At 33.3% G+C, this 144179-nt stretch overlaps 1 protein-coding gene across 1 annotated transcript; it reads right to left on the bottom strand.

Moving 5' to 3' along the window:
- Positions 1-34300: 34300 nt before the first annotated feature.
- LOC149528510 (xanthotoxin 5-hydroxylase CYP82C4-like) lies at positions 34301-37765 on the bottom strand. Its single transcript, XM_089808886.1, has 2 exons — positions 36752-37765; positions 34301-35077 (listed from the first exon to the last, which is right to left on the bottom strand). The coding sequence occupies exons 1-2, from the start codon at positions 37676-37678 to the stop codon at positions 34442-34444; spliced, it is 1563 nt and encodes a 520-aa protein (XP_089665012.1). The 5' UTR covers positions 37679-37765; the 3' UTR covers positions 34301-34441.
- Between the last annotated feature and the right edge of the window lie 106414 nt (positions 37766-144179).

The raw sequence follows: 144179 nt of genomic DNA, 5'->3' as shown, positions 1-144179 counted from the left end.
ATTTTATTTTGGTTTGAACATGATTAAAAAAAAAGCTTGATGAAGCATGAGAAGACCACCAAGAACCTCAAGAAAGGCTAGAGAGCATATTGTGGCCAGTTGTAATACCCCAAAATTGGCTCATTGCCATTTCAACCAATTCTGGTCTATTTTTCATCAATCCTAAGACCTATTCTAATAGGCAATCCTTATCTGGCTACTCGCTACTTGACTTAATTGTCAGATGCAGAAAACCCAAATCTGCATTCATCATACTCTTTATTTAATTCCTATAGTATTGACTCATATTAGTCACATTAAACCAATTGATTAATATTTAACTTAATTACTGAGTATTTATACTTTAATTAAATTAAATCATATCCTAAGGCTAATGTACTATGGAATTAAATTTATTTAATTTAATAAATGTGCCTATTTTAATTAATTAAACAAAATTATTTAATTAAATAGAGAAAGCTATTTCTAATTAATTAAATAAAGTTATTTAATTATATGGGAAATCATTCCTAATTAATTAAATGAAGTTATTTAATTAAATGAGAAAAGCATCTTTTATTAATTAAATAAAATTATTTAATTAAATGAAAAAGGTAATTACGAGAACATATCTCATTTTATTAAATTAAATTTGGAAGAGAATCTATGATGAGTAAGTCAAACAGAGACATGCATAAGAGGTAATAATGACCTCAATCCTCATCGTTGATTGAAATCAATCTAAACCGTTGATGGATTCCAGGAAAGTCTATTTAAGAGACCCTCCTCCCTTCATTTCAAGGAGGATGAATTGATTTGCTATCGGATTGTTGTTGAAATTCATGCTCACTTACATTTCTTGCATGCATTCTCATTCTTAGTTTGATCTCATTTTAGTTTAATCATCCATATGCTTAATCTAGTTTACTTTATTTGTTCTTAGATTACATTGCATCTTTCATTCTAGATTAATCTACATTCTCATATAGATTAGTCGTACTTTCTTACAAATCCTTCATTCTTAGAGGGCCTGGTTGCTTAAACACCTCGAATCTGAGCATATCTGATAAGCAATTCCCTTTAGATAGAAGGCAACAGATCGCTTTGCAGGGCTGATTTTCAGATGAACAATCCAATGTTCATTCTGGGATGAATCCACATACGATGACCGTGTTGAAGTGTCTGTGAGGTTCAGAGGCCCACATTTCATAGGTACATTTTTGGTGCCCACCATGGGGCAACCCACCTTTGCTTGCTGGTTTTTGTGCAAATCTGTTTGCAAACTCAAAGAAACCCTAGATTTGAAAGATTTGCTCATATCTTTTAAACTGATATTTGTTTTGATCTAAACTTTTTTGTGCAGGGCAGAGATATACCCAAGACGCTTTGGTCCAATTTTCAGACTTTTCCAAAATGTTTTTGAGCTTTTATGATATTTTCTTCATTTTTCATAAAAAATCATTTTCAGGCATAAATCAGCACATTTTACGGAAAAATTTATAGTGTCAGAAAGCTCTTGGAATTTTAAATAGAGTTGGTTCTTTTTGTTTCAATTTTAGAGGTCATATTATGGGTCAATAATTCAATTTACAAAAACTAGTCTATTTTGACAAAACAACTCCCTAGGGCACAAATTAAAAGATCTTTTCAAAAATTTTGCATTTTTGGAAAGCTCTCTAATTTTTGATAGGGGTTACTTTTTTGTATTTTGAGTTTTGGATCCGAATTCATATCATGTAGATCTTATCTTTATGACCAAGTCAAAAATCAATTGAAAAAAAAAAAAAGGCATTGAATGAATAGTTTGCATTTCATTTTTACAATGAATCAATGCATAATGTGGGCTTTCATTTGGGTTACTTGCTGATTATCATCACTCTTAAAAATTAGTTTTTCAGATCTAACCTTGATTTTGCATGAGTTGACATATATTGCATTCATGAGTTTGTTGCTTTGTTCATTGCGAGCAAGCGATCAAGTGTAAACAAAAGGTACAACAAAGAAAAGATGCGTTGCGAGGATTACCAGGTAATTTTTTTTTGACTAATAACACTTCATTTGGAGCTAAAATTAACATATCTTGTGTCAAGCTTGTGTGTGTATTTCCTTTCATGTTCTCATTTTACAACACATGCATAATTTGATACTAGGTTGTGATCTCTATTAGTTTCCATTTAGCAGGCTTAGTTACTTGTGATAGATCTAATTAGCTATCTTGGGTTATTGGACTTGCTAATCCATCGGCCCCTCGTTCCACCCTTTGGTTTCAAGCTTAGCACCACATTAAATAGGGGAGGGGTCTATAGGACAGAAGCATTAAATGTTCCACTAAGCAACCCTTTTGTGCTTTTTAGAACTCACTAGTTTCTGAGTTGTGGACTTGTTTTGGCTTGTGTGAGGGGTTAAATGTTCCACATCTTTGGACTCACCTCACATTAGTTAAAGCATTAAGTGCACCACCTTGTGTTCTTTGGTTACTTTTGGATAGATTTTCTTTCTGGAATTAACATCTGTACACACATAGTAATTAGGCCTCATGAAAACTATTTGTGGATCTTGAGAGAGTGGGTTCCTAGTGAAACTCCACTCTATGATGAATTCCTTGTAGGTGGGGAGGATACTTTGAGCATCTCGCAGATAGATGAATCTTCAACTTGTTGATTGAGGCATCCTTTCTTCGGAGAGGTTGATAGATCACTGGGAGTTGATATCATAGATCTTTAAGAGATACTCTTAGTTTAGTGTGTCGGATTAATCTGTCTGCTTTGATTGGGCTAAAAGTGAAAAGGTTTCAAAACCTTGGTTTTGGAAGCTAAGTCCCCTTGTGGTACACTATTGTGAGTCGGTCACCTAGAGAGGGTTAATCGTAGCAAACAATCCCTCTACAGGGAAAATTGCTTTGACAGAACCTCAAGCGGTAATAGCCATTTTCGCCATGGTAGTGACAACTGCTATATAAATGTCCTTGTGGAAGAAATCTCCACGAGTGTGGTTTATTGTGGGTTGTCAGATCTCCCTAGCAGCTCTTAAAGATTAAGTTCTCAAACTGTGTCAAAACCTCGGTGCGTCGGGATTGGAGGTCACCCCTATGAGTCATAAAAGTTGCAAAGTCAAACCATTACTAAAAACCTTAGAGAGGCCAAAAATTTTCATTTTCTAGGAATGTGTGCAATGATTGCAAAACTCTTTGAAAACATATACAATTAGCTCTCTTAGGGATTAGCACAAACTAAGTCACTTGATTGTTCATGCGCAAGGTTTCTTTTGCCCTTGCTCATTGTTTTCAGACGTGCTTGATATCACCTGCTTGCTATTCTACGTGACTGTTTATCTGCCTGGTTACTAAAATGAATCAACAATCTATCCAAAACTGACTAAAATCTTCAAATTCTTTTCAAAATCTAGTTCAGTTGTCAGTCTAGTTTCCATTTTTGCACACAGTTTGCAAACTTTTGCGCGAATACTTGTTGTCCTACTACTTCTTCACGCAACTTTGTCCAAGTTCTCATGCAAACAGTTGCACATCTCCATGTGAGATCTTTATGCTATCCAAGTTAACCTTGCACTACTTTGCGTGGCTTACATCACATCCTCATGTGAAATCTTTATGCTATCTAGAGTCTTTGCATGGCCCTGTGTACTTTGTCATGTGCCTTTCAGAGGATCTTCATGTGAGATCTTGAGTCTGAACTGTCAAGTTAGTCTATTAGAGCTATTTGTGCTCTGTACCAAGTTTGTTTCTTGCATCAGTTTACTACTTCTCTATCTGAAAATAGTCTGAAATAGTGGCATCCTTCTTAGCTAATGACTTGTGATCCATACTTTAACTAGTCTTGTCTCTCAGTTATCTTGCTCTTGTCCTTTAGTGCTTGTTGTACTCTGTGTTATGATAGTCATAATCTTTGGCTATTCTAGCCTTCAAATCAGACTATTCATGCCTTAGTATACAACACTCTTATCTTGTCCCATTTAGACTAAGTTCTAGTGTGGTCCTTGTCTAAGATTCTGCTTTTTGTCATTGTCTATGACTGTGGCAACTTGACTTATGTTCTAAAACATGGCTGCCACTACTTGAAACATAGTACATCAAAATGGCTAACAACAAATGTGCTAAATCCAATATTCCTAGTGAGCAAGAAGGGATTCTAATTACAAACATGAAGAGACAAATTGAAACAATAAGTGCTCAACTTCAAATACTAAAAGAAGAGAAAAACATATCATCGAACAAATTCTCTTTGAGAGAAATTTTCCCTTTCTCCTATGACAACCAAAAATCACATTCTTGTAATCTTGAATCCAAGATATCTGAGAACGCCTCACATACACCTAAGAAATCTAGGAATATCTTTGAAAACAAACCTTGGGAACCTAAACCAAAGCATGATTTCACACCTTTGAGAAAATCTTATGAATTAATCTTGGAAGAACTTCTTGAAGAAAAACTCATTACTTTACCTAAGCTCACTTTGGCGGGACTTTCCTTTATGAGTAACTATTGTGTCTATCATAGACATAATTTACATAAAACTTCCCATTGTAAGGAGCTGAAAAATAAGATCCAAGATCTCTTTGACAATGGTATAATTCAAAAGTCTAAGCTCTCAAATACTAAAGATTATACTCTCAAGAAGGATCAACCTCATGAAACCATGTCTAATAATGGTTCAAACACAACTTCTACTTCCTCCAACATACATCCACTTTCTCAATTGTCCAATCTTTCCAACACATATTCACCAAAAGAACTCACTACTCCCCCAATTGACTATGTGTACCCTCAAGGACTACCTTTAAAGGAAACTCAAGCTAATCTTAACTTAGCTGCAAACCTCTCCCATACTACACAAAGAAAAGATCCAAAACCTCCATGTGTTGCTCCTCCTATTATCCCCAATCCAACTATTCCTTCATTGTCTCTTCAAGAGCCTGTTATGGAGACTCTAGAAATATATTCGAATACAGATTCAGATACTCCCTCATCCTTGGATTTGGTTTCATGTCAAGAGGACCACTTAAATGATGAAGAAACAAATGTTGATCAAGACCAAGATTCCTTCATCCCCTTTCAAGTCTTCCAAGATCTTGTGCCTCCATCTCAAGAGCCACATAGTCCTCCATCTCCCATGTCATGCACCTCTACTAAGCAAGACCAAGATGTTCCTTCCATCATCCTTAAGGAGATTACAAAAGACCAAGAGAAGGATACTTTTCCTATGTTACCTAAAATTCCTTTTGAAGAGAAAAGTGTTCCCTCGCTCTCCTATTCTACCTCGCTACATTCACTTCCAAACTATGCTCAAGCTTTAAATACTCCTGTCAAAGATATTACTCCTATAATAGTTATTCATAAATCTATTGATGACTTTGGTCATATTTCTCACTCTAAAGATGCTGATATCCCTACTCATGGTCCATTCACATCTTCTAAATCTATCCTTGGTCCCTACCCATCTAAGCTAAAACATTCAAGTCCTCCATCCATATTGGGACCTTATGTTCCTCTATCTCATATTGCCACTACTAGCTCATTACACATTCTTCCTACCCTACCCCAAGATCAACAAAGATACACATACTTGAACTCTTCACATTCACCTTTCCATCCAAACCAGTCATATTGGCCTCATTCATCCACAAGTCCCAAGTCCTTTGGAAGCAATCTGGATGATCAACTCAAACACAAGTGCATGAATCCATCCTCAAAAGTTCACTATGTCTCCTCTAATCGACATGTGAATGTCAAGAAGGAAAAAAGAAAAAAGAGACCACAAAGGTCCACTATTCAAAGAGCTCAACCAAAAACAATGTGGGTTCTTAAATCTGTTCTTGAAGAAATGCATTCTAGAGCATCTAATGAAAAATCAAAAGCTATATGGATTCCCAAGTCTCTTTTGAAGGACTTGAATATTGAAAACAAATCAAAGTTGACATTCAAGTTTCCAAAGGCTTCCACTCCATCTTCTTCCCAACATCTTCCTAAAAAGGTGTCAAAACCTTCCACTCCACCTTCCTCCAAAATGGCTTTGCTACCTCATATATCTAAGCCTCAATCTATTCCATCCATATTTCCTCCATCATTCCACTACCCTTCAAGGTGTGTGTCAATGTTGATCTTGCCCACTTTTTCTTCTCCCCTTGCACATCCCTTTCAATACCCTATCCACTCCACCTTCTATACTCCTTTTATCCTTCCATCCCATTTATCTCATCCATGGCCTAAACCTTGTCCTCCATATACCTTTTCTACTATCTCCCTCCATTACCTTATCAGCATCTTTGAGTGTACCTTGCTATGGCCTTGGCTTATCATAACGTATCTCTCTTATAGGAGTGCTATCTCACTTGAGAAAGGCTTGAATTCTATCCAAAAACTCTAAAAATCCAAAAAGAAAAAAAATTCAAAAAAGAAAAAAGAAAAAGAAAAAGTGCCTTGGTGAAAACCTAGAAATAGGCACCTTGGTAGCAAAAGTAAAGAAAAATAAATCTATCCTATGGTGAAAACCACTTCTTGTGGCACCTTGGATAAGTACCATGGTGAAAACCTGGCAAACAGGCATCATGCGTAATTCTTCCATCCATGACATCCTATCATGATCTTGCTTATCCTTCAGATGACCTCTTTTCCAAAGTCATTCACTCATAACCTCCATAAAAAACTTTGTTATCCTATTCAGTTAACCCTTTGGTCTTGATCAATGAAAGAAAGAAGAAAACTCAGTTCTTAGCAATCCCTTGACATGGTCATTTTCTTTGGTTACTTACACGATACCCTTCATTACACCATGAGCTTATATCCTTTTCCCTAGCTTGGGTAATCTTGTGAAGGCTTTCCTTGAGGGTAACATTCACCGCTTCATATTCCTTGCCTATCCATCTCTGCTTATCCACTCGTTTGCTACTACATCTTGTCCTACACCTTGCTAGACACTAAAAAAAAATCAAGGTGGTCCTTCTTGAGAGCTAGTAATCTTTAAAAAATCCTAAAAATGAGAAAAAGTCCTGAAAAAATTGTTACCCTGGTGAAAACCTAGCAAATAGGCACCTTGGTAGCATCAAAAAAATCAAAAAAAGAGAAAAAAGAGAAAAATACAAAAAAAAGAGAAAAAAGAGAAAAATACAAAAAAATTGAAAAATAAAAAAGTGCCATTGGTGAAAACCTGGAAATAGGCATCATGGTAGCAAAATAAAAAATAAAATCTTGCCAAGAAGGTGAAAACCTGGTAAACAGGCACCTCTTGTTCCCAATGCTCCATCTTGCAGCGCATCTTCTGGCTATTCTGTACAGTCGCTTTCACACTTTTTCTTTCCTACTTTTCCTACTCAAGTATCCATGGATTGAGTCTTGTTACAGTTTGGGGCATCCCCCCTTTGTGTCACTCTTTTCGAGGTTCTCCTCGTAGAATCTCTTTCGCGATAGTCACCAGTTGTTTCAACTACGTCTACCTACTGTCGCTAGTGTCACTCTTTTTGAGGTTCTCCTCATAGAATCTCTTTCACGATAGTCACTAGTTGTTTCAAACTGTGTCTACCTACTGTCGCCAGTGTCATGCTTTTCAAGATTCTCCTCATAGAATCTTTTTCACAATAGTCACTAGTTGTTCTAGCTGTGTCTGCCTACTGTTGCTTAGGTCACATCTCCAACTTCATTTATGGAAGATCTCTATTGCGTCAGTCACCGGTGATTCTGGCTGTATCTGTCTACTATCGCCCAGTCCTCTTTAGGTTCTTCGTCATGAAGATTCCTCTTTGACATCAGTCACCAGTTGTTCTAATTGTGTCTGCCTACTATTGTCACCCTACTAAAGAGATTTCTTTCGAATGTATTTTGGACATTAGCACTTGACATCAATCCCAAAACATTGAACTCAAAACTGATGTACTTGTTTGGATATGTTGAGCATTTTCTTTGTTTTCTTTGTTTTGCTTTATCATATCTCCTTGAGAAACTCGATGATGTCATCTTCAACTAGAGAAGTAATGATTGGGGGCATGATCTTTTTCTTTGCTTGTTGTTTGTGGTTTAGTTCCAATAAGTTGATCTACTCCTATAAAAGGGGTGTCCACTATAAGAGCCTCCATCTCATATTGGATGGCTATGTGTACCTCGACTCCTTTTATAAGAATATGTCAATAACGTTGGTGCTTCTCCTTGTTTTTTGGAGTGAACTCTTCATGCTACAGTAAATACTAATACTCGTCCTGCTAAGTGAATGTATGGGTCACTGCGAGTATATCTAGCACACTTCTATCTCAGGTCATGAACGCAAGGGTCGTTGCGGACAGAATGAATACTAAATACTTAGCATAAGAAAGATCTCCCGTGTGTTTGGTGTGCTTGTTATGCAAGCAACATTCAGGTCATCCTAGTGTTTATGCTTTGATGCTTATGTTAACTTGCTACATTAAAAGGGACAAATGTTCTGGTCATTCTGGCTTCTTGTGCCTCGAATGCTTACATTTAATCCTGACATCCCAATAACGTATGTTATATTCATATTCTTATGATTGCAATGTCAGTGGGAGTTGTATAACATATAAGCTTTATTTTATATCCAATGATGATAAATCGTCGAGGCTTGGTAACCAGACCTAGGGTTGCATTTAACATAGTCTTGCATTACATACTTCACTTGCATAAGCATGTGATTCAATTGCAAATCTACTTTCACCTTCTCTAATGAGGGATTGCTGATCTCTTCAAAGTATCATGTTCTTTCACGAACTGCACAATGATTGATTAATCACCCTCTTGGCTACTTTGATTGCTCTTAACCCATTTTTCGGGATCAAATTTGAAATCTGACACACCTAAGTGCCTCAAAAATGTGTTTTAAAATTTTGGCAACCAATATGATCGAACGCTTGTGCAGCTCAAATCTGTCTGATACTTTATGATTCTTGGAATCCTTTCAATGTTACATTCTCAATATTTTCAAAATTCATTCTGAAAATAGTCAACTTAAGTCAACTATGGCTGAATCTAGTCAACTTTTGGTCAAACTTGGTCTTTTGGATCTCAAAATCACTTTGGATCAATCTCCAAATTTCTTCAGATCTTTCTGATCTCTTCATATTTCTTCAGATCATTCTGATCTCTGCAAATTTCTTCAGATCGTTCTAATCTCTTTATATTTCTTCAGATCGTTCTAATCTCTTTATATTTCTTCTGATTGTTCTAATCTCTTCTTTATTCATTTTGATCTCTTCTACATTCTATTAAATCTCAGATCTCTTCTACTACTTTACATCATATTTTTGGTGTGTCATCTTTCGATTTTGCTCCCGAGGGGGTAGGATGATTACATCATTGAACTTGAATTTCAAATCAATCTGAATCTTCATCACTTGGGGCATCTTGTTCCTATCTTATGTCCTTATCACTTCAGGCATCTCATCACTTGGGGCATCTTGTTCCCTTCGATTTGGCATCTTTGCTATCTTTCTTATCTTTTCATCAATTGATCAACCTTATAACAACTCTTCTTAGAGTTCGATGGATAGGTATTGGGACGGTCTAAACCCAAACTCCTGAGGATCAAGCCTTGTTCTAGGGATGATTCTATAACTCATGATTGGACCTTTTTATCTTTTATCAATCTCAAGTATCTAGGTGTTCTATCTGGATTCTTCAAGGTTAAGCTCCGTTCTGGAGATAATCTTCTAAATGCTTTCAATCTCAAGTATCTAGGTGTTCTATCTGGATCCTTGAAGGTTAAGCTCTATTCTGGAGATAATCTTCTAAATGCTTTCAATCTCAGGTATCTAGGTGTTCTATCTGGATCCTTGAAGGTTAAGCTCCATTCTGGAGATAATCTTCTAAATGCTTTCAATCTTGGGTATCTAGGTACTCTGCCTGGATTCCTTGGGATTAAGCTCTATTCTAGAGATGGTCCTTAAAAGCTTATCAATTGGTCTCTATGTCATCAATTACAGAACCAATCTTGTCCTCTTGATCCTCGCATCATGCTTTTCTGATTTTCTTTGAATTGAACGTGTTGCTTGCACATTCATTCAAAGAGGGGCAAAATGTAATACCCCAAAATTGGCTCATTGCCATTTCAACCAATTCTGGTCTATTTTTGATCAATCCTAAGACCTATTCTAATAGGCAATCCTTATCTGGCTACTCGCTACTTGACTTAATTGTCAGATGCAAAAAACCCAAATCTGCATTCATCATACTCTTTATTTAATTCCTATAGTATTGACTCATATTAGTCACATTAAACCTATTGATTAATATTCAATTTAATTACTGAGTATTTATACTTTAATTAAATTAAATCATATCCTAAGGCTAATGTACTATGGAATTAAATTTATTTAATTTAATAAATGTGCCTATTTTAATTAATTAAACAAAATTATTTAATTAAATAGAGAAAGCTATTTCTAATTAATTAAATAAAGTTATTTAATTAAATAGGAAATCATTCCTAATTAATTAAATGAAGTTATTTAATTAAATGAGAAAAGCATCTTTTATTAATTAAATAAAATTATTTAATTAAATGAAAAAGGTAATTATGAGAGCATATCTCATTTTATTAAATTAAATTTGGAAGAGAATCTATGACGCGTCATAAGATTCCTCAACCCACTTAGAGCCAAGAATCTATGATGAGTAAGTCAAACAGGGACATGCGTAAGAGGTAAGAATGACCTCAATCCTCATCATTGATTGAAATCAATCTCAACCATTGATGGATTCCAGCAAGTCTATTTAAGAGACCCTCCTCCCTTCATTTCAAGGAGGATGAATTGATTTGCTATTGGATTGTTGTTGAAATTCATGCTCACTTACATTTCTTGCATGCATTCTCATTCTTAGTTTGATCTCATTTTAGTTTAATCATGCATAGGCTTAATCTAGTTTACTTTATTTGTTCTTAGATTACATTGCATCTTTCATTCTAGATTAATCTACATTCTCATATAGATTAGTCTTACTTTCTTACAAATCCTTCATTCTTAGAGGGTCTGGTTGCTTAAACACCTCGAATCTGAGGATATCTGATAAGCAATTCCCTTTAGATAGAAGGCAATAGGTCGCTTTGCAGGGCTGATTTTCAGATGAACAATCCAATGTTCATTCCAGGATGAATCCACATACAATGACCATGTTGAAGTGTCTGTGAGGTTCAGAGGCCCACATTTCACAGGTACACCAGTTACCTAGGAAGCACTTGGCAAGCCATGTGGTGAATGAAAATTTCAGTCACCTATGAAGTTGTACTTTGTTTCAATTGGTGTCACAAGGTGAATGGAGTGGATCTTGGATTGATCCAAGGTTGGTGAGTGGGTAATCACCATCAAGGTCAAAGGAATGACCTATAAGCCCTAGGAAAGGACTAGGTAGCAAGAGAAAACCTTATGGTTACATCAGAGTGGTATGACTAGGTAGCAAGAGCAAACCTTGTGGTTACATCAACATCACACATTTATTAACCATAAATGTGGCTTTTTAGACCATAAAATTTTGTATATAAATTTAAGTAAAGATTTGACAAGTACATTAAACTTTTATTTCATTTCAAAATTAACTTAATTAATATCATTCCATTTAATTAACATGCTTTTTTCACTCATAAGAACATCATAAATTTTTTCCATGAAGAATCTTTTCTAAAATGTAGTTTTAACAAGAGAGAGAGAGAAGAGCTGGAACATTAATTTTCATAAAAAAATACATATACCTTTTCCATTGAATCCCTTTCCCTAATCTACCCCCCTTTTACATATTTTTCTTTTTTAGTACAACAACATAACCCATTTAGGGTTTACAAACTTTTTCTCTATAATAATGATAATACATCAATTATGAATCTCTTTTAGAAATTTAGTAATACAACAATAAGAATATTCATCTTTATCCATGCCATACTTGATCCACAAATAAATAGCTCAAAATATTTTACCACCCTACCATCTAGAGCCATAAATGGTCCACTCCCTCAAGATAGGACATAATACAATAATCAACATAGGTTCTAAGATAAAATAAGGCTTGGGTTAAGTTTTTTTTTTTTTCAAAAAGATAGAGAAAAGATGAAAATATAAAACTAAATTAACAAGAAAATATAAAGAAAGAGTGAGGGATTAGACCACATCTAGGTGAGTGTTATCACACATTCGTATATTATTGGGATCAAACTCCAAAGCTAAGGACTATCCTATCATACTCAAGCCTTCTACAAGATTTTCATGCCCCTAGTACCCCAACAGGTCCTGTGTGACCATAATACTTAATTATTTTGATTAATGTGAGAACCCAAACCCTCATAACACATTCATTTATAGTGCTACCACTAGATTAATTAACTCACATGTAGAGACAACCTACACAAGGCTCTAGTCTCTAATACATAGGGTCCTCCAGCAACCACTTTTGGGTCCTTGCACCTATGGAAAGTCACTCACGTTGTTAGAAATAGGAATTACTGAAGAGGGGGGGATTGCATTAGTTATTTATAAACTTTAGTCACCAACTAGATATTATTTGTTACTTTAAACGATACATAACAAAGTAATAAAATAATGTTGAACAGTAACAATAACTATACACAAAGATAACTCATAACACCATATTTTGTTAACTAGGGAAACCCTAGCCAAGGGAAAACCCCAGTAGGGATGACACCCACTAGATAATATACTGATATATAAGTTTCTTGTTAGAGGATGGACCTTGTTAGGAGTAAATGGGAAAATTCAATATAGAGAGTCCCTATTAGAAGAATTTGAATCCCTGTTCAGAGATTCCAACCCTATTAGGAGTTGTGCCAACCTTGTTAGGATTTGTAGTACAATAGATGCAAGATGAGACCACTACACAAACATGCACTTCCAATTATAAGAAAAGCTCACTTCCCAAACAACTAATCAAATTTCTAGAATATATATTCTTTCTCAATTCAATCTTAGATCACAAAATAGCTTCACAAACTTTGCATATACCACTTTCAAAAAAGTTTGCATACAATTGCTCAACATAATTTCTTCAAGATAGAACACCTGAATTTGTAAGATGTCCTTTGCATAAATACCATGCCTTTACATATGTTTTATACTAGGCTAGCTAATACCACAATACACTTTTCCAACTTAGAGTAAACATCTAGGATTTCAACCCTAATTGGACAAGTAATTATTTTGTAAACAAAATAATTTCTTTCCTTTAATTCTATTGTCCTATCACATTGCTAAAACATGAATATCTCTTTTTTGTATAATTCGTATTGACTTCCAAGGTTACACATGTCATCATAAACATGTATACTATCTCCATCTAATTTTTCTACTCATAATATGACATCAGCAACAAGTTACAAACAAAACAATATAATGTTGTATACCAAATTCATACTTAGACAATTTCTAAGTACCAGATGTTAGAATTCTTTAGAATAGCTAAGAGGGGGGTGAATCAGTTATCCAAGGTCCAATAATGTCCAATAAAATTTTTTCTTTCAAGCCTTTTTACTTTCTTGTAAAATTCTTAATGGCACATAATTGAAATTATCATGCATGCAGTTAAACATTAAACAATCATGAAAGTAAACATGCATCACACCATAACACAAAGGATTTTGATGACCCAAAAACCCTCCAGGAATAAGAAGGTAAAATTGGGGTGGGCATGACACCCATAAAATAACTGCACAATTGAATTCAACCACGTCTGATGGTTTTCCTTGTTAAAGGCATGCACTGTTAAAGGCTACAACACACTGTTAAATGTGACCCTGTTAAAGGATTTCTATACCCTGTTAGGAGTATGCCCTATTAGAGGACTTCAGAACATTCAACTTAGAATGCCACCTTGTTAAAGGATTTACATAGAGCTTTTAAGCCCACCCAAGTCCATTGGATTTACAGTCACCTTCTCAAAAGAATCTTTTATCCCTCTCTAAGGATCTCCTATCCTTCTCCTAAGGATCTCTTATCCTTCTCCAGAGGGTCTCTTATCCTTCTCCTAGGGATCTTCTATCCTTTTCCTGAGGCTAATCCACCTAGCTATTAAGCTAACCTAGCAATGCAGGATTTCAATATCTAAAACAATCATAAGAAAGTATTAGAAGGGATTTGACCTGATAAAGATTGCAACTCTAACCTTGCAGATTTCAAATCACTCTTTAGTTCTTTTCTTTGCTTGGATTTTCTTCCTTGTAGTGCTGACAGCTTGTCCACCCTTCAAGATCTGTCTCCTTGAGTTCTTCCACTCGTTATGCCAATGCACTCTATGGTCACTTGATCAACTCAGAGTCTTGATGCTCTGTACTTACTCCTCACTATGTCTTCTTCTTGAAACTTCACACTAACCTTCTCTTGGCTTCTTCACATGACCACACTTGGGACCAACTCCCTCTACACTTTCAATCTCTAACTTGTAACTCCTTATAAAGAAGTTATGCTCTTCATTTTTTGCTCAAATCTTCTTGCTCATCAATTTGATTTGATTTGGGAGAATGATATTGTTTTCCCTCCAAATTGTTTCTTCTGGAATATTTATCATAAGTCCAATAGTATTCACTCAAAACTAGTTTGCATGGTTTACATGAAATTTTGTGACATCTACTCATCATCCTTATCATCCAACTAATTCACAAAATTCAATGTACCAAACTTATCGTTACTAATCTGGAAAATCTTTTGACTTAACAAATAATGCAGCAACTCGACATCATTGGTTTATTGATGCTCGACATTAACTGGGTTACTTGGCCTCTACAGATGCTCAGCACTATCTAGTTCTAGATTTCTCAGCAGTCTCTATAGTTTTTGCTTTACTCGGCACCTGAAGCTTTCTTGTATTGCTCAGCTCCTACTACATTTACTGATGCTCAGCACCTGAAGTCTTTTCTTGAGTTGCTTGGCACTTGAAAAATCTTATGTTACTCAGCACCTGAAGGATTGTTTGGCACACACTAAATTTGAACTTTCTCGGCTTCAACTAAGAATTTTCTTGGCTTCAACTAGCTTGCTTGGCTCTCTCAAATGAAATTAGTTAGACCTTACATCTTTGATGTGTCTTTGAGTATGTCATCAATACACTTTTTCATCAATGGCTTAGCTGATCCTTATACTTCATTACAAAATCATAACTTCAAACTTTCTCTAGGTGCTCTAGTTACATCTTATTGATTGCCTCCACCTTGTCAATCAACCAATTGATAGTATTTGGATCACTTAAGAAATTGTCATTCCTACAAGTAGCAAGTTTGACATCAATGACAAAACAATGATTGAAAACATTCTTTACCAGTTCCATCATTCTTCATTCAAAGATCTTTTCAATCATTTCCAACAATCTCACTCTTTGGCATTGATGGCAAACCAAACTAATCAATTGATTAAGTTGATCAACTTAGTTACCACCAAAATTATATACCAAATAGAAAACTTGTTGTCATTACATATCTTCCTTTTTGTATCATGTATCTCTCTTTTTCTGATACAAATTGAATCCTTTGTTCTGCTTCTCCCTCTTGACTATTGCATTCTTACTCTGTATTCCTGATCCTTACTTCATAGTTGCTTGCTGATCAATTTCTTATCTCTTCTGAATCTCCCTCTTTAGTCTCTCCTTTCATACATTCTCATACATCTCCATATCTTTACCTTTCATTGATTAGTTTATCATAAATCTCCCTCTTTGACATAAATGCCAAAGATGTAGCATCTTCAACATGCTAAATATAAGCTTTGCATCTCATGTTTTCTCCCTCTATCACCATGCTTGTGACTGATCCGGAGTTTCCGCTCCTATTAATATCCTCTGCATCATTCTTTTGATATTTCAATGATCTGTTCCTTTTTGATGTAGGACATCTCCTTTGTTGCTTTAGACTACTTGAATTAGGGGCATTACCCCCAACTTGTCTCTAAGATATTCATAAGTCTTCCAACAATTCTCTGACATGGTGATACTTGATTACAATATGCTTGGTTTTTGCATGCATTACTAGATTCTTAGATATGTTTATAACACTTGTATTATCACAATACAGCATCACAGGTTTGGTTACCTCTTCTTTAATTCCTTTCAATAGACGTTTGAGCCACACAATATTTGCATAGTTGACTGCTGCTGCCACATATTCTACTTCTGCAGTGGACTGAGATGTGCATGTTTGTTTCTTGCTAGTCCAACTAACTAGCCTTTTACCTAAGAATAATGCTCCTCCACTTGTGTTTTTCCTATCACCAATGTTGCCTCCCCAATTTGCGTCTGTGTATGCATTGAGCTCAAACTTCTCATTCTTTTTGTAGTATAGGCCAAAATTATCAATTCCTTTGAGATACCTCATTATCCTTTTTAATGCCATGAGATGATTTTCTCTAGGATTAGCAGAGAATCTAGCCACTATTCCAACTACTAATGTTATGTCTAGTCTGCTATGTACAACATATTGTAGTTTTCCAGTCATGGATCTATACATTGTTTGATTGACTTCAGCTGATTGATCATTTTTGGATAGCTTATGTCCTGTTGTGATTGGTGTGTTGACAGGTTTGGATTCTTCCAATCCAAACATCTTGAGTATCTCTTTGATGTACTTTGATGTGTCATGAATATACCATGTTTTAGTTGATGTGCTTGCAATCCAACAAAGAACTTGATTTCTCCAAACATAGACATCTCAAACTCATGTTTCATTTTGTCAGCAAAATTTTGCAAAATTCTTCCTTTCCTCCAAAAACTATGTCATCCACAAAGATTTTAGATACGAGGATATCCTTACCTTCTTCTGATTTGATGTACATGTTTTTGTTATCATTAGTTCTTTCAAATCCTATTTGCACTAGATACTTGTGATGTCTCTCATACTAAGCTCTAGGTGCTTGCTTTAATCCATATAGAGCCTTATGCAATTTGCATACCTTATTTTTGTTATTTTCATCAACAAATCCTTCTGGTTGTTCTATGTAGACTTCCTCTTCAAGTATACCATTTAGAAATGCAGACTTAACATCCATTTGATAGAATTTAAATCCTTTGAAGGTTGCATATGCCAGTAAGGTCCTTACTCCTTCCATTCTGGCAACTAGAGAAAAAGTTTCTCCATAGTCTAGTCCTTCTCCTTGTGAATACCCTTTACAAACTAGTCTTGCCTTGTTCCTTGTGATTTGACCATTTTCATCTAACTTTTTTCTAAACACCCACTTGGTTCCAATTACATTCTTGTCAGCTGGTCTTGAGACTAAGGTCCATGTCTTGTTCTTTTCAATTTGTTCTATTTTCTCTTTCATAGTATTGTACTAGTCATCATCTTTTATGGCTTCATTTACTATTTTTGGTTCCATTTTGCTGAGAAGAAATGTCTCACTTCTGAGTCTATTCTTTGTCATTGGTCTTGCCTCTTTGTTTCCAATAATTTGATCTGTAGGATGATGTCTTCTTACATACTTTGCCAATACTGGTTCTCTCCTTGTTTGCATGTTGTCTCTTTCAAAATCTGAATCTTCATGTGTATTTTCATCAGATATTTCTTCATTTCCTTCATGTTGATAGTTCTCAGAATCTGAATGAACATTCTTTGTATTCTACAGCTCAGCTTCTGAATGTGTCTATTGCTCGGCATTCATTGTCTGTGACTCGGTAGATACTGGATTTTGTTGCTGATTGTCATTCTTAGTTGCAACTTCACCATTATTAAGTATACCTTCATAAAAGTATACAAAGGTCTTGTATTCTTCTACTTTCTTGGTGTTTTCAACACTTTGATATCCTACAAGCTCATCAAATTTCACATTTGTGCTTTCTACTACTTTGTTAGTGTTAACATTCAAGCACTTATAAGCTTTGCTTCTAGTAGAATAACCAAGAAATGTGCCTTCCTCACTCTTTGCATCAAAATTTCCATTTCTAGAATCTTTATATATATAGAATTTTCATCCAAATATTTTGAAATGTTTTACATTAGGAGAATGCCCATACCATAAGTCAAAAGGTGTTGCATTTGTACCTTTCTTTACTTGAACTCTGTTGAGTGTGTAGACTGCATACTTACAGCTTATCTCTAGTACTTGAGTGCAACATTTTTCTCCATCATTAAGGTCCTAGAGTAGTCAATAACTGACCTATTCCTCCTTTCTTCTATACTATTCTAAGCTAGAGGCCTAGGTGTTGATGTTTACCTTTTGATTCCTCTTTCATTACATAATTCTTCAAATTCTCTTGATGTGAATTCACCTCTATCAGATCTAAGACATTTTAAGCTCTTCCAAGTCTCTTTCTCAACTCTAGCCAAGTGTCATTTGAACATTTGGAATGCATCTAATTTTTGTTTCGGGAACATGACTGTCATCATCCTTGAATAGTCATCTACAAATAGCATTATGTATCTGTCACCTTTTTAGCTTTTCACTTCAATAGTACGACACAAGTCAGTATGAACTAGCTCTAATACTTCATTAGAAGTATAAGCCTTGATTTTGAAAGTTGACTTGGTCATCTTCCCTGGTTGGCATTGTTTGCACATGGTGTTATTAGGATTCTTCAACTTTGGTAGACCTCTGACTTTCTTCATTTTTTTGATGCTTATCAGATTGTCAAAATTTACATGACATAGCCTCTTGTGCCATAACCATACATCATTAGTTTGAACAATGAGACAAGAAGCATCTTCCATGTCTAGGTAGAACAAATTACTCCTAGTCTAGTCACCTTTTCCTATTAGACTTCCTTGAGAATCATAGATCTTGGCAACTCTATTTTCAAATTCAACCTTATAACCTATGTTTCCTAACTGTGAGACACTTAACAAGTTATAATTCAGGCCTTCAACATAGTATGCATTATCACATGACATCTTTTCAGTAAGCTTGATACTACCTTTCCCTTTGATCTAACATGGTGCATTGTTCCCAAATCTAACTCTATTTCCTTCATATTGAGTAAAGGAAATGAACTTAATTTTATCTTTAGTCATGTGATGAGAGCATCCATTGTCTATGATCCATTTTTTATTCTTGTTCATGTAGGTTACTAGGGCAGTTGCTTCATCTTCATCTGATTCATCTTTCATAGCCACATAGACTACTTCATCGTCATTCTCGTTAGAGTCTTCTTAAACAATGTAGCATCTTTTGCTTTTACCTCTGTAGTCCTTGTTGTCCTTTTTCTTGTTCTTGAAGTTGCCTCCATCCTTGTAATTTTTCTTTTATGTGGATCTAGCTACAATGTGACCAAATTTATTACAATTGAAACAAATGATTGGTAGCTTAACTTTGAATTTGCCTCTTCCTCTGTGAAATCTTCTTGCTAGTAATGCCTCCAATTGATCTACATCATCTTCATCAGTTCTGTTGTCACTAGATACATACTTTCCTTTTCCCACTCTTTTTCTTTGTTTGCACCTCCTCGTTGTCTTTTATTGTCGTATTGGTTTTGAATGCAGATTCAAAATTTTCTATCTTGTAGTTGTCAAAGCTAGATAGCTCAAAGGTAGTGAGGCTTCCAATTATTCCTTTAAATGAATATGTGTTGCTTGGTACACACCTTAGCTCTTGGATGGCTGATACTCTTATAGCATAGATGGGAAGCAAAGTTCTCAAGTATTTGCTACATACTATTTCTTCTGATAACTTTCCTCCTAGGCTTCTTTTGGCACTTACCACTTCTTTCATCCTTGCACCATATTGAGCAGCATTCTCTCCTCCTTCCATTTTCATGTCATCAAACTTTCCTCTTAGGCTCTCTCTTTTGGCTCTCTTGACATTATCATCTCCTCCATAGATTCTTGATAATGTTTCCCACATCTGATGTGTAGTACCACATTCTTTGATGTCATCATACTCGACATAGCTTAGTGCTAAAGCAATATCTAATATCACTTGATTGTGCTCCTTCTTATTGCTCATGTCTTCTACAGTGAGGGATCCTACAGGGTCTACATGATCAACTATGATTGAGGTCTATGCATAGTCACCTATTGATCCAATATGTAGCTTCATCAAACTTTTCCATGCAACAAAGTTGTCTTTGTTTAGCTTGGGAACTTCTCTCTTGGACATCTTGATCTTCCTGTTGCTAGTACCTTGAAACAAATTAGCAGTGAGCTCTGATACCAATTGTTACAATTCTTTAGAATAACTGAGAGGGGGGGTGAATCAGTTATTCAAGGTCCAATAATGTCCAATACAAATTTTTCTTTGAAGCCTTTTTACTTTCTTGTCAAATCTTTAATGGCGCATAATTAAAATTATCATGCATGCAGTTAAACATTAAACAATCATGAAAAGTAAACATGCATCACACCATAACACAAAGGATTTTGATGACCTAGAAACCCTCTAGGAATAAGAAGGTAAAACTGGGGTGGGGATGACACCCACAAAATAACTGCAGAATTGATTTCAACCACTTCTGATGGTTTTCCCTATTAAAGGCCTGCCCTATTAAAGGCTACAACACACGGTTAAATGTGACCCTATTCCTATTAGGAGTGTGCCTTGTTAGAGGACTTAAGAACATTCAACTTAGAATGTCACCCTGTTAAAGGATTTACATAGAGTTGTTAGGCCCACCCAAGTCCATGGGATTTACAGTCACCTTCTCAAAAGAATCTTTTATCCCTCTCTAAGGATATCCTATCCTTCTCCTAAGGATCTCTTATCCTTCTCTTGAGGATATCTTATCCTTCTCCTAGGGATCTTCTATCCTTTTACTAAGGCTTATCCACCCAGCTATTAAACTAACCTAGCAATGTAGGATTTCAATATCTAACACAATGGTAAGAAAGTATTAGAAGGGTTTTGACCTGATGAAGATTGCAACTCTAACCTTGTAGATTTTAGATCACTCTTTAGTTCTTTTCTTTGCTTGGATTTTCTTCCTTGCAATGATAACAACTTGTCCACCCTTCAAGATCTGTCTCTTTGAGTTCTTCCACTCATTATGCCAATGCAATCTATGGTCACTTGATCTACTCATAGTCTTGATGCTTTGTACTTACTCCTCACTGTGTCTTCTTCTTGACACTTCACTCTAGCCTTCTCTTGGCTTCTTTACATGACCACACTTGTGACTAAATCCCTCTAGACTTTTGATCTCTGACTTGTAACTCCTTATAAAGAAGTTTTTTTTTTCATTTCCTGCTCAAATCTTCCCGCTCATCAATTTGATTTGATCTGGGAGAAAGATATTATTTTCCCTCCAAATTTGTTCTTCTAGAAACTTCATGATAAGTCCAACAGTATTCGCTCAAAACTGGTTTACATGGTTTACATGAAATTTTGTGACATCTACTCATCATCCTTATCATCCAACTAATTCACAAAATTCAATGTAAAATACTTATCGTTATTGATCTGGCAAATCTTTTGACTTAACAAATAATGCAACAACTTGGCATCATTGGTTTACTGATGCTCAGCATTAACTGGGTTACTTGGCTTCTACTGATGCTCGACACTATCTAGTTCTGGATTGCTTGGCGTCCTCTATAGTTTCTTCTGTACTTGGCACCTGAATCTTTCCTGTATTGCTCATCTCCTACTACATTTACTGATGCTCGGCACCTGAAGGCTTTTCCTGAGTTACTCGACACTTGAACAATCTTGTGTTACTCGGCAACTAAAGGATTGCTCGGCACACACTGAAGTTGAACTTGCTCGGCTTCAACTAAGAATTTTCTCGAATTCAACTAGCTTGCTCGACTCTCTCAAATGAATTTAATTAAACCTTACATCTTTGATGTGTCTTAGTGTGTCCATTCCCTATGTCTTTGAGTATGTCATCAATACACTATTTCATCAATGGCTTAGTTGATCCTTATACTTCATTACAACATCATAACTTTAACCTTTCTCTAGGTGCTCTAGTTACATCTTATTGATTGCCTCCTCCTTGTCAATCAACCAATTGATAGTATTTGGATCACTTAAAAAATTGTCATTCCTACAAGTAGCAAGTTTGACATCAATGATAAAATAATGATTGAAAACATTCTTTACCAGTTCCATCATTCTTCATTCAAAGATCTTTTCAATCATTTCCAACACCAAAAGCTAAGTATTTTTATTTTCAAGGATTCATGTAAGCATGTACATCGCATGTTTCAATAAATAAAAATAATTACATATAGATCCATTAGCTAATTGTCAATAATCTCCCCCTTTGGCATTGATGGAAACAAAATAGGGAAATTTGGCTAAGTATCAAAAACTTAAAATAAATAACACATTTTAACATTACATCTACTACAATTTGTCCATTTTACACATGCTTCCCCTTATAATATGATTTTATACTTTTTTTTTTACCTTATTTATAATTTTCTTATGTACTTATCCCCCTTTCACATCAATGACAAAGGTTAAAATGTCAAAAATTGTCCAAAAAGTGTCCATCTACTGTCAAAATCTCTATAAAGATCTGCCTTAAACTGTTAATATCTTCATGCAATCATCAAAATTTGTTTTCAGACTATCCATATCTTTTTTCCATGTATCTTTGGTTGTCTCAGTAGAGGTGATAATTTCACATAAGGCATATGATGCAATCTCAACTCAATTAAGGTTAGAGTATAAGAAGATAGAATAAGTGTTTTGGGCCTTGACACATTCCTCCAACTCTTTCTCAACAAAAGATATTTTTAGAGAAATAGACTCTCTGAAATACAATACTCTCTTCAAAATTTGTTCCTTTTGAAGTTCTAGTTTCCTGATATCAGTCTAACTACTGGCCACCTGTCCTTCAAAATCATCAATTTTACTAGCATGATACTATAATTAGCTAGATAGAGCTTCTAGCTCACTCATTTTTCCTCCAATCTGACTGTCAATATCCTTAGTTAGCTTGTGAGATAGAGTACACTTAATGTACAATATCTTTCCATCCTATTGACACTTCTGAAGTTCATTGATACAAGTATCAAGATTTATCAAATTATTCTTAATATTTTGACAAGTGGTGCTAAACAAGTTAGCATCATGTGAGATATGTGCCTTAGATTCTGAAAAATTCAAAAAATTTGTGAATTCTTCATCAAAAGACTTTGGTACTACATGTGCCCTCTATTTTGGATCTACCTTAGTGTGTTGCACTGCCAAAGTACTATGTAATCTATCAGTAACCTCCATCAAGGTTCTCTGCAGGCTCCTTACTGTCTTGTTCTTCTGAATGAGTTTTGACAAAAATGAGATCAAGTTAGTTTTATCATCATCATCAATTGCTAGGATAGTAATAAAAATTGGAGTAAATGAACTAGAAGGTTTATTGTCATCTTCCCTTTTCTTCTTTTCAGTTGCCTCTTTGACTCTTCTTTCTTATTTTTTCTTTCTCTTCTCTTTCCTTTCTTTTTCTTTCTTCTCTTCCTCTTCTAATCTCTTCTTCTCTTCTTCTTCTATTTTCCTTTTCATTTCTTCTTTGGCTAATCTTTTCTTTTCTTCCTCTTCATTTCTTTTCATCTCATCTTCAAGCAATTTCTACTTGGCCTCTTCTCTTTTCTTTTTCTCTTCTTCTAGTAGCCTCTTCTCCTCTTCAGTCTGTCTCAGTTGTTCTTCAATATCCTTGGTATGAAGTTCATTCTATTCAAAACCTTCAAATGGGTTTGTATCATCAATGTTAATAGTAACATTGGTCTAATCTATCTACATTGTGCCACTGCTTACTAACACTTCTGAGGTTCTATGTGCTAATGAAGATGTTGCCTCAAACTTTGTCAACATCTAATTTATGGTTGTAATAGTTTCACTTCTTATCTTATCTTTCTCACCTACCATAAATAGAAATGGTCTTACCTTGTTTCTTAAGTAAGGCACTAGATTGTTTAATAATCGCTTGACTTCTTCTTGATCATCAATCTTTCATATTGCTCTTAATATAGACTTTTGAAGTTCTATGTCCTCTTCTCTAGCTAGTGCCTTCTTTTCTATGAGTCTATCATAGACCTTTTTGTTTATCGTGCCTTCAATATCCTTTAGTTTCAGATAGTTTTCTATAATGTATCTCATAGTAAAGGTATCAATTTGATCCTTCTCAAAATTGTTATACAAGTCATAAAATTTGTTTATCTAAAAAAAGTTGCCTTCATTAGCAATAGCTAAGTTTATCTTCTCTATCTTTGGCTTCGAAGGTTGTGAAGCTTTTCCTGCTGACTACTTTCAAGTTGTTACCTTCCCTGCCTATTTAACTTCTTCTTCTTGGTCTTCTTCTTCACTAGACTCAACAATTATCAACAATGTCTTTTGTCTCTTTCCTGGTCTAGTGGCTTGTTGTTCAATCCTTTTAGTCTTTGTGATGACAACTTCCACTAATCTCTCAGATTTTTTCTTTGGCTCACTTGTCTTAATATCTAACACTACTCCATAAGGAATAATCTATTTTGAATATGTCTCTACAATAGACACTAACAAAGGTTGCACATTCAGTATACCTTGCTTCATGGTTTTTCTAACTTCTTGTGACTCACTCTTAGTCATACCAGCTTCTGATAAGGCTTTCTTCATTATAGTTTCTATCTTTTTGTGAGATGCCTTCTCCAAGGATGTTTGATGAGCTGATTGTGTAATCTCGTAATAAGTTCGAAATCTGTATTTAGCTCGGTCCTTGGGTAAGTGCAAGAAGTTGGGTCTCACTTTTGGGCAAAAAGTGGAAGTGTTTTTCCTATTTTTGAAATTTCTTGTCAATTGATATCAAAATTTGAAGCATTTAGAGATTGAATATAAAAAACCTTTGGAAACAAAAAAGTTTGTGTTCAAAATATAATTTTTTAATATGTAATTTATTTGTATACCCATATGATAGATTTTGTTTTTGGTATGGATCATTAAAAATCACTTTTCAAAATGCCTGTTTTAGGACCATACCACATTCGTGTAGGGACACTATAATTTGACACAAATAAATGAATTTTCATTAATCCTTTTATAGGGAGTTACCTAATACACCTAAGATTGATGAAAATATTTTTTCTTAATTTTTTATTTAATAATTTTTTTAATCAATTATTAATTGGCTATAAAGGTAAAATTTAAAATCTCTTGTGTACAGACACCATAAGTTGATCAAAATTTCACTTTTTTCAAAAATTATTATTTTTAAACCTCAAAATAAATATGTAGATTGATGACATATAAATTAATTTAAGAAAAATTATATAGTAAAAAAGTTATTAAAATTTTAGTGAACTTCACTATTTTATATTTAGGTACCACCTTTCATTAAAAAGTATGCAAAAATAGTAAATAAAATCATGGTACTATCAAATTTAAATTTCTAAAATCAAGATAGTGAGAGTTCTAATGGGTTTTTGTTTCATAAAAAAATTGATTGGGAAGACCCTCTAAAAATTATGGCAAGGTGTAAATTTGTTAGTTCAATGCCTTAGGCAAATCTTGAGAGGTCAAGGCATAGGCTTAGTCTCACCAAGCCTATCCTGAACCAAAATTTGAGGTAGGAGAAAAAAATTTTGCCCAATGTTGTAAGAAATGGGTACTCGTTATTTAAATTCAAAAAATAAGTACCTTTTTTTGAAAAAGTCAAATTAGCATACAAAATCCCCCCCAAAAAAACAAAATTTTAAATTTCTAGAAATGGGTACCCATTTTTTACTTTTCAAAAATGGGTACCCGTTTCTAAATTTTTTTTTTTTTTTTTAATGTTTTCAAAAATTGGTACTCGCTTTTTTGAAAATTAAAAATGGGTACCCAATGGGTGCCCATTTTTTAAATTTCAGATCAAGCGCCCAAGCCTAAAATGGGTACCCATTTCTAAAAGAGTACGATCTCAATCCATGGACTTCCAGGAAATTGAGACCCAACTCCTTGCTTCTACCCCCTTCTCTAATTTCAATAGTAAATCAGTTTATCCAACTACCATATCATCACTTAATTCATAACCTGAGGTATCAAGAAATGTTTCCTGAGGTTCTATTGCTTGAATATAAGTAAAATCTATATCAACCATAACACAAATATCTTCCTTAACTATTTCTACAATTGCTAGTGCAATAATGAATCTTTGTCTCGTTTCATTATGAAATATTTTCATAATCAAATTTCCACTATCTAATATTTTACCTACTAGATGTATTCAACACACTTCTGCAATCTTCTCCATTGTACACCTCTCATTGATCATAATCTCTATGACTAATAAATAAGGAAATATTTTAAGCACATGAAAGCATATGTGATTAATCAGTGACGTGACTAAAATCTAAATACACCATTCTTAGTCCTCTTGATCTTTTATATATTTTCAAGAAGTTGCATTCCTAGTATTTCACTAAGGTTAACTTGTTCCTTCTCAACACATATCTTGTAGGCTACATAGATGAATCTAGCTAACAATTCATCAATCTTTGAACTTGCACATATAGAGTACCCAATGATTCTACTCAGGAATCTTACATCATCTTGCTTAATGATGCTGATCACCATGGCCTTTCCATTATATACTACCTTTTTGTAGCTCTCAACTTTCTTCTTAACCATTTTCTCACCTATAGGTACACTATCTTGTTTACAAAGGCCAATTGCCTCATGAATAAGGTCAGATGAGATATCAACTATACTATCTTGCATCCATAGTTCCCCAACATGTATTCTACTTAGTATGAGCTATGTGCAATTCTCAGTAAAAATGTTATTTGAACAAGTCTAGTTCCTTCAAGTTTTGAAATCTAGGTTTCACAGTCATATCATGATTAAAGAATAGTTCCATATCCTTGTTCATATATTCACTTCCAATAGATTCAAACTTATTGGTAAGATAACTTCCTATATCTTCCAAAATATACTGCATTGTTTAGAGTAATGGATAATGTTGAGTTAGGGTTTTCGTCTATGGGTTTCATGAAAATAACCTTCAATTTTGATCTATCCTCATTTTCAATATTGTGAACTACTTAAATATCTATGATTCTATGAAATATAGACCTTTTAACGATATAAATTTTGTGAAAAAATGATGAAATACTTTTTCTAAAAATAGGGTTTTCTTCAAAATCGCCTTGTCAAGTCACTTTTGAGTGCTCTATGCTTCTAATATATTCACAATGAAGTGGTAATCAAGTATGTACTCCATTTATTTCTTCAATTTGAACTTGCATTAATTACATACTTTGCAAACATGAAAATCTGTCAATTGCATTTTGAGATCAAATAATTCCTCAAGATCATCTATCTAATCTTCAGATACTACCCAAGGTTTACTATAACTTTCTCTCATCATGACAATGTTCCACAAAAGTTTTCTCCATGAAATTCTTAGCAAAAACACAGTTTTCATCTTTTGCTATCGAATTAACTTTCTCTGTAATAATAGTAACTCTTAATTTCTTCATAACTGATTTAGATAAGCTCCAAATTACAAGTAAGCTTAGATATAGTCTAAACTTATCTCGATACACCTTTTCCCAACTTTGCTACCTCTAGTTCAATCTCTAGATGAAGTTTTAGATTCTTGTGTTGTGAACAAGCTTAATTCAACTTAATTGAATCAAACTCGATAACTAAGTTTGATCTTCCTATCTCGTCATCTTCTAGCTTTTCATTTGAGATGTTTAATCCTTTTACAAATGCCTCATTGAGTTCTTCTCAAAGTTCACTAACTACATTTCTTTGTTCCTCATTGTCTTTATTAGTTTTGGAGTTCCTCTTGTGGTTCATTATTCCATTTACAATGTTCCTTCCATGATTTCTTTTGTTTCCAAAGTTTCTTCCATTGTTTATTTTATCTCCAAAATTTATTTCCATTCTACAATACTTTTTTGTATGTCTGAAGTTGTTGCATAACTAACATACTAGTGTTTTGCTTCTAGGATTTTGTTGATCATTAGGTGCACGACAATTCTGAGCTATGTGTCCAAAGTTGTTACACTTATAACACATGATCTATCTTCTTTCCTCATAAGGTCTTCATTCTCTTGATGTCCTTTCATTAGATCTTCTTCTATATATAGGGTTGGTATTCCTAGACATTCTACTATTCCTTCTATTATTATCATATTTAGGTTTCCTACAATCAATTGCTTTATGACCCATACCACAACAATTATGACAATAGAAATTCTTACAATGATTAAATAATTTATTTGTACAATATCTTTTCATATGACTAATTTTATTACATGAAAAACACTTACCTCTATGCTTCTAATGTATTCTCAATGAATTGGTAATCAAGTATGTACTCCATTTATTCCTTTAATTTGAACTTGCATTAATTGAATACTTTACAAACACAAAAAAGTTGTCAATTTCATTTTGAGATCAAATAATTTCTCAAGATCATCTATCCAATCTTCAGATGCTACCTGAGGTTTACTATAGCTTCATCTCATCATGACAATGTTCCACAAAAGTTCGCTCCATGGAATTCTTAGCAAAAACATAGTTTTCATCTTCTACTACAGTATTAACTTTCTTTGTAATAACAATAACTCTTAATTTCTTCATAATTGATGTAGATAAGCTCCAAATTACAAGTGATATTAGATACAAGTGAGGTTCACTTAAATTTCAACTTCCTTTTCTTTTTCAACTTCTTTAGATTTGTTTGAAGATTGGCTGGATTCAATCTTATCATCAGATTTATCTTTTTCTTTCGAATATGATCTAATCTTAGGCTTCTTTGCAGACATGTTAAATAGATAACCAAGACCAACTCTTATCAGAAGTAGGTCTTTGTATTGACATTGAATCATCTAGATTTTCTCTACTAGAATAAAGCTTCTCTAGTTGTTGCTTACACTAAGTTAATTCACCTTTTAGAATAGTATTGTACTTATGAAGTTCTTCATAATCGTATTTCAATGTTTTAAGCTTAAATGTCTTCTTTTCTTGACTTTCTCTAAGATTTGTACTCTCAGTCTTTGAATCAGTTTCAATTTTTCTAAGATTACTCCTCAGAGTTAACTTCTAATTCCTAATCTTCAATTCATCCTTCAAGATCTTGTATTTCATCTTCAATTATGAATAATCATCATCACTAGTTTTAGATTCAATAGATTCAGGCTTGGATTTGAGATGTTCAAAAATTTCCTTCAATTTTCCAATGTATACTTTCGAGTCTTCATATCTCTCATTCAACTTATCTCTTTCTTCAATAAGGAGATCAATTTGTTCAAGTGACTCTTCAAGGTTCTTCATCAACCATTCCATATCCATAGGAATCTTACTCAAGCTATTAAGCCTCTTCTGAGTAACTGCACTCTAATACCACTTGTTAGAAATAGGAATTATAGAGGGGGGGGGAGGGGTCGGGGTAATCAGTAATTTAAAAACTTTAGTTACCAACTACATATTATTTGTTTCTTTAAACCATACATAACATAGTAATAAAGTAATTTTGAATAGTAACAGTAACTATGCACAAAGATAACTCATAACACCATATTTTGTTAACTAGGGAAACCTTGGCCAAGGGAAAACCTTAGTGGGTATGATACCCACTAGATAATATATACTAATATATAAGTTCCTTGTTAGAGGATGGACCCTGTTAGGAGTCAATGAGAAAATTCAGTATAGAGAGTCCTTGCTAGGAGACTTTGAATCCTTGTTAGGAGATTCCAACCCTGTTAGGAGTTGTGCCAACTCTTTCAGGAGTTGTAGTATAGTAGATGCAAGATGAGCCCACTGCCCAAACATGCACTTCCAAATACAAGAAGAGCTCACTGCCCAAACAAGTAATCAAACTTCTAGAATATATATTCTTTCCCAATTCAATCTTGGATCACAAAATAGCTTCACAAACTTTTCATATATCACTTTCACAAAAGTTCACATACAATTGCTCAACACAATTTCTTCAAGATAACATACTTGAATTCGCAAGATGTCCTTTGCATAAATACCATGCCTTTACATAAATTTGTTGCTAAGTTGGCTAAAACCACAATACACTTTTTCCAACTTAGAGTAAACATCTAGGATGTCAGCCCTAATTGGACAAGTAATTATTTTTTAAACAAAATAATTCCTTTCCTTTAATTTTGATGTCTTGTGACATTGTTAAAACACAAAAATCACTTTTTTGTACAGTCCATATTAACTTACAAGGTTATACATGTCATCATCATGTATACTGTCACCATCTAACTTCACGAGTCATAATATGACATCAACAACAAGTTACAAACAAAATAATATATACAACATTATATACCAAATTCATACTTATACAATTTCTGAGGACCAAACGCTAAATATCTTTATTTCTAAGGTTTCTTGTAAGCATGTACATCATGTGTTGTCATAAATGACAACAATTACATATCTCCATCAGCAAATTGTCAACACACATAGGGCCTCTACCCTAGTCACAAAATAAAAAGAACATATACAAGTTTAGGCCATAATTCCTAGAATCTCATACCCCTAGTTCAAACCCTAGCCCATCATGATAATCCATATAATACATAAACATTAAACAATCACTTCTCAAATAGAAATGGAAAACACATGTATACAACATCTTTTAGAAATTAAAAAGCCTTTGGTGACCCAAATAAGAAACTCACCAACTCAAACAAAAGGTTTATGAGGTTTAACTAACCAAAACTCCAAAGTTGCATATTCATAAGAAATCTTGTGTATATGTGCATTACTTCACATCAATGACATTCTTTTGCACTTATGTTCCTTCTATGCATTTTTAGATAGAATCTACCCATATGTACAAAATACCCAAGGTTCAACAGATCTACACATTTGTTAATCATATTTTCATATCTTTACAACTTGACACACTATCATTCCCATACTCATTAATTTTATTAGAATACAAGAAATGATATATCTTATTTCATTTCTTTCCTTTTATTTCTATTGATTATCATGAAATTTAAATCGAATGAATGATCAAGGAGCCTACTTGCAAAGTTTGGAGGGATTGATTGGTGTTAATGGATGTCTATTGATCCAATGCCTAGTGGATTGCCTTCGTCCTTGTTCCTTACTTTCCTTCTAGGTTCCTTCAATTCTTTTGTATGATAACTTCCTTCCTAAAACAAGATTTTTTAAAATTTTTTTTTGCATATGAGATTGCTAAATTTCCTTCACCCTTTGAATCTCTTAGTAGCCTAGATTAGAACTTTCTGAGAAGGTTCATATTTATAGGAAACCATATGGTTGCATTGATCATAGGACTTGCAAACTGTGCAACCAAAAGGTTTAATTTAATTAATGGTTCCATTTGTTAAACCAAAATACTTTTAATTATAATATTTTTATATATTTAATAGAGTTTACTACTTATCAGGATATGATTAGGGCATGGATCTTGAGAAACATATATAGCACAATGATCGATACACCCCATTCCAACTACCATGCCAAGGCTCCAGATCTCTAAATTTGTTATAATTCTCTTTTACTAACTACCCCTTTCTGCCTACTCAACACTAAACTATTTTACTTCTACCATCAAGGAGCATTAGTGGCATGGTGGTAGGTCGATGACATTGCCAATGGGAGGTCTAAGGTTCATGTCAAGATTTAAGATGTTTTATAAAATTATCCTTTTAATCTTTTTATTTACTTATTTTCTATTTTATTTATATCTATTTTTTTGTTTTAAATTCCACATAATTATTTTATATAAGTAGATAACCTAGCTTTATATCTAACTATTACAAACATAATAAATGTATATTTATTTGGGAATATATTTGTAACCACAAAATCATGCATATATGATTAGATACATTACCAACTATCACAACATTAAATCAAAAGATGAAAGCCAAAATCTATTTTAGGTGACTAACTTCTTAACTATATGGATCAAGATGTCATCCCCATATGAACAATTTGTTCGATGATTTTGTGATGGCTAGTACCTGTACACGCATGCATTACTGAAAGATAGAAAACTATCTATCTATCTATCTATCTACATACATACATACATACATACATACATACATATACATATGCATATACATATACATATATATAGACACACACACAGACATATATATGTATATATCTATATATGCATGCATGCATGTATGTATATATACATGTATGAATATGTTTGTATATATACATACATATATGTTATGTGCTTCATATTTTGAGATTAGACATGTGCTTAGATTTCTAGTTTATCATTCCACTTTTCATTTAACTCATGGTGAAAATTTCAATTTTATTTAGATTATGCCTTACATTATGTTTTCTGATAGCATATTTTTACTATGGATATTGTTTACTTTTGATATGACATTCTCTTGATTATGGTTATGGTTTTGACTAACCTTGTTAACCTACCATGCATATATATCTATATCTATATGTATATATGTACACACACACACACACACACACACACACACACACACACACACACACACACACGGTAGGCTAATAGGGTTACTCAAAACCATTACTATAATCAAGAGAATGTCATATCAAAAGTAAACAATATCCATAGTAAGTATATGCTATCAAAAAACATAATCTAAGACATAATCTAAATAAAATTGAAATAGGAGGATCTTTCATGATGTGCAGTTTGAGATTAGGCACCTATGGGGGAAAATTTTTATTGTCTTCATGAAACACTCCTAGCTAAATGTGACATTGGTGGAGGTTTGGATCCTAGAGATGTTGGTATTCACTCATGCCTTTCCTTTCCTCTTCAGGGCAACACTTCCTTGGTCCCCCACAACCGCTTTGGGAATAGAGCTAGGCAACACTCTTAGTGTGTTAATTGTGAGGGGCATTGGTCTCCTCCTAAGGTGAGCATTCTTAAAATCAACATTGATGGTTCTTCTCAAGGAAATCCTAGTCCGACTGGTATTAGGGGAGTTGGGCGTGATAGTTCTGGTGATATTCTATTTCTATTTTCTATATACAAGGGTTACCATACTAATAACCTCATGGAAGCCCTGGCTATCTTGGTTGCAGTGGAACAATGCTGCCAATGTGGCTAGAAAAGAATTATCTGTGAGATTGACTGACAGGTGGTTGTGAATTTATTGAATAGAAGGAACCTTGTGCATGTGGATTGGCATTTGGCTCTTGTTATTCAACAAATCATTTAGTTATGCAATTCTTTAGATTTTGTGTCTTTTATGCATATCCCTCATGAGTTGAATGGTGTGGCTAATTGTTTGGCTAAATGGGCCTTTACGCATGGGCTGGCTTGGAACATTGTTGATCATAGGATGCTTCCCCTTGATTTATCTTAGATGTTGATTCAACTTGTGGACCAAGATAAAGCTTTGTAACTCTCTTTGTTTCTTGTATTGTTCTGTTCTCTTTGGTATTCAATAAAATTTTTACCCTGCTTTTAGTAAATCAAAAGTAGAATGACAAACTAGAAATCTAAACACATGTCTAATCTCAAAATATGAAGCATATAACATGATGCTATGTAGCAAGTCTAGTCTCGTAACACATTGCTAGGATAGATATTAAACTTCATTTCCATCACAACAAAATCCAACTTCACCTTCAAATAGGGCACACTTGTCATTAAAATTGTGTTAAAAATCACATTTTTGGAGGAAATCTTTAAGGGCAGATAGATGAACTTTGATCAAAGCCTTTACTTAGTGAGTTCTAGATTTTTTCTTCTCCTCTTTGCCTTTGCTCTCTACATGGGGTTTCGAAAATTGAGAATGCGTGAATGAATATAGGTAAGGAAATTATTTTTTATTGTTGTATTTTGAACTCTTGAAGATATCGATGCTACAAACAAAAGAAAGAAATGGATTTTTGGATTGACTAGCGTTCTGTACTCCAATTTGGACCCTACATTTTTTCCTTTGTTCCTTCTTTCTCCGGTTGAAATCATGGAAAATCAAATGGAGATATTTTAGGCATGAAATGCAGTTTTTTTGATAACTCCCCATACTTAGCATAATTTTTTTTGTACTTATTGAAGTTACTAAGCCATTTCCTATTTCTCCGCATTTCCAATCTAAATATGACTTATGGGAATAGAGCAGGGCTGTTGAGAATTCCGCTTCGGTTGCTGGTAGGATGGATACTTTAGGGCATTTTATTTCCCTTTGTAGCAGCTTTGTAGGAGAGTGTATCAGAGTTTGTAAAGAGCCCTCTATTAAGTTTGAGTACTGTACCCTTAAAAAATTAACACACCTACAACTGAGGAAGCAATAATATCAAAGGCCATAGAGATTAGTACACACACAACATAGTTCTCCTCTTTTGGAAATTGTTTTGGATAAGGGGCAGTCACAGGAAACGATTCATATAACAAGTGATCCTACTTAGGAATTCTACACCATCTAAATATGCTTAATTTGCATTGGGGGTTGACATCCATGGATATCATGACAGTCACGCTTCAAAGGCCTCTCCAAAGTTCCTTCAGAAAAAGTTAAGAGACAAATTTTCCTCAAGAAATCTTCTTAATCTAAAACATTGAAGGACTTTAGCTGCTGAAGCTCTGTACTGAAATGATCTGTATTCTACAATCAAAAGGTCATGAAAAGTAACAGAGTTCAACTACTCAATTATAGTCTTTTCAGACCTATTTTTGGTACAGATGATGGGAAAGACGAGGCTTGATGATAACCTCCAAAGGAACCGCCCTTGGTGTTGTTAAGCCAGCTCCTTCACTCATGTCAATCACTCTTCCATCTGGAGCAAACCATTCAAAGCTTTGCAACAAACTTGCAAGAGTAGTTTGTGCCATGCACATTGCCAAGGCTGTACCAGGACACCCTCTTCTCCCTGCTCCAAATGGAAGCATCTCAAACTCCACACCTCTCACTTGTAAGTTGTCCATCTCTATCCCTTTCTCCATAAACCGTTCTGGTATGAAATCCAATGGTTTATTCCACACTTTTGGATCTCTATGAATAGCCCATGCATTTACCATCAGCATTGTTCCTTGAGGAATATGATAGCCTCCCACTTCGCAAGCCTCAATAGATTTGTGGGGCACTAGCAAAGCCCCTGGTGGATGAAGACGAAGAGTCTCTTTCACTATTGCTTGCAGGTATGTTAAGTGTGATATATCTGACTCCTCCACCAATCTGTGTCGTCCAACTTTAGAATCAAGCTCATCTTGTGCCAACCTCATTACATTTGGATGTTGTAATAGCAATGACAATGCCCACTCTAGAACAACTGAAGATGTATCATTCCCTGCACTTAACATAGTCTGCAATGCTAGAAATGTTAATAACAAGAAAAAAGAGACAAACAAAACTTGCTTACAAACATATTGACTCCTTCTAACGTGTTCTTTTGGATTTCATTTGGCCAAACTGCAATCAAGTGGTTTTCATATTTTACTGACTAGATGATGGATACATCATGGAGTGTGATCTGAAACCATGGAGTCTGAACTAAAATATTGATGGGAAAAAATCTTTACACAATTGATTTCATCATAAAGTGTGATCCGAAACATTGATAGAAAAAAGACTTTACACAATTGGTTCCTTCATGAAGTGTGATTCCAAATATTAGTGGAATCTTTATACAATCAATTCCAGAATGAAAAATACCATCATGTTTTTTAAGATATGCTAAAGTCCATTAAATCCCTCTGTTTCTAAGTGCTAACATTTTATTTGACCAAACTGCTATCAAGTGGTTTTCATATTTTAACGACTAGATAACGGAAGAAATCAGAGGCCTTTGTGACCTGTATATCTTCATACAAGGGCATCTTTTTATAGGGACAAATTGACACTGGGAGAGAACAATAGTAGACTGGTCCACGGGAGGTTTTGTGCTGAATTGGCACTTCCTCCTATATCCCTGCTCTGACTCAACATATCTATGAATCAAGTATTTGTCATTGCTAAATTTGTGTTTTATAGTCAGGTTGGTTGTTTTAGGTACGCGGAATTGGTAAGTTTCTATTGAAATATCTTATGCATCTTGTTAAAAAAGTCACATCTAGATTGAAAATGGAATAGTCATCAAGAAGGCTGGTAGATTAGTGACAAAACACTACAATTTAAGTCCATGCTGGTGCATGAAAAGCTTAATAGAGTATCTGAATCTAAGCCAACAAAGTAAGGCCAAGCTAGTATCCAACAGAAGCTGCATTGTGGCTCAAAGATGGGTGCTAGAATGACCCGCTAAGTGGAAAATGGACTAATCACAAAATGGGATGAAAACTCGGTGGTAGAAAAAACTAGAAACAAATGAGAAATTGAAGATTGGAGTCTAATGGATCTATGAAAAGACTAACACATAAGTAATTGAAATAACGTCTTTTGAAACATTATTTCTAGAAATTAAAAGAAAACCAAACCTTTAATGACTTTAACTTCAAAAAATAACATAGGATGCAAGATGTTTCAACCAAAAAAACGGTTGCATGTATAAATGGTTGCCAATCATGCAGTAAGCTGGTGGTTCAAAGTTGATACATCACAAATATCTCTGCAAACTACAGAGCTAGTGCATATGCTGAATATCCTAGCAGGAAAAAGGTTAAATAAAGCAATGAAATTTCTGTGCTAATTTGAAATCACTCATTCATATTTATGTTAGATGTGAACTTCAATTCTTCATCTCATTTTTTCTGACATTAAATTTTTGGTTTCAGACTATTGTATAAATATAAAGGCATAGCCTTATGTATATAAGCTCAAGCTGCAATGATTGAATATCCTCAATGTGAACGTAGAAACAATTATAATGAACAACAATAAATTTAATTTAATTTCTCTTCAATTAAACAGAAATATCATGTCACGTTAGTAAACTCAATAACTGAATCTCTAAACTGTAAAGCACGTACCAGCATCTGCACCATATGCATGAAAATTTATAAACAAAAAATATCAAGAAAATTGTGAGAGTCACAAGCACTTACAAGAGCAGTAGCCTTGATAAATGCATCTTTATCAGGAATGGCTTCACCGTTCACTTCTGCCTGAGAGATGAGCACATCAACAAAGTCTTCCATCCCTTCCTCAACTTTAAATCTTTTCTCTCTGTGGTTCTCCACAATCCTCTGCATATACAAATCTAATTTCTCAAATAGCTTCTTCATAGCCTTCTCATGCCCTTGCAAATCAAGCCACTTCAACCAGGGAATATAATCCCCAATATCAATTACTCCATGCAGAATAAAGGATTCTTCGATCAGATGGGTAACTAAATCTACTGAAATCCCTGACTCCTCTTCAAAATACTTCTCATCTATAATCATACTCATCAGAACTTTAAAAGTCAGCTTTGAAAGAACACTTCTCATCTTAACAATACCCTGCAACTCTGCCTGCTGAAACAAGGAATTTACTGCTTTCCTAATTTCTTGCATTCTCTTGGGTCCAAATGATTGGATTCTTTTGGAAGAGAGGAGCTCAAGCACACAAATTTTTCTAACATTTCGCCAATAGGGACCATAGGGAGCCCAACCCAGCATAGAATAATTGTAACTCAAATGCTCGCCCTGTGCAAGCTGAGGGCGAGATGCAAAAGCCTTATCATTTACTGTCAAACATTCTTTGGCTAAATCTGAACAACTTATCACTAAAACAGGGCAGCTTCCAAAATTAAGATGCATTATAGGCCCACACTCTGTTGAAAGTGAACTTAGAATCTGATGAATTGGCTTGGTTTTATCTATAAGAAGATGAAAGTGGCCAAGAACAGGAATAGCTCTAGGGCTGGGAGGGAGATGGGTCCTGCATTCTCCTCTGTGTTTTAATAGAATTGTGGCCACAACCATAACTGTGGCAGCTCCTACCAGAATAACAGACATCATAGGAATTGTTATTATGTCCATAACTTCCATGATTGCTTGAATCTCTTTGACACTTAGGATAAACACATTTATAGATTGAAGCAAGGGAAAGTGTGAGTAGGGTCAAAGGCATGGAGACAAAGCATGAATATCATAGATAAGATAAGATAAAATTATTCATGTCCACAAAAAATCAAAATGGTTTATGAGACTGAGCATACAAACAGAAGAGCCAGCCAAGCAAAGGCAACAAACGGTGACTGAAAAGGAACAAGCAACAAGAAGAAAGAAAGACAAGGTAAGGACTAAGGGTCCTTCATTGTCACAAAGAAATCCGTAATAGAGAGGTACATCCATATAATTATAGAAGAGATGATAAAAATTTAAACACTTTGTATAATTATTTATTTAAGATACATAATAAACAATTATATATTCAAGTAATAAAATAAATAATTTATTAAAACTTTTAGTAAAATATTTTGAAAATGCATTTATTTCTGAATAATAAAAGATGTTTTGATATTTTTAAAAATTTTTTATTGAAATCATCCACACTAAAATATATTAATATAGACTATAAAGAAAATAAAACATTATTTATTATGGAAAAATCAAGTTTAAAATCTCAACTTAGTTAATTCCAAGCATTAAAAACAACATAAATGTTATTATTATTATCACGAATGATATCACATTGAATATATTAATGTATATTTCTTCATCCAACACTAGAAACATTATAGACACTGTTGTCGTTAATGGTGTGGCCTTTAATATATTAATGCATTTTTGTTAGACTGAAGGAAAATTGCATATAAATGTATTCGATGATGAAGTATTTTTCAATATGAATGAGAAAGAAGCATTCAAATAGTTATTTTATGTGTATATTTGATAATATAGTTTATTAATATTATAATTATGAGTGAAAACCATATAAAAAGATCAATTCAATCTATCAAAATTGAATGAAAGAATAATTTATTCAATATCATCTCCATACAAACAGAAAGGACATTTTTGAGATAATCATGATGATCAATATTGCAAAAATTATAATCTAGTGTTTGTAAAATGACATCTTGTCTTAAATCATATAACATAAATTTATCTTCGATCATTTTTAAGTTGTTTTGTAGCTTTTTTTTGTCTTCTAATGCATAAATCTATACTTGTAGACAACATATTTTTACAACCTACTCTATTCTAATGTCTTGAATTAATTTGGGTAGAATTTTTTTGAAGTTCATAATTGATTCACCCCTCTCCTCTAGGTTATATTGTAGAACTTTACTTTCTAATGATAGATAAGATGATAAAATCTAATAATACATTTAGGATGTAGTTGGTTAGATAAGGGAAAATTCTCCAAAATTAGTTCTTTTGTTGGATTATATTAATCCATGGATCAAATACTTCAAGACAACATAGAGATCTGTACAAGTGAAGAAGATGCAAATTTTGTTTTGATGTAGATGTTTTCATTGAGGTTCAAATATAAACAATATTTGAATGGTTTTATCCTTTTTTTTTAATAAATGTATTTCTTGTTGTATGTCAATGTGAACATTTTAAGTTCCAAATAAAAAATGCTCCAAGAATTATTTTCTCCTTATCGCTCTATTCTATCAACTTTGCCAATTAAGTATAATAAAATAACAAGAAAGAACAAGTGATGCAATTCAGGACAAGATTTTGGGAAAATAATGAAAGAGGTGGGAACTCAAGATTAGAAATAAATAAATAAATTGACTTTGGTATTGATCCTATACTCATCAATATAAAAGTTAAGTACTATTTAAGATTGACTAAAGGAAAGGAATGTAAGAAATCTAAAGATCAATAATATGCACATGGAAGTACATAGGCTAATAATATGGGAAGTGATTGGAAAAAGTGAATAAAAGCATAGGATAGGGTTGATTGTATGAGAATAAGTGCAAGTATGGGGAAATTCACAAGGTATAATAATTGAGGAGTGTGTCAAACTTAGTAGAATAATGTCCAAGCACTTGTTCTAATTAATGTAGGAGAAGGCCCTAACTCATATAAATTAACCATCTAGGTTGAGTAGTGGGAGGAAATCACAAGCTTTGAGACCACTAAAACTAATAAAACATAATACTCTTTTAAAAAAATAGAAACTTTTGATCAAAGAAATTAAAAGCCAATGGGAACAAGGGTTTTAAATCCACGAAACTATTCACATACTCATAAGAAAGAGGTTAAGGAAATTGCATCAAACTATCTTCTAAATAAAATACCTTGTACTAGACTAAATGCAACCAATAGAATTGAAAAGTAATAAAAGTTTTTGAAAGACTTCCTAAAACCCTTCACTAGAACCACCTTGAATAGAGACAATCTAGCACAAGGAAAGATACCACAATAACTTAAACACAACTAGTTTTTGAAGGCACCAAGAAATCTACTAATCTCAAGAGTAATTTGGACTATAGAAAGAATAGATAAAGATTAAATCAAACTAAAATGAATCATTTGGAATTGAAAGACACCCAAAAAAGTTTTGCAAGTAAAATTATGATGACCAATCATGTTCATAACAATGGAAAATGATAGAAAACTTCCTAAAGCCCTCTAATAAATATTACCAACAAACCTCCTACCAAGAATCGCATTAATAACCCCATTACAAGATAATGAGAACCAAGGGGATCGACCTATATAAGACCCATATAAGAAACTGGTAAATTGGCAAATATACGCACCCAAAAGAAAATAGAGATTTGTAGAAATAAAACCAAACCCCTATGCAGTAATAGGCACCCAATAATGTCTCCAAATGAATAGAGTTTTAAAATTAATTAATTTTTTTTAGGTGGTTCCAAAATTTAGATAATACTACAAAGTAATTCTTTGATTGTTTAATTTAGTGATAAAAAATGGACCAAGATAACAATATGATAAATAGAATTATGTCCACTTATATTGTAACTTTCAAGAAACTTCTTCAAGGATTTTATAAGGCATCAAATAGCAATATAGGTGATCATCGTGGAGCTATGTTTTCTTGTGTATTTGCAATTATAGTTAGAATTGAGTTCTTGTTGTAGTTTCAGAGGTGTCAAACCTTTCCTAGTCTTTAATTATATTTTTGATGGTTAGCAACAACCTTAGTATTCTATTGGAGATATCACTTCATATATTTCATGTTTGCAAGTGATCAGAATAGGGATATAAATTTTCATTAATAGAAACCAAGATATGAGGCATGATCCCCTAACATCCTATTTAGTATTGATAATGAAATTTCCCTATGTACATTACAGGAAACAATGAATAGGTATGTTATTTTTATCAATGAAATTAGTAAGAGTAAATATCATTGGCGACAATTTTGGATATAGATAAATATAAGTTTTGATCATGATATTGGTATGTTTGCATGGGTTAAGATATTGGTCCTAGTACATGTTTTGGATGATGAATATATTGAATAGTCAATATCACAAAATACAAAGCAAGTGCAAGTAATAAGGAAAGTTGTCCTATAGAATTAAATTGCTTTGTCAATTAGTTTACTTAGAAATGTAGGGATGACACCCTAGAAGTTAATCCTTGACTATAAACTTTTAATATCTATTTTTTATTATTATGTAATATGTTTTGTAAATATTGCAAAATCGATAAGTATTTTGAAAGGGTATAAAGTAAGGACAATTTTTATATACAAGGTATAGACATGATATGAAAACTTTGTGTATGATAGTATGGTGATGCTACAATGTTGTATTGATAATCAAAATCATATGCAAGCTACGTAAAGGACTAATCAAATATTGGGATATTAGTACATTCATTTTTTGTATTATATCTATTACCTATTATATTGATTGTAAATCATAATGGAGAAGTGAACTTCTATTGTAAATCAACTATTAATAGCCTTGATACTACTAATAAGATCTAGTCCTCTAGCAATGACTAATATACTAAATTTATGTAAGGACTCACAACAAGGTCAAATATCCTAACAAGGTCTTTTTAGATTAGTACATAGTTGTGCATACCATCCCCACTTGGGTTTTCACTTGGCCAATATTTTCTGCAAAAAAAAATCATGGGTTTATAAGTATATTATGAAGGGTGCTCCCCTTAATACCATATAGGCATAACAAAAATAGAGAAACAATTATGGAATTATAACTTCTATGATTTCTTGAATCTCTTTGACACTTAGGATAAACACATTTATAGATTGAAGCAAGGCAAAGTGTGTAATAGGGTCAAAAGCATGGAGACAAAGCATGAATATCATAGAAGAGATGATAATTTTTTTAACACTTTGTATAATTATTTATTTAAGATACATAATAAATAATTATTTATTCAAGTGATAAAATAAATAATTTATTAAAACTTTTAGTAAAATATTTTGAAAATGCATTTATGTCCAAATAATAAAAGATGTTTCAATATGTTTAAAACAATTATATTTAAATCATCTATACTAAAATTTATTAATATAGACTATGAAGAAAATAAAAGATTATTTATTATGAAAAGATTGAGTTTAAAATCTCAACTTAGTTAATGAGGTTTAAAATATTTATGCTTCGAAACATTACAAACAACATAAATGTTATATTATTATCATTAATTATATCACATTGAATATATTAAAGTTTATATTTCTACATCAAACAATAGAAATATTGTGGACACTATTTTCATTAATAAAGTGACCTTTAATATATTAATGCATTTTAGTTAGATTGAAGAAAAAATACATATAAATGTATTCTATGATGAAGTATTTTTCAATATGAATGAGAAAGAAAAGTTCAAAGAGTTATTTTATGAGTATATTTAATAATAGTGTTTATTAATATTATAATTATGATTGAAAAACATATTAAAAGGTCAATTTAGTCTATCAAAATTGAATGAAAGAATAATTTATTCAATAGTCTTTTTAATAAATCATCTCCATACAAACAACAAGGGCATTTTAAAGATAATCATGATGATGAATATTTGCAAAAATTATAATCTAGTGTTGGTAAAATGGCATCTTGTCTTAAATTTATAATATAAATTTATCTTTGATCATTTTTAAGTTGTTTTGTAGCTTATCTCTATCTTCTAATGCATGAATCTGTACTTGTAGACAACATATTTTTACAACCTACTCTACTCTTATGTCTTGAATAAGTTGGATAGAAAGTTTTTTGAAGTTTTTAATTGATTCACCCACCTCCTCTGGGTTAGATTGGAGAACTTTACTTTCTAACTTGATAGATAAGATGATAAAATCTAATAATAGATTTAGGAGGTAGTTGGTTAGATAAGGAAAAATTCTCCAAAATCAATTCCTTTGTTGGGTTAGATTAATCCATGGTTCAAATACTTCAAGAAAACATAGAGATTCATACAAGTGAAGAAGATGCAAAATTTGTTTTGACATAGATGTTTTCATTGAGGTTCAAATATACAATATTTTTAGAATGGTTTTATCCTTTTAAAAAAATAAAATGTATTTCTTGTTGTATGTCAATGTGATCATTTTAAGTTCCAAATAAAAAATGCTTCTAGAATTATTTTCTTCTTATCACTCTATTATATCACATTGCCAATTAAGTATATTAAAATAGCAAGACAAAACAAGAATGGATGAAATTCAGGACAAGATTTTGGGAAAATAATAAAAAAGGTGCAAACTCAAGATTAAACATAAATAAATAAATTGACTTTGATAATAATCCTATACTCATCAATATAAAAGTTAAGTACTATTTAAGATTGACTCAAGAAAAGGAATGTAAGAAATCTCAAGATCAATAATATACACATGGAAGTATATAGGCTAATGATATGGGGAGTGATTGGAAAAAGCGAAAAAAAGGATAGGATAGGGTTGATTGCACGAGAATAAGTGTAAGTATGGGGAAATGCACAAGGTATACGAATTAAGGAGTGTTTCAAACATAGTTGAACTATGTATAAGCACTTGTTCTAATTAATGTAGTAGAAGGCCTTAACTAATATATATTAACCATCTAGGTTGATTAGTGGTAGGAGACCACAAGCTCTAAGACCACTAACACCAAAAAAAGATAATACTCTTTAAAAAAAGTAGGAACTTTTGATCAAAGAAATTAAAAACCAATGGAAACAAGAGTATGAAATCCACAAAACTATTCACATACTCATAACAAAGAGGTTAAGGAAATTGCATCAAATTATCTTCTAAACAAAATACCATGTACTAGACTAAATGCAACCAATAGAATTGAAAAGTAATAATAGTTTTTGAAAGACTTCCTATAATCCTTCACTAGCACCATATTGAATAGAGACAATCTAGCACAAGGAAAGATACCACAATAACCTAAACACAACTAGTTTTTGAAGGCACCAAGAAATCTAGTAATCTCAAGAGTAATTTGGACTATAGAAAGAATTGATAAAGATTGAACTAAACTAAAAGTAATATTTTGGAATTGAAAGACACCAAAAATACTTTTTCAAGTAAAACTATGATGACCAATCATGTTCATAATAGTGGAAAATGATAGAAAACTTCCTAAAACCCTCTAATAAATATTACTAGCAAACCTCCTACCAAGGACAAGATTAATAACCCCGTTGTAAGATAATGAGAACCAAGGGGATCCACCTGTATAAGACCCACATAAGAGAGTGATAAATTGGAAAATATAGGCACCCAAAAGAAAATAGAGATGTATAGAAATGAAACCAAACCCCTATGTAGTAATAGGTACACAATAATGTCACCAAATTAATAAAGTTAATTAATTTTTATTTTTTAAACGTGGTCCCAAAATTTAGGTAATACCACAAAGTACTTTGTTAATTATTTAATTTAGTGATAAAAAATGGACCAAGATAACAATATGATAAATATAATTATGTCCACTTATATATTAACTTTCAAGAAACTTCTTTGAGGCTTTTATAAGGCATCAGGGTATGTGTAGGATCATGGTATGCCAAAAAGTGGTGATCTAAAAAATATGTAGTTTTGGAATGCATCAAAGCATTTCAAAATCTATTCCAACTTTTTTCCCACCCACCCTGATACTAAATGAAAACAATTAATATCTTTATAAGGTCTACTAGATATCTTTTGATACTAGCCCTATATGGTCAACTTAAAAAATACCCTAAAAATGTGTTTTTGGCCTTTTTTTATGTTATTTTTACTTCAAACATATACTTGATGGCTTTTTTTTCACCAAAATTTGATGAAATGAAAAGGGTTCCTTAAGAATGTTCTTATCTTTTCATACATGTAAGGTCTGTCAAATTATGATTTTAGTAAGTAATCATTACTTATTTTCTAATGGAGTTACATATAAAGTACTGACTGACACACCATTTGAAAAATAACTATAACTTTCAAATGGTACAACATTTTTGAAATCCAAAAGATGCATCACACTCTATGTGTAATGCCCCGCCAAGGGATCTAAAGAATTTTGCTAAGTTTGCCAAACAATTTTTATTTTATTTTTTTAAACATGAAAGATAAAACCATTCATAACATTTGCGAAAGCAATATCAACAATTCAAATAAAAATAAACATATCATATATACATAACATGCTACATTCTTTAAAGATCCCTTAACGTTGTATCACATCTAAATTAACTAACATACATGAATCCATCTAGTACAACATCCACATGAATAATAATGATAAGTCCAATGTTCTTACATTACATTTCCAAATGCTCAATCATCCACTATACATGTCATAGGGTATGAAGGCTTAAAAAAATATACATATGTGAAATAAGGTACATCATCCTATTCCAATCCATGATACATCAAAGTAGAGATAATCACATGATACATCATCATAAAAGACATATACATCCATCATAAAGATCAAACAAAATAAACTAAGTGCATGGTTCCTCCCAACCGTTAATAGCATCATTAGACCATTGTGGATCCTAGCCATCCCTTCGTGCGTAACATCCCAAAGCACCGAAGAGATCATCGGCTATAACATAGTAAGAATGTCACTCCTAAAATATCCTACTAATATGCAAAGTAAAGCATAGGATACCATCGTCTAACATATGCAAATCATCAATAGAAGAACATACCAGTAAATACATCCATCATAAGGTATATCATCTATCATAATGCTCCAAGAACATAATGAAGATAAATACCAACCAAGAATGCTCCAGCCACAGTGTCTCCGACGGATCTCAAATGATAAGAGTGAAAAAATTACTACCACCCGATCGCATGGAACCTAAGTGGTCCACTCCCACCATGCTGAGGAGATAGTCTCAAGTCCCAAAAAGGCTAACAAAATCACATAGCACAAATCTCTAAAGTCCAGGAATCCTAAAATTATACTACTCAAAGGTTCCAACACACACAAAATCGACATCTAATTTTCAAAGGCACAACAATGACATGTAGGAAACCTACTCTGCAAGCAAGAAAGTGTCATCGCATTTATCTCGTACAAGTTACCCTGGTAGTTAGCTAAACTCCACAGGTCCATACAGATCTCATGCGGCCACTAGTATCCTCTCATACTGATGAGGCATACTATGGAATGCAAGGTCGCAACCATGTGTTCTCACTACTCCCATCCTAGCCTGTACAAGCACTCAAGGCATGGGCGAGAACCAAAACAATTATCTTTTTAGGTTCATTTAATCCTCATTTAGTGTGTAAATATTATCACTTATTAACCAAACTTACAATGAGTTACCCTGGCAGCCACTTAGGGCCCCGGCCCCCATTGCAAGCCACTTCCCGACACTACAAGTAGATTACCTACCCTAAGCTCATGGAATCATAAAATCACCACAGTCCTGTACAAGCGACTGTAAAGAAAATCCAAAAGATAATCCATAAAAGGAATCATCAAATATCCATGATAAAAGCATCAAATATTCATAATAAGAATCATCAAATCTTCAAGATAAGAATCATCAAATCTCCATGAACATCCAAAAAGCATTCATAGAAAATTATGATCACAACAGTTCTCTATTGGCAACTGAAGGCATCAGCGATAATCATAAGTATCCATTTGTTCTCAATAACCAAAATATATCATCACAATCCATTGGTTTTTAATAAGCAACCAATAATATCTTAAAATCATACTCATCGAAGACTCCAAAATGGTTGAGTCAAACATGTCACAATATGACATCATCAAGAAATAAATCAACACTTTAGTCCCATCATGGCAACTACAAAACAATCCAAGGATAACTGATCGATGACTCAAAATGATTAGCTCAAGTGTCTCATACACATACATCTCAGCTTCACACATAAAGACTAATGAACAATAAAAAATATTTCATAGAGCATATGATCACATAACCATGGTTGGGTTTATAAAGATCAAGACCAAATAAGATCAACATGCCATCACATCTCATAACCCCTGAGCCTCTGGTCACAACCTAGGACTGGTCAACGCTAGTCAACCCAAAACCCCAAAAAAGAAGCATATAGAATACACGATGCAAACACATGTTTTGGTTTTGCTATATTACATAGTTGAATCAAGTGTAGGAGTTTCCAGTTTCCATTTTCAAGTATACTTCAAGTGTATAAAGTTATCATCATTTGACCTACAAGTCAACCCAATTGTTCCCCGATAGCATTATCCTAAGAATAACTTAAGGATAAGTATTTACTTATTGACCTTTAATTAAATTGTTCTCTTTATTTAACTATGATCCACATTCTAATTAATTAACCTTTCAACTTTTCTAGGATAATTATTCGTTATATTATAAGAGGACCAATTATCATTCTTCGAATAAGAGATTATAACTTTATTTATCTCAATTCATTAACATAGGTACACCATCCATGACCTATTAACATCTTTTTTAAGTTTTCAATTAGAAACTTAATTAAGTATTACTAAAGTTTGAGCCTTTTAAATTTAATCGTCATCATCGTTGACAACTATTTAATATCTGAAATCATAATTCAGGTCATAAGACTTACCAACTTTTGATACCAATATTTTAACAATCTTGTTAAGAATTATATCAATTAAAAATTTTATTATATAACTTAATTATTAATTAAATCTAATTAACTCTAATTAATTGATTTAATTAATAATTACATAACCATATCAATGACCCAATGAATATCAGTTGACTGTTAACTAACAATAGTTGTACGTAGAAAGTCAACTTCAATCCATTACACAAGTATTAATATTTCAATAATAATAATAAGTTATAATAAATCCTCAATACCAAGTATTATTATCTCAAATAAGTTTTCCTTATGTACGTTGATTCAGTTAATTGATAATCTTCCAAATTATTAACCAATTCAATTTGATTATATCTTTTACAGTACTTCAATCATTAACTAATCTCCTTTAGAGTAACTCTGTTTGTATTAGTTGATAACTATTTAAACTATTATTTATTAATAGTTTGTTAGACCCAACAAACATTAATAAATAATAAACTTATCACAACTATAAATAATCAATCTAGAGAACTTTTACATAGAACTTCATTAGCTAACTCTTAATACCATTAAGGTATTCAAATGTATTAACCAATAACATAATAATTCAATCTTAATCCAATATCATTTAGAGTTTCTAAATTTAAATCAACATAATATAACTTATCATCTTACAATTATTTAATCAATATTAAAATGAATCATTAGACTCCATTTTCTGATTGTTCTAATAATGTTTTGTCTATATAAAAGTTGTTTGAAAAAGATCCCTATCACAAACCAATAAGACTCATTGTAGATTTTAACATGAATAATCTCCAAATTCTTAACATTATCATCTTCATTAAACAACTCTAAAATTGTTTAATAGTATTCAATATACATTATAAAAAGTCCACTATATAAACTATATTAAAATCTCTTTTCTTTTAATCCATTTACTTAGATTGACTAATAATTAATTACACTTCTTATTAACTAATCTTAATTAAATTAAATTTAATTAGATTAGATAATAGACCATATAAAACTAATGCATATTAGTAAGATTCTAATAAGAAAAGATTAAATAATCTCCACTAGATTATCTCTAATCAGATTTGTTTATAACTATTTAAACCATTATTTATTAATAGTTTGTTAGACCCAACAAACATTAATAAATAATAAACTCATCAGACTATATTTCCATAAGTCCCATTAGTTATTATTTAACTAACCTTTAAGGCATATCAATAATTCAAATCGTAGCTATGTTATAACAATGTTATAATGTAACTATGACTCCTTGTCAATATAATAATTCTTATTTAAATCTAAATCCAATATCATTAAAATTTGAGTCTCTTAATAATCATCATTAAATACTTTTATAAATTACCACCTCTTAACTATATTTATTAAATAGTATTTAATATTGAAAGTCATCTATTCTCTATTAAATTCAATAACTCTATCCATCAACTCCATCCACAAACTTTCTATTAAAATTTTCATTAATTCATTTAGAACATTCTTATTAGTCTTTAGACTAATTAAATAATTATTAAATTCTAATTATATTACTTTGACATATTATTTTTTTGTGAAGTTTAAGCATAAAGAACTCTTGGTTATGGAAGATGAAGAGACATTCATTTTTGAATAAAACAGTCTCAGTACGACGGCCATATCTCCCTAATGAACCATTGGATTGGGCTGAAATTTAAATATGTTGGAGAGGGCCAAATTGTGCCAATTCTGACCGAAGCAATCGAATAAATTCGATCCCAATAAAAAGTTATGAATGACTGAATTCGGATCTATCCAAGAGGCAGTGAAAGGACAATTTGTGATGAATTAAGAATTTCCTATTAAAATAATTGTTCTCTAAATTTACCCATAAAAGGGTTTATTCATATGCATCTAAAAATATAATTGATAGAAAGATTACATCTAATCATTCGAATTTTCACCATAAAATTTTTATTTAAATTCCAAATCTTATCTTTCTAATTTCACAACATAAATTCGAACCCAAACCCGATTAAGATCTAATTTCTTCTCCTTAATTGGATCTAGGATTCTTCTATTTCTTTCTTCTCATCCAAATAAAATATCAAGATTCCAATTTCAAATAGTAGATTCAATCACAGAGAGTATTCAGACACATAAAATAGATATGATGAAGACAGGAAGAGAAAGAGTGCAAAGGGAATATGAGAATATCACGAGTGCACCTGGACACTGATGCTAATTTGCCATGCTTCAGAAGTCCATAAAAAATCCCTTCCTTCTCTATCATTCGCAAATCTTCCAAGAATCCAAGTCGATCGAATCCTCCAAGTGATTAAAAGTGCTAGAAAGAGCATAGAAGCAAGTAGAAAATACATGAGCATATGAATCTTCTCTCATGCATGTAAGCTTGAAGCTTCTCTCTTTTTTTGGCTTGTAGCTCGTGGCTTCCATTAAACCTGTAGCTTCCATTAAACCTGTAGCTTCCATTAAGCTTTTCTTTTAAGCTTTTATGAATGCTTAAATATCAAGAGCTCTCAAGAAACTTTTGGAATGCTTCTTGAAACCGCTGAAAGATGTCACCAACTAAGCATGAGTCTTTTCCAATTCTTTTTGATGAGTTATAGAATTGTAGACACTTTGTGGTTAATTGATGCACTAACCTCCGTATTGTTGACACATGTTAATTCCCACGCAAGCTTATAACTCCAATTTACTTTACTCTTTCCAAATTAATTTATTTATTAAGTCTCATGCACTAACTTTAATATCTCCTCTTTTAAATCTTAATATATTTATATTTTAATCATATGAGATTTAGAATCTTTTAATAATTTAAAATATATTTTCCACTTTTAAATTTCATTTTCCAAAACTTTATTGCTAAAATATTTATTAGCTTTAATAATAATATTATTTAGTCATTTATTTAAAAATGAGCTCCAAATATATTATTATTAAAATAAATATTGTCACATTCCAAATTTAATATTATAACTTTTATCTTCCAATTTAATTATTTTATTTAATTAATTTTGCAATTAATTAAATAAAATAAATATCAAAATACCATATTAATTTTGCATTTAATTAAATCATTAATTAAATCTTTTAATTAGGCTTAATTAATAGAAAATACTCCAAAGACTCACAAAGGTAAAAATACGAAAAATTTATCATAGCCAAAATACATACAAATCAAACCAAGGGGTTTATATCATGAATTACATCATTTGATGCATTCAGAGGGTACTCAACTTAGATACTTGTCCTAATTTTTCAATTAGAACAAATGGCCTAAAGGGTTGGAATTTGGACTTGAGAATTTATCTCCCCTCTCTTATCATTGAGATAATGTGATAGGGTACGCTCATCCTGACAATTCAGGGAAGTCGATACACGGTACCTGCAACCTGCATAAAAACTATGCATGTACAAGCACAATATATACTAAACTAAATAGGCAATGGCAGGAAGTGGTGCATCGTGTAGATCCCGACTAGCAAGTGACTACGACTCCCTTCCTTAACCACATCAGACACGCCATACAAAAGAAAACACACAAAGAAAAAACACACACCATACACATGCAAGTATGGGGTAAGTATCCATCAGAAAACACATATGATAATAAATCATCTTATTAATCATCATTAATAATTGAACGCAATGTAATAATCATCATCAATAATTGCGAATACTAAAAATAATCATCATACATACATAAAATGTAGAGTCTAAGTAATCTCATCATATATCAACTGAATCCATAGCACAATATCTGATAATCTCAAAACAATACTGCTAACCAACAACATAAAACTAGCTCTAAAAGAGTTTAGCAATGATAACAAAATGCGAACTAGGGGCAGGCACTATACTATGTTCCTTCCACTATAAGGAAACAAACTGAAAAATTAAGTTTTGTAGAGTTTTGAAATAGTTAAGGTGGTCAGACATGAGAGTATTTTTATTCCAAAAATACTAAAGTCAAAAATTAATTATTAATTATTTATTGAGAATAAAAATATTTAAAAATATGTGTCACATCCAGACATGAGTCTATTGCTTATATCTAAAATATTATTCAAAAATATTATCATTTAATTTTGATTAAGGTGGTCAGACATACATCTACGTCTTATTTTTGTTCTAAATTTTTTTAATATTCCATCAAAATTACAAATTTTTACCAATCAATTTTTATTATTTTTATATAAGTCCTAGTAGTTTAGAAACTAGATTCAATTTCCTGGAGATTCTTTTCTCTCAACTTTTTGATATAAAGCTATTAACAAGTAGAAAATTGCATGTCAAGTTGACATAACCCTAATTTTTTGATTTTTTATTGCCACTTAAGAGCATAGTTTGGTTGACCATGATCCTGCACATACCCATCAAGTAGAAAATATAGGTGATCATTGTGGAGTTATGTTTTCTTGTGTATTTGGAATTATAGTTAGAATTGAGTTCTTGTACTAGTTTCAGAGGTGTGAGACACTTCCTAGTCTTTTATTATAGTTTTGATGGTTAGCAACAACCTTAGTATTCTATTGCAGATATCACTTCACATATTTCATGTTGACAAGTGATTAGAACTAGGGATATAAATTGTCATTAATAGAAACCAAGATACGAGGTATGATCCCCTAACATCATATTTAGTATTGATAACGAAATTTCCATATGTATATTACAGGAAACAATGAAAAGGTACGTTATTTTTATCAAAGAAATTAGTAGACTAAATATCACTGGCCACAATTTTGGATATAGATAAATATAAGTTTTGATTATGATATCCGTATGTTTGATTGGGTTAAGATATTGGTCAGTACATGTTTTGGATGAAGAATATAATAAATAGTCAATATCACAAAATACAAAGCAAGTGCCAGTAATAAAGAAATTTGTCCTACAAAATTAAATTGTTTTGTCAATTAATTAACTTGGCAATGTAGGGATGGCACATAGATGTTAACCCTCAAAAGTAAAATTTTAATATCTATTTTGTATTATTATGCCATATGTTTTGTCAAGATAGCCAAATCAATAAGTATTTTGAAAGGTTATAAAGTAGGGACATTTTTTATATACAAGGTATAGACATGATATGAAAACTTTGTGTATGATAGTATGGTGATGCTACGATGTTGTATTGATGATTAGAATCATATGCGAGCTACATAAAGGACTAATCAAATTTTGGGATATTAGTAGTTTAATTTTTTTAATTATATCTATTACCTATTATATTGATTGTAAATCAACATGGAGAAGTGAGCTTCTATTGTAAATCAACTAATAATAGGCTTGATATCACTAATAAGATCTAATCCTGTAGCAATGACTAATGTACTAAATGCATGTAAGAACACATAACAAGGTCAAATATCATAAGAAAGTCTTTTCAAATTAGTACATAGTTGTGGGTACCATCCCCACTGGGGTTTTCCCTTGTCTAAGATTTTTTGCAAAATAAAATGATGGTGTTATGAGTATATTATGAAGGGTGCTACCCTTAATACCATATGGACATTAAAAAAAAAAAGAGAAAATATAACAAATTGCAAGAATAAAAATTGGCTTCTTATTATCTCCAAAAGTATGGAATTACAAATTTTAGAAACACAATACATAAAGCCACATGGGTGTTTTCCTTCTAATATTCTGCAAGATAGAGTGTCAAACAACCCCCTATTACTGCCCTAAACAATACTACACATCCTTCTTATAAAGGCAAATGTTCACCATTTAGGAAGGTTCTAGACGTTTATCCCTAACCCTCGAGGCCACCCAATCCTAAAATGATTCAATTTTTTATATTTATTACATTAGACTTGGTTCAAACTAATTACAAATTATATCTTTAGGTAGCCCAACTTTGGGAGGCCACAACTTTTAAATCATAACCCTTATTGGCTATTAGCACTACTTTTCAAAAATAATAGCTTCATATCTACACCACCTTGAGAATATAAACACTATCATTCAGGGTTTGACCTCATTTATAATCCTCTAAAGCCTTCAAAACCGAGTTTAAAGTTTTTATACTAAAAATCCTGAATAAATTCACCAATACATATGACATGGAAATTAAACTCAACTAGCAGGCTGATATATCTAAGATGAACTTTCACTTATGAAATCATAACATTATAATTTTGTAAGAACAACTTAGTTAAAATGGTAATTTTCCACAAATCAAAAGTCTCAATAGAAACAACCCTTATTGAAAAGACAAAAAAAAACATTAAATTTTGAGTGATGCAAGATTGCCCTTACACTCAAGATGCTCTTGCATCAGATGCCTAGTGTAATTTTAGAATTGACCTTGTCACATCTCAATTGTTTAGACAAAAACTAAGATAGTTAACCTTCATTCTTTTCATCCATGATGAATATTATGTTGGTTGTCCTTTCCTTTTCACCAAATATTCTTTATGTGTCATGTTCCTTGTTTTTTTGCCAATATCACTATCTAGTATATCCTCAATCTCCTTTGGAATTGAAGCAACTTTACTGGAATACTCCAATGCACTTTTGTGACCTCATCTTCAAAACATCCTTTATGATGCTCTTTGATCTAAAATATTAAATATCTAGTTCAGTAGAAATTTATACTTCATCTAGGCATTTCTTGAATCACATTTCTTCACTATCATACATTTTCCAAATTTCTTCATTTTAACTAATTACATGTTTTAATTGGAAATTTCTCATTCCTCAAATGTATCATGGATACATCCCTAACCTAAAATTATTTATGCATCCTTTTCTCATTAATAAACTTTTTAAAAATAGAACAACTTACTAAAAATAGTAAGTCTCCATCAATAGAAACTCTATACTAAAATAACCTCTATTAAAAGTATAGAAATAGTTATTTTTTATGGGTGATGCAAGATTTCACTTACACCCAAGATTCTCCTATGTAAGGTAGTTGTGGTCATTTTAGAAGTGACCCTGTAATATCTTAGGCATTCAAAGGAAAACCAAGATAGTTAACCTCCTTTGTTAAGTTTTCAGATCTATTTGTTAAGATATTATTCATATAACTCATTTCTTGTGCTTCTACCAACATGAATGTCCAATATATACTCAATATGATTTGTAGTTGAATAAGATCTTCGAATACACCATTGTACTTACATGAGCCAATCTTCAACACCTCTTTCATGATACTTTTTTAGATTTGAAATGTTAAATACTAGTGAGATATTCAATTTCATGTGAAAGTAGATACTTCATAGGAATTTCCCGAATCATGCTTCTTTAGTATCTTAGGTGGTTCAAACTTCTTCATTCTCAACTTATTATATATTCTTGCTAAAAATTTCCCCTTTCTCAGAGATGTTCTTCAAGACTTCTACAAAATTCTTAGCTTCAAAAACTTACTTATCTCCCCTTTATCCATTTTCCTCAAATCTGAAGCATTTCTAAGACTACTTCCATATACAATACATGATGATGATTTATATGTTCTCCTATTCATTGAATTATTATATGCAAATTATGCCTATAGTAAAATAAAATATCATTCTATTAGTTTTCTCCAACCAAACATCACTGAAAATTTCCCAAACTTCTATTTAGTACATCTATTGGTTCATCTATTTGTGGATTATGTGATGAGCTAAACTTCAAATCTATCTTTAACTTCTTCCACAATGTGTGCCAACGATATGCAACAAACTTATTGTCTCAATGTGAAACTATTTTCTTTGGTGGACCATGTAGTCTTATAACTTCTCTGAAAAACAATTACACCACATGAACATCATCACTAGTCTTCTTGCATGGAATAAAATGTTCCATTCTTGGGTTAACCAATGCAACTTATAGGTTGTGACTAAAAATCAATTTTAGTTTTGATAATGAAAATTTAATCATGCCCTCACTGAGAATCAATAATAGTTATTGATGCTCATATAATTTTGATTTATCATCTTGAGTTGTACAAGAGGCTAGATGGGAGGACTAACAAGAATATTTAAAAGACCACCACATCCACACCATCTCTCTCTCTCTCTCTCTCTCTCTCTCTCTCTCTCTCTCTCTCTCTCTCTCTCTCTCTCTCTCTCAGACAATTGAAGATTGCTAGTGTTGGGAATATAAGAGAAGTAATTAAGAGGGGAGGGGTGAATTAGTTACTACAAAAATAATTTCCAAATCCCTTAGATGTCAATACAAAAATACAATCTAAAAATAGATTACTCTAGATGCTCAGTAAACACAGATAAAATGTTGTAACTTGATAATTACTGAATATGCTTGATAAATGCTTGACATGCAAACTTTAGATGTTATCTATGATTACCATTACTTTAACTTAGTTGCAAACATATAAAGAAAATAGCATGAAGATATTTGACACCAAGATTTAACATGGAAACCCAATTTGGAAAAAGCCACCAATTGCAACTAATTACTATTTTCACTTTTCCAAAGTGAGCCCTATTAGGAGCCAACCCTATTAAAGGTTACAAAACACACTGTTAGGTGAGACCTTATTAAAGGATTTAATCACCCTGTTAAGAGTGGCCTTGTTAGAGGTTTTTAGACAATTCAATAGAACTACCACCTTGTTAGAGGATTTACAAATAGCTATTAAGCCAACTCTATTAGGAGATTTAGATCATTGCTACAAAGGTTAGAGAGTAACAATGAGATGACCTGATTTGAATACAACTAAATTGTTGATTACAGATCTCTGTTGTGGCTTGTACTTGATCCTTCCACATCAAATATAGCTTTTCTACTCCACAAAGATATTCTGTTTATCCTTCAAATTCGCTTTCTCTCTTCATCATAAAAATCTTCAATTCATTCATCACATCTTCACACTCTTTCACACTTTTAAATTCTCAACTTGACCTTATACTAATATCTTTCATATTCTTAAGTGGGCTCATATACAACTTAGAATAATTAATATTCATCACCTTAGTCCGTTAGAACCAATAGATAAATTAATTAAGCTTACTATGCCAAAATAAGAAAATCCTTCATTATCTGAGCTAGCTTGGTAGAAACTAAATCAAAAATAATTTTTTGTGTTAACCAATAGAAGCTCAGTTAACACTACATATTCATGAAGATCCTTTAGCAACTGAGTGAGCTTGGTTAACACTAATTTTCTGCATACTTTCCTTCGATGTCTTAGTGAACTCTATAGACATTGCCTTCTGAACTAAGCAATTACAAAATACTTAGTAGACAGAAAATTGTCTTCACTACTAAGCTCAACATATATTGATTGATAATGATATTACATTTGTGTAACATCAAAGTCAATACACAATTAATCAACTATATCCAACAATCTCTCTCTTTGGCATTGATGGCGACACAACATGTCATAACATTATGAAAATTTGGATTTATTATTGAGAACTCCCTCTATTAGTATGAGCTCTTCCTTTCATTGGATTCTTCCTATGTCTGCAAAAACTTCTCCAAAGTTCATTTACAAAACTTTCTCCCTCTTACAACAAACTTCTCCTTCTTTAGAATGACAAAATTATTATGAGATATGACAGTAAACTTCTCTCTCATTGACAACACATGCCAAATACAACTCCATTCATATCAATGTACCTTAAGTACTGATTCATTTGCAATATTCCCTTGTCAATTCTGCACTGACTAATTGATCTTCAACTTATCTCTTGTTGATGCATCACTAAACTTCATTTAGTGAGCTTCAAATAGGGGAATGGCCCCTAGCTTACCTCTTAGATACAAAAATGCATCCTTAGGTAATGGCTTGGTGAATATGTCTGTAATTTGTTCTTTTGTATTTACATATTCCAATCTAACTTCTTTATCCTACACCAACTCTATTAAGAAGTGATATTTTATAGCAATGTGCTTTGTTTTGGTATGCATCGCTAGATTCTTTGATATTTTGATTGAACTAGTGTTATCATAGTATATGACTATTGGATCCTTGATCTCTATCTTCATTCCTTCCAATAATTGTTTGAACTGAACAATGTTAGAAAAATTAAGTGTAGTTGCCACATATTCTACCTCTATGGTGGATTGAGAGATGTAATTTTATTTCTTGCTTGTCCAAGACACTAGTCTTTTACCAAGACAGAATGCTCCACCACTAGTTCTTTTTCTATCATCAAGACTTCCTACCTAATCAACATCAATAAACACCTTCAAGTACAATTTGCCTCCAAATTTATACCATAAGCCATAGTATTTAGTACCTTTCATATATCTCATGATTCGCTTGATTACCATTATGTGATTTTTTAAGAATCTTGCCACCATTCCAACTACTAATGCAATATCAAGTCTTGTATGTACTACATACTACAATTTTCCAATCATTGATCTATATGTGGTCTGATCTTCTTCTTTGGAATCATCATTATTGGAAAGCTTATGTCTAGTAGACATAGGGGTTCCAACTTGTCTTGAATCTTCCATTCCAAAATTCTTCAATATCTCCTTGATATACTTAGATGAAGTGATGTAGATACTATTTTTGTTCTAATGTATCTATAACCTAAAAAATAATTTTATCTCACCAAACAAAAACATCTCAAATTCTTTACCCATTTCTTCTAAAAATGCTTTGCACAAGTCATCATTTCCTATAAATAGAGTATCATCTACAAATATTTTAACCAACACAATCTTCTTGTCTAGTCCTTCCTTGATATATAGACTAATGTTATCATTTGTTCTTTGAAAGCCAATCTATACCAATTAATTATGAAGTCTTTCATACCAATCTTTGGGAGCTTACTTGAGACAATATAATATTGTGTGTAACTTGTAAACCATGTCTCTTTTGCTAGAATCTACAAAAACTTCTGGTCATCCATTTGATATACTTTAAATCCTGTATGTGCTGAATATTCTAGTAAAGTTCCAACACCTTCTAGTCTTGCTACAAGAGAAAATGTCTTACCATAATCAATACCTTCTTCTTGAGAATAACCTTTACATACTAGTCTTGGCTTGTTGCTTGAAATTTTTCCATCTTAATTCAGCTCATTTTTGAATACTCACTTTGTGCCAATTATATTTTTATCCTTGAGGCTAGGAACAAGAGTCCAAGTTTTGTTCTTTTCTATCTGATCTATCTCTTCATTCATTGCTTCAATCCAACTTTTATTTTTTAGAGAATCTTTAACATTTTTAGGTTCAAATTCAATAAGTAAACATGTAACTTTTAATTTGATTCTTGTCATTGTTCCATCTAATTTTTCTCTAATGATTTGATCAGATGCATGATGTCTTTCAAAATATATTGCTAACATAGGCTCTTTGGGCTTTGAATGAGTTCAACTGTCTTCATTATGAATTTCAATAACAAGCTCAAGTTCCACTGTCTATGACTTAGGTCCATCAAACTCAGTTTAAAATAGCTCAGTAGCCTCTGACAATGACTCGAGTCCTTTAGACTAAGACTCAGGTTGCATTGTCTACAACTTAGTATGTGTTGGAGATTTTCGGGACTCAAGAGATGAAGCTTCCTTTCTTTCAGATAGATTTGGCAAGGTATCAGGTTTATAGTAAATGAACCTTCTGTAATCCTCTAGCTCCTTGTTGCTTTCTTCTTCACACTTTTCTACAAATTCATCAATTCTAACATGTACACTTTCTATTATTTTATGAGTAGACAAGTTAAAACATTTGTATGCTTTACTTCTGCAGAAGTATCCTAGAAATATGCCTTCATCACCTTTTAAATCAAGATTTCCTTTTCTAGACTCTTTCAAGATATAACATTTGCTGCCAAATACTTTCAAGTAGCTTACATTAGGTTTGTAGCCATACCATAGTTGATAAGGAGTTTTGTGTGAGTCTTTTTTCAACTGTACTCTATTCAAGCTATGAGCTACAATGCTAATAGCTTCCTTCCAATATTTGAGAGCAACATTCTTTTCCATCATCAGGGTTCTTGCACAATCTATGATAGATCTATTTCTTCTTTCAGCTATACCATTCTATTGTGGTAGACTAGGGGCTTGTACTTGTCTTTTAATTCCTCTTTCAACACAAAAATTATTGAATTCATTGGAGATGAATTCACCACCTCTATTTGATCTTAAATATTTCAACCTCTTTCTAGTTTCTTTTTCTAATCTTGCCAGATACCACTTGAACTTTTGAAAGGTTTCTAATTTTTCTTTTAGATACATTACAATCATCATTTTAGAATAGTCATCAATAAAAAGAATGAAAAGTATTTCTCCAATGTAACTCTCTATTCCAATAGGTCCACATAAGTCTATATGAACAATTTCTAAGACTTCTTCTAACCAATAGTTTTTGCTTTTGAAACTAGTATTTCCCATCTTACCAATTTGACAATTCTTGCATAAACTCATATCAAGCTTCTTTAAACTAGGAATACCACTTACTCTTTTATGTTTTCTTATTTTGACCAAACTATCAAAGTTTACATGACATAGCCTTTTGTGCCATAACTAGCTTTCATCTACTTGAGCAAGAAAACATGAACAATTAATGAGATCAAGATAAAATAGATTATTTTTTGTTTGCTTGCCAGATCCAACTAGATTTTCTTTTCCATCTAGTAGTTTGGCCCGTCCATTCATGAATTCTACCTTGGATCCAATGTTATTCAATGTGCCACACTTAGTGTATTATGCTTTAGTCCTTCAACCCAATAAGCATTGTCACATACAAGCTCTTTAGTTAATGAAATAAATCCTTTTTCTTTTATGTTACAAGGTTCATTGTTTCCAAATCTTACACTACCTCCATTATAATATTCCGTATGCTCAAATTTTATTTTTATCTCTAGTCATATGATCTGAACAACCACTATCAAAAAATCATATATCATTTTTGCTAACATGAGAGATAAGTGCCATCTTATCTCCTGCATCATCAGATTCACCTTTCACAACAATATATACCATTTCATCTTCACTATTATCAGAATCTTTAGCTTCAAAATAAGATTTCTTACATTTGTCCTTGTAGTTCTTGTAGTTCTTGCAATCCTTCTTACCTTTGTTCTTATTACTTTTCTTCTAATCTTTGATTTTTTTATTTGGATACCTTCCAACAATGTGACCAACTTCTTCACAAGAAAAGAAAATTAGAGGAACTTTACCTTTGTACTTTCCTCTACCTTTGGAATACTTTCTTGCAAGTAGGACTTCTACAACTTCAAGATCACTATCTAAACTTTCTTCATATTCTTCTTCTTCACTTCCTAACTAATTGCACTTTGATTTCTTAGCCTTTTATTTGAGTGAGAGTTTTTCTTTAAAAGTAGACTCAATAATCTTTGAACTAGGAACATAGTTATCAAAGTTATCTAACTCAAAAGGTGTCAACCTTCCAACTAGAGCATCCAAAGATATTTTATTATTGGGATCACATCTTATTTCTTGAATAGTAGATAATCTAATTGCTTAAATAGGAAGAAGAGTTCTAAATACATTTCTTACAACTATTTTCTCTTTAGTGTCTCCTGTAGATGCTTTGATTGCACTTAAATTTTCTTTGATTCTTTCCATATATTTTACAATGTTCTCATCTTCTTTCATTTTCATCTAATCAAAGTGACCTCTAGGACTTTCAGATTTAGCTCTTCTTATATTTTTATCTCCTCCATATATGTCTTTTAGTTTGGTCCACATCTCATGAGCTGTTTTGCAGTCTTGGACTTCATCAAATTAAGCATAACTAAGAGTAGATGCAATATCAATCATCATGATATGATTCTTCTTTTCAACAATATCTTCAACTGATAATGTTCTAGTGGGAGTCTTGCATTTAGTATCAAGATATTTGCATCCTAAATCATTGATATTAGCTATATGTAGCCTCATAAGTCCTTACCATGCTACAAAATTATCTTTATTTAGCTTGGAAGTCTCTCTTTTGTAAGACATCTTGATCTTTAGCTTAGGTCCTCGAAACCTTCTCTGCAAGCACCAAAAGATCTAATACTAATTGTTGGAAATATAAGAGGAGTAATTAAGAGTGGAGGGGTGAATCTATTACTACTAACATAATTCCTAGATCCATCAGATGTTAGTACAAAAATACAATCTAAAAATAGAATACTACAGATGCTCGGTAAATACACATAAAATGTTGTAACTTAGTAATTACTAAATATGCTCGCTAAAGGCTTAACATGAAAACTTTAGTTGTTATCTATCATTATCAATACTTTAACATAGTTTTAAACACATAAAAAAAATAGCATGAACACATTTTATAGAAGGATATAACATGGTAACCCAATTTGGAAAAAAACCACCAATTGCAACTAGTTATTGTTTTCACTCTTCTAAAGTGAGTCCTATTAGGAGGCAACCCTATTAAAGGTTTCAAGCCACACTGTTAGGTGTGACCCTATTAAATGATTTAATCACCCTATTAGGAGTGGCCTTGTTAGAGGTTTTTGGACAATTCAATAAAACTACCACCTTGTTATAGGATTTACAAATAGTTGTTAAGCCAACTCTATTAGGTGATTTAGATCATTGCGACAATGGTTAGAGAGTAAAAATGAGATGACCTAATTTGGATGCAACTAAATTTTTGATTATAGATATTTGTCTTAGCTTGTAGTTGATCCTTCAAGATCAAATATATCTTTTCTACTCCACAAGGATATTCTACTTATCATTCAAATTCACTTCCTCTCTTCATCATAAAAATCTTCAATTCATTCATCACATCTTCACACTCTTTCACACTTTTAAATTCTCAACTTGACCTTATACTTATATCTTTCATATTTCAAGTTAGCTCATATACAACTTAGAATAATTAATATTCATCACCTTAGTCAGCTAGAACCAAAAGATAAATCAATTAAGCTTAATATACCAAAATAAGAAAATCCTTCATTAGCCAATCTAGCTTGATAGACACTAACCCAGAAATGATTTGCTGTGTTAAACAATAGAAGATCAATTAACATAGCATATTCATGAAGATCCTTTGGTAACTGAGTGAGCTTGGTTAACACTAGTTCCATCCAACATTTCTTCATTGACTGAGTGAGCTCAGTTAACACTCATTTTCTGTAAACTTTCCTCTGATGCCCAATTGAACTTAGTAGACACTACCTTCTGAACTAGGCAATCATAGGAGTGCTCAGTAGACATAGAAAACTGTCTTAACTATCCAACTGAGCTTTGCATATACCTACTAATAATGATATGAAATTTTTAGAACATTAAAGACAATACACAATTAATCAATTATATCTAACAGGATGTTTATTACAAATCCCTATGCATTACATAAAATCAATCAAATTGAGGGATGTTCTAAGTCACAATATAGATCAACCTTAGTTGTTGATTCTAACCTAACCTTAGGTTACCTAAGCTTATATAAGGAGAAAAACCCTAAATAGTTTGTATGCATGAAGATTGAGTATTAGACACTTGAAAAAGATGTATCTTAAGTGTAGAGAAGGCATTCATGGTGGTTATAGAGGTTATGATAATATTATAAATTGTAGAACTAGTTAGAGAGAATAGAGGAAAGTTGAGAGAGAACACATGAGATATATTTGACCAGAAGGACCAAGTACAAATCAAGAAAGAGAAGATTTTACATCTAGAAGTAAGGTGCTAACTAAAGGATGATGGTGCTAAATCATTCTAATATGTTATGCCAAGAAAATCTCTTAGCATAGTAGTCCAAATAAACTTGTGTAAATATCTTAACTGGGAGCTTTCTTTATTGTAAGTTAAAATCCTCTAACAAAGGACACTTTTAGTAGGGTGCATAGATTCTTTACAAGGGTTAGACCTAAAAATATTTGTAACCCTTTAACATGATAGACCATTCACAGGGTAGATCCTAGTTTATGGTTAAGCTTATTGTAACCTTAATTGGATACACTTTGTAGCTACAGTAGTGAATATTTGTGAGTGTGATCCCAACCCTAGTCTTACCTACTCATTGGAGGGTTGCTGAGTAAAAAACTTGTTGTGTTATGTGTAGTTAGCGATTTTAGTTTACATGCTAAACTATGAGATGTATGGGTGGTGAATGTTTTATGGTTAATTTTTGAAGTGTTGATTAACCCACACCCCCACCTTCTCAGAGTTTACTTTCCCTTTGTTATTTATAACAATTGGTATCAAACCCTTGTTATCTAGAAATGAAAGCTTCACAATTTTGGAGGAAAGATCTTGAAGATGGAAGTCTATAAGTTGGGAAAGGTTATTGAGAACCAAAAGATTAAAGTACAACTTGTGCTACACCATCTCAATGAAGAAAGAGATGAACTTAATTGTTCATTAAAGAGAAGAAAGGAACTTGATATTGATATAAATAACACTCATTACCAAGATGAAGACACAACAATATTTTTTGAGAATAGAATCTTGAGAGAGTTTGATGTAGCAGTTGCACATTTGATAGAAAAAAATGATGCCCTAGGTGAAGAGGTCATAAATCTAAAGATAGAACAAGGAGCCCAATTAGTATTGCTCTGTAAGGTGACTGGGTAGAAAAAGAAAGCTAAGGAAGACAAATTCATAATTGAAGATGAAATAAGAACACTAACCAGTAGACTCAAAGAGAAGACATAGATGACCAAAAGATTGCTAATAAGAAACTAAATACAATGAAGCAACTAATGATTGCAAACCATGAATTGAATGGAAAGAACATTGAGATCACAACCCTAAAGTTATAGAATGAACAAAAAAGGAATGAATTGAGAGAAAAAAAGAATTCTTCGAAAGTTTCAAAAAACCTATTGAATCCCTCAATTACTTTGAGAAACTGGTGAGGTATTTGAGCTCTAACAATGATACTATTGGAATAGGATACACTAGTACTGAGGAAGGAGAATAATCTAAAAGTGGTAAACAAAGAAACAACAAAGGTAAGAACTACAAACCCACATGTCATAATTGTAGAAAGTTTGGTCATACAATAATTATTTATAGGAGCAACAATGAAAATTAGAACCCTATGCAAAAATTAAAGGGTTACTGTCATAAGTGCAACAAGCAAGGACAACATGAACATGAATATAGGACCGGGACCTCAAGCACACTCATATTTGAAGGATATTGCCACAATCATCAAAAGCATGGACATAAAGCATATAAATGTAGATCTAGTGCCAAGTGGACATCGATCATGTAGACAAAGGTACACCAAAATGGAAAATCCTATAATTGGAATTACAACACAAGTTATAGTTGTCACTATTGTCAAGTACATGGACATGTTCTTGAGAATTGCATTAGAACACACTTTAGAGGAAACTACAATGGATGGTAGAGTGATACTACATGCTTTAGCTATTTCAAGATTAGTCATATTAGTAGAAACTGTCCAACTATGTCACTAGCACCCAGTGTTGGAAATAATAAAGGCAACAAAAAGCTCATTGTTGAGAAGGTCAAAGTATAGATAAAAAAGAAATGGAAGAAGAAGGAATATTGCAACACATCAAGTTTATATTAGGTCATTTCATCCAATGGATCGGGTGATCACATCACCCCAAATTAGGAAACGAAAAGGTATGTGTGGAATTGATATTTCAAAGTTATACTATACATCAATTCCAAGAATCTAAGATTAGAAAAGATAGTATATATGTGTACTAAGATGAAATATATTGGTTTGAATTTGGAATAAATCTATAGTTTTTTTAGTTTTCATGTTGTTTCCAAGTATGTAAGGTTGCACAGTGACTACCAAGCATGAATGGAATTTCAGTTATTACCAAGTAATGGAAATGTGGTAGTATTAGCTAAGCTTGCTATGTTAGCCTAGCAAAATCAAAATCATGTATTAGCTAAGTGAATTGGAAACCCCATGACAACTGATCCTATATCTATGTAAGTACCAAGCTTTTATTTCCAAATTTCAAAGGTTATATAGTCAATTCTTGACTCATTTGCATTCATTAGAAATCAAAGAGATCTTGAAGAGAACAAAGGAGAATTGCAACAAAAGATTCTTCCATTTGAAACAAAATTCAGCTAAAACTCAACAAAATTATCAAATTGAAAGGTATTTTATTGGTGCTAAGTTTCATTGTTTGAATTTTTGTAAACCCTAAGTAGCAAATATGACAACTATCTCTTCTATGAATGTTATGAAGGAAAGAAAAGAAGTGTTTAATGTTCAGCTAAATAGTAATGATATAATACAACCACATTTCTAAGAAATACATAAAATAGCATACAAAGGAGACCTATCTAGTGCAAAATTTGTGAGGATGGAGTCTTAAGTGAAGAAAACAAAATTGTAGAAAAGAAATGGTTGACTCATAACCTATATTTGCCTAATGTATTCAAGACTAAACAGATAAAGATTGTGTTTAGTAGAATACATGATGACTTCATATGCTTAGAAAATGGACCAATTAAGATCACCAAATGTACCATCAACTAAGTAATAGGGTATCCTATCCTAGAAAAACCTAAGAGTATGTATAGTGATTCAAAGGAGATAATAGAGAAAAATATAGGTGCAATATGGAAAAAGAGAGTAATGTCTATTGATTCTATCTCAGACCCCATAATTTCCTTTGTAGTGAGAGTGGTTTCACATAAGTTCTTTCGACCTAGCAGAATGAACAATGTATCTTTTATTGTTATGGATTTGGGATACAAGTTAGTGAAGAGAGAATACACCTATGACCTTACCAAGTTGCAACTTTGGCAACTATTTGAAAACTTGGAACCCACAAGGAATAAAAAGAGTGTATCTTCCAAATTTGGTTCTCTACTAGTTTTCATATTATTTTATGTGCATAACACATTTCCAACTTTTGGAAAAGTTGGTTGGAAGACCAATAAGTCTATTATAGTTGAATTGCAGAGTTGATAGAGCAGCTTAGAGACAATCTTGAGGACTTTAAGAAATCTATGAAATAGAGACTAATGATTCCTTTATCACTAGTGGAGAAACATTACAATGATGTTTTCTTCTTAGTTGATAGAGATTATACATATGCATAGGAAACTATTCCTAGGGTTAGATGGCTTAAACCCCTACCATGTGAGATTAATGTAAATGAGCCATCTGTAGCTATTACAACTCTACTAGAAGAAGAAATTGATAAAAGTTCTACCTCATTTGGGAACTATGCGGAAGCAAGTCTAGGTTTATAATTGAATTGAAAATAGCTATTGCTCTTAGGAAGAAGAACACACTTGTGAAAAAGTTGAAAGGGAGATTTTGGTGAAGGGGTAGAAGAAGAGAAAGATGATGATGATGAAGAGGACGAACAAGTCCAAGCCCCATTGGCACTCACTTAAAGAAAAGGAGAAGATGACGAAGTTAATGTAGAAGGTGCCAAGGAAGAAGAAGCCAAGGAAACACCCAAACAAGGTGAGAAAAAGAAGAGAAAGGAAAATGAGCTTAAAGTGGAGAAAACCAAGAAACTTGTGAAAGTTTCATAATAGAAGCCAATAGTACCCGCTACTAGGTTTAGTATAAGGGCAACCACCAAGAAAGTTAAGGTATATAACAAACCAAAAGAAAAAAGGATTATTGGGTCAATAGAGCCGAGCCAACTGACAAAGAAGGCATACGCAAGGAGAAAATATACTCTAGTAGTTAGATCAGATAAGGAGAAAATAGAGTCAGATAACATGAGTCAATTCAAGATGGTAAGCCACAAACCCTCCTCTAACTTAGATAACTTGTGCGATAATATTAGGAATAATGAAAATTTGTCTATATTCACACATGCTAAATTTGATAAGTTAGGAAAGATTGATATGAATAAGGCAGAAGAAACCATATATGTGATGATGGCTACATTGAAAGCAACACCTCTTGAGATTGCCAACTCACCACCCAAGAGTCTATGTGACCAAGTTGAGAAAAAATGGCAATATAACTTACAAAATAAAAGAAAAATTAGGGAATCTACTCTAGCCCAAGTTATGCCAGAATTGGAAAAGAGAAATATTGTTAAGGCTATGGAAAAATACAAGTCTAAACTTGCCCCTAAATATTGAGCTTTCCATATCTTGAATAAGAATATTGATGATGTGGTAACCAGAAATATAGCTATTTCAAAATATAATTATGGGTTACTCACTCCTGCTATAAAAATCATTGGGGATAAAAGTTCTAGAGTTGTGAAAATAAGTTAGTTGTTTAATTTGAATCAAGAATTTTGAAAGTTGCACTTGATAATAAAGAATAGATTGATGCTATGAATGAAGAGATTGATTAGATTGAGAAGAATAATACATGGACACTAGTACTAAGACTAGTTGATAAGAATGTGATTGTGATAAAGTGGATTTTCATGAACAAACTAAATGAATTTGCTAAGTTTGTGAGAAACAAGGCCATATCATTATGCAAAGGTTATGCCTAAAAGTTGACTATACTAAGATGATTTCCCTTATTTCAAGATTGGAAGGAATAAGAAATGTTTCTTCTTAGTTTACCTATATGAAATTGCTTGTGTATTAGATGGATGTTAGGTTAGAATTTTTGAATGGGATTCCTCAAGAGAAAGTCTCCATAGAACAACTTTAAGGATTTTTAGAATCTGATTAGGGACAATTAGTTTACAACTTGATCAAAAACTTTTATGGACTAAAGCAAGCACTAAGAGCCTATTATAAAAGGTTACATTCATATTTGATTAAGATTGGATTTTTTAGAAAAAGTGAAAATAGTAATCTATATTTGACGAATGAAGCTAAAAACAAGTCATTGATTGCTATAATTATTTATAGATAATAGTATACTTAGTGGTAAATATTTACTATGAAATTCATTTATTGATCAAATGTGAAAAGAATTTTAAATGTTCATTTGGTGAAATCAATTTTTCATTGGTTTATAATTTTATCAAACAAAAGTTTGTATTTGTTTGACCCAATCTAAGTATGTGAAGGAATTTCTTAAAATATTTAGAGTAGAATAGGTGACTAGATGCAAATTATTAGAGGAGGTTACTACTACTATGGTAAATGAGACAAAATAGAGATCAACCATTCAAAAGTTATAGTAAGTTGCACATAGTAGACCTAATATTGCACATGTAGTTGGAATAGTTGCATGGTTTTCTTTTTCTCCTAATGAAACTCAAATCATTGTTGATAAAAGGATATTTACATATTTCAAAGGAACTAAAGAGTTTAGATTTTGGTACAAAAAATGTTGACTCTACACTATGAATTCTACATTGATGCTAATTAGGTTGGTAACATGGATGATAAAAAAAGTACATGTGGTGAAGCTTTCTTCTAAGGAGAAAGATTGATAATATTTCTAGAATGATGATAGTTATGTTTCTATGACAAAAAATTGACATTTTCCAAATGTTTAAGTGGTACTTATCAAGAGTTGAGAAGGAATCAGGTAAAAGCCTAAAATGTTTGAGATCTGACAGAGGAGGAGAATTAACATCAAACAAATTTGAGATGTTTTGTAATGATAGACGAATCAAAAGACAAATATCTTCCCCTAGGACTCCTCGAAAAAATGGAATTGTTGAAAGAAGGAATAGATCTATAATGGATTGTGCTAGGACACTCACGATGGTGAAAAATGTTTCTTTGAAATACCAGAGAGAAGTTATAATTACAACTATCTATACATTGAATCATGTGCAAGTACTCATTCAACAACTTTTGAACTATGGTATGGATACTCACCCAATGTAGAATATTTTAAGGTATTTGGAAGCAAGTGTTATATTCTCATGGATTTTGGGAATGGTAAACTAGATGTAAAAATTGAAGAAGGTATATTCCTTAGCTATTCCATGAGAAGCAAAGCTTATAAGTGTTTAAATACCAACACTAACAAAGTTGCAGAAAGTGAAAATGTGAAATTTGATGAATAGACATAAGCACATGAGGATGAAACTATGAAGGAACTAGAGGAATACAAATCATTTTTATACTATTATGAATGTATTCCTACTGATGAAGATGTTGTAAATCAAGTTTCAAATCAACAAGTTTTCATGACTGTTGAGTGACATACTATGAATGTTAAGTTGCATTCAAGAATCGAGCTACATTCAAGTGTCAATTACGAAATGAAGTTGAGGCACATTCTGATTCTAAGATTAGTGTACATGAAAGAGATGTTTACATACCTAATAGAGATGTACATAGTGATTTAGAAGTTGAGAGACCAAATGAGGAAAATAGAGTAGAACCATGATTGTTAATACTTATTGTTAAGTCATTTGGGACTAATAATAAGGGTACACTTCATTTTGTCTCATTAATCGCATACCGAAATTAACCCATATGAATAATCCTAAATTGGTGATTGGTTATTACTTCATTTTTGAATGGTATATTAGAAGAAGAGGTTTATTTAGAATAGCTAGAAGGATTTGTTGATGCTAACAACAAAAACACGGTATATAGACTACACAAAGATTTATATGGTTTGAAGAAAGCACCAAGAGCAAGGTATGAAAGGCTTCATAATTATCTTTTGAAGATTGGATTTTTGAGGACTGATGATAACAACAATTGGTACTTGAAGACATAAAATGGAAAAAGGTATTTTACTATCTAAATTTTATTTTGATGATATCATATTCAGAGGTCAAGATACACTATGTAAGGCTTTTGCAAGAAATGAAAAAATAATTTTAAATGTCTATGTTTTAAGAGATCTTGTTCTTTATGGGTTTGCAAGTATATCAGATCAAATATGGTATATACATCATTTAGTCAAAACATGTAAAAGAGATACTGAAAACTTTTGGATTGTAATAATCCAAGCCAGTAAGCACACCTATGGTGCAAGGACATAAATTTTAAAAGAATAATGTTTTAGCTGAGGTGAATAAAAATTTATATAGTTCTATGATTGGAAAGTTATAATATGTATTAGAAAATAGATTGATATAAGTATGAAAATGTGTTTTAATCATTGTTTTGTTACTAATGTCAAACTTACTACATGCAGGTAAGACAATTGCTTAGATGATTTGAATACTATCATTTGTTTGATTGAAGAAGAAGATTTGTTCAAATGAGGTAAAAATAGCACCTAGAGGAAAGGTTTTTTAGATTAATATTGTGTTTTCTTAGTACTTAAATCATTTTGATTTAATTATTTAATATATTACTCTTTTTTGCTTAAGCTTTCTCTTAGGTGCATTAATAATTAATCCTTATATTAATTATTAATGTGCAACCTATCATTCATAGGCTTTAGAGTTTCATTCACCTTTAAGGTTGAATGCTTGTAATTTCATTTTTGTAATCTTGGAATACACTTTTCTCTCACTCTATTGAAATTTTCCAAGCTTTGTTTTTTCCTTCTCTAGTTTCTCTTCAAAACAAGTTATTTGCATGCAGATATTCTTGGCAATTTATGAAGTTGGTTTTCAAAACTTCTACATGGTATCAAAGCATCCCTGCCATTGGCATTATGTTATATTTGACATTAGTGACAACACTTATTCAATTTTGAATGGTTATCGAGCTCATTACTCAGTCTATAGTTTATACCAAGAATTTAGTAGTTGCTAAGTAAGTTCATCACTTAAGTAGTTCACATTGAGCATTCCTAAAGCTACCGAGTGAGTGTGTAGTTCAATAGTATTTAATGAGCTTATAGTGTTCACCAAATAGATAGTAGTTACTGAGCTTCACAATGTCTACCAAGTTATCAATCTTTGTGATGTGAAGCTAGTTTCTATCGAGTGATGGATGTGTAGTGTTTACCAAGTGACAATAAGGTAAATGAAGGATTCAGTATCTACTGAGTCTCCAATGGTTGCCAAGTTTGAAGCTATGTTGTGTGATTAGTATGGACTGAGCTTCTACTTCTATCAAGTGCATGATGATGTCGAGTAATGTAGTAGACACCTAGTATCAAAAGGTCACCAAGTCAGCTTGAAGAACCCGAGTTTTCTACTATTTGACTGGCTCAATAATATTTTGTTTACTTGTGTTTTAGTCAACCTTGTAATTGTAAGTATTGGAATGATATATATGTAATGTATTGCATCATTTTTGCAATGTATGAAGGAATGTCAATGGTATGGACATGTAATGTTTTGAGAAGAGTGAATGTAAATCAACAGTAGAGTAAAGCATACAACAAGGTCATTAAGGAGTAGCAAAGACATATCAATCACAAGAGGTTATTTGTACTTCAAATATCTATTTAGAAATCAAGTTGTAAGTCAGATCTACTATCTCATCCTGACAGCTGAATCAATTTTCCAAATCCTTTAATAGGGTAGACTTAATAGTCTTTGTAGAAATCTCTTAATAGAGTGCATACTTCATTGTATGTTTGTAAAACCTCTAACAAGGTGAATCTAGAAGTCTAAATTGCTCTTAACAAGGAAGATCATCAGGAGTGGTCAATGTAAGACCTAATTGGCCAACTTTATGCTGTAGTAGTGAAGTTTTGTGGGTATCATCCCCACCCCAATTTTACTTTCTATTTGGAAGGTTTTTGGGTTACCAAAATACTATGTTCACGTCTTATGAATGTTTATCTTTTTCATGCATGTAGTAGATTAGATGAATGAATGGCGAATGGTTTATATTGTTAAATGCTAAATTGATTTAAAGTTTTTGAGGTTACTGATTCACCCCTCCCCTCTCAGTAACCTAGCTAGTATTGAGTATTTCCAAAAATTGGTATCAGAGCTTTGTGGTTCTCAGGATAAAGCTTAATAGCTTGAGGGAAGATCAGGGACAATGGAGATATTCAGACTTGACAAAGCTATTGAGAATGAGAAGCTAGATCTAGAAATGGCCATAGCTCAACTCAAGGAAGAAAAACAACATCTTTCCCAATCCCTGAAAATAAGGAAGGAACTTGCAAGACAGATGAATGACCATTAGTATGTTGAAGAAAATATTTAAGAGTTTCCCTTCAAGCAGTTTAGATGAAGCAAATGAGGCAATCAAAGAACTCCTAGAAAAGAATGGCTCTTTGCAAGAAGAAGTAAGAAAATTGAAAAGAGAACAAGAAATTTAGTCAATAAGAATGTGTGAAATTTCAAAACAAAGGAATAAGGAAAGTGAAGAGGGTTGAAGCACAAACTTGTGTCACCCTTTGTGATACCATAAGGTATTTCAGCTAGAATAGTTTCGATCGAACATACATGGTGGTTTCCCACGCCGATGTGGCATGCACCATTTTGGCCAGAATGATTTTGGCCAAAATGCTCGTGACATAACAAAATTGCCATAAACCTCTTGCGGCTATCATTTTCACTATTGCGGTTCCTAGGTTCCCAAAGAGCAGTTCAGGTGTTTTGACCATAATGGGTTAGTGGTTTTTTTTTCCCTATTAAAAAAAACATTTTAATGTGTTTTTTGATTAGTAAATGTTAATCGTACTTAAAGTAGTTCTTTTTCACCTATTTTGTGAGTGAAATATTTAGAATTGTTTATTTTTTAATATATTTTAATTAATTAAATTGTTTCAAATTATTTTAGATTATTTTAGAATGGTATTTAAATTAATTTGTTAGCAAAAATGTAGTTAAACATGAGGTAAAAACATAGAAAAAATATTAGTTAAAAGTGTAAAAAAACATTAGGTAAAAATATGGAAAAACATTAGGTAAAAATTTCAAAAAAATTATTTTAAAAATGTAGAAAAACATGAGGTAAAAATGTAGAAAAACATAAGTAAAAAATGTAGCAAAAGTTTAGGGCACATTGTTCAGTTTCTAACATAACCTAATGGATCTAGGTGAAACAATAATCTCTTATGGTGAAATTAATTTTGACATTAAATACACCTTCTAACATAACCCTATATTAACTACAATCATAACCTATACCGCATTCTTGTTAGATTAGGTGAAAAACTAATCTCCCAAGAACACCTGCATGCATAACCCTGTCACATGGATGAAGCAAAGAATAGAGGCAAGGAAAAATCAAGGAGGCCAAAAAGCCAGATCCATCTTATGGACATGCAAAGAGCAATATCTCATATAATCCAATAAGTGAATTTTTAAAATACAAAGAGGTGAATCCTTATAAAAGAATCACGAAACCCGAAAAGGGAAACTAAAGCCTAAAAAACCTAGGGTTGCACAATATAATTAATAAAATATTAATTATATGCACCTACAAGATAGCTTAAGAAAACTAGAGTAATTGGCAACTTAATTAATTAAATCAAAGTGATTTAATTAATAAGTTAGAACAAATAATTACTCTAACACCCCCCCTTAAGCGAAGCTTGGGAGGAAGCTAACCTAGCACAGCTATGAAAGAGAATTGGGTCCCGGCAACAAGGCCAGATCAGGTACCCAATCACAACAAAATCTCTATAAAGAGGAGAAATAGAGAAAACCACATGGGAAAAACCCTACTCCAAAAAGAAATAGAAAAGAATGTTTCAGAAGAAGGAACAAAGAGATCAGAAGAGAATCATTGAAGCATGAAGAAGTTGCAAAGCTCTGTTAAAAGTAACTGCTGATCTGAAAGACCTCCACTGAAATAGAACCTGACCAGGTAGAGAAGACTATAATCTGCATCGAATCAGGAGGCACACAAAGGCAATCAAATGAACTCGAAGATACAGATGGCATGAAACACCAAAGCCTGAAGAGCTGTTCAATTGAACCAAGGAAGCATGAGAGACAATAGAAGAACCCCCCCTAATGCAGACAAGGGTGAGGTGACAGGCACCTGAAAAAGTGGGCCAAAAGAACTGCATGTCAAGGAACCACGATCAAGATGCACAAAATAGTACATGTGTGTGTACTGAGGTGATCAATCTCAGACACGTCATGAGGCTAATGTCACGGAAGGGACACTCACTAGACAAAGGAAGATGGCAAACAAAGGCAAAAACATCAACCCGCCATGGCACTTTATCAAAGTAGTGCATGTATAATAAGGCACAAGATATAATGAATCCCAAGAATACAGTAATCTATATGAGTGTCCTCAGATGACACTACTCGAATCAGAAGGCAAATAAAAGAAAACAACTAAAATGAAAATACAGATGTAGTATGGTACTTTATCTCAGTGTGTTGCATAAAAATGCATACAATGAATATCAGTAATGATTAGAAAAGACATAAGGCTGAAACAACAGAAGGTAGAGCCCAAAACGAAGCAACTGAAGCAACAAAATCGATCTCCAGACCTGAAACAATCAGGATATTCACCAGAATGCTAAAATGCAAAAGACTAAATAGGATGTGCCTAGAATAGAATCTGGAACAACAACTAGCATCACTGGGAAGAGCACAGAAAGAGCTTTCCATTGATATAAAGAAGTCCAAAATCAGAGATCGAAAGCTCAAGATACGCCTCCCGGAGTGCAAAATAGAACATCTGGCTTTGACTACCAAAATAGGCAACCAAACTGCATCAAAACCCAAAAAAACCTATACCAACATCTCCGTCTCGGAACCAACTTTCCGGTGCATTTTTTGGATTGAAAAAATACATCCGTATGCTCAAGTTACGGAGAAAAAACCTCTAGGGCCTCTGAAAATGCAAAAAAAAATTTTTTTTTAATAAAAAAAATAATAAAAAACAAAAATCTTAAAAAAAAATCCCTCCACCCATGGAGCGGCGGCAGAGCGGAGCTTCTGGTGGCCATGGTGGTGGGCAGGAGGCGCCACCGGTGGCGAGGCCACTAAGCGGCGGCGGTCACTGGAGCCGCTGCGATCAGCGGACCGCCGGCGGTTTTACCGTAAGCGGTTACCGCTAACCGCTAGTGGTCTCGGTGACCGCAGGCAATTTTTTAAACCGCTGTGGCAAAAAAAAGCCACAAATTTTTTTTTTTTTCAATTTTTTTGAAAATTTAGCCTCGTACTGCGTGCAGGGGGCCGTACGACCCTATCGGACAAAAGGTTTTTGCCTCCCAGACCAACGGTGTCTAAAATGGACAAATTTTATATGGATTCTGACTGCAAACGACCTTTCGGATCCAATGGAAGTGTCTATTTGAGCCCAAAGTGCTCCAAAGAAATTTTTTTTTGCAAAAAAGTTGTCCATACAGCCTCCCACTACTCCGAAAAAAGCAGCTTCTGAAACGCTTCAACAAACCACGAACAACAAGTAGCAAGCTGGCTCTGATACCATGTAAGATTAGGTGAAAAACTAATCTCCCAAGAACACCTGCATGCATAACCCTGTCACATGGATGAAGCAAAGAATAGAGGCAAGGAAAAATCAAGGAGGCCAAAAAGCCAGATCCATCTTATGGACATGCAAAGAGCAATATCCCATATAATCCAATAAGTAAATTTTTAAAATACAAAGAGGTGAATCTTTATAAAGGAATCACGAAACCCGAAAAGGGAAACTAAAGCCTAAAAAAGCTAGGGTTGCACAATATAATTAATAAAATATTAATTATATGTACCTACAAGATAGCTTAAGAAAACTAGAGTAATTGGCAACTTAATTAATTAAATCAAAGTGATTTAATTAATAAGTTAGAACAAATAATTACTCTAATAATTCTAACCATAACATAGGCACTTTACTAATTGAATGAACCAGACTTAGATATTCATGATGTTCATTTTAACAACTAGTTATTGTCAGGTAATAATGAGTCTTACATTACGAAACAACACATTAAGATCACTTATGATACATTTTTATGTACATTATCCAGACATGTGTGTCTTAAGGGGACATAGGAGTTGTAATAGGTCATATTATTTTTTATAGGTTCTAATAAGTCTTAATATGTATTATTAGGATATGATAGGTCTTATTAGGTAATGATGATTCTTACATTACCAAATGACACATAAAGACCTATTATGATACATTTCTAGGTATTTTTATCCATATATATGTTAAGGGGACCTAGGGACTCCTACTAGGCCATTATGTATGTTATAGGTTCTAATAAGTATTCATATGTTTACTAGCACATAATAGGTATTGTTAGGTAATAATGAGTCTTACATTACCAAACAACACATTAAGATCACTTATGATACATTTTTTGGTACGTTATCCATACATGTGTGTCTTAAGGGGACATAGGAGTTGTAATAGGGCATATTATTTTTCATAGGTTCTAACAAGTCTTAATATGTATTATTAGGATATAATAGGTCTTATTAGGTATTGATGATTCTTACATTACCAAATGACACATAACGACCTCTTATGATACATTTCTAGGTATTTTTATCCATATATATGTTAAAGGGACCTAGGGATTCCTACTAGGTCATTATGTCTATTATAGGTTCTAATAGGTATTCATATGTTAACTAGCACATAATAGGTATTGTTAGGTAATAATGAACCTTACATTACCAAAAAACACATTAAGATGACTTATGATACAATTTTTGGTAAGTTATCCATACATGTGTGTCTTAAGGGGACATAGGAGTCGTAATAGGTCATACTATTTTTATAGGTTCTAATAAGTCTTAATATGTATTATTAGGATATAATAGGTCTTATTAGGTAATGATGATTCCTACAAAACCAATTTATACAATCCTACCAATCACAAAAACAAGAAAAATTAGCCAAAATTAGCAAATGACATACAAAACTTGACTAAAAAAGCTAATGAAGATGACCCATGTGGGGTCCCACCGGGCATGCCAAAATGTATATGCTACTTTAGTATGTTAGAAACACTAAATTAAAACAATCAAAAAGCATTTCCATACTAATTTAACATAACTTCATGAGAGACAAAGTGAAGTCCTCAAATGAGAATATGAGCCATGGATAGGCTCTCTCAATGAGGATGATCACTTGATGTAGAGGTTTGTCTAACAGCTAAGATGGCTTGATTATGTATGTATGCTCAAATGCTCAAATGGGCTTCAATGGAGGATTTTTGATAGATTTTGGTGAATGGATTTGATGTAAAAATGGCTTCTCAAAATGGCATTATGGCTTTACTTTCTAGATTGTGTTATTTTGCAAAGGGGAAGGATCAAATTTATAGGCAAGAGGATTGAGAGATTGAGGGCTAAGATGCAAGGATGGAAAAAAGCTCATGGAGGGCTCAGATTGCATGAGAGGAGAGCACATAGATTGTGCTTCCTTACAGCCAATCAGGGAGTGACACATGTCACAGGGTGAGAGGATGGAGGAAATGGGAAGGATGAGTCAACAAAGGAGGCTCAAGGGATAAAATCTTCATAAAGACCCTCATAATGGCTTGTAAGAGCAATAAAAGGGCTTGGAAGAGTCATTTATGGCCTAGTGGGCTTCATAAAGTTTTATGGTTGGGATATTTTGAAGGAGATGAGATGAATTTTGACTTGGGCTTGATTAGGAAGGTTTTAAGCTTGCTTAGGATTGTGCAAATGATTAGAGGATGGATTAGGATGGTTTAGGATTAGCTTAGGGATAGGCAAGTGGATGGCATTTAATGAGGGTGGGTGAAGGAGGAGATATTTGTTAACTTTGGCTTGGGTTAGTAAGTCTTAACCCATGTTTAGAGAATGTGACAAGGTTAGGAGGGGATTAGGATTAGGTTTAAAGACATCTTATAGAAGAGTCTAGACTTTGGATGAGGATAAAGAATTTTTAGAATGGTCTAGAACTTCCTAGGATGAGGATGAAGACTTTCTAGAAGAGTCTAGAACTTCTTAGGATGAGGATAAATTAGATTTTTAGGAAATAAATAAAGTTTTATTTATTTCAAGGGTTTGGGTTGAGGAGATATTTATTAAAACTTTTTTAATAAACATGAAGATTAATATTTAATCTTAATTAAATATTTTGAGTTGGGATTAGGGGTAGGAAATGATGGGATTAGCCTTTAATCAAAATTAAAGAAGGATTAGAAGATTTTGGAAGAGGTTAGTGGTCTTAAGGAAATTGGCCAATTTTTGGGCAAAAAAAAATCTTTTATTTATTTTGGGGTTTTTCGCCAATTTATTAATTAAATAATTAATAAATAAGGAAATAATGTTTAAATAAGATTTAAACATTTTTGGGAGGGATTCCTTAATTAAATATTTTTAATTAAGATAAAGGTATTTAATGGAATACAAATAAATAAATAAATAAATAAATAAATGATGATGTCATTAGGAATTTTTTAGAAAATAAAAATACATTATTTTCTAAAGGTTTTTAGGTGTCTACGTTTTGCCCCTCTTTGATGTGATACTGCAAGTGGCATGGCAACAAAGATAAAAAAATAAGATGCCCAAGGCTAGAGCAAATGAGTAGAGAATGGACTGCAAGATGCCCCCTCAAGAAGGCGACGAGGAGAGAAAGCGAGGCTCGACGACTTCTTGAAAAGTATAAGAATCCAAGATGAGCAAGAATACTCATATTGGCTTAAGAGAAGAGGTTTAGTTAGCTCAAACTCTCACTATGGGAGAATGATAAAGGGAGAATCAGAGGCACAAGAGGAAGTAAGCTTAAGATCTCAGGGATTGCAGAGGATGAAGGAGCAGAGCACTATAAAAAGAATCTAGGATGGGAAGATGGATGAGGGGGCTAAAAAGCTAATGCAATAGGATTTCAAAGAGTCAGATTGGTAGGAGATGGGTTTCAGAGATCCCTAGGACTAGGATTGTGGATCTTGAAAGATGAGGCTTGGTGGATTGATTTGGATTGGTGGATCCCTAAGACTAGGATTGTGGATCCCTAAAGCTAAAGGTGAGGAGTTATTCAAAGAGATACTGATGCATAAGCTGGGGTAGGAGAGATGAATGCTAGATATGGATGGGGGATAATGGAGATGAAGGAAAACCATTGAAGCTTTTTGAGTGGGGGGATACTTCAAAGAGAAGTACCACCATGTAGTTGAGCACTAGATTTGCTATAGGATTGTTGGTTAATTGCCAACGTTACCAAGAACATCAAGGCCTTTTCACCAACTTTCCAGAGGACTAACCGACTGACTCAAAAAAAATACGTAAGGATTGCCCCAGCATCACACATGAATCTCGAAAGAATCAGAGTGGAACCGACACTGGGTAACCCACAAGCAGAAAATAAAAACAAACAAAAGACTTGATCAAGACCTTACGCCCAGATTGCCCCATTTGTAGTATACCATGATATGGAAGATCATGGAAACTTTGAGGAGGGAACAAAAAGATTGTTTGGAAAATATACTTCAAGACCCAAAAGGGAAGATTCCAAATCAAAAGAAAGTGAAAATCCAAAAGAGAAACATTTTCCAATGAGATGGGTAGGAAGAGGTACTAATAGACCAAGATCAGACATGAGGAAAGCTATATCCTACAAGGATCTATCAGAGAGCACCTAAGCTGGTGGATCTAGATGAGTGATGCGTCTAGCAAGCTGAACTAAGAAGCATAACACTTTGGTGATAGGAGATCTAGCTAAAGGATGCATTGGGATAGCTAACCAAGGGTTGTGTGATGTGTGCAAGATGCTAATCAAGGAGGAACTGACACGAAAGCTGGATAGATACAATGGTACTAAGCCAAAGAGGATGTACAAGCTGACAGATCAAGATATTTACAAGCGGGCTAATCAAGATATGGTACAAGCTAATAGACCAATGATAGGTATGATATAGATGGATAAAAAGCTCAGGATGAGAGGATAGCAGGATGGCTCAAGTTGGTACAAGATGCAGAAGTGAAGGATGAGTTGATAGTGTAAGATATGGATGTGCAAGGATGCATCCAATGATGATGATGGGGACAATGCTAAGGTTGGTGGTAGCTGAACAGATAGAGGGCGCTAGAGTGAATGGCTAATGAGAGGATGACATTGGATTTGCATGAAGATAGCCTAGAGCAGGATACTAATGACAAGGGAGGATGGAAAAGACAAGATCTCCAAAGAATACAGTGCCCCTAGTCAGAAGATGACATGTGGAAGGAGGTCTTATGATGGATGTGATAGGATTCAAGCTAGGATGGAAAAGCAGAAGGTGCTAGGGAGATGGATGATAGCTGGGATGATTGGCTGAAGCTGTAGAAGATCAGTGGATGGTGTGAGATGGAAGCTGGAGGATGGAGGATAGGTGTATAGATTGAAAGATGGAGTTGGATGTCAAGAGATGACCAAAAGCATGAGGGTGATAGGCTAAGCTAGGGATGGCGGGATTATGCATGACACTTGTTTGCCAAGTTTTCATCATGGTACTTGTCCAAGGCACTTGAATTGCCAAGTTTTCACCAGTGGACGCTTTATTTTTCTTTATTATTATTATTTTTTGACTTTTTGACTTTGGACTTAGCTGGAATGATTTTGGCTTTCTTCATCTATTTTGGCTTTTTTGGGATTTTTCACTGGCTGTTGGAATGTTCAATTTTGTTGCTAGTTGTTGGTAAACCAGATGTGTGATTTATGCAATAGATTGGATTAGATGGGATTGATGGTAGGAGATGGAGGGATGAAAAGGTTGGAAAGGAGCATGAGATGGGGATGCTTGCAAGAGCAACATTGGCACATGTTGGGATGGGTGTGAAAATAGCATATGGAGGATAGATGGTAGATGCGGGTGTGATGGAGGATTTTTGGAAGCGTGCTTGGGGATATAGGCACCCAAGATGGAGTTAGGAGATGGGGGACATGAGACACTGGATGGGGGATTAGCAATGGTGGATGTCATTATGCATTGGGTTTCAACTTTTTTCTTTGGGATCTACATGGTTTTGGTTTTTCTTTTCATAGGCATTTGCATTATTTTGCATTCTTTGATTGGATTTTTCCTTTTTGGAGTATGTCTTTTAGAACAGACATATGATTGCCTAGGATGTGGATTTTTAGCTTTATGCATTTTGAAGTTGGCATTTACATTGCTATGGTAAGCTCTGGGAAGATGGTTAGGAGAAGCTTTGTGAGATGGAGAGGATATGGGAGAGCGTGTAGGAGGATGATGATGGATGATGTGCCTTGATATGTGCCTTTGCTGATCTTGCATAGGAATGGAGGGAATAGGATTTGAATGATGGATGATAGGAGGATGGAGGATGGTAGATTTTGGGACATAGGGACCCAAAATGGATTTAGCAGATGAAGGGGGGATATGGTAGGTTGTTTTAGGTTGCAAAGATGGTGGAGGGGGGATGACATAAGATTTATTGAAGGAGTGATGGGAGGCTGGCATGGGGGGTTTGGAGATAGGCTTGGTTTGGTGGTGTGGTGTACCAACACCTTTAGATGGTGAGCCTTTGAATACATATCCAAGACCATGAAATCCTAGATTTTTTTGTGCAATAATAGGCTTTCTAATTCCTTTCTCTTGTGGTCCTAAACCTTGACCTTGATAATGCCATCGATTGAGCATTTGAACTAGCTGAGGATACTTTTTGCTTGCAAAAAATGGTGGAAGTGCTTTATCAGATGTACTGCAATAGGGAGATACTATTCTTAATTCTTCTGCTAAGAGGAGGCCACTATGGATGAATGTAAGTGAACCAAGAGAGTATATTATAGATGGTGAAATAGCTTGGATAGGTGGTAAGATGGAAGCATGGAGTGGAGGAGATGGTAGGATAGGATCTTGATTTAGCTAATGGGATGAAAAGATATCCTGCAGTAGAGGAGGTATGGCTTGAGGTTTTGGAGATGGAGGGGATAGTGACTACACTATGGATGGAAGACATGGTATGATGATATCTTCATTTATGCTTTGCGGGATGTCAACATGCTTTTGGGCAGGATCTTGGTAAGATTGGTTTGGAGTGGATGGTGTGATAGGAGGTGAAGGGATGGACTCTTCAAAGGCAGCGAATGGATAGATGGGAGATTCAGTAGTGGAGATGGGTGAGTAGAAGATGGATGCATAAGGGTCATTATGGGAGATTTGGGAAATGCTTGGAGGTGATGTGGATAGGATTTGGAGGGTTTTGACAGATGGTGGGATTTTGATGCTTGTGAGAAGTGGAAGGATTTTAAGAAATTTGATGGATGGTATGGGGATGATAGCTATGGGAGATGGAGGTGATATTATAGATGGGGAAGCTTCATTACTGACTACTTCACATGGTTGGATTAGATGACATGGCTTAGCGACTACTGGAGGCAACTTTTCTTGTATTTCCTCTAGGAGATTCCTTGGATACTCGTGTGTCAGAGGTGGAGGTGGATTGACAGGAATAGCTAGTGTGATGGGGGTGGAAGATTGGAAGCTTGGTTGATTGGGTGATGGAGGAGAAGCTGGGATATCAGATGGCATGACTAGATAGTTTGGAAGAATGCATGGATTTTGTGGGATGCTTGGGAGAATGTTTCTAAGGCTTTCAATATACCCGTCATAGTCAACAAGATTTTCATCATCATTAGAATAGGAGGTGGTAGGAGCAAGGACAATACAACTGAACACATCATGATAGGTTTGGGATTTCATATTTTGATGATGAGTCAGATGGGGATGGGGTCTTGCATATGGATGAACACGGAAGCTCATGGTTGGATTTGGATTAAGCACAAATTTTGGATTAGTTGATGAAGGATTTCCTAGGGAGAGTCAAAGCTGTATGACAGACCTAAGGAGGATTGGCTAGAGATTTTTGGCTTTCCTATGGATGGAAGACTTGAAGGGCATGCTATCAAAAAGTGAGAATTTTTCTTTCCTATTCGCTGGATTGGTGGAGATTGTGTCAACTTAAGGATAAACTAATGATCCTATGGGCATGACACGAGATTGACCACTTGTGGATCCCAACCTTTAGCTCAAGGTGATGAGGGATAACAAGTGACAAAGCTAGATTACCCTAGACAAATGGCTGTCAAAGGGATAACCTTGGTGAGGTTGGTAGATTGGTCGGATTGATTGGATAGCAAATTCTAGTAGAATGAAAACAACTCTCTAAAGGCTTGGGTGTGATTTTGGATTGGGTTGCTAGCTGGCTGGGGGGGATGATTTGGAGAGACTTTGGATTTGGTATTGTTCTAAAACAAGGAACTAGATAGATTTGGTTGCAATGGGGGAGCTTGGATGATTTTCTGATGAGGTAGTGACTACGCTAAGTATGCCTTGAGCTGGGAGATTTATGCTTTTTTGGGATTTTGACCAAAGTTGGCAAATATTCATTCAAAAGCTATGAACAAACAAGTAGACAAAATTTTGGAGCAAGCACGTCAAACACACCAACATCCTAGGAAGCTTTCTACAAGGATGAAATTTGTTATAGCTAGGGAGTCCTTGATATATGCAAGGTACATGAGGCCCAAATCTATAGATGAAACCAAAAAGATGTCACACAGTCGAGAGGAGCGGTAACCCACTTCTCCTCTTTCACTTTTCAAGGGTATAAAGTTCCTTGAGGCTTAGCCCGAGTGACAAAATCTTGATTCCAAGAGAGGTGTCTTTGGATTCACCTCCCAATTTTTATACTCCACTGAAACGCTGGAGTTGAGGTCATCCCAAGGGGTGATGAAATCCCCAAGAAGGCCTCCTAAAAAGTGTAAAATAAGACCACATACATGATCTTGGGCTTTAAAAGACACGCGTTTATTCCAATTGATGATTTAGATTTTGTAAGCTATGACTGAAGACACTTGTGATTATGACATACAATTTTCATCCCAATTTGATAGCATCATTAGCATAATGAAAGTCGAGAGATCGTCAACATAAGAAATGCGAGCGTCATTGAAAATGTGTCTAAACCATGTAATGTTCATTGATTGTTAGGCATTCAAGATTGAGTGTGAGTTTGTTTTAAGCCCAAAACAAAGATGTGTGAAACTCGATTGCCAAGCACGCACCCGGAGGCCCTCCACGTCAAGATTTGTCCAATTTTTATGCCCAAATGAAGTGTGAGCGAGATTAATGCACATTCAAGGAATTTTCTAACTTAGAAAAACTACTAAAGACCTAAGTGAGTGGAGTTTGATCTTTGTGGAACACTTAACACCCTCTTAGGTAGACCCATCCCCATAGATGGCGTTGAGATTGCAACCAATGGTTAAATTGATGGGTGATTAAAGAGGGTGAGTCCAACTACAAACTTACTCAAAGCATCTTTATTAGTTTTTATAACTTAGAAGATTTCAAAAATGTGGATTCTTTTTATGCCCCAAAAGATGATTATTTGATCTATGGCATTCAAGATTGGATTTGTTGTTTTAATCAGCATTCATAAAAAAAAAAAACTTGATTTTAATCCATGACACTAAAGAGTGATTTTAGCAACATGCATTCAAAGACAAGTGATTAAACATTCAAGTTTTTTCCTTTGAGCATTCAAGATTGAGATTTTGTGTGTTGTTTTAAGAACTTTGAAGTACTTTGTTTTAATCTTAGACCATTCAAGATTGTTTTGGACTCAAAAGTGAAAATGACTCTTTGGACTTTGGTTTTCATTTAAGATTTTGTGTTCTAGTTTTCATATTTTAAGCCCAAAAATGATATTCCTCAATTGTTTTGATGCATGAAAAACCTAAGAAACATTCAAGATTTTGCAACAAGACATTTGTTTGGAACAAATAACAAAGCTTTTAGGACAATTTTTGGCAACCATTTAGGACTCTTGTTTTCATGAGATTTTTAAAAGAACTTTAAAATATTTGCAAATGAGGTTCATTTTATCCTTGATTGATGCTTTGAGTTTGATTTAGATTTTAGTGTGCACTTAGTGTTTGATTTTGAACCTTTTAAAATGGAAACTTGAACTTCTTTTTAAATTCCCAAAAATGAAGTGTTCCTAACTTTGCATGAATGCATCTAAAACCTTGATGTTGCAAGGATGCAAATGATTGGATTGGTTTAGTTTCACTTGTTAAAAGATTTTCTTTTTTTTTTGCAAATTTTTAGTTTTTTAATGGATTTAAGTATGATTTGGGGGTTCATTTTAAGCACTAAAAAGAAGTGTGTATGATTTTTCTTCCTTAAAAAAAAAATGGCCAAGATCTCCCACAAGAAGAAGAAGAAGAAGTAGATGGAATAAGAAGAATATAGACAAGAAGGGGAAGAAGAAATCCAAGTGCTTTGTCCACCTATAAGCTTAAAAAATCTGCAAACGCTATGAGATAGACTATGAGTTCCTTTGTCTTCTTCATGCTCATGTGGACCTATAAAACCAATTTATACAATCCTACCAATCACAAAAATAAGAAAAATTAGCCAAAATTAGCAAATGACATACAAAACTTGACTAAAAAAGCTAATGAAGATGACCCATGCGGGGTCCCACCAAGCATACCAAAATGTATATGCTACTTTAGTATGTTAGAAACACTAAATTCAAACAATCAAAAAGAATTTGTATACTAATTTAACATAACTTCATGAGAGACAAAGTGAAGTCCTCAAATGAGAATATGAGCCATGGATAGGCTCTCTGAATGAGGATGATCACTTGATGTAGAGGTGTGTCTAACAACTAAGATGGCTTGATTATGTATGTATGCTCAATTGCTCAAATGGGCTTCAATGGAGGATTTTTGATAGATTTTGGTGAATGGATTTGAAGTAAAAATTACTTCTCAAAATGGCATTATGACTTTACTTTCTAGATTGTGTTGTTTTGCAAAGGGGAAGGATCCAATTTATAGGCAAGAGGCTTGAGGGATTGAGGGCTAGGATGCAAGGATGGGAAAAAGCTCATGGAGGGCTTAGATTGCATGATAGGAGAGCACATGGATTGTGCTTCCTTACAGCCAATCAAGGAGTGACACATGTCACAGGGTGAGAGGATGGAGGAAAGGAGAAGGATGAGTCAACAAAAGAGGCTCAAGGGATAAAATCTTCATAAAGACCTTCATAATGGCTTGTAAGAGCAATAAAAGGGCTTGGAAGAGTCATTTATGGCCTAGTGGGCTTCATAAAGTTTTATGGTTGGGATATTTTGAAGGAGATGAGAGGAATTTTGACTTGGGCTTGATTAAGAAGGTTTTAAGCTTGCTTAGGATTGTGCAAATGATTAGAGGATGGATTAGGATGGTTTAGGATTAGCTTAGGGATAGGCAAGTGGATGGCATTTAATGAGGGTGGGTGAAGGAGGAGATATTTGTTAACTTTGGCTTGGGTTAGTAAGTCTTAACCCATGTTCAGAGAATGTGACAAGGTTAGGAGGGGATTAGGATTAGGTTTAAAGACATCTTCTAGAAGAGTCTAGACTTTGGATGAGGATAAAGACTTTCTAGAATAGTCTAGAACTTCCTAGGATGAGGATGAAGACTTTCTAGAAGAGTCTAGAACTTCTTAGGATGAGGATAAATTAGATTTTTAGGAAATAAACAAAGTTTTATTTATTTCAAGGGTTTGGGTTGAGGAGATATTTATTAAAACTTTTTTAATAAACATGAGGATTAATATTTAATCTTAATTAAATATTTTGAGTTGGGATTAGGGGTAGGAAATGATGGGATTAGCCTTTAATCAAAATTAAAGAAGGATTAGAAGATTTTGGAAGAGGTTAGTGGTCTTAAGGAAATTGGCCAAATTTTGGGCAAAAAAATTCTAAATTTTTTTCTTTTGGGTTTTTTGGTCAATTTATTAATTAAATAATTAATAAATAAGGAAATAATGTTTAAATAAGATTTAAACATTTTTGGGAGGGATTCCTTAATTAAATATTTTTAATTAAGATAAAGGGCTTTAATGGCATAAAAATAAATAAATTAATTAAATAATTAATTAATTAATTAATGATGATGTCATCAAAATTTTTTTAGAAAATAAAAATACTTTATTTTCTAAAGGTTTTTAGGTGTCTACACTAATAAGTCTTAATATGTATAATTAGGATATAATAGATCTTATTAGGTAATGATGATTCTTACATTACCAAATGACACATAACAACCTCTTATGATACATTTCTAGGTATTTTTATCCATATACATGTTATGGGGACCTAGGGACTCCTACTAGGTCATTATGTTTGTTGTAGGTTCTAATAGGTATTCATATGTTTACTAGCACATAATAGACTAACCTTACTATCAACCTTAATAAAACTATGTCCCATTTACTTTATTAACATTCTTAACTCTAATTCAAACTACTAAATTAAGTCACGAGTTCTAAATTGTCAACTAACATTTGCTAACTAAACTTATTTACTTATCTAGTAACAAATTTTTCTATCCCTATGTCCTAACTCTCATCTACACTCCCCATGATCATCAAAGCATTTACATCAAAATCTAGAATTTAGTCAAGAATTATATTTTTTTATTGCATATACATGTGTACACTTAGTTATCATTTAATCAAGAATTTTGTTTATTTATTGCATATACACATGTACATGTATAAATATTTATTTTTCACATTTGCATGAGCTCGTTACAATGTACATTAGATATGGTCTCTAACATAAATTTTAAAAAAATACATACATGTTACATGATTGAATAGCACCATACATTTAATGTTGTGTATGTATATGTATGTGTGTTTCAGATCAAATTTAACTTTTAATTATTTTAATTTAAATACACTTATATGTTTATATTTGTATATATATGCATGTGCAAATCTCTAGATATTTATCACTCTTGTAGCTTCACATTCATATCCTCATATTTATATTCATATATACATTATGGCATCTGGTTCTGGGGGTTGTGCTCCTGCATCCTCAAGAGATGCTAGTGTCCATGGTGGGGGTCAGAGTGCTGAGTTTGCTATAGCATGCAAATCAACCTCCTCCACTCAGGATAGACAATAGTTCTTTAGAGATATAGTTGTGAGATTATCTCATTCTATGCAAGTTTTGGATACCTCACTTTCCTCTTCTACCTCCCTCCCTAATAGGGAGAAGGTCACAATGAAGCAAGAGGAGTTATTTTGTATGATTCAGACCATTGAATCATACAACCCCTTTAATGATATGAGCATTGAGACATTTTATTCTTCTTTATCTCACAGTGTCACTAGCACTATGAAGTATAGACAGATTGACATTGAGGTTTCCACCCACATGGTGAAATCCATGTTTCCATCTTATACAGATTATCATAGAGTCAGAGGCTACTCTGTGTTGAAGTGTTTTAATCCACTCATCACACCATTGATGTATCCTTGTTGGTTGACCACTCATCATAGATGGCCATAGAAGGATGAGTTCCCTCTATATTTTTGCAAACAATTGTTTGCAGAATTTCATTTACACTATGATGTTGACTTTACAGATTATCTAGGACATGTTGGGTAGGGTCAGAGGAGACTGTCTAATAGATTTAGACGCACGAACACTCCTGTGCCTGTTAACAAATGGGCAATGGTGGGTCCAAACCTTTTGGTTATGCTGAGAGGTCCACATATAGCTACTGTAGGTGAGAGTGTTCCTGATGACACAATTAGGACATAGATTTTTTTTAGCATCACCATCATCACCACATAGTTACATGAGATTTCTTTTGATCAGTGTAGTAGATATATACTATGGTCTCAAGGTACAACTCCCATAGCTGCAACATCTAGTGCACTTGTTAATGATGATTATGGAGTTGTAGACATATCTTCTCCAGTAGACATTTTTACAGCCTTAGAGGTGGATGCATTGCATTGTTTGGCATTATATTTAGCATATGATCTTTTAGATGCATATCGAGAATTATCTACACTCATAAGGATTCCACTTCATGACATGAGCTCTCAGATTAGTCATATTTTTTCATGTACAACAGTCCCAGAGGATTCACAGAGGTAGGAGGACATTCTTGCACCTTCTATTGCTCCTATTGCTACACAGGCCTAGGCTACATCACCAACCTTAGCTACTTAGGACCCTACAACACCCCCCCCCCACCCCCCCCCCCCCCCCCCCCCACTCAGGATGTCAGTGCTAGACAGCCTGGTCTATTTACCTCCATGCTTTCAGATCAAGATTGCACTATTGACTTGGACGCTAATACTATTCTTTCATTGCATGATTCATATATCGATAAGATCAGCAGAGCATTACATAATGCTATGGTAAATATCTCTATATATTTAAATTTATGTATATGTGTGTGTTTGTGTATGTGTTATAGGGTTTGAGTGATAGTATGTTACATTTTCCTGATCTGCAGACACTGACAGATCCTACATGTCGTGAGTCCCAGGTATGTTACAATTTAAATGTATATATTTTATTTATATACATGTAGATATTGATATAATTTGATTGTACACATAATTAAATGGTCCAAGTTATCATTGGACACAGGGTTCAGATGTAGCTGATAGACCCTTTTTGGGACAAGGCCTAGGATCAGGAGGGCAGATGTAGCTGAGTATCATGTGGCCTTTTATTTTATTACACACATGTTATGTCTAGATGCATGTTTATATGGACACTGTGATGTTTTATATGTTATTTCTAGATACATACATTTTATATGGACACTTTTGATGTTTTATATATTATTTTTAGATACATGTTTATATGGACACTTTGATGTTTTATATGTTATTTCTAGATACATGTTTATATGGAGATTTTGATGTTTTATATATGTTATTTCTAGACATTTGATACATGATCTATTTTTATACATTTGATATGGGTATATTATATTCTCCAAATATATGTACATTTACGTTATTGATATTTTAATGTACACATGTGTATCTTATTGATCTTTTAATGTCTTAATCTTTTATGTAACTTATGTATATGTTATGAACATGTTTCTGTATATGTTATTCATCTTAATGCCTTAATCTAAGTGTAATTTTTTGGCACTCAAAATTGCATTCTCATTTTGAGCGTCTATTTGAAATTTTGAGTCAAATTAAGCCCCATAAATGCATATGTATTTGGCTTTACCTTTGAGGCCGCTGAGGTGTTTAATATTTCTAACACCATTTTTTTAGTGCATCCATGTGTTTCGTGATGTCAAATTGTCATTTTGAGTCATTTTGTGAAGTCCCATTTTGAGTAATTGTCAAATCTGCATTTTCACAAGTGTCAAACAATGACAAAAGGCCTTGTTTGCATCTGAATATCTTTAACCCAGAAATGTTTCATGATAGGCCTCTTTGGGAGTGTCTAGTGTCCATTCTAGAGAACCTATGTTTTAGATTTTGAGTCATTTTGAGTCCTTTTGACTAGGTTTTGAATCCCTCAAAGTTGGTAGTTTAATGTTGTCATGCTGATGCACATTGCACATAATTTTGGGAAGCCCTATTTGACGAGCAATAACTTTGACCCAATTGACCAAAATACTAAAATTCCTTTTGCATTGCATTGTAGATATTAGAGACATATTATGTTTCAATTTTGAGCTTAGGAAAAATCCATTTGATTAGTTTTCAAATGCAATTCCAAACTCATTTTCTATCTTTTCACTGGTGTTAGCATTTGTAGATTTGTCAGGACCCCTATTCAGGATGTTATAACTTGAGATGTCTAATTGGTAAGATCAAATGGATTGTACCCTTGTGTTGTACTCCAAAAATTCTTTAAGTGTGCCAGTTTTCAAGTCTTGACGAATCCATTTGAACACTTTTCCAGGTCAATTCCATTTGCAAAAAATTACTTTTTTGTCATTGTCTCCAATCTGCAATTTCGAGTAGCTCACTTTGACTGATTGCCAAATGTGTTCTGTCATTCATCATAAGCCCAAATCATAGATTTGTACTCTCCTCATGACAATGAATCGATGTCCCAATTTTCATCTTCCCAAGTGTCAGTTTACCCAGTTTCTGGAGCCAATTCTAAACCCAATTTAGTGTTTTCTAACATGTTTTCTTGTAGAAAGTTCTGAAAGGTCAAGTTTGATAGTGAATATCTTTTGACCCTGACTTCTTCATGAGACAAAATTTGATGTGGTACAAGTATGCAGAACAAAGATTTAGTGTGCCAGATTTCAGAGCTCAGTCAAGTGATTGGATCAATTTTTAAGGCCAATCAAAGGACCTCCTGGCACATAATTCACAGTTTGCAAAAAAGTGGATAAATGAGTTTTTAATGATCAAATTTACGCTCAAAATCAATTTCAATTGGTTTGAGATGATTGGTGGATCAGTTTGGAATATCAATTGTCCGAAAAGAATTTTTTTTTAGCTAGACCCACTTTGGGGTCTAACTAAATTACATCAGATTGATAGGAACAATGTGAGGTTTTGTGATGTTCTAAAGGAGAAATTTATATTGATGATGATCTTTAAAGATAGAGTGATTATGTACCAATCATCATTTAAGAATCAAAAATCCAACCTTTGATTGGATTATTAACCTCAGAATTAAAGGAAAAGAGCACACCAAATATTGTAAAAGAATCTGGTGGGAGAAAAGCTCTTGGAAGACACAAGCAATGGATTTAAAAGACATTTTCAATCAATTCTTGATTCAAGATAATGAAATTCTAGAGAGGCTTAATGTAGAAAAAAGAAATGTGGAGCAAGAAAATAAATGGTTGTTAATTAATGATCAGATTAACCCTTTTTTAAGAGATAGTTTAATATTGTTCTATAAGAAGTGTATCATATAGGTTGGGATCTATGCTATTGCAAAAGGGTCATAGTTCAATTTATATTTATGTGAAAAATATGATATGTGGTTATGGCAAGTTGTGGGATTGGTTTTTAGATGATAATTGGGCTCATCTCCTTCATTGTTTGTAGTAGCTTTTGATTAAAAATAAGGCAAGTTTAAAAATGTTTAAGGTAGCACCCTATGGCATTGATAATGAGAAGTCTCAGCTCACATGCAATGAGGGGAGCCAGTTTAAGAGGCATAATTCCATGTCATGCAAAGTGGCAATCTCACACCAGACAAAAGAGGCCTTGGCTTAGAGCGAACAAAGGAACACCATCCTTGGTGGATGAAGAATACATAACATCACACCCAATCAAAGGTAGTCTAGACAAAATAATTGAACACCCTGAAGGAAGTTGTAGTTCTAATGGGAAACAATAGATTAAAGAGAAAGAAGTCATGGCAGACATGCATTGTAGGGCAGCATCAAGTGAAATCAATTAGCACATCAGAGCAGGAGCATCAACATTCACATAGCATTGAAGATGCAATCCAAGTCAATAAAGGAGCAACTGACATATGGAGGGGAGATTTTGCTAGTTTAAACAAGAAGCTCCATGCCAAAAAAGGAGGAAAAGCCTCTTGCAAATGCTAATGAAGACGATAGTTTTGAACCCAAAGTTAAGAGCTCCATGCATGATAGAAAGGCCTAGCTCCAAATGTAATGAGTCTGAAGTCATGGAAAGAGCTGCCATACAAAGAAACGTGCCTATCGTTTGAAAGAAAAAGATAGATTCATATGAAAAAAAGGGATCTCTACGCTTAAAAGATGCAGCGTACAATGAGTACTCATGTCCAAGTAGTAGAGCCCTCTTATTCACAAAGCCACAAGTTAAAGGAGCAAGAGGAACGGTCAAGTGATGGCAAAACTAAAGCCAAATTAGAAAATTTTATGCTATTTTGGAGAATTCTAACATCCTATGGTAAAAGGAAGACCTCCCATGAAAAGTAAGAGCCATCACTCCACGTAAGTAAAAAAGACCCTACGCAAACAACTGAACCTCCAAGCCAAAACAACAGTCACATATAGTAAAATGGAAGAAGAACCACTATAAGAAAAGTGGCAAGGGTTGAAATCAAGATCTGCAAGCAGTCAAAGGAGTAACTAGTGGCAGATGAGGGCAAGTTGCAAACAAAACAAAGGTATCTATGCTAAAAGGAGGAAGAGCTCATGCCATAGCAGACTGAGTTTCAAAAAAAAATGCAGGTCAAAGGTTTAAAAAAAATGGAAGCTGCTAGTCTATCCCATGCCATGTTAAAATAGGGAAGCCTACTTCAAAAAGAGAAAGCCATAGGTTCCAAATGAAAATGGCAAAGGATTCAAAATCCGCATCCAAGATAGAGAGATGGTGTTAAAAAATTAAGTGCAGAGAACATCCACAACAAAGGTTTTATCCCACATGCATTTTGGTATTGTTATTTTAACATTTAAATACAAAGGCACAAGTGTATTAGGTTGTCTACAAGACATGGCCTTTTGAGAGGTCACAATGCATGTGTTGGGCCCCTGTGGTTGATTTGGACATGGATGCTCAGCTACCACTAGTAAGGAGATATAATTTTGAATGAAGGTCGACATGTGACAAAGTGGCATCGACGTATAGGATTGTGCCACATGGCACATCCTATGGTCAGTGCATTCTCTCATTAGTAAAGTACGCAAAGTTTAAGAATTGTGAGAATGCACCTGGGGGCCACATGGCCAAGGGGTGATAGGGCATGCCTTGTCAGCAAATGATGTGGCAAATGGGCAGTCAGTGGTAGAGAGAATGCCTATCAATAGATGATGTGGCATATGGGTGGCCAGTGGTAGTGTGCCATGTGGCACATGTTAGGGCTTAGTCAAAGGAAGGTTGACCCGAGGGGCAATATAAGGGAAAAGTAAAATATTTTGAATTGTCATTCTAAAATGCCTTTCCAGAAAGCATAAGCAAAGATTTGAAAAATAATATGAAATATTATTTTTTCAAAGTGTACGTGCAACCAAAAAACTTTTAAATCAAAAGGGCATCAAGTCTAATGTTTAGACATTAGAAAGTTTTAAATTTTTGAAATTTTAAATTTCAAATAGTTGCAGACCTAGACACTTGTACCAGGGGGACATTTTTCAAATCAAGATTATGAAGGTTTCTGGTAGGAAAAATATATGCTCCAATATACCATTGAAACCAAAACGAGATGAATTTTCTAAGTATGGAGTTATTTTTTGCACAGAACACCACTGGTTCATGCTACGAGACATTTTTTATCAAAGATTGATTTGTGTGTTTTGACTATCCAATTGTAGAATTTAGTGAAAAGACACTTAAAACATGCTCAAAGGGTCTTATATGTAGTATATTTTGATTCTATGATGTTTAGGCTTCACTTTGATTAAAATGTTGCATCAAAATCAATTATGGTGTTGAATCGGATATATCAGATATTTCTTGCTTTTGGAAATCAAATGACGAGGATTTGATTCTGGCAATTGAGGAGAGAAGGTTGAGAGATTCTTTTAAGCTTTTGTAGGGAGAATTCTAAAGGGACACTTGTCAGTTGCAAATTCAATCTCAAAATTTCCCTCTTCATATATATTGTTTCTTTTCCTCTGAAAAAGGGTTGGCAGTTTTCTCTAGGTAATACCAGCAGGGTTCCAATGTTTTACTATGAAACCACATTCTTTTAGCACATTCTCTCTTGTATGAACAACATTAAGAAGGTTAATATAGATAGTTCAAATCTATTAGGTTGTTTCATGTTTTTCATTTCATGCATATGACTGTATAATTTCAAGGAAATAATACAAAGAGCACAAGAATTTCATTAGTTTCATTCTAATTCTCGTCTCCAGTCTCAATGAATTTTCAATGTTTTATCATCTTTGAACAAAGAGCTTAGGTCATAGTTGCAGTCCCTTAAGGATGTATGTTGTTTTATTGTTTCTTATGACTCAAGGAGTTATGTAAATGCTTCAGGGAATCAACAGGGTTGCAAGTTTATTAAGAAGGATATCATGTAAGAATGAGATTTAGATTGAACATGGATGTCTATTTACGAGTTAAATGGATAGATCAGATATCTGAAGATACAAATAGCTATCAAATATCCATATGTATGCATCTAATTCATGGATTTGCCCAATGGTTAAGGTACTGATCAACTATAGGGTTACTTAGTTCTTGTTGATGCATATTAGGGGTTTTGCCGAATTCAACATTATTAATCAAACATTCTTTCCCTTTCATGTTGAAGGACCTAAATGTTTAACCCTCACTTAGCTTATGAGATTTATAGCTTTACATTTAGCTATTGTAGATCTATGTCATTTCATGAGTCATTAGGAGAAATAAGGGTAAAATCTGCTTAATAGATTCAAGGATATGTTTTTTGCACTAGTATAGTATCATTTGAATCTGAGGTCTACCCACCTAGGTTTAGCAGAGCTTGAAGTAGAAGAAGGGCAAAGCCTTATAATTGGCCCTGTGTCTAAAATGATATGTTGAGAATGGGAGCTAGCTGCCCCTAGATATGTCATATTCTCATGAGGATAATTGAAAACCCTCCAGCATTTTCAAACACCAACATAATTAACTATATAATTTTAAAGGTCCATGTACATAGGAATATAACATATACATGTACATGAGAAGATATAAAGACTATGATCACCTAGAAAGAATGCATGAACTACAACATTTAATTAATAATAGTTAATATACATATGTATATGTTTTCAATATTCATGTTTATACATACATGTTACTATTTTTAATGCCTTAATTTAAGTTTAATTAACTATAGTTAATGACATGTCTTAATTAACTATAATGAACAACATTTAATTAATAAAATATTATGTATGTAATATGTAACATAGTTCATATAACATATAGATGTAAGAAAATATAAAGAGTATGACCTAAAGAATGCATATTACGCTATTTAACTAATAAAAGTTAATACATGCAAGAACATAATGATTATATACAAACATAAAGAATGTATCATATAAGAACATATAAAGATTATATGTACATAAATACATAACAACATTAACAATCATATGTAAGAAAACATAAACAATGTACATATAAATACATACAAATACTAAAGGGGTTGTCTTCAGGAGAGGTCAGCTAAAAGGTAGTACTAAGGGGATGTTCTAATAGGTGGTCTTAAGGGGAGATCCTAAGAGATTGTCTTAAGGGGAGGTCCTAAGAGGTGGTCTTAAATGAAATATCCATGTTGAATTCAAATAAAATTAGCAAAAAATGTCTAATATTGTATATCAAAAAAACAGATCCAATGTACAAAAATTTATAAAACAAACATCCTGTCAATATTAAATATGAAAGTATAAGAGCTATACAAGCATAGCTCAACTAGAGCTCCACAAAAAATGTATTGTTAGGATCCTCTCTACTTTTTATTATCTCTAGAAGTTTTTCATGTTCTTCAATAGGCAATTTCCACTTTTGATTTCCATGATGTCCTCTTCTTTGTATTCCTTCAAATTGTAATTTGGTTGCTATAACATGGTTACTGTAATGTAAAACCTTTCCTCTAGGCTTGTATTCAATAAATTCAATACCACTATCAATTACCCTTGTTTGTTGATAATACGTTCCTTCAATAACAACTGATCCAATTGGATATGACTATTGATCAGTATCTATAGTTCCTTCTAGCAACTTGTGTTTTTCTTTTGTGCATCTTAAAAGATAATAGTCCACATTTTTTGCGTTATCTGGTAAGGCTTGAACTGCAAAAATATCTCCTTCATGTATATAAAAATATAGATAAATATAAATTAATTTTAAAATGAATATACATGTATATTAATTTATATATATGTATATATGCACACAAACCTACCATAACTAAATCATAAATGCACTCATAATTAGCTAGATATATAGGATCATGAATGTCAATGTCAATGTCAACATCTTCAAAAGGAGGCTTTCTAACTATCTCCTTCAAATCCCAATGTGAAACATATCCATTCACAATATTTACAGATGCACTCACTATATTTTCCTTAATGCAGTCATCACAAAAACATGTTTTCTCTCTTACTTTAATTACTAGAGGTTTATGGTTTCCTATAGTCATCACTTGATGTAAACTTCTAATACCAGAAACCATTTGACAATTGTAAGGATTAGATTGATCTATATCTGTTACAAATACAAAAAGTAATTTCCATATTTAAAAATAAATATTTAATTAAAAACTCAACTTGATTTGAAAAATACATTAAAAATAAATATAACTTAGTTCACCTTTCACCTCCCAAAAGTAACACTTATTGTATTTAGTATCTCGAGTAGCAAAATGAACTTTGCAGCATTCAACAATTTGATTTGTACTCTCTATCCTATTCGCTGTATGTACATACAATATTCATGTATCTATAAAATTTAACATAAATGCTACTAGAGTATTAAACATGCACATTTAAGAAGTGTATATATTTACCTGCAAGTTCATGTTGTCAAAGCACACATTTTATACATGTTGCTGCTCCATCATGCTCCCTTTTTCTATATCCACTTTCAAAGAAATTCCATAAAAACCTAACATTGGTTCTAGCATGTTCCATTGCTAACCAATTAAATGCTTTTGTAGATTTGAATTGTCCTATGAACATGAAACATGATAAGTATCTACAATTATCTGTGTACATATATCAAATAGAAATAGACATGTCCAAATAAATATAAGTTAAAATAACGTTAAATAATTGTGTCACTTTGTGTTTACTAAGATGTACATCCATCAGACCAAATCTAGTGCTCTGAAACATTTATTCCATGATTTTTGAGATCTTCAAAGAGCATTGCAAAATAATGAGCCACATAACTCCTATCATGAACTCTATCATCACTAATATAGAAATGAACCTCTTTGATGATGATGTGTTCATTTTCATCCAATCTTTCTATCTGATTCACCTCAAATTAAGCATTTCTATAGGTCACTTGCACAAATATTGCAACTTTTTTAGAATGATAATATTGGCCTTGAAGCCAACTTTTTGAAGCTCTGTAGGAGGTGCAAATGTATAATTCTCAAAAAAAACTACAACTAAAAGTATACAACCAGGTGGAAAACAATTTTTGGAATCATGAAACTATTTAGCTTGCCAACGTGCACCATGACAATGTTGGATATGTGGATATATCAATGGATGGAACTTGGTCATGAACTCATCATAATGCAATTCACTCTCCTTCAATACATTTTTTCTAGATTCATCTCCTCCCTTATTTTGGTATGTCTCATATTCATAACTCATCCATGAAACTAGTGTGGATTCATTAATATTCTCAACTTGCATAATTTCAAAAAATTTGCATAAATCTCCACAATCTTCACACTGATTTTTGATGCATTGCACTTTGAATTCATCTAAATCTTCTAATTTATCCCATAATATGGACCTCACAAATTGTGTTGCACTACTAGGGATGACCACATTGGGATCAAGTACTGCCATAACTTTTTAAAATGATGGCAAGTGTAGACCAAATTCAACATGATTTCTACAACAAGTTTCACGCATCTTATTTATGCGTACAAAGGAAGGACGTAAACTCTTAAAAATTCTCTGACATATTTTGACATTTGAAAATTCTTGTTTGAATGTTTGAAATAATTCACTTTGAGTTATATCTATGAAATGTTTTGGATGTTCAATTTTGGATGTTTCTTGATCTTTAATTTGTATAATATCATGCCTATTGGAAGAAACATGAGAATGTGTGGTCCAAAATTCAATAATTGTCTTTTTACATCTTTGGAAATCCTATCTTTTCAAGGAACTCTATAAATATTCACCCAGTTATTCTCAATGTTATCATCTAGCATATTTCTCCATGTCTAGTACATCAGAAATTGCACATACCTATTTTTTATGTGTCAATTTTCTATTAGATATAGTAGTCATCAATGCTCTACATGCATTGCTCAAATCACCTCCTCGAGTTGTGTTGTCAATTTTGTTATAAGCATTTTGCAAGTTTTCAACTATTATTTTATTAATATTATGTGCATGGCTTTTCCTGTTATCAACACCCAACAACTCCAAAAAAGGTCTCATATCTTTTCTCCTAAATAACTTGACAAATAATTGTGCCTGTCCAAATATACTTTTATCCTTGAAATATTCATCCCACATGTTCTAACAATGCTTTCTGATAGTGTTATCATTTATCATATCTTTAGATGGAATTTGGTTAAAAAGTAGTTATTCATCCAAATCTATCAAATTTTTTATGCTTTCTAATTTGTCTCTATCAGTAGAACTACCAATTTCTTCCTCTTCATTACTTTCATTTTATTCATGAATCTCATCCTATTCAGGAATTTCAGTAGGTTGGTTTTGATTATGTTTCGTATGGCCTTTCATTTTGTCATCTCTTATTCTATCATATTTCCTTGATCTTTTCCTTTTACTGCCCATTGAATACTTCAATCTATAGAAAAAAAAAATAAAATTAGATTTCACTAAATATCATCTAATGGTACAATATAGAATACATAAAAATGAAATAAAGTAGATGAGAAAAAAAGCACCTTCAAAATATTCAATCCTTTGCAATATTGATTAAATCTGCAGAATAGTTGCTGAAAATTGCTTCAAAATTAATTATCTTTCAAAAATACTCTTCAAATTTTTGTGTTCTGTGTATTTAATTTTTTTAAAAAGAAAAAACAACTTTATTTTATATCAAATAGTGACATTAACCGCTGGTGGTTTAATCGGCCCACAAGTATTTCGGCTGGAATTGTTTCGGCTGAAATTGTTCCAGTTGAAACGATCTGTGTGGCATCCTATGTGGCGGCCAAACAAGCAAAAATGAAAACTTCTGTAAAGATCTCACTTTGAAGGACAATTTGACCTACTAGATTGAAGTTTTTTTTTAAACAAAAAATATAATTTTGTAGGTCTCGGAGTCATGATTGTGATCATATAATTTTTTTATATTTTGATTATGAATAATATGTTATAATCTGAAAATATTACAAGTAGGTATCTTAAGATTCAAGAAGATGTTTATTCAAAAATGAGAAAAAAATAGTAAATCATCTTAAAAAATTATTATTTTTTAGTGCTACACTAGAGGAGAGAGTCTTCTTCAAGAATATGTAATTTTTTTAAAAAACATGTAGATTTGATGGAAAAAGTTTGACAGGAGGAAAAAACTGTCAATTTCTGATAACTTTGACTTTGACCAATTATAAATTCAAAAATATTATCTGAATTTCAATTTTTCTTTTTTGGTGCACTAGGTGTACATGTTAACTCTAACATATTCCAAAATCAAACCAAAATATGAACATTTGCATATATTTGTTTGAAAGGAAAAAAACTCTATATTTTTAGTATTTTTAAAAAATTCAAAAATACACTTTAAAATTTCAAAAATAAATAAAATTTTCACTCAATTTTTTAAAAAAAAATTATAGACATAAACTTCATTCAATTTTACACATTTCATTAGTTTACATCATTTTCAAATTATAAACACAAATGCCACTTTTATGTCATTAAAGTTGAAGAGTTTGAATTTTGATATCACTTTTCCTTTATAAAAGTTGACACAAGTTTGTGCTTTTACCCAAGACTTGGAGGCAAGGAATAATGCAACTCAAAGTCAATCCCTTCAGCAAGAAATCCTTATCAATTAGTTCTCCAATGTGAATGAGGAAATCATGAATCTAAGATCTGAAAATGAAAGCTTAAGGAATGATTTAATCACTGAAAGGAAAATCAATGAAAGATTGAAAGCTGATCTAATTTTCAAAAAGAAACTCAATGAAAGGATGATGAAATCTCAAGAAAACATGGATCAATTGAATAAAAAAAGTGAGCAGAATCTCTATAGGAAAAAAGGTAATGTAGGACTTGGATACAAAGAAGAAGGTGAATCTTCCAAACAAGGTGCCCAAAGGAATCAAAGACCTACTTGCAATCATTGTGGTAAATTAGGTCATACATCAAATAAATGTTGGAGCAATGGAAAGGAAAAATTCAATGAAAAATGCTACAATCGTAGTAAACATGGTCATAAAGCTAATGAATGCAAAGAGAAACCAAAATTTGAAGGCAAATGTCACAAATGCAAGAAACAAGTTCACAAGGCATTTGAATGTAGATCCTAATCATTCAATCCTGCTGAACAAATTGTCAAAGCAATATTTGGTTGGGATTACAATACTTGGTGTAGATGTTACTATTGTGGAGAATATGGACACATTGGTATAGATTGTACAAGGCATCACTTAAGAAAGAGAGATTCAATAGTAAGATGTTATACATACACTAAAATTGGTCATATAGCGAGAAAATGCATGAATATAGGAAGAGTTGAAGATGAGAAGAAAGCTAAAGCTAATAATACTAGGAAGTAGATGAGCTAGCAGTGGATTCCTAAATCTACCGAGCAGAACAATTCAAATGATAGCCATATCACTCAAGAAGTGGGTGATTTCACCATTTCTAATTAGATTCATAAAGGAGGAACTAGAACTGTATCATCAAGTCATATCTTGAGCAGTTCCAAATGAAGAAAGTAGAAGATCCAAATTAGTATTTTAGATACAAAGGGATCACATGAGATCAATTCATACATAGCAAGGTTGGTCATAGACTCAATTGAGCTAGGTTAAGAGAAGTAAAATTTTTGTTTGATCACTGAGTCACAAGTTTCTACCGAGCTAGTGAGTGGATGAAAGTTTATCATGCACTATGTCATTATGGTACCTAGCATTAATGGTAAATTTTCATCAAAAAGGGTAGAATTCAACTTCATTTTTCACCTTGACTTCAGAATACATAGAGCTAAGCAATTCCAAGTGCATCTAGGCAATTTCAAGCAACTTTCTAGTGAAGAATTTGTTTGAATAATTTCTATCATTTATCAAGTAGCGATGGCATCCAGGGTTCAAAAATGTTGGTTAAGAGCATGGAGTGGAAAGCACCGAATTTCAAGGTAGTTCTAGCAGTTGTAAAGGCACTCGACCTTAATGGTGCTCAATATCAAATTCCACCAAAGGTACTTCTAATTAATGACATTCACACTCATTTTAAGTGTTCTATTCAGGAAATTAGAACCCTAGAAATGGATATTGCCTTAGAAGAAATGTGTTGCTTTTGATGTTGAAGACTATCAAGCATTAAGGATGATGATGAAGAGAAAGAGGAAGAAACTAAAGAGGAAGACAAGGGAGAAGATGAAGAAGATGATCCAATGAAAATAGTAGCAGAAGTCATTGCTTCCCTTCCTCATTCTCCACCTAAAACTGTTACATCATCAGGGTTGGAGATAGCTTTAGCAAGTATGATTTCCACCACCACAAATATATCATCTACAAAATCATTAGTTTCTACTTCATAGCTCTAGGTATCTACAATGAAAGTTTTAGCCACTTCATCTACCAAGCTATAGCCCTCTTCATCAGCTCTTGATTCATCTACTTCAACAGTATGCATAGCTACTAGGTCTTCAATTGTGTCAACTTCTACTGCAACATGTATAGTAAGTTTACCAGTATGTTCTACAGTTTTGTCAACTATAGCTTTAATTGCATCAACTTTTTCTCCAGTCAATTCTCCAGTTGTAATTATTCCAATTTGTACACCACCTATTGGTACTTCATTTTTGGGAAGCACATCAATTTTGGGCATAGTTAGTACTTCTTTCAATTTTCCTTTAGTTGGACCAATTCAAGTTTTCATTGCAAGTCTAGCTACTTCTACTATTGTTTCCATTTCTATGTCCAAGGAAGTAAGCTCTTAATTAAAACCAAAGACTACTCTAAAACTTATACTTAATGGCAAAGCAATTGATGAAGATATTGATTTGGACAAAGAAATTTTTATTCCCAAGTTGGATCTAGAGACTGCCATAGCTAATGAACTGATATTGGTTAGTCAACTTTTGGAGCAAAAGGAAAGGTAGAAGTAGCTTAGAGATGAGAGAGATGGAGAGTTTACTATAATTGAAAATGCTAAAAATATAATAAGTGAGGCTATAGGTGTTGATGTTGAGTCATCTCAAAACATTTTATTACAATTAGAAGAAGCTATAAATAAGTTCAATGAGGACACCTCTAGCCAAGAAAAGTTAATTGAGAAGGTAGAGAAGAAGTTTGATAATAAGGTGCTTGAGTACATTGCAATAAACTAGGTAGAACTATCTACAATTATAAGCAATCTTGAACAATCTTTAACCAATGTAACATCACATTTTGGCAAGCTTTGTGATGTTAGCGAGTTCACCAAGGATATAAAGGATAAATTGAGTAAGATTTATGTTGATATGAAGGCAATATTTATGTTCATATGAAGGCAAGTTCTCAAAGGCTATAACTTAACCCTAGTTCAAGCTTAGCTCATCACCTCAAGATGAAATTTTTGTCAGAAATGTAGGCAAAATTGCTAAGAGAGGAAGCCAAGATCAGGTCTACACTGACTAATATCCAAAATACAATCCTTCTAGTTATGGACTTAATGCAGAAACACATTGCATATTCAAAAACATTAGTCCAAGATAACAATTTTTCTATAGTAGATCATATGATTGAACTTTCTGTAGAAATTCAAGTGGCACTCTCCACCTACAAAATTTTGCAAGATAATTGGGATAAGACATTGGCTCCTATTCTCAAGGTACACTCTGAATTTCTCTCACATTTTGGTGTCTCTATTTGAATATTTTGCATATCTCTTTGGCATTATTGTCAAAAGGGAGAGTAAGAAATGATAAGAGACTTGTGGAGAAATCAAGAGAGAAAGTAGATTGATATATGTATAGATAAAGGCTATGAATATATTATTGCATATGTATGGGGGAGATATGTAAGATATGTATATATAGTAGCTTTACAAAGATGAATTTTGAAAAATCAAAAATCAGTATGTCAATGTACATAAGTTTTGGCTCATAAGTATTTTTTTCACTAATGAAAAAGGGGGAGATTGTTGGCATTAGGTTATATTTGTCATTAGTGACAACACTTATTTGATTCTAAATGGTTACTGAGCTCATTACTCAATCTATAGTTTATACTGAGCATTTAGTAGTTACCAAGTAAGTTCATCACTTAAGTAGTTCACACCGAGCATTCCTGAAGCTATCAAGTAAGTGTGTAGTTCAGCAATGTTTATCGAGATTACAATATTCACTAAACAGATAGTGGTTATCAAGCTTCACAGTGTCTACCAAGTTATCACTTTGTGTGATGTGCAGCTAGTTTCTACTGAGTGATAGATGTGTAGTGTTTACTAAGTGACATCAAGGTAAACAAAGGATTCAATATCTACTGAGTGACACTATATCTATCGAGTCTCCAATGGTTATCAAGTTTGAAGCTACATTGTGTGATTAGTATGGACTAAGCTTCTACTTCTACCAAGTGCATGTCAATGCCGAGTAATGCAGTGGATGTTGAGTATCAAAAGGTCACCAAGTCAGCTTGAAGAACCTAAGTTTTCTACTATTTCACCAACTCAATAATATTTTCTTTACTTTTGTTTTAGCTAACCTTGTAATTGTAAATATTGGAATGGTGTATATGTAATGTATTACATCATTTTTGCAATGTATGAAGGAATGTCAATAGTATGGACATGTAATGTTTTGAGAAGAGTGAATGCGAATCACCAATAGAGTAGAGCATATAGCAAGGTCATTATTGAGCAACAAAGACATATCAATAACAAGAGATGATCTATAATTCAAAGATCTATTCAGCAATCAAGTTGTAAGTCAGACCTACTATTTCATCCTGATAGGTGAATCAGTTTTCCAAATCCTTTAACAAGGTAGACTTAACAGTCTTTGTATAAATCTCTTAATAGAGTGCATACTTCATTGTATGTTTGTAAAACCTCTAACAAGGTGGATCTAGCAGTTCAAATTGCTCTTAATAGGGTATATCATTAGATGTGGTCAATGTAAGCCCTAATGAGCCAACTTTATACTATAGTAGTGAAGTTTTGTAGGTATCATCCCCACCCTAGTTTTACTTTCTATTTGAAAGGTTTCTAGGTCACCAAAATAATGTGTTAATGTGTTATGAATGTTTATCTTTTCCATGCATGTAGTAGATTAGATGAATGAATGGAAAATGATTTATATTATTAAATTCTAAATTGATTTAAAGTTTTTGAGGTCACTGATTTACACCTCCCCTTTTAGTAACCTAGCTAGTCTTGATTATTTCCAACACCTGTAACTTCCTAGTTTGGAGATTTTGAAGTCGTGATTCAGGGAAAGAAACCCCCACTTTTTTGAGGTTTTTTCTTCAATCAGGAGGAGGTGCACTTTTTTGGTGTACTTTGGACAAAAATAGGCACTATCATCATGCTTAGAAGGCCTGGTATAATCAAAATTCCTATAAAATTTTCATGTTTTGGCTACCATAGCCTCTAGGAAAATTTTTTGACCTCTTGGGGGCTGTACGAACGAAAAAATTAAGGAAGAAATTTTAAAATAACTTAAAAAGTTCCTTTTTAGGCACTTTGATCAGCAGCCACTAGGGTGCCACCTTGGCACTAGTAGCATACCCCCATGCTTGGCCTGTGCCACACCATCTGGCACACCGCTAGCAACATGGTTTGCACCCAATCACCATCAATGGCCCATTGGCCACCTCTACTAGCATAGTACCACCTGGTCACCACTAGCACTAGTACAGCTCCACTCGACGACTGCTATCATCACCCGATCACTGCCCAGCCTACTAATGAAACACCTTAGCCTACTAACATCACATTTCCAATGGTGATGCCAACTTACTAACTCCTGACATCACATTCTAATAGTCTAATTTTTGCACTTGCTGACATCTTTTTCTCACTGCTGACATCACTTTCCCAATTTTTGATATTATTTTTTTGGTAGCTACATTTTTTTCTTGCAACGGGCATTTGATAGCCATACAGTCATCAATTTTTTTCCTGTGACTATATTTTTCTAGTGAGTTTATTTTTGGAGGAGTAGTTTGTTTTTTAGCCATAACTTGAGCATACAGAGGCCTTATTTATATAGAGACAATAGATCATACCACCCATCTCTACACTTTTTCACACTTTGGTCCACCATCTCCACTATTAGAGCACATCTCTTCTCTTTTCTGAGAGCATCATGTGGTACAGTTGGGACACTTGAACCTTTGTATTGTTCTTGAGATCCCTATTTTGACTACCTCACCACATCTAGTTAAGGTCTTTTCTCTTCAATAGGATTCTTCTTCCACTCTGCTTGAACCTCCAGCTCTATTCTTTGAGCCTCTAGGTGCACTTTTTGAGGATTCTATAGAGGACATTCATCTCCTCCTTCATGATAGTGTCAACACACCTACATTGGGGATTCCCTTTTAGGATCCTTATGTTTTCTCCTTTGAGCATCAATTAAGCCTTCTAGTCATTCAGGGGCTTCCTTGTTTAGTAGCCTTATTTCTTCGACATTGGAGTTTCATTGGTTCACCTTATTTCTATAAGGGCTCCATCATTTTTTGGGGGCTTTGGTGTCTCTTATCTCTCATGGGGAAGCTAGTTGTACTTATGGTTTTGAGAGAGTCTCTTGAGACATCTTTTTCTTTTTCTTCATCTCTTTTTGGAGAGGAGTTTTTCTCACTAGGTTTTCTCCTTTCTCTCTAATTTAAAGAGATTTCCTTGTATTGGGTACCTAATCAGGCCTTGTTGTCAGGCCCCATTTCTTGCTTTCATAGTTGTGTTAGGTTAGCTTTTCCCCTTCGCTTAGCTTAAGGGGGGTGTTAGAATAATATTTTATTTTCTTACTACTTAAATTATTTTGATTTAATTAGTTAAGTTATTACTCTTTAGTGCTTAAGCCTTCTCTTAGGTGTATTAATAATTAATTTTTATATTAATTATTAATGTGCAATCTAGCTTTCTTAAGCTTTAGGGTTTCATTCACCTTTAATGTTGAATGCTTGTAATTTCTTGTCATAATCTTGGAATACATTTTTTTTCACTCTATTTGGATTTTGTAAGCTCTGCTTTTTCCTTCTCTGGTTTCTCTTCAACATCGGTTATTTGCATGTAGGTGTTCTTGGAAATCTATGAAGTTGGTTTTCACAACTTCTACAAGGTTGAGTAATGTTATTGAAAAGGAGTATAAGGATCAATTAAGATGGGGATATTATAGTGCATTCATAGTCTACTTAAGGTTGCACAAGATGGATACACTAATTAAGTTTAGAACAACAAGTTAAATGAAGTATGTCTACCAAGCTTAACAATTTGCATAGTAGGTGCTAATCAAAGTCAGTGTAAGATGAGAATTTTTTTTTTGGATTGGAGGATTTCAAGCTAGTAAGCATGCCTATGCTAACAAGCCATAAATTGTCAAAGAATAATGATTCAGCTAAGGTGAATGAAACATTGTGCAGGTTATGATTGCAAAATTAGAATATGTAGTACATAATAGACTTGATATTGCATTATCTATTTGGATAGTTACAAGATTCTTTGCTAATCCTAGGGAGAATCTCTAAAGAGAATAATGAGATATCTAGAAGGAACAAAAGACTATGGTCTATTCTACAAGAAAAATAAGAAATTTGAATTGAGAACCTACACTGATGTTGATTGGTTTGGAAATATTGATGACATAAAGAGAACTAGTGAAAGATCATTTTTATTAGGAAAAAGGATGGTTACATGGACTAGCAAGAAACAAAACTATATATCTCAATCCACTTATGAAGTTAAATATGTTGTTGCTATAGTAAATTGTACAAACATTGTATGGATCAAACAACTACTCAAAGATATGATAATACAAGTGTTATAAATATATCAAAGAATCTTATGATTCATACAAAGACTAAGAATATTACAATCAAGTATCATTACATGAGAGATTTAGTTCAAGATAAAGAGGTGAAGATGGAATATGTTAACACAAAAGAGAAAATTGTTGATATCTTCACAAAACAATTACCTAGGGATTCTCATGAGTATCTAAGAGGTAAAATAGGGGTGATACCCCTATCAAAGGCTATCTAAGAAGAAATTCATCAAAGAATTTGATTGACATATGTTACACATTGATGTAGTGGATCTTACTTTAGGAGTTTCCTAAAGCAATCAATGAGCTAGATTTACAAATTAGTCATAAGCTAGGTGACCAAGGAAGAAAATGAAAATGTTCATATCTGCATATTAAGATGACACGTCGTTGGCTTTGTTTTCAAAGGGGGAGAAATCTTTCTGGAATATTGTTGAAGGGAGAAATCCTATTGAGAGAGAAATCCTGACTATTAAGGGAGGTATGAGATATTGTTGTCCAAGAGGGAGATGAAAATAAACACAAAAGAAACATGAATACCTAGTAAGATGGAGTTAATATCAAAGGAAATATAAGAAGTGATGTAGATGGAGTCATCATGATGAGTTGATTGATTGTCTTTTGATTAGAACATAATTTTGTAATGTATTCAGAAGATGGAATTTAGTGATAAAAGGAGAGATTTCAATACAAGGAATTACTTTCTTTTTGGTACTTTTTTGGTTATACTAATTATGTTTGGTTACTTTGGTTTTCCATAAATGCCAAAGAGGGAGATTGTTGAAAATAGATTATATAAGTATGAAAATGTGTTTCAATAATTATTTTTTCATTGATGTCAGACTTGCTACTTGTTGGTAAGACAATTGCTTAGATAAAGAGGATTTGATCAAATTAGGTAACAATATTACCTAGAGGAAGGGTTGAGTTATGATATGGAAAAGGAGTACAAGGATCAGTTAAGATAGGAATATTATACTACATTGATAATCTGCTTAAGGTTGTAAAGGATGGATACACTGATTAAGTTCATAAAAACAACTTAAACAAAGTATGTATGCCAAGCTTAACAATCTATATAGTAGGTGTCGAGAAAAGTTAGTGTAAGTTGAATGATATAGTGTATGCTAAGTAAAGTTTAGTTGATGCCAACCACTAGTAAACTTTAGTTATATAGAGTGTTTTGATAGTGGATGTCAAGTAACTTAGTATGTGTTGAGCATAAGAAGAAATTTAATGCTGAGTGTCAGCATTACGAGAAAAATAAAAAATTTGATGAATCTAAAGTGACAAGTTTTATTTCTTTGATTACGTGAACCATGTGGAAGAAAAGCTTGATGAGCTGAGGGCACAAAATTTATTGTAAACCCTTTTGAGGTGAATTCAAAGAAGTTTAAAGGAGAAGTTTCTAAAAGGGAATGAAATTAAATGATAGGTAGATTCATTGAAACCTACCTAATGTAACCTAACATTAAAATGGATGAAGGATGATGAATGACAAAAGATCTTAATTTTCTACTTATAGAGATGGTTGGTCAGAAGCAAAGGATGTCATGTGTGAGAACCTAAGGAAGAAAAGGAGTCTAGGGTATTGTTTCATTCAATGACATAAGAAAAGAGATTACATTGGCAAGAAAAGAAAGAAGGCTTAAAGGTATAGATGCTTGAAGGGTGTAAAAGTTATCAAAGATGAAGTGTGTGAAAGCCAAGAAGAATGAAATGCTTAAATAAAGATCTATAATCTACAAGTGTTTTGTAAGTTTTTATTAGATCAAGTCTTACTATTATTTTATAATCATTGTACCAGTCTAGAGTAAATCCTTTGGATTAAGGTTGACCTAATAGTCATTTTTAAATCCTTTAACTGGGTGACATTCCAAGTGAATCATCTAAAGTCCTCTAGAAAGTCTCACTCCCAATAGGTTGATTGAAATGTTGATCTTAGATTGGTTTTGACAAGTGAGTGTAAACACACGTAAGTCATCCACTTAGTTCATGTTGAGCTAGTAATACATGTTGAGCACAACATGTAAATATTAGACCATCTCAAGTTGCAATAAGTGCCAAGCCACTCATGTACAAAGTAGATAGACCATGCCAAGTGATTCAGGAGCTGAGTAAACAATGAATGTCAAGTAATGTAGATGTTGAGTCATAGTTAAAAGATCAGTGTATGCCAAGCATCAAAGACTTCATATTGCAAGTAAGATAGTTTTGACATTATTTTTTGTAGCACGAAAAACTATGTAAACCATTTTTGAGCCAACTTAAGATTGTATTTCGATATTTTGGAGATAAGGATAAATTTCTATTTGGATTCACTATGAAATTACATGAAACCAATCAAAAAATGGGAAGGATTAAGTGGAAAAATGGATTAATTTTAGTCGTAGATTCATACCTAACCATAAGATAAAAAATTCTTCTTAAGGAGGATGAAACCCTAAACTCTTTATGGAGTGTTTAAGGAATTGAAGGAGCAAAAAAGATGGTTTGCATGTCGACAATTCATGGTGACTAAGAAGTTATGAAGAAAGAGTGTATTGCATAATCAGTTAGAGAAGAACAGAAGATAGAGAAAAGGATACATGATTAAGACATCTAATCATGAAGGACCAGTAAGACATTATTTAGAGGTGGTCTATTATTAGGCAAGCAAGTGTCAGCTGCAGGATCTATGTTGAGACATTTTAATAGGTGATTTTAGTCAAATCTCTTAATAGAGTAGTCCTAATAGGCTATATGAAATCCTTTAATAGGGTGCTTACTTAGTTGTAAGTTGAACTCCTCTAACAAGGCACACTTCTAACAAGGTTTTGAAATCCTCTAACTAGATTAGACCTAACAATATTTGTAATTCTTTAATAGGGTAGACATTTCATAGGATAGTGTTAAAAATAATATATCACCAATATAACTAAGAGAGGGTGGGGTGAATTAGTTATATTTTAATCTTGAGCAATTCTTAAATATTCAACCAAGTAAGAAACAATCATAAAGAAATGCACTTACACAATAACACCATATATGTTGAGTAGGGAAACCCTTGATGAAAGAGAAAACCCTGGTGGGAATGATGCCCACAAAATAATGTACTAATATGAATATTCCTTGTTAGAGGATGGTCCCTATTAGGAGTCTATTACAACATTTAGTACAATGAGTCCCTATTAGGATACTTTGAATCTCTATTAGGAGATTCCAACCCTGTTAGGAGTTGAAGAATATAGCTAAACCCACTATCCAAATAGCTTCAGGATTAGATCAATGTACCCACTATCCAATTGATCTTGATACTATTACTTTTAGAATAATAGATGTGAAATAATCTTTAGCTTCTTCCTCTATCCAATATGTTGGACTTCTTCACCTTTAGATCATGTAGTCAGATCTATAACTCCGAACCCATCAGTAACTTTTGAGGTCATGGATTAGCAGATCACACTGCTCCTCTTCTTTGCAATTCACAATTCTCCTTTGCTTCTTGATCTCCAATAATAATGTCTAAAACTTAGAAAAAATCTTTCCTTTATATCATACTCAATATAAATTTCTTGAGTCAGCTTAAAACTTTATCTTAAGTTAATTAAATGAAATACATATTTACTTAATGTTGTCAGCTCATAGTTATACACAATCTTCGACACATGCAACTTCTATACCTATGCACTCTCTAACATCATTAGTGGTTAGTGTACTACCTCTAGTTAAAAACACAACCTTTCATTCCAAATACAATGTGCTATATTGATCATACAATAGAAACTATTTTCCTAATGCTCTGTTTCCTTGTGGTTCTCTGTAAATAATTAATAACTTCCATACGTTGTTGATTAAGATTTTGTGCACTTGTCCATAGGTCACATACATGTTGTAGTATATGCTAGTAACTATGCATAAGAAGATACACAATGTATTGTCATCAATACAAAAATCACAATCTTCTACTCTATTAGTCTTTCAAAAAATTATTACTATGTTTCCATCAATGACAAATACATCATAAATTTTTTTTGCAATACTCCCCCATAGCATCAACATACATGCTAACAATCTCCCCCTTTGGCATTGATCACAACATAGATGAAAAAGATCTATTTCCAAGAATACCAACAAGTTCCTTCGTCACTCAAGTTTCTTCATGAAAATATTTCATTGCAACACTTCTCCCCCATAGTACAACATTTCTCTAATTTTTTTCATGTCACTCTCTCCCCCATTGACATCAATGTCAATGATTGAAGATACAACAATCTATCAGCATGACCACAAGCCATCCTATTGCTTTACAACTTTTTCATATAGTTCTATAAACAACACAAGTGTCTAAAGACACTATTGCACACCAATTACCTATTTCCAAGAGTCCTTGACTGACTCTATTCATCACAAATATTCCCCCATTGAGGAAGCATCAACATATAATCTAGTCTAACAATGGTGCTATATACCATGGATTGATGCATTTTTGCATCTTCTATTCTAAGCTAGGTAGGAACATAACGCCAAGCATAACTCTCAGGTACTCAAAGGTATCCTTTGGCAAGGCCTTTGAGAAAATGTCTACAATTTACTCCTTAGTATTAATCTACTCTAGTCTGATTTCTTTCTCAAAATTTTTTTCTCTCAACACATGATATTTTATGGCAATGTGTTTAGTCTTGGAATGCAAAATAGGATTCCTAGATATGTTGACAATAATTTTTCTATCACATTAAATGATAATAGGTTCTATGAATGTAATTCTAATATCCTTCATCATCTTCTTCATCCATAAGACTTGATTACAATTGTTTGCTACTACAACATATTCTGCCTCTGCAATACTTTGTGAGGTACAAGTTTGCTTCTTGTTGAGCCAAGAAACTAGTCTTCCTCCTAGAAAATATGCCCCTCCACTAGTGCTTTTTCTATCATCCTTATCTCTAGCCCAATCAACATTTGTATAAGTACAAAGAGTAAAGTCATTGCTTCTATCATACCAAATGTCATAATCTAATGTTCCTTTTAGATATCTAAATATCCTTTTTACTATTGCATAGTGATATTCTTTAGGATCAACTTGAAATCTAGCCACAATTCTAACATATTGGCTATATCTAGTTTGCTATGAGTTAGATACTGCAATCCATCAATCATATATCTATACTTCTTTTATTCAATAGTAGGTCTCTCATCCTTGATAACTTGTGTCTGATTACCATAGGAGTTCCAACCAATTTGCAATTTTCTAGAATATTTTTAGTAAATCTTTTAAGTACTTGGTTTGAGAGATAAAGATACCTTCCTTGTTTTGAACAATCTATAATCCTAAGAAGAGTTCCATTTCTCCTATCATTCTCATCTCAAACTCATCCTTCATGTCTTTTGAGAAATTTTCACTAACTTCATCATTTCCACCAAAAATGATGTCATCAATAAATACAATGATTATCAACAAATCATCTCCTTTTTTATTCAAGTCCAACTTACTATCTATTGTTCCTTTAGAAAATTTAAGTTTTACTAAGCATTTGTCCAACCTTGCATACTGGGTTGTTGGTGCTTGCTTTAATCCATACAATGCTTTCTTTAGTCTGTAAACCATATCCTTCTCTTCTGTTAAAGGAAAACCCTCTAGTTGTTCAATGTAAACTTCTTCAAGTTCTCCATTCAAGAATGTTGATTTAACATCCATCTGATATACCTTGAAATTATCTACTAGAGTTTTACCTCCATTGCTCTTATCCAATGATCATCTTTGATTACTTCATCTATGCTTCTTGGTTCTACTTGAGATATTAGACATAGTTCTTCACTAATTCTACTCCTAGTCATTATTCCCTTTTTTGTACTTCCTATTATCTAGTCAATAGGATGATGTCTTAGCATGTTCTTATTTGGAGTAGGAGTTGTTGCTTCAATTCTTATTTTAGGAATTGTGCTTCATTCTTGTCTTACATCTTCAATTTGCACATTATTTTGCAATTCAATGTTAGTCTTGAGAAATAATTCATTACTTCTATTAGTCATTCTAGAATAATCATCTCCATCAGAGTTATAATCCATTATCCTTTCCTTGGTGCCAAATTTTTCATCAATTTTAACATTTGCACTCTCTTCTATAGTTTTTGTTCTATAGTTGAAGCATCTATAAGCTTTACTTTTTAATGAATAGACAAGAAACATACCTTCATCACTCCTTTGATCAAACTTAGTAATATCATGATCTGTTTTAATGTAACATTTGCTTCAAAATATCTTTAAGTACTTGACTAATGGTGTGTAACCAAACCATAGCTCATAAGGTGTTTTGTCCATATCTTTCCTAATATGTACTTTGTTTAGTGTATATACTGTAGTATTGACTACTTCTCTCTAGAAGGTCTTTGGTACACCATTCTCAAAAAACATAGCCCTTGCTACTTCAACAATTGATTTATTTATTCTTTTAGCAATCCCATTCTACTTAGATGTATGGGGTGAAGATAGTTGTCTCTTGATACCATGCTCTTCATAATAGATATTGAATTCTCTAAAGGTGAACTCTCCTCCTCCCCTGACCTTAAGCTCTTGATTTTAGCTCTAGATTCATTCTCAACTTTGTTCTTAAATATCTTGAATTTATTAGATGCTTCTAATTTTTCTTTAAGAAAAGCTACCCACATCATTCTACTAAAATCATCAACAAAAATCATGAATTAACTTTCTCCATAGTATCCTCTTGTTCTTGTAGGACCACACAGATCTGTATGAATTAGTTATAGCCTTTGTGTAGTATAAAACTACTTTCTAGGAAATGAGACTCTCTTCTACTTAGCCAAAATATATTCCTTACAAATAGTATCAGTGTGCTTAGTGATCCTAGGTAAATCTCATATAGCAAGTGTATTACTGGCCTTCACAATGTTATCAAAGTTAATGTCATAAAATCTTCTATGCCATAGCCAATTGTTGTCAATCTTAGCTACCAAACATGTTATTTCAATGGAGTTTAACTAAAATACATTACCTCTAGTTCTTGTGCCAGTAGCAAGAATTTTTCCTTCCTTGTTTCTGATAATGTATGTGTTATTACCAAACTGCATTTGGTAACCTTTGTCCATAAGCTGTATAACGCTCAATAGGTTATGTTTTAGTCCATCAACAAAGTAAACATCATCAGTGTATGTTTTTCCATCAAGTGTGATAGATCCAACTCCTATAATATGATAGGTTGCATTGTTCCCTACTTTGAAAATTCCTCCATCATGACTTCTGAATTTGACAAACCTTTTCATATCACCTATTATGTGATGTGAACAACCACTATCAATGATCCAATATTTCTTTTCAACTTGTGAGATTCGTGCATTTTCTTCTCTAATTTCTCTATCAAGATCATCCTCCTTTATAGATATGAATCCTAATTCATCTTCACTCATGTTTTGATTAGATTCTTCTTCTTCTTCTTCTTCATTAGCATATAAACAATTTCTAGATCTTCTAGACTTGAACCTTCTATTATACTTTCTTTCTCTTTTAGGACACTTAGATGCATAATGACCATATTCATTACATGTCCAACATTTGAAGATATTCTTATCATCCTTTTCTCTTTCCACAAGAAGAGCTACTCCCTCTTGAATCTTTTCTTTAATGGTCTTGTTGTTGCTAGCAATGTGTCCCTGTGCTTTTGTGCTCCTTGCTAGAATAGGTTTGATATTTAGTGCACTAAATGCTATATCAACCTTTGCCAACTCTCTAGACTATTTTAGATCAAATTCTGTAGCTTCCAATCTACCAAGCAATGTATCTTTGGTGAAATTAACAATACAAGGTATCATCACCTAAATCATTTGTGATATTGTCTTGAAAGGTTGTGTTAGAATTTTCAAAATCTTCCATATTACTTCATCATCAGATTTTTTTCCATTAAGAGTTGTGATTCCTACAACAATCTCTAATATTCTCCCAACATAGCTTCTTACAGATTCATCTCCCATCATTCTAGTATCTTGGAAAGTGCAATACAATTTTTGCAATCTAAACCTTTTTGCATGTGTATCACCCTTACAATTAGTCTCTAAAGTTTTCCAAATTTCATGAGATGTTTTAAGTAATTTTACCTAATTGTATTCACTTTTAGGTAACACTGATAGTATTACTTCTCTTGTCCTTATGTTGCACATAAACACTTCTCTCTGTTCCTCAATAAAAGTTTCAAGATTGTCTTCTTCTATAATGTTTTTTGATGTCTTGGTTACAAGCCAATATCCACAAGAGATGTGTCTTCATTTCATCCTTCCAACTATCATAGTTTGTTCCATTGAATCTAAAACTTTCCTTTTAAAAAAAATTCACCATGAACCTCCCAAAGTTGTTAAGCTTCCCTTCAAGGACCTAAAGCTCTAATAACAATTGTTAGAAATAACATATCAACAATATAAGTGGGAGGGGGCGTGAATCAGTTATATTTTAATCTTGAGAAATTCTTTAATATTCAACCAAGTAAGAAACAATCATAAAGAAATGGACATACACAATAAAACTAGATATGTTGACTATGGAAACCATTGATCAAAGGAAAAGCCTTGGTGGGAATCATGCCCACAAATAATGTATTATCTGAATATTCTTGGTTAGAGGATGGACCTTGTTAGGAGTCTCTTATAACACTTCATACAATAAGTCCTTGTTAGGAGACTTTGAATCCCTGTTAGGAGATTCCAACTGTGTTAGGAGTTAAAGAAAGCAGTTGAACCCACTGTCCAAATGTCTTCAAGATCATATCAACAAACCCACTAGCCAATTGATCTTGATACTATTCCTTTCAAAATAATAGATGTGAAATAATCTTTAGCTTCTTCATCTATCTAGTAAATTAGACTTCTTCACCTTTAAATCATGTAGTTAGATCTAGAAATCTAAACCCATCAATAAATTTTGAGCTCACACATTAGCAGATTACTCTATTCCTCTACTTCAAAATTCATAATTCTCCTCTATTTCTTGATCTCCAATAATGATATCTAAAACTTGGAAAACATCTTTTTTATACCATACTCAATATAAATTTCTTCAGTTAGCTCCATACTTTATCATAAGTTAATTAAATGGAATACATATTTACTTAATGCTATCAGCTCATACTTATACTCAATCTTCCACATGTGCTACTTTCATAACTATGCGCTTTCTGACATCATCAGTGGTTAGTGTACTTGCTTTGGTTAACTATGGAACCCTTCATTCCAAATACAATGTGCTATATCAATCATACAATAGAAACTATTTTCCTAATGCTCTATTTCACTACAGTTCTTTGTAAATCATTAATAACTTTTGTACATTGTCAATTCAAGTTCTGCATAGTTTCCCACATGTCACATACATGCTATAATATATGTTGGTAATTATGCATGAGAAGATACACAATTTATTGTCCTCAATACAAAAATCATAGTCTGTTGCTTAGTTTGCTGCTCTGTTAGTCTTTCACAAAATTATTACTATGTTGTCATCAATGACAAATACATCATAACAATGTTATGAAATACTACACCATAGCATCAACACACATGCTAACAAGAAGATCATGTTTCATGGTCAAAACATTGTAACCTTCATTGGATATGCTTTATTACTATAGTAGTCAAGATTTGTGGGTGTCATCCCCATCCTAGTTTTACCTTCTCACTTGAAGGGTTTCTAGGTAATCATATCTGGTGTTATGAGTGTGAATGCTTACATGGTTATATGATTTAGATGTATATACTTTGCATATTATTTCAGTTTATTTGTTAAATGCATGTGATGGATGTATGGTGAAAGTTTTATAGGTCCAAGTTTAAACCACTCATTCACACCCCCCTGATGCAGGGGCATCCAGGAAGAAAATAGTGTAAAAGAAGACTCTAGGGATCCAAAATGTGAAGATGGTCAATTGGCACTTGTTGGAGCCTATAATGGCTTATGAACATGAAAGATTCAATAAAATATGTACTGAGTTTGATAAGTTCCAATACAATGTATCAAGGTCAATGGGCAATGTAATAAGGAACAAGTATAATGTAATAAGGATGAAAGCCATGTAATGGCTTTATGTGGTAGATCTAGGTGGTTCTCAAGTTTAGAGTCATGAATAAATCCATTTGGACCTTTATAGGCCAATGGAATAGGTAAAATATTCATAAATGCATAGGAAACAAAGTCACCAATTTAAATATTTAAATAACAACAGTCAAGTAGTAGTTTTAATATGTCTTAGAGTTAATTAATCCTCCCAACTACTTGAATTTGGTTGAGGAAGGTATGAAGAAGTTTATTAAATGCTAAAAGCATCCTTGTACAAGAGAAAAGCAAAAAAGAAGAAATAAAGCATTGGCTATATGATTTTTTGGGGCAGAAAGCAATAAAATTCTAAGTTTTTCAAGCTATTTCATTGAATAATTGAATCCTTCTTTGTTGGAATATCATATTGTGATCTTCTACAATTGTTATCTTATTTATTGACAGTTTTGTTTAAAAACTCTGTGACAGTTTTGTTTTTCCATTGAGAAATGACCCTCCCACGAACTTCTATGGGCCCAACTTCATGGGAGGAATGTTCTAACATGTATATTATGATGCTAACCCTTGAGATACATCACTAGTGCTAAATAGTTGTGTATTTGCAAAGAGGACAGCGAGTTTTGGAGGAAATAATGAAAGTATTCCTTGGCAGTTTGATTGGAACTATATAGCAATGAGCAATCTGACTAAAAAAACAAGGTTTTTTTATGATTGGAGGTGTCCTAGGGCATCATAGTGAAGGTGTGTGACCCATTAGTTGATCACCAAGGAGTGTGGTGACATGTGTTTGAAGAAACCCTATGCAATGAGGGTTTGTAAACCATAGGGCAAGGATTTGAGTGATTTATGTTGAGTAGGCTAGAGATCTCTAAGATTTTGTCATTTTACATCATGTTACAACTATTATAAAGTTTTGGAGTGTAGGGGATAAGTAAAAAGTAGACTTTCTTTGTAAAAGTGGCTTAAAAGGACTAATTTAGAGACAAAACTACCCTATTCCATACAATATTTCCAAAGGAGTGATATCTAATTTTTGGATATGTTATAAAACTCTAAAAAGGGTATCTAAAAATCATATTTTTTTTCTTGGTGTTTTGTAAAGTTTGGGAGAAAAGTCAAGAAAATAGGGTCTGCTGATCCAAAGAAGAGAGTAGCCTAGTCAAGAGGGGTAACTTGGGTTTATGCATGAACTTGGTTTTTGAGATTATAAAACCTATTTATACATGTCATATTGAGTCTTTTGAAACATTTTTTGGGGTTGAAAGAGATAGTTGAAAGGCCTATTCCATATTTGTGCATTTGAGGGCTATTTGAGTGCTTTGGAGAACCTAGTGAATCTTGGTTAATCATTCAACTTTGTGTAGTCATTGTTGTTACCTCCTTGGCTCTGCATCACCCCCCCACACCCCCTCAAAATTTTACCTTTCTTATTGTAATTCTAAGAATAGATATCAAAGCCTTTTCTTTTAAAGAAAAGCTTCACAACTTTGAGGAAAGATCTTGAAATGGAATTATACAAGTTGGAAAAGACTATTGAGAACTAGGAGATTGAAATACATCTCATACTACATCGACTAAAGGAAGCAAGAGAGGAACAAAAGAAATCCTTGAAGAAAAGAAAAGAGATTTCTATTGTGGAGAATGACACACAACACAAAGAGATAGACACTACTAACATATTTGTAGATGGAGACTTCAATGAATTTGATGTAGCAGATTTAGATCTAATGGAAAAGAATAGAGTTCAAGTTGAGGAAATTAGAATTATCAAGTTAGAGCAAGAATTACAAGATATACTACTTTGTGAGGTGACTAAATAAAACAAAAAAATTATGGAATATAAAGCCATGATTGAAGAAGATGAAAGAATTCTAGCCAATAGATTGGAAGAGAAGTCAATAAAGTTAACCAAGATTTCTAACATGCAGTTGGATACTCTAAGTCAAAGGATGAATGCAAACTAATAATTGAATGTCAAGGGCATTGAGATAACTACATTGAAGTTGTAGAATGAATAATTGTAGAGTGACCTAAAGAGAGAAAAAGAATTTTTTGAAAGCTTCAACAAGCCAAATGAAGCCATCAAATAGTTTGAGCAATTATTGAGAACTCCTGAATCCAAGAATGATACATCAAGACTGAGTTACTCAAGCACTGGAGAAGGAGAATAATCCAAAATTACAAAAGAAAGGAACACCAAAGGTAAGAAAGGACATACTATTAATGTGTTTAGAAGAAAGACTACAAATCAAAATGTCAAGCCTAAGAATATGACTCATTTTCATAAGTGCAACAAGTAAGGTCATTAGGCACATGAATGTAGAATTAGGACCATGCATACATCAAGATTTGAAGGATATTGCTACAATTGTCAAAAGTATGGACATAGAGATTTTGAATGTAGATCAAAACCCATGTGGTCATTAATCAAGAAAACAAAGGTAAGAAACAATGGCAACTCTTATAATTGGGATTATAATACAAGATATAGCTATCATTATTGTCAAAAATACGGAAATTTTCCTGAGAATTGTATTAGGATACACTTCAAGGGTAACTATCAAAAATGCTTAAGTCAAACTACATTTTTTAGCTATTTGGAGATTGGTCACATTAGTAAATATTGTCCAACTAAGTCAAAGGCACCAAGTTGTGAATTTGATAAAGGTAAAGGCAAGGTAGATGTTGAACACATCAGAGATGAAATGAAAAAGACATGAAAAAACAAAGATGTTTGTAGCACATCAAATGAAGAAGAGATCACTTCACCTAATGGGTTAGGTAATCACACCTCATCAAACTAGGGAAATAAGAGGTGTGTGAAACTAATATTTAAAACATATATCATACATTAGTTCCAAAAGGAGATAGTACTAAAAAGACTGCAATAACATGAATAAATATGCAAAATGTTATTAGAAATTCAAGAAAAATCTTTAAGCTTTTCATGTTGTTGCTGAGCATGAAAAGTTTCCCATATGTGTCAAGTAGTATGGTAGAAGATGTCAAGCTATCAAACTAGGTAATTGATGTTGATCTCATAGTATCTACCAACTGATGGAAATGTTAATGGATGCGAAGTGGACCCAAAATTGGTTAATGCCAAGCTAAAACCTATATAAGCACTCAACATTAAATGCAAGGTTTTCAAAGGGTATATGATTGATTTGAGTTCATTTTTCATTATTTCAAAATTGAGAAGGAGAAAGAAGAGCTGGAGGTGATCTAGAAATTCTTTAGAAGTCATTACAAAATATTTGTGCAACGATTCATCACCATTTCATCTAATTTCACAAGGTATTTATCAAGAGTCAAGCTACACAGTTTAAATTTTCATAAACCCTAGCCTTACACAATGGGATCAAGTTTGAAAAATTTTGAAGGGAAGGGAGTTTTAAATATTCAGCTAGTGAGTAATGAAGTTAAGCAACCCATATTTAGAGTCATTCCTAACATTTCTTATAAACAAGACCCTTCTAGCGCATTGTCAATGATCCTGCCAAATGTGATAATGATACAAGATGTGAGGAAATGCTACAATTGCAAGATAGAAAGCATTGGTGACATGGAAATAAGAGATGCATACAATAGGTTGTGTAAAAATGGTGTTTTGAAAGAAGAATTCAAAATTATTGAGAAAAAAGGTTTAACATGAGCCCTAGATTTTCCTAATGTATTTAAAATAGAGTGGATATGAATTATGCTTAGCTAAATTCATGATTTTTCCTAATGACTAGAGAGTGGACCAATCAAAATCACCAAGAAAATAACTCATAGGGTTAATGGAGACCCAACCTTCGATTGACCTAAGACACTCAAAAGTGATTCCAAGGAAATGATTGAAAAGAATATTGGAGCATTCTGGAATAAGAGAGGTATGACTATAGATACAATCATAGATCCTCTTATCAATTTTTTTGTAAGGATAATCTCACAAAAATTCTATCAATCTAGTAGATTGAATAGTGTACCCTATATAGCTATAGATGTTGGTTATAAAATTGTTAAGAAAGATCTTACATATGATCTAGCAAAATGTCAATTGCAGTAACTTATGGAGAACCTTAAAGCAATAAGGAAAACCAAGAGTGCACAATGCAACTTTGGTTCAATATTGATTATCATATTCTTCTATGTATAAAACACATTCCCCTCATTTGGAATAGTAGAATGGAAGACCAACAGATCAGTTAGAGTATATATTAGAGAATACATTAAGTAGCTAGGAGAAAATTTTGAATATTTAATGACTAGATACTTTGAAGATTCCAAAAAGTCAATGAAGAAAAGACTAAGGATACTAGTTTCTTTAGTTGAGAAACATTATAATGATTTTTTTTCTTGTTGCTATTGACTATAGATTTGTGCAAGCTACCACACCAAGGGTAAGATGGTTGAGACCCTTAGGGTATGAGATAAATGTAGATGAAACCTTTGCAACAATAACAACTTTTCTTGTAGAAGAACTAGATAAGAATAAAATTTTTTTTGGAAACTATGAGATGGGAAAATCTAAGATTATCATTGATTTGAAGACTACCTTTGCCACAAAGAAAAAGGAAAAGATAGTAAAGAAGTTGAAAGCAAAATTTGGAGAGGATGCCTAGGAGGAAGAGGAATAAGAAGAAGAGGATGAAGAAGAAGAACAAACTGAAGCTCAAGAACCTCTAGCATTAACACATGCCATAGGAGAAGATAAGGATGAAGAGGAGACTAAAGGTTTTCAAAGAGAAGAAGCCAATGAAGCATCTACTGATACCGAGCAAAAGAAAGGAAAGGAAAAGTCATAGCCTGTGGAAAGGAAAAAGAAAATTGTTAAACCAGGTCAACCAAAGCCCACTGCACCTACAACTGGAGCCAACACATGTGCTACAACACAAAAGGCTAAAGAAAAGACAAAGTGGATAGATCAAGGAGTTCATGACCAAAAAAGTTAGTGAAGGAAGTATGTGGCTCAACCAAATTTTGATGAAGAGAAAATAGAATTAGATGACAACAACCTATTCAAGATGGTAAGTCATAATCCTCTCTTAGATATTGAGAACTTATGTGAAAAATGTTTTAAAATATATAGTTTTATTAGGTTTCATTCATGTTGGTTTTGAAAAATTGGGTAAAGAGGAGAAAAACCAAGTGGAAGAGGCATTATATGCCATGATGTCAAAATTTAAGACAACACCACTAGAATTTGGCAACTCACTACCTAAAAGTCTATATGAGATAGTTGGGCAAAAATGGCATTATTATCTAAATTTGGAAAGACAAATCAGGGATACAACACTAGCCCAAGTAATGCCTAAGTTTACTAAAGGAAAAATTGCTAAGGCAATAAAGAAGTATGCAGCTAGGTTCACACCTAAATATAAAGCCTTTAATATTCTCCAAAACAATATTGAAGATGTTTTTAAGAAGTCAACACAAATATGGAAACTCATTTATGGGTTAACCATTGTGAAGAAAGGAGAAACTAACCCTTTTGAGGTTAAAGATGATGAAAAAGAAGATGATGATAAGGAAGATGATGATAGAGAAAACACACTTGGAGGAGAGACATAAACCAAAGAAGATGATAAGACAACAATTGAGCCTAAGCAGAAAGAAGAACAAAGTGTGCATGACACACAATTGTCAAGTGTTAGTCCTCCACATGAAATAACCAAAAGTATTGAAACAATAACTATCAAAGATGTCTCTAATTTATTAGCTCAAAACATCAATTCTCTTACTATGGAAGATTTAAAGAAGATCTTAGATCAATCTACATTGCAGGCCAAACTATGTGGCAATCTAGATTTGGTTAGTGTAGAAGAACTACAAAAAGTATTAACTAATGTCACAAGGGATAAGGTGAATCCATATGAACCACCTTACATCATCCCTTTAGTTAATAATGTATAACCTTTGATCCAAATGATAGTTGATACAATTGAGAAGAAAATAGTAGAGAAAAATGACACCACTATAGGACAACAGAAGGAAACAAGACAAATAGATTCATCTGTACCTACTGCATAAGAACAAGGTGCAAGACAAGTCAGAGTGATAGACTAGGGAAAACTTAAAGAGACAGAACCAAAGGTGAAGGAACAAGTGGCCATCCAAGCACTAGTAGCCTTACCAGTATTTGGCATTCCTTCCACAAAAACTCTTCAAAAGTTGAGCATAGATGCTACTCCATTGCGGATCTCAGTGCCATGCCCAAGCTCATGAAAGGTTGAAAAGATAATACTTTATGGAGATATAATCCCTAATTGAAGAAATTTTTGTACCAAAGTATGATTATGATACTATGACATTGGAACAAATAGGCATACTACACTAGGCCTTAGAAAGGAAAAAGAATCAAGAAATGCTTAGGAGAGAACATAGGCAAACACAAGCACTTCAAGATATTAAGGATATCTTTCTAGATGAATTTAATCTACCAACTCCTAAAGAGAGAAAACAACTGATAGAACAACTAACAGATATAGTGGAGAAGGTCAATAATCAAGACCTTGATACAAATGCAAAACTATTAGAATGGTCTGAAAAGAAGTTTCAAAATAGAGTAAATGAGAAAATATCTAATGACATAGTACTTACTCAATTTGCATTTGCAACCAAGATTGAGGATGTGAAGAAGGTACTTGAGAATATATTCTCATTGTGCACAAAACTATGCAATTCTACACTCTTCACCCAATAAACCAAAAGTCACATTCTGAGTCTAGAAAGCCAAATATCTACAACAAGTGCAAGATTACCATCAAATCTAGCTTAGACTGAGAAAAATTTTAGGACATAGAAGGCATCCACCATATTATACATTTTTTTTGTTGTATCTACAATGCATTCCATTCTTTTGATGCTAATGATGGTAGAAATTGCCATTATGTTGGACACATAACTTATATCCCAAACAATATCTTCATAATATAACATAATGTTGCAATAGACTTCATCAATTTTGTGATTTCTCTGAGGAAATTTTTGTATGGGTGTAGAGCCCACCTCTAATTTTGGATCATCATTATTTGTTTGTGCCTTGTTGTCACTCTTTGGACTGATGTTGGAGATGGTAATGACATCATCTAGATCTTTTGATGCCATGACATGGCTAGATAATTGCACACACCAAGATAGATTAGGTTACTAAATGTAATATATTTATATTATGTAAATAATTCATTTAGAGTCAATTTTTTCATGTAAACTAGGGTTCCTAGAAGGTCTACATGACTTCAATGGCCTTAATTTGGTCTTGGCCCCTTGACTCCCCTAGGGACTTTTTTTTCATTTATTTATTTATTTTAGAATACCCCTTGTACTTCTAAAAAGTTTAGAAATGGGGAATGGGCATGTAGGTTTCAAGGTGAGGGACCAATGACCTAAATTTGGGAACAATAGCTCGTAGTGCAAGCATATGTAAATATACAAACAAGCCCTCACTATTCCTAACAAAATATGTTATTATTCAAAAAATGATGGTTATCCTAGAGAATCTAACTAGTTTAAATGATGAGGGCTATGCAGTTGACAACAAGAATCTCGTGATTTTTGAATTTTTTCTCTTCTTTTAGTTCCATCATATGAGCTTTTACTATTTTATGAAATCCTCAACAGTTAGCAAAAATAAAATCAAAATATTAAGAACTTGATAACAAAGACATTCACCACTAACCCGCCTTAACCACCTACTACACTCTCTATGAAACCTTAGGTGTTGATGCTTATGAATAAAAATATATGTTAATAGTGGCTTCCTAAAGTATAAGAGTGTGTACACAAATAAACTATTTAAATATTCTACTCCCCTTGCAAATCCATTAAAGTTTTCCTTCTCTCTTCCAAGGCTAGCTAACTAAAAACACCATCACACTCTCTTTCCATCAAAGCTTTAACACTAATTAGAATAATTATCATGAAAGAATTGGAAATATCTAGCATTGTTGGTGGTGTTTGAGAGATACAAAATCTAATGTTATTCAATCATTCCATATCTTCATAGGAAACTTATCAAATTAAGCTATGAGTGAAAAAACCATGTGTATTATGTTTTCAATGTTGGCTTCCTAATGTGATCTCCATTCTTCTTTAGTGAATGGTTGAAGAGATACACTGTTCAAAAATATTTCTACTCCTACATTTGGACTCTGATATTATACATTTAATTGCCTTATTAAATTTACTCATCTCACATGGATTATAATTGAAAATAAACTATATTGGTTATGTGTCTAACATATTATAGAAGTAGTTAAATATGTTTTGATGTAATATACTATAGAGGAAGTAAAATATGATTTTTTGAATGTAATGCAAGGCTGATTAGTAGATATAGTTCAACTTCAAGCTAGCCATGGGTTGGTCCAGGTTCATCAGCTCCCTACTATTCTATGGGCATGTAGAAGCATTATCAATATGGAATCTAAAGATCTTTCTTCCAAACAACATGTGTTGAGTGAGAATCTAATACATTTTATTTACAATTTGTGCATGCAGTGAATGATTGGGAGTAGAGTAAGTAACACTAGATTTTCTTGCAAACTTGTACTAAGAGGCTTAGATTCCATCAAACCAAATATCTCTTGATTCTTTAGATGGAATCTAATAATATTTTAAATTCTCCATTCTTCTAAACATGTATGCTAACATCTAGTTATGATTTATTGATTATAGCATATTTACCATGGGTACTCTGATAAATCCTTTTTTTATGAGGTAATGTAACTCCCCACCAAGGGATCCAAAAGAATTAACCTAAAGTTTTACTAAGTTTTCCAAATTTTTATTTTTTTAGAATCATGAAAGATAAACCATTGACATCAACACATAGTAGCAGAAGCAATAACATACATACAACTAAAAGCATACATAAGCATACATAACATGTTACATTCCATAAGGATCCCATGATGTTGAATCACATTTAATTTTCTAACAACTACCACATCCACATGAAAGAATAATTTAAAAATTCCAATGTCCATAATATACATTTTTTTTTGAATGCCTCCTGGCAATTAAATTTGAAATACTCAATCATCCACTGTACTTGTCACGGGGTATGAAAAGCTTAAACGATTAAACATATGTAAAAATAAAGATACATCATCCTCATTGAATCCATGATACAAGTACAATAAAGTAAATGAAACTATTAACATACGTGATGCATCCATCCATCAATAAAGATATAACAACCATCATAACAGATAACCATCCATCATAAAACACAACTAACTAAGTGCGTAGTTCCTCCCAACCATCAATAGCATCATTAGACCATCATGGACCCTAGCTATCCCTCTATGCATAATATCCCAAGTCACCAAAGAGATCATCGGTATTATCATAATAGGAATGTCACTCCTAAAACATACTACAACATATGCATAAATAAATCTAACATGCTACAACGTATGCATGCAAACATTAAGCATAAGATCGAAGAATTGAATGAAGGTAAATGCCAATAGATAATGCTCTAGCCATGGTGACTATGGATGGATCTCAAATGGTACGAGTGAAAAAGCACTACCACCTGATCACATGGAACTTAAGTGGCCCATTCCCACTGTGCTGAGGAGATAGTATCAAGTCCCAAACAAGATATCAAATCACATAACACAAGTACTCTCTAAGTCCAAGAATCTTAAAAGCATGCTAACTCAAAGGTTCCAACACACATATCGACATCTACACCCAGAGGCACAACAAAGACATGTAGGAAACCTACTATGTAAGTAGTAAAGTGTCATCACATGAATCAAACTAGAGTTACCCTAGTAGTCTCTCAATAGACCTCGACCCCCTAGTGATCCCTATGTAGCCACTAGTATCCTCTCATACTAACGAGGCATACTACAGGATGCAAGGTCACAACCAAACGTTCTCTCTACTCCCATCCTAGTCTATACTAGAACTTGAGGGATGGGCGAGAACATACAATTATTTTATTAGGTTCATTTTAATCCCCATTTAGTGAAATATTTTCACTTATTAAAACAACCTACAATGAGTTACCCTGGTAGCCACTTAGGGCTCCAGCCCCCATTGCAAGCCACTTCCTGACACTACAAGTAGATAACCTACCCTAGGCTCATGAAATCACAAATCAAAAAATCACCCCAGTCCTATACAAGTGACTAGAAAGCATCATAAATATAATCAAAATAATCACATTAGTTCTCCATGAGCAACTAAAAAGCATCCAATGATACTCATAATATCCATTAGTTCTCAATGAGGAATCATAAAGTATCTCAAAGTAATACTAATAAAAAACTACAAAATGGTCAAGTCAAAACATGTCACCACATGACATCATCAAAATTAAAACAAACACTTTAGTCTCACCAAGGTGACTAGAAAGTAACCCAAGTATAACTGATCAATGAATCAGAAATGGTTAAGGCAAGTATCTCAAATACATACACCTCAACTTCACACAAGAAGACTGGAAAGCAATAACAATTAGTAAATACAAACATCTCATAGAGCATACCATCACATTACCATGGTTGGGTTTTGAAAAGATTGAGATCAACATTAGCATGACATCACAAACACATAACCCTTAGCCTCTGGTAACAACCTAAGACTGGTCAAAGCTAGGACAAACCCCCAAACTCCAAAACACATATAGCATAGAGAAACAAGATAAAAACACATGTTTTTAGTTTTCTTTCACAATCACATGGTTAAGCCAAATATGAGGTTTCTATTTTCATTTCAAGAATATTTCAAGTGTATAAGATTCTTTGTTTAATTTCCATGTCAACATAGAATTATCCCTCCACTGTTTTAAAACAATTTTCTAAAATAATCAGAAGATAATTATTTACTTATTTAAATCATTGAACTAGTTCCCCTTGACTTTGAGATAAAATCAATGCATTACTTTTCTAAAATTAATGTTACTAATAATTAAATGAAACTCCCTTAATTCCAAGAGCATCTCCCATTATTCAAATCATAAGAATAATACTTATCAACTTTCAAATTATTAGTTTACAATTTCCTTAAAAAACTTCAAGGACAAACATTTATTTAAAATAATCTTCATTAATTTTAAGTAAAATCAATTTCATTAACAATTCAATTATTTAATTCCACTAAACACTTATTAATATCTCTTTTTTTTTAATTTTCCCTCATTTAAAAATCTATTTACTTAAATTGACTAATAATTAATTACACTTCTACTATTAACTAATCTTAATTAAATTAAATTAAATTAGATTAGTTAAAACTAATGCATAATAATAAGATTCTATTTTAATTCGAACCCAAACCCGAAACAATTTTCAAATCTTGATTCTACTAAGGGAAGATTGCAATAATATTTTTAATTCTCATAACTAGATGAAATAATATGCATGCTCGAATTTCAAATTACAAAATTGAAGATTCATTCATAGAGAGAGAGTGTAATAAAATATGCAAAATAATCATGAGTGCCTACCTGGACACTGATGCTAATTCGCTATGCCTCAGAAAATTGTAGATAAGCTCCTTCTCTTAGAACCTTCTCCTTTCTAAAAATTCCTTCCTTCTCCAACATTCACAATTCTTCCAAGAATCGAACCCCCCTGAGTGATTAGGAGTTCTTGTAGAAGCATATGAGGATGTCCATACACACTAGGAGAGCTTGAATATAAAGGCCTCTAAGATGAATGTAGAATGTGTCTAGAAAGAACTAAGAGATAAGCATGACAACTAAGCACATATCTTCCATGATAAGAAGATAAAAATGATGAGGTGTTTAGAATGTTATAGACACCATGTGCTCAAATAATGTGCTAACTCTTAAGTGTAGACAACATGTGCATAATTAGAAGACAAACTACTCTGTTGTGAACATGACAACTCACAAGAGATCACATACTCATGTGTGAATAAATATTAAAATAATGCACTTTACTTTATTTAATATTCACTTTATTTTTTTAATATTTTTTAAAAATTAATTTATTAATTTTAAATCCCATGAACTTATCATGAATCTTTTAATAAATTAATTTGTTTTCCACTTTTAAATTTATTTTCAAAACTTAATTGATAAAAGAATTATTAACTTAAATAATAATATTATTTAGCATTTATTTAAAAATGAACTCTAAATATATTATTATTAAATTAAATAAATATCACCACATTCCAAATTTAAACTTATAACTTTAATCTTCAAATTTAATTCTTTTTTATTTAATTGATTTTCCAATTAATTAAATAAAATATTAAAATATCATAATAATTTTCCATTAAATTAAATTATTAATTAAATCTTTTAATTAGACTTAATTGATAGAAAATACACCAAAGACTCATAAAGTAAAATACAAAAAAAATCCATCATAGAAAAACACATACAAAGTCAAACCAAAAAGGTTAATATCACGAATTACATCATCTAATGTATTCGGAGGGTACTCCACTCAAATACTTGTCCTAATTTCAATTAGGACAAATGACTTAAAGGGTTGGGATTTGGACTTGAGAATTTATCTCCCCTCTCTTACCATTGAGATAATGTGATAGGGTACGCTTATCTTGACAATTTAAGAAAGTCGATACCTGGTACTTGCAACCTACATAAAATCCATGCATGTACATACACAATATATACTAAGCTAAATAGGCAATGGCAAGAAGTGGTGCATCGTGTAGATCCGAACTAGCAGGTGACTATGACTCCCTTCCTTAACCACATCAGAAATACCATATAGAAAGAAAAAAAACATGCACACCATACACATGCAAGTATGGGGTAAGTGTTGTGGTGTCTACAACACACGCCCCATTCCTCACTATGAATAGGGATCCACTACTTATTTTGACTCCTAGACAAATAGTTTGAGAGTCGGGAGAAGAAGCATTTTATTAGACCGTAAAATTTTAGAGTCAAATATTCAAAAAAATATAAAAAAATAAAAAATAAAAAATTGAAAAACCATAAAAAAAAAAAACTTGAAAAAGTGCCACACACATTTACTCACACGACGCCGTGCCACGTGTGTTCAAGCTATGCCTCACGTGTTCACAAAGTGCCTCGCTCATTCGTGCTGCATGTGCTCATGCCTTGCACATTGATGCCACACCATGCGCGCTCACGCCTTGCATGTTTGTGCCGCATTGCACTACACCTCGCACTGTGTCGCGCCACGTGCCATACCTTGCATGCTCACATCTCGCATTGCACTACACAACTCACCGCCCCTTGCCCCACACGGTACGACATGGTGCCTTCGCTTGCGCTATGGTCGGCCACAGTTTGTAGGTGTGCATGTGCACCACCAAAGGCCGTGTGTGCTTGCCAAGCTGCCTTTTCACCTCCAAGTTTGTTTGAATAGCCATAGAAGGGGTTTAAAATATATCATTTAAATATACATTAATTTCTTATACTTAAGATATATTCTAATATATGCGACAAATCTTTTGAGATAGGTTTCAGACCTCTCCGAGATAAGGTAAAGATTCTAAGAAATTTTAGGGCTTTAGAAATTTAGACTTAGCCATATTTTAGGGCTTCAAGAATCTAGAGTTAGCCAAATTTCAAGACTTCAAGATTTCAGACTTAGCTAGATTTTAGGATTCACCTCCAGTTTTGTTTGAGTAGCTAGTGTGTCTTTACTATGCATTGTTAACTCTACAGACTAATGTTTGCTTCTTTTGTAGGTAACAATGGAATCCTCAACTTGTCGAGGTCATAACTTTTGACTTAGGCCTCAAAATTCAAAACTGCTTACACTATTGGAAAGAAGAACTGAAGATCTAATTTTAGTTCCTAAAATAGTGAGCCTTTGGCTATCCAATTTTAGGGACCAAAGAAAGTTCCAGCTTAAACTTTTGAGCAAAAGACCTCCAAAAAGGTCATTTAAAAATGCCTAAAAAATTTGTGAAAAAAATGAAAAAGTTGCAAACATTTGATTGTCTTGGATAATTTGGATCACTTGGTTTCTTGTTGGGAAGGATTGGACAGATGGAGAGAAGATCAAGGTTAAAGATACAAAGGTTGGACACATAAAGCAAATCAGGATCCTCATCTTATGTAGCTATTGGGGACAAGATTCAACGTAGGTGCCTTAAGATTTTCGATTGAAGAAGTAGAGGGAGTGCAAGTTTATGAAAGTAATTGGCTATAAAGAGGGTGTAAATCATCAGAAAGGGGCATGGAGCATATACAAAAGTGATCTAAAACTTTATTTGAGCAAAACCCAGAAATCATTTTTAAAATTGAGAACTTTGATTTTTTGGTGAATTGAGCTCCGCAGGTCCGTAGCTACTCAGGTTTGTAGGTCTACAACTATGCAGGTCCGTAGGTCCATAGCTCTGCAATTCAGAGGTGCACTGACAATTAACTACCAGTTCCAAAAATAATACTTTCTATGCATCGAGAGCACATGCTAATGGCAAGTTAACTCTGACACATGCTTAGTGAAGGGCCAGCTTCTATTTTTGGTGTCTCCATGCACTTCTACTTCGACTGATGAATTCCTCCTACTTTCTCTCTCATGCTTTCTTTTTTTTTGACATGTAAAGGGCTCATGCATCTAATTAATGAATAAAATATGGATGGAGTCCCTCTAAGCACCAGTTAGATTACCAGTTTGTACATATTTAGTTTGTTGTAATGTTTTAAAAGTATTTTATATCATTAAGATATCTCTCACTCTCAACTCAAATTGAGGAGATGATTTCTTATAAATATCCCATTGTAAAATGCAACAAGGGTTGTCATTATTATGCAATAGAATTATGCTTTTGGTACTAGAATTTGGAATGTAGTTATTCTTGCCTGAATGTGTCATTGTTTTGTGAATTCTATTCATGAGATTGTGATTGAGCCAAAGGTTTATTGCATTGTTTCTAGTTGTGCAATCTTTTAGTTTTGGTGTTTGCTACATATATATGAATTTTGTTGACATAACGAGCTTGAGAAGAGATCACTCGATTGTGTCTACATAGATTTTTGTCTCACATGCGTGCACTTTCCATGGCCTTGTGATTTGATGAAAAATGAAACATCATTCGATTTGTTAAAGATTCTCACCGACGATTGCATTAGTGGATTCTAGGAAGCACTGCTCCTATTTTGATTGGTTTCCTACCAATTTCTTCAAAGGTTTAACTCACAACGTGTTGTGTTTTGTAGCTTATGTCCATTTAGGAATTTCAATTTTAAGTTATTTGATTTCATGTTATTTACTTTCAATTTCGTTAATTTCTCTGCTAACCCCTTGTTAGAATAGGACCTCATAGTTGTTGCATCGTTAGAATTGAATTCATTGAAAAAAATGAAAAATACAAAAAATATTGTTCTTTTGGGTGTGATATTTGGAGACAACAAATAGATTTTACTTCGATTCCAAGATAAAAGAGTTCTTTTAGAACCAGGAAAGGCCTCCTCGTGAACATTCACATTTATCTTACTAAGAGGATTTTGGTATGTCGTAAGACAAACATTGAACCTTGGAGTGGATCCTTAAAAAGATTTGCTTTCCAAGAGAGAAATTACACTATGGATTCCTATCATTGACCTCATGCAAAACAAACACCCAATAGTAAGTTTCCATAAGAAAACACATATGATAATAAATCATCTAACTATTCATCATCAATATTTGAAAACACTGAATAATCATCATGCAAACATGAAATATAAAGTACCAAGTAATCTCATCATATATCAACTGAATCTAAAATAATATATGATAATATAAAAATAATGCTACTAATAATCATCTTCATAAAACTATTCTAAAAGAGTTTGACAACAATAGAAAAAGGCAAACTAGGGTAGGCACTACAATTAAATTTTCACATCGATTTAGGAAAAATATATTTACTGGATGCTTTCAAAATATCCATTAGAGGGATCTTTTATCAAGATATATGTAGATCAGCTTTACATTAATTTCTCCATTACAACCTATGTCCTTGATTCTACAAATAATTGCCCCTCTTGACAAAATGCCCAAGATTTATTATACAACAATAAGGAACAATCTTAAACATGAATTTTCTAAATGTCATGAAAATATCATGTCATTCAATGGTTGATATGTGGATACTTTGACCATTTTTCCTATATGTATGCCATATATTAACAATGAAAGAATTTAAAATTTGTTAATTTTCTTATCAATTCACATGTAAAATCTGAATTGAAGCCTAATTCTATGTATTCAGCTTCTAAAATTTCTATGACAAATGCTCTATCCATGTTATGATATACATATTTGAAATTTCTACACACACACACACACACACACACAGAGATATATATAGTTTGAAATATAGATGAACTAACTAAGAGGGGAGGGGTGAATCAATTACCACAAAAATAATTTCAAAAATTCCTTAGATGTCTATAATGCTTACTTACTGCTGATACTTAGTAAATAGTTCAGGAATACTGTAACTTGGTAAGTTAACTAGTTACTGATCATCTAGCATTCAAAGTTATTAATATGCATGCAAAGGTTAACTAAATGAACACAAGAGACACTAGATTTAACATGGAAATCCAATATGGGAAAAATCACCAAGAAACTAGTCACCAATTTTTACTCTTTTGAAGTGAGCCCTGTTAGGAGCCAACCTTGCTAAAGGTTACAATACACACTGTTAGGTGTGACCTTGTTAGAGGATTTAATCACCCTGTTAGGAGTGGCTTGGTTAGAGGTCTTTAGAACAATTCAACTGAATTTTCACCTTGTTAGAGGATTTACAAAATGGCTGTTAAACTAACTCTGTAAAGAGATTCTGGATTCACTATTACAAAGATTAAAAAGCAACAATAAAATGACCTGAATGATATGCAACTTATCTTTTGCTGATTACAGATCTATATTTTGCTTTACTGGATCCTTATTGATCGAATACAACTTTGCAGCTTCTTCAGAATATCTAATCCTTCATCAAAATTCACTCATTATTCACTTATTCCTTCCTCATTCATATACTCAAACTTACACTTTTCATGCTTTTTATTCCACAACTTGAACATCTATATATATACCTTTCAGATTATCAAGTCGACTCAAATATAAGTTACAACAACTAAAAAACATCAATCGGCTACATTTATTCCATGAAACAATTGAGCTTCATATCAAAACAATAAAATCCTTCACTGGCCGACCTAGCTTGGTAACCATTGCTCTAGAATGGTTTTCTAGTGTTAACCAAGTGAAGCTCGATAAACACTGCAAACCTTGCAAAGTTCTTTTTGGACACCAAGTGAGCTCGATAGAAGCTAACTTTTTGCCACATTTCCTTCGATGACCAAGTGAGCTTGGCAGGCACTAACTTCTCTAGAATGGTTTTCTAGTGTTAACCAAGTGAAGCTTGGTAGACACTGCAAACCCTACAAAAATTCTTTGGAGATCAAGTGAACTTGGTTAGCATTGACTTTCTTTTGCTGACCTTGTGAGTTTGGTAGACTCTATTTGATGACTGATATGACATTTGTGTAACATCAAAGACAATACTCAATTAACAATTGCATCCAACAATCTCCCTCTTTAGAATTGATGGCAACACAACATGTCATAGCAGAATAAAATTTGAAAACAAGTCTAACAAGTCTTTTTCTGGTAGGAAAACTTTCTTTTAGCAAACTCTCCCTCTTTTAGTAATCTCCCTCTATGAAGGAATTACATAGAAAACTCTTCCTCTCAATTTTTTTTTAGAAAGATATGATAGTAAAACTCTCCCTCTTTGACAACACATGCCAAAGACAACACAACTAAAATGAATTTTAATGTACCTTTAGTACTTATTTGTATGCAATGTTTCATGATTATCCTGCATCAACTGATAGATCTTCAACTTGGTATGCATTGATGCATCACTAAAACTTCATTTTAGTGAACTTCAAATAGGGGAGTGACCCCTAACTTACCTCTTAGATACAAGAATGCATCCTTAGGTAACGGCTTTGTGAATATGTCAGCAATTTGTTGCTTTGTATGGACATATTCCAATCTGATCTCCTTATTTTGCACCAATTCTCTAACAAAATGATATTTTATTGCAATGTGCTTGGTTTTGGAATGCATCACTAGATTCTTAGATATGTTGATTGCAATTGTATTATCACAGAGCATAACAACTGGTTTTGTGATTTCCACCTTCATGCCTTCCAACAACTGTTTAAACCAAACAATATTAGAATAGTTTACTGCTGCAACAACATACTCTACCTCTACTATAGATTGGGATGTACAATTCTTCTTTTTTCTTGTCCAAGAAACCAACCTCTTTCCAAGAAAGAATGCTCCTCCACTTGTACTTTTTCTATCATCAAGGTTTTCTGCCCTATCAGCATCAATAAACACTTTCAAATTTAGATTACCTCCAAATTTGTACCATAAACCATTATCTTTAGTTCCTTTCAAATATCTAATTATTCTTTTGATTGCCATCATGTGATTTTCTCTTGGTTTTGCTGAAAATCTTGCTACAATACCAACTGCAAGGGCAATATTTGGCCTTCTATGAACTACATACTGCAACTTTTCAATCATAGATCTATACAAGGTTTGATCTACTTCTTTTGATTCATCTTCCTTGGTAAGTTTTAATCCAATACACATAGGAGTCCCAACTGGTTTACAATCTTCTTTACAAAACTTTTTCAATATCTCCTTGATGTATTTTGATTGAGTGATGTAGATACCATTTTTATTCTGCTAAATTTGAAGACCAATAAAGAATTTGATCTCACCAAATTGATGCAGAAGCATCCAGAGGTATAAGGGCAATCCTGTGTCACCCAAAAAAAAATGTACTTAGACTTAGTTTTTGTTTCATGTCTTTACATTTTTGGATACCCATTTGGCTCAAATAAAGGTTCCAACTCTCATAGTTCAACTATCAGTGCATTTGAAAATCCCAAAAAAATAGGAGCATGTATTTGGGCCATCATTTCGGTAAACTAGAAGGTGTGAATTGGCCAGATAAATGTAATCATGATTTAGAGCATTCCAAAAAAAAAATCAGGTTAATAGGCCCCACGGTTTGAAAGTTATTGCAGTTTTTTGGGTTTTGGAGACCTCCTAAGAATGCTTCAAAGTCAGGTTTGGGGCATTAAATGACCTCAAAAAGGGTCAAAAAATGGGGGACGAGAAAAGCTCATCCATAGGGCTATAGAGCACTTTGAGAGCTTTTTGAAAATGTAAATGGTTCATCAATCGGAGCTACAGTTCAAAAGTTATGCCTCCCGAAAGTTTGGTTACCATTTCTAGATTCTTCTAGATTTGCACCGACTTCTAATGTAGCTTCCAGAACCTTCTATTTCATCGATGGATGCCTACTAGCACTTTCTAGAATGTACTCCTAGTCCTTAACCCTCTGGGGTCTATTTAAGGAGATTTCTTGCATTGTAAAAGGCAGTTCGGAGTGGAGTTCGAAAGGAGGTACCATAAGGAGAAATTATCTCCAGATTTGTGCTATTGTAACCCTTAGGGAATGTTTTGAAGTTTATTTTCCTGTACTGGTTGTACTAGCTTATTTTCTCAGTTAACATAATTTCCTTTTTTTTGTTGTTTCCATTTTGTTCTTGGGTCATGTCCCCATCAAGTGGTATCAGAGCGAGTTTTCCTGAGTGTGTAGACAGAGCGCTGACTGTGAGGTAGTTTGCACCAGGACTGTGTGGTTGTGGGTTCAAGTTAGAAGATGCCTCCACAAAGAGAGCATGGTGGAAGGGCCAGAGCTATTGATCCTGAGGAGGTTAGAGCCCTGTAGAGGTAGGTACAAGCATTGCAAGAGGAGCTTCGTAGAGGAGCAAATGTTGCCACAAGTGACAATAGTGAGGATGACAATGAAGAGGAAGTAATGGGACCAGAAGAGGAAGTTGATGAGGAAGTTCTGAATCCTGTAGAGGAAAGGCCTTTTAGGGCCATTACTAAGTTTGGGAAAAGACCTACAATTAAAGTGGGTATATTTTCAGGAAATCTGAAACCAAATGAGTTGATCGATTGGATCAATGAACTGGAAGAATACTTTGAGTATGAGGATATAAGGGACCGAAATAGTGTTAAGTTTGCAAAGGCCATGCCAAAATCTGGTGGCAAGAGGTTCAACTGGAAAGACTTAGAAGAGAAAAGGAGAAGATCACAAGATGGGATCGCATGGTGGACAAATTGAAGAAGCAGTTCATTCTTGTGGACTACGAGCTTGATCTGTTGAAGAAGATGCATGGGTTAAAGCAAACAAGAAGATCAGTCCAAGAATATACCGAGGAGTTTTATTGACTCTTGATTAGAGCGGGGCATGCAGAAGCAAATAAGGAGAAGGTTTCTTTTTATATCAGTGGGTTGTGACCTAGCATCCAGGAGGAATTAAGTTTGGTAAGAATGACCATCGTTGAAGAGGCATACCAGTTTGTCCTACGAGTTGAAGAGAAGCTGAATAAAAGGTTTGAAGGAAGACAAAGAGGGCACGGTCAAGGAGGAAGGGGAAGCGGTAGATCATCTAGAGGCCGCAATGAAACCCAAAAGAAAAATGAAGATGTGGGTACTAGCAGAAACCAGAGGAATGAGGGTTTCAACTGCTCCCATGATCAAGACTTTGGAAATCAAAGAGGAAGAGGTAGAGGACATGGACAAGGAAGAGGAGGCTTCTGTGGTACCTATTTCCATTGCAATGAAGAAGGTCATCGTGCCTTTGAATGCCCTCAACGACAAGGAAGGATAGATAGGAGAGTTGAGGGACAAGCTAGGGTTGCTCATGTGGATGAGGATGCACAATCATCACATTTAGAGGATGTAGAAAGAGGAGAGACCTTGGTAAATGAAAGAGTCCTACTAAGTGGTGAGAATGAACCAGGACAACGAAGGAGTTTGTTTTGTACCAGATGAAAGTGTGAGGATAAATGTTGTGATGTGATCATTGATGGTGGTAGCACTAATAACCTGGTATCAGAAGAGATGGTCTCTAAGCTAAAGCTCAAGAGGGAGAAACATCCCCAACCCTATCGGATTTCTTGAGTAAAAGATGATCATAAGGTCCTGGTAAGTGAACAATGTTTAGTAAAATTCAAAATTGGGAGTTACCATGATGAAGTTATCTGTGATGTTATTTCGATGGATGTTTTCCATCTATTGTTGGGTAGACCATGGCAGTTTGATAGACATGCAAACACATACTCTCTGACAAAGGATGGAGTTCGCCACAAATTGAAGCCCATGAAAAAGGAAGGTGAAAAGGTATGTAGCAGTGCTAGGATTTGTCTTGTTGATGGAAGGAAGTTTTTAGATGGCATGAAACATCAGCATATGTGCTATGCTTTGATTCCTAGGAAAGATAAAGAAGGTAGTAGTGGAATACCATTTTAAGTTTCAAATTTACTAGGGGAATTTGGAGATATTATCTCTAATAATGTTCCAAATGGATTGCCACCAGTAAGGCAAATCAATCATCAAATAGATCTGATTTCAGGAGCTAGTTTGCCTAACAAGGTTGCTCATAGGATGACTCCTACTGAAACAGAGGAGCTATATAGACAGGTTCAAGAGTTGCTGAGGAAGGGCTTGATTCGAGAGAGCCTGAGTCCATGTGCAGTACCTACAGTACTTGCACCAAAGAAGGATGGAGAGTGGAGGATGTGTATAGATTCTCGAGCTATAAATAGGATAACCATCAAGTACCAATTTCCTTTACCAAGGATGGATGATCTTATAGACTGCTTGAGTGGAGCTCAGTACTTCACAAAGATAGATCTAAAGAGTGGCTATCATTAGATATGGATTCGAGAAGGAAATGAGTGGAAAACAACCTTCAAGACCAAGGAGGGTCTTTATGAGTGGTTAGTCATGCCCTTTGGATTAACGAACACCACAAGCACCTTCATGTGGCTCATGAATGAGGTACTTAAGAAGTTCTTGGGAAAATTTGTTATTGTCTATTTGGATGATATTTTAATTTTCAGCAAGACTTTGGAAGAACATTTACCGCATATTCATAGTGTCCTTGAAAGGCTAAGGGAAGAGAAATTGTTAATTAATCTAAATAAGCGTGTCTTTGCAAAAAGGGAGTTAGTCTATTTGGGATTTGTTATATCACCTGAAGGTCTCAAAATGGATCTAGAGAAGGTAAAAGCCATCTTGGAATGGCCTACTCCAAGGTCTGCTATTGAGGTAAGATCATTTCATGGTTTGGTTAGTTTTTATAGGAAGTTTATTAAGAATTTCAGTGGCATATGTGCACCCCTAACTGATACAATAAGAGGGGATAGAAAAGAGTTCAAATGGACTGCACTAGCTTTGAGAAGTTTTGAATTGCTGAAGAAGAAGGTGACTGAACAACCTATGTTGGCACTTCCAGATTTTAGAAAAGTATTCTAGGTGGATTGTGATGCTAGTGGTAGCGCTATTGGGGCTGTATTAAGCCAAAAAGGTAAGCCTATTGCATATTTTAGTAAAAATTGAATGATGCAAAGAAGAAGTATTCTGTTTATGATCAAGAGTTCTATGCAATAGTTCAGGCCTTAAAGAAATGGAGGCATTATTTATTGCCAAAGGAATTTGTTTTGTATACTGATCATCAGGCATTACAGTACCTAAATAGCCAAGGTAAATTGAATCAGAGGCATATGAAGTGGGTAGAATTCTTGCAGATTTATACATTTGTGTTGAAGCATAGAAGTGGAAAATCTAACAGGGTTGTAGATGCACTAAGTAGGAGACAGTTGTTGCTTACAACAATGCAGGTTGAAGTAGTTGGGTTTGATGAACTCAAGAATTTGTACCCCGAGGATCCTGATTTTGTTGAAGCATGGAAAGCTTGTAAAGAACTTGTTGCTGTAGATAGAACCAAGTGGTTAGACTATTTGATTCAGGATGGCATGGTGTTCAAAGGTAGTCAATTGTGCATTCCAAGGAGTTCCATGAGGGAAAATCTGATTAAGGAGAAACACAGTGGAGGGATGGCAGGACATTTTGGTTGGGATAAGACCATTTCCATTCTTAGAGAACATTATTTTTGCCCTCAAATTACACAGGATGTGAAGAAGTTTGTACAGAGTTGCTAGGTTTGTCAAGTTGCCAAGGGGTTTAGTCAAAATACTGGCCTATATCAGCCATTGCTTGTTCCATCAAGGCCATGGGAGGACATAAGTATGGATTTTGTTCTTGGATTGCCAAGGACACAAAGGGGTAATGATGCAGTATTCGTGGTGGTTGATAGGTTCTCCAAAATGGCACATTTCATTCCATGCCACAAAACTCATGATGCTATCCATATTGCAGACTTGTTTTTCAAAGAGGTGGTAAGACTACATGGTCTTCCAAGGAGTATAGTTTCTAATAGAGATACTAAATTTGTAGGGTATTTATGGAGGACATTGTGGAAGAAGTTGAGAACAGACTTGAAATTCAGTTCCACGCATCACCCACAGACTGATGGCCAAACAGAAGTGGTAAATAGAAGTCTGGGCAATTTGCTGAGATGTTTAGTTGGAGATAAGCCCAAGGGATGGGATTTTATTCTACCATAGGTAGAGTTTACTTATAATAACTCTATAAATAGGAGTACTGGAAAATCACCATTTCAAATTGTATATGCGAATAGCCCAAGGACTACACCAGAATTGAGGAATATAGAACAAGGGGAGATGACAAGTGTTGAAGCTGAGGAATTTGCTGAACACATCAAACGTCTACATGAGGAGGTTCAAGCACACATTATCAAGATGAATCAAGAGTATAAAGCTAGGGCTGATCAAAGGAGAAGACATAAGGAATTCCAAGTAGGGGATCTAGTCATGGTGCACTTACAAAAAGAAAGATTTCTAGTTGGAACTTACAACAAGTTGAAAATGAAGAAATTTGGCCCCTGTAAAGTTTTGAAGAAACATAACTCAGGAAATGCATATGAGGTGGAGCTGCCAGATGGTATTCACATTTCTCCCATTTTCAACATTGCAGATTTAACAGAGTATCATGATGATGGTGTAGATGAGGAGCTGGTTTTAGAGCCATGTCCAATTCCTGCTTCTAAGAAGGAGGAGATAGAAGACATTCTAGATCATCGTGTGGGTAGGAGTACCAGAAACAGGCAGTATGAAGAGCATTTGGTCAAATGGAAAGGACGGCCGATCGAGGACTCAACTTGGATTTCAGCAGCTGAGGTTTCCCATTTGGGATTTCCTCTACCATCCATAAAGTGATAGGGTCACTTTTGAATCTACCCTAGGTGTCTGATGCAGGAGCATCCAGAGGTATAAGGGCAATCCTATGTCACCCAAAAAAAAAAAATACTTAGACTTAGTTTCTGTTTCATGTCTTTACATTTTTGGATACCCATTTGGCTCAAATAAAGGTTCCAACTCTCATAGTTCAACTATCAGTGCGTTTAAAAATCCCAAAAAAATAGGAACATGTATTTGGGCCATCATTTCAGTAAACTAGAAGGTGTGAATTGGCCAGATAAATGTAATCATGATTTAGAGCATTCCAGAAAAGGAATTAGGTCAATAGGCCCAACAGTTTGAAAGTTATTGTAGTTTTTCAAGTTTTGGAGACCTCCTAAGAATGCTTCAAAGTCAAGTTTGGGTCATTAAATAACCTCAAAAAGGGTCAAAAAATGGGAGACAAGCAAAGCTTATCCATAGGGCTATAGAGCGCTTTGAGAGCTTTTTAAAAATGTAAACGGTTCGTCAATCATAGCTACGGTTCAAAAGTTATGCCTCCCGAAAGTTCGGTTACTGTTTCTGGATTCTTCTAGATTTGCACCAACTTCTAACACAACTTTTGGAACCTTCTATTTCATCGGTGGATGCCTACTAGCACTTTCTAGAATGTACTCCTAGTCTTTAACCCTCCAGGGTCTATTTAAGGAGATTTCTAGCATTGTAAAAGGCAGTTCGGAGTGGAGTTCGAGAGGAGGTACCATAAGGAGAAATTATCTCTAGATTTGTGCTATTGTAAGACCTTAGGGCAAGTTTTGAAGTTTATTTTTCTGTACTGGTTGTACTAGCTTATTTTCTCAGTTAATATAATTTCTTTTTTTCTGTTGTTTCCATTCTATTCTTGGGTCGTGTCCCCATCACAAACATAGACATTTCAAATTCCTTGTTCATTTGTTTTGAAAATTCTTTGCAAAGATCATCATTCCCTATGAAAATAGTATCATCTACAAATATTTTTGCCAAGACAATCTTATCATCTGGTCCTTCCTTTATATATAAGCTATTGTTATCATTAGTTCTTTGAAAACCAATATGAATAAGATAGTTATGCAATCTTTCATACCATGCTCCAGGGGCTTGTTTCAAACCATATAGTGCCTTGTGTAATTTTCAGACCATGTTTCTTTTATTTGGATCAACAAAATCTTCAAGTTGTTCAATGTAAACCTCTTCATCTAGTATACCAAGTAGGAATGCTGACTTGACATCCATCTAATAAAATTTTAATATTTTGTGAGCAGCATATGCAAGTAAGGTTCTGACTCCTTCCAATCTTGCAATAGGAGCAAAAGTTTCTCCACAGTCTATTCCTTCTTCTTGAGCATATCATTTGCATACTAGTCTAGCTTTGTTTCTTGATACCTTACCATCTTCAATCAACTCGTTTCTCGAATATCCACTTAGTTCCAATCACATTTTTATCTTTAAGCCTAGGTACAAGAGTCCATGTCTTGCTTTTCTCTATCTGCTCTATCTCTTTATTCATAACCTTAATCTAACTATCATTTCCTAATACATCTTTGATATTTCTAAGTTCAAAATCAGAAAGTAAACAAGTACCTTTCAACTTATTTCTTGTTATGGTTCCTTCAGATTTGTCTCCAATGATCTGATCTATTGAATGATGTCTCCTGACATATTTTGCTAATATAGGTTCTTTGCCTTTTGAATGAATTTCATTGTTATCCTTTTGCATTTCAACTTTAGATTCTAGCTGTTCTGGCTTGATAGATATTGGCTCGGATCCTTCAAACTCAGTAGACACTTGCTCGATAGCATCTGAATGTAACTCATGTTGCTGTAGCTCGGTTTGAACTTCTTGTGACTCGGTTACTGATGACTCAAGAGTACAAGATTCCTAATTGATTCGTATTGTATAAGGTTCAATTGAAAAAAACCTTTTATAATCTTTTGGTTCCCTTTTGCTTTCTTCTTCAGTCCTTTCTGCAAACTCATCAAATTTCACATGTGCACTTTCTATGACTTTGTTAGTAGAAAAGTTCAAACATCTATATGCTTTACTTTTGCAAGAGTATCCCAAAAATATTCATTCATCACTTTTCACATCAAATTTGTCTTTTCTAGATTCTTTCAAAATGTAACATTTACTTCCAAATAGTTTTAGATAACTTACATTAGATTTATAGCCATACCATAGCTCATAGGAAGTTTTGAATGAGTCATTTTTTAGCTGTACTCGATTTAGGGTATGAACTGTAGTGCTAATAGCTTCCTTCTAGTAT

Source organism: Cupressus sempervirens, chromosome 11 (genome assembly GCF_028749045.1).
Source record: "Cupressus sempervirens isolate cs-2001-9-10 chromosome 11, ASM2874904v1, whole genome shotgun sequence".
In the NCBI taxonomy this organism is placed as follows: Eukaryota; Viridiplantae; Streptophyta; class Pinopsida; order Cupressales; family Cupressaceae; genus Cupressus; species Cupressus sempervirens.
This window is presented reverse-complemented; position numbering and strand designations above follow the sequence as displayed.

Coding starts and splice junctions, on each gene's coding strand:
- LOC149528510 (XM_089808886.1), bottom strand. CDS start 37,678: ATGGAAGTTATGGACATAATAACAATTCCTATGATGTCTGTTATTCTG. Junction 35,078..36,751: donor TTATCAAGGCTACTGCTCTT/GTAAGTGCTTGT, acceptor CTAGCATTGCAG/ACTATGTTAAGTGCAGGGAA.